The following is a 144,179-nucleotide window of genomic DNA, read 5'->3' as shown; positions in this document are numbered from 1 at the left end:
TGCAAGGCTGGTGGGTGCCAGCAATCCCGCTCCTAGGCTATCCACACTTGAAAGCCAGCAAAAATAAAAAAAACTCCCCCTTGGGGTACACACACACATATAGTATCTCTGCGCACTACGCACCTGCTTTATATTTCATGATGCCCTCGTGGAGATAGCACTGATGGTATAACCACGCCGGGTGGAAAAGACCCGAGTTTGAATCCCGTAAATGACGCCAGGAATTTTTATGGTTCTTCTTTCATAATGTGCCTGAGTCAGTCAATCAATCTCGGGCGAGGGTAACATGGTTTTCCTTGAAACTCGGGTTTTTTATTAGCATTAGTAGTGGCATAAGATGCAAGAAAGCAAGCTTATACAGCATGAACAAAAAAAAAAAAAGCAAACCTTTCCATTTCACCTATCCATTCGCTCCAAACGTTTGTCCAGTTCTTCCTTGAATTTATTTAAGCTATCAACTTCCACAAAGACAGATGGAAGTTTGTTCCAGCAATTAACCACCCGCTGGACGGCGCCTCCGTAGCCAGGTGGGCAGGAGCAGCAGTGCATAGCACACGCTTCTTGATTAGACCGGGGTTCGAGCCCGTGACCACCAAATACGGAGGATGCGGAAAGGTCAGGGAATGACCACTGCATATCCCCGGAGCAATATCGCCTTAGTTGCTAATGCTCCTAAAAAAAACCCAAATAATAAATAACCACCCGCTGGCTAAAGGCAAATTTCCGCACATCTATTGTACAACTATCTTTCCTCAATTTGAATTTATGCCCCATTAGTTTCGTAATCTGAGCAAGAGGAAGAATCCCATCAGCATTCAACTTGCTCAAACCATTCAAAGCCTTAAACACCTCAGATCATCTGGCAGATGCCTAGTCTCCAGACGCTGCAATTTTCAGTGTCTGGACTCTTTTTTCCAGGAGACTCTTCTAGCCAGCAAACAGCAAATCGACCACAGAACACACGCAATATGGCCTTCTGATACCATTTGCTAATGCGCCTAAAACCCTATAATTAATAACTATCTGTATTGCCTGATATACGAACAAGTGATGCTGCTGCTGAAGGAGTGCTTTATTTCATGAAAGGTTAGGTGTACCAATAAAGTGGTTATTCAGTGTATAATATTTTCTCTACTGAGTGAGAGGTTTATTAATATTAGACAGAAATGCTTAAATATACAGATGAATTCCTTTTTTATTTTTGACTTTTGTTTTTAATCTTTCCAAACATCGACATACTTGGGCAGAAGTGGGACTGTGAGGAAGGTGAAAATGCTAATCACATTAAGGTCGTTTTTTACTAAAAAATGTAAACAAAAAAAAACTTGCAGTATGCTACAGAAAGGAATTAAAAAAAAGAAATTATGAATAATCAAAAACAATAATTAATACAAAAATCACATCCCAGGGCCATACCTGATCACATCGTTTTTCTAGCTAGGTATTTAAAAGTCTTGACATAGCTCTGAGAAGTGCTCAAACTGTGCCAAAATTAACGGCAATATTTTTTTGTGAACCTTATTCGAGTTAATTTATGGAAAACGGGGTGTGATTATTTAAAAAGAAACTAATAAAAGTTTAATTATTATTATTAACTTTTGTACATATAGAAATAATATGAACATAATCAAACGAAAATTATTATTTTTTATTATGTGGTGCGGCTCATCCTTTAAAATTATTTTTGTAAGCAACACAAAAAGGGTCTCAAACCTTTCTGTGCACAACTGTGATATCAACACTTTGCATGGTTTTCGATGTTTGTAAACTAATAGCTGTTTTTAACTTGGTTTTTTACGCTGATTTCAGAAATTATTTTCTATCATGTACTGTTTTTTTAAAAATCACTTAAGTTAATGTCATGAGTTGTATTATTGAATGTATTAAGTTAGGAGTAAATGCTGGGAATTTATAAACTAAACCTTCATATGTTGGCAACACTGCCTTCAGTGATTTGTTATACAGTATTGTGGAAGTTATGCAATCCTCAAGCAAAGACAAGATATTACAGAAATTGTGAAAAAATGTGTATTGTGCTTATTTGGGAGAGAAACTCGGTGAGCAAGTTAAACAAGGGCTTTATATAAAATTTGCCGGACCTGTGTTGAAGCATTGAGATTGTGGAAAAATGGTAAAAAGAAGGCTATGCCGTTTGTAATTCCCATGATTTCAGGTGGAACTTACAAACTACGGCAATGACTGTTACTTTTGCTTAGTTAATGTAGAGGAATACCACAAGAGTAAGAAGGGCATTGTGTATCCTGATATTTGATATTTCTTTGATCCTGTTCACCATAGGATGAATCAGGTGCTACTGACACCCTCAGGTGAAGGATGACCACGCACCTGTATGCCGTAAAGTGCGTCAGGTGCCGCTGACATCTTTGGGTGCGGGATGCCAAATGGTGCTCCTCTTTGCAGGGTTCTTTGCCTTGCAAACTTTTACTTTCCTTGGGCTTGAGTGGGCTTCCCGGCACAGGGGTGACCAACTCTTCGTTCCTTCCCTGTCTCCCTCATCTGGAGAACCCCTTCTTTCCTCATCTTTCCATCTTCCTCCCCGCTTTGACTTCTACTATCACCTTTTTTTTTTCCCCTTTGGACTCCATTCAGGAAGCTCAGGAAACCCTGGCGGAGATCAGCCAGTGAATGATGGGCAGCATGGCTCACCTCCCAGTGGTGGTGGTGGTGGTGGCGGGCAATATAGAGTCCTACTAGGGAGTCCCATATCTTTTCTTGAGGCCAGAGAAGCAACAGAACCCACCCAATACAATACTATACAAACAACGGTACACGACATCACACACCTCAAGATTCATATACTTTTAAATCTCTGGCCTTTAGAGTGAACTGTATCATACCACAATGTAAACTACGCGGCGATGAGGGAAACCCCTGGTGCCGTTTGACCCTAAACACACAACATGCCATACACACACACTTCTGGCATTTACAGAGTTTTGTATATTTCACAAGAGTACTGATGGTGCAGTTGTTGGAGACCAGCGGTGGCGCCTTACCCCCCAAACACTATGCATCCTGATATTCTATCTGCCATTATACCAGTTTCAGGTGGAGATAACCTACTAATTCCATGCCCTCCATTTATAGTGGAGAATGCAGCAACAGAGAGTGCTGAAAGTGAAACTTCTGAAGATAAAACCGGCCTACACGCTATAGAGACATTGAGTCCAGCACATACATCAAGATATTGAGTCCAGCCCTCAACTGTTTTCACAGAGTGAACTTAATGATGTCGTAAGAGATTTACATTTAAATTTAAATTTAGATTTAAATTTCTCATTCTCCAAAGGAATTTGGAGAACTCCTTGGTTCTAGATTTAAGTAAAAAAAAATAGTTCACGGGACGTTTTATTTATGGTACAGACACAGAACGATAATTAATCCAACACGAGAATCAAACACTTTTCTGACGACGATTTTGCAGTAATATAAATGAAAATGAACTATGAAATTCTAATTTAGGAATTAGTTACAATCCTACACAGTGGAGATTTCTTATTGACTCATCAAAGAGGAGTCTCCACAATGGAAATAAATATGGGTAATATGGAGTAGCTCTCACTCTGTGCATTTGAAAGAAATGTACGAGAACTTGAAAAGTTATTGACAAATATTACGTATGAAGAAAATGGTTGATTGGTCTGTTTTGACCTTAAACTGATACGCATGCTACTTGGTCAGCAATCTGGCTACGCAAAAAAGCCTTGCTTTTTGTGTGACTGCGACAGTCGGGCAAGAAGCAAGCACTGGGATGTCGAGGTCTGGCCAAAGAGGGGACGTTTGTTGCCTGGATCAAAGAATATACATGTAGTTCATAAACTACTAGTAGACACCAAACTGGGTTTGATGGAAGTTTGTGAAGGCCTTACCTCAGGAAGGTCCCTGCTTCAACTACCTTGTATTAAATTTCTATCGATCACCCAAGAGAAGCTAAAACAATGTATTTGTGTTGTACCTCAAATTCACAAACTAATGAGGGCCCGTTTTTTTGAGAGGACTGTGAATAAAAGAGAAAAACAGGCATGAATTAACTTCAAGTCTGTTTGAGAACTTCTTAAGGAACAGCAAGGATGCAGCTTACAAGAATATAGTTGAAAATATATCGATAAACTTCAAGAAGCTGGGCTTCAATATGAGAAGAACGGTACATTTTTTACACTCCCATATCTACTACTTCTCAGAAAATGAAGGAAGCGTTAGTGAAGTCTGGTTTCTTTGATTTTTTGCAGTACCTGCAAGAAAATCAAAGAAACAATAATTTGACCCATCGAAGATCAGTTTTTAAACACTGCCCTTTTTAATAGTGTTCTCAACATGTATTTAAATATAAAAGTCCGGTAAAATCAGCATTTTGTTATAATTTCAGTGCACGCACAAATTCTGCCAAAATTAAATCTTTGTGAAAAATCAAATTTTATTTTGTGATTTTGAACAAATCTGACTTGGTGGAAAGAAACGACGGAAGTGATGTTTAAGATCAGCATTAGAATATTATTCAGAAACACCCTTTTCTGAGAAAACATCAGTGAACTTTTTTCAAAATGCAGAATAGTATATTCTAAAGAGAAAACAGAGCAAGATACTGGTGTTCGGTGGAAAAGGGGACTGCGAAGAATATAATGAATACTGATTCCTTGCCAAAGGAAGATATTCCAAATTATTACTCCTTCTTCGAATCAGCCTTGCTGTATTTTCTTAACTCCGACTCATTTTTTGTTAAATTGTACCCAAATAGTATTCTTGTATTTCTTTAATTCCATAAATAATAAAATATTCCTCTGTATAAGTTATTTTGGAGTGAGTGATTGGACTAGAGTAGCCAACGTCTTAAATCTAAGATCTTAGAAAAAAAAAAAATATATATATATACTTATTTATTTATAATTTTTAACCGCTAATTTCCGTCTTTTATCACTGTGATGGATAAACCTTCATGTTAATGTGACGTTAATGATATTGCTGGTTTAACAATTATAAATTATACGCACATTAATAGTATTGTGCATAAATTTTATTTGATTTATGGTTTTTATTTAGGGCGGAAGGCATTTTAGTCATTAAGGCCTGACTGTCTGCCTAGGAATTGGTGTGCTAGCAGTGGTCGGTTAGCCTATTGTTACATGGTGAATTTAAATTGCTAAAAGAATTATTACAAGACAATAATAGGTTAGTGGAAATAATAATAATAAGGTAAAGTTAGGAGAAATTAAGGTAATTTAAGGAAAAATTACGAAACAAAATTACATTCTTTCACATGGTCATCTCTCTGCTACTTCCTCAGGGGCTTTGAGCGGACAGATAGCCAATATTAAATTGAATGTCTCATGCTTACTCGTTTCTGTAGTCCCAATAACTGTTTTACTAGATATTTATCATATCAAGTTTTTAGTTTTAGGTATACCGGATTATAAGTATATTTTTAATTTCTGAAATCCAAAATATTTGGTGTTAACAGTAAACTGGGATAGGGACCCAAAGTCCAACGGGTATGCATCAATATAAAATACGATACACATTTGCCTGTAACCGTTGTGGACTGTGGTCGAAAAAGCTAAAATGAAATGCCTCTCGCCCTAAATAAAAACCATAAATCAAATAAAATTTATGCACAATATATATATGAATGACTAATGCAGATATAGTACATTAGGGGACCAATAAAGCAAAATATTTTCCCCAAATTTTAATTTTCTGAATACCGTATTTCAAAGGCGAATAAAGTTTATTAATTGATGACTTTTGAAATCGCGCGAATTACAAGTTTTTAATTAACACTGAGCTGTGCAGTTAGCAAATTATTTCTGTGTGTGTGTACAAATAAAAACCGAGGTCCTCAGAAAAGATACCTTCCACGGTTTCAGAGCTTTGTACGAGTTGAAAACATTTGGAGGGGGGTGGGCATAGTCTTAAAGATCTGAGCGAAAATCGAATACCAGTCTCTGGCCGAACAAGTAAGCTATATGTGCCTCCACATGACATTTAGAATAAATGATGCCAAACTGTAGATATATACGTGGTAGAATAGCCATCATGGTAGGAGAGCCCTGTATACACATATAGGCATATACTCAAATAAATTACTCCTATAATAGCAATATGGTGCAATATTTCAATAGGTTTCTTTTTTTTTTTGCTTTTTTGGAATTGAAGTTTAGAATCCTTACAGCATACATAAGGAAACATATGTGAAGACCTTTAGTACTGGTTCTAATCTTATACATTTCATGATATTAAAAACCCTGAAAGAGTTCGGGTAGTCTCAAACTCTTTCAGCGTTTGAAACTGTATCTGCAGTTTTGTTGACCACTAAAACTATTTCACGCTTTAAAAATAAAATTACACTCAGAAATGGTCAAGACAAAAGTAACTTGCATTTTAACCATATCTCATTAAGCGATGTAGCTTAACACGAAAAAAAGCAAGCACAAAACAACGAAATGCCTTTGACAAAAATCTATTTCATGCAGAGTCAATATCTTACAAGAAAGTACATTTGAATACCAATACAAATAGGTTTGTACAGATCTACTTGACACAATATACAGCAGCATGAAAAATTAGAGCAATATACACAGCCATGCATAGCACGGACAATAGACGAACTGATTGGTTAACAAATTATCACAGATTCAAACTTTAACGTTAATAAATCATGATCAAAAGAAGGCGACAGTGCTGGAATCCTGTAATCACACACAGCATATGTAAAATTTGAAGAATCAATATCCGTTTTAGAAGTATTAAATCCCATCGTTTGTTCTAGTTTGAGAACCATCCCATGTGGTAGTGAAACAATAATTTTAGAATTTTAATAGTATTTATCATGAGATGTAGAAATTGTACCGGGACATAATTAAGCAAATAACGAATGATAGTTAATTTTCGAAGTATACAATAAATAGCCTTATATCAGAAGCGAAATATATAAATGTAGTTCACACAACATATATTTACATTGATTTGAATATCTAGTTTGAGGCAAAAACGATTTATCGATTGCAGATTCGATAGTGCGAAACGACTTATCGATAACAGATTCTGAATTACCGATGAACTGAGAATGCATTTATAGTGTATAAGTAGGCTTCATGCACACTGGGCCTAAATACTCGCAGTAATTCTAAATAATCAAACTGTACACAGTTAACACTTAGGTTATTTATTTTATGATAGAAAAAAATTATTCAGGAAGTATAAAGAACTTACTTAAACATTCAGTGACACAAAGCTTACCAAAAGCAAAAGTAGATCGCTGTCCTCCAGTTATAAATAATGCATGGAGCACACGGCTTAACATAGCGGATGTGAGGAAAGCGCCACCTTAGTTATCCGAATAAAAAATTGTTTACTGTATAAATTTGCGTCAAGAAATATTTAAATCGGCAAATCAAAATTTTCGAAATGGCTTTTAAATAAGACATGCAACTGAAAGTGTAGCTATTTAATTCATTAAAGCTGTTTGAAGTACTCGTTTTATTTTTCATCCAGTTTCACAATATTCGTTGAATTTAATTAAGCTATTTCAAAGAAAATGTTAAAATGTCGTGCGATACAAGTAAAGATTAACAAATCGGAAGTCAGAAAGATAAATAACTTCGACTTTAATCAAAAAAAAGAAAAAAAAAATGTAACTGATTCTCGTGTTTTCTGATATACAGAAGATTCTCTTCGCTTGAGATTTTTGAATGGACGAGGGAACTATTTCCAGAATGATTTTAAAGTGTATTCCTTCAGTTATGCTTCACACGATACATAATTGAAATACGGAGCGACCTAAGGATTTTTTAAACTAATACGACCAGTGTCTAAAGAATGCAGATATTCAGCATGACATTTTGAAATATTTATGGATAATATAGCAGAGTTCTCTTCGTTTCTGTCTCCATAGTGCATCTAATAAGCACGAGCCGCATTATTAAATCAGCAGTCATCCAAAGGAAACTTGAAGATGAACTCTGCTATCTGAACGCATCAAAGGTAATAAGAAAGCTACAGTCATAACCATAGAACTTATCAGTTCTCTCGTTATGACAGTAGATAGAAACAAATCAAAGTTGGCAATTATTCGAATATGATACTACGTTAATATACGTCCAGCGTGGGGACTATTATCGAGGTAGATTATTACAGCTAATTAGCTAGGACAGTTAAAATGCCTCGTTGAATTTCATGAGATTTGAGCTTTCAGATCAGATAAGAATGGTGACAGGCAAGCCTATAGCTTAGACACTATCAGTTAAAAGGATGCGATTTTTTCTGTTTGTTTGTTTGCAACCTTAATGTACATGAGAAATCTGTCTCCTACGTTTCTCTGCTTAAAACGTTCCGATATCACGCAAAGGTGGTTGTAGATAGCTATCCTGAAACCCTTTCATCACTTTGTTAACCAATCTCGTTATCCTATCCCAGCTGTCTTCATGTGTACAACGAAGATCTCTCTCTCTCTCTCTCTCTCTCGGTTGCACGCTATTAAATCTTTTAGCCTTAACGTTAGTTAAAGAAACGTATATTTTTGATAGTCTCTGAGAAGTTTGCCTGACGATTCTTATTTTCTTACTATAAATGAATACAATCAGTTGCTAAAACTGAATTAGCCGAAAGCAGATGTAAAGGAAATGTCTTCCGAAAACAATGCCGTCTTTTTATGCATATCTGTATATGATAAAGTTCGGCAAGGTGTGATAAACATCAAAAACGAACAAATAATAATTCTTGAAAACTGACTTAGAGTGGAAAGAACGGTTTATTTTACCACTGAGATTTAATTTAAAAACATTAACGTTACTTCTTAACGTTGCTCTTTCTCTAGTGGGTTAAGACGAAGAAAAAATATCAAACAGAACATTCTTCTTCGTTTGTCATTTTTTTTTATCACCACCTGTTTTGTTTAATTAAGTGAAGCATTTTCAATTATACTATAATTACATATAAATAAAATACAACTTCGGTATTACCTTATTTTAATTAGATACATATTTGAAACGTTGGTAAAACGTAAAAGAAGTTGCAGCGCTTGAACTGCGATTTATTTAATTTTCCCCAAAAAAATCATTTGGTTAATGTTATCAGATTATTGCGTTAAAGTAACTTTGTCTAAATTTGAGTAGTGCTACAAAGCTTGCGCACTCGATACTAGTTTTTCTCTTTGAATTTCTTCGTGTTTAATTCACTGTATGAATGAAAAATTGCAATTCTATTATTACGATAGATTGCTGTATTAAGAAAAGTTAAAAAAGAAAAAAAATGCGTAATAAATGCCCTATGCATCTGTGGTAGATAAAAAGTACATAAAATTCTTAGCGGTAATGACTAAAAAGGCATACAATATAATTTTTTAAACGTTCTGTATACATTATTTAATATATTTATTCTTTCCATAATATCATTTTTTTCATGATACATTCGTACAGGAATATCCAAAATATATTTTTCCATAATACCACGTAAAGTAGACATGTTTTTTAAATTTAAGTTTTGTTCGACTTTCGTTTTCAAGTTACGTTCAAGTGAATAACAGAGAAAATTAAGAAACTGCTGTTTCGATAAAATTTCTTTTATATATAAATTTAATCCATGAATATTAAGATGCTGTTGATGTTATTAACGTTTCAAATCCAGCACCTATCCAGATCTGGACCATTAGAATTTTCAAATAATCCGAACATACTTTTTTCGACACTGTTTCTTCTTCAGAGACTCAATAAAGGTTGTATATTCGCATAAGTGCTGTGGCATTACTTCTTTCATTTACCTCCTCTAACTAGAATTTCTTAGTTATTCTAGTTAGAGGAGGTTAGGTCTCAAGAATTCCTCTGTCTCATCATCACCTAATAACCAAAAGAGTTTATGTATTTCATTGTAACTGCTTTAGGGCAACCGTTATACTAGTGCTACAGTGGACAATGAGCCATGTAATTTTGGTGCCGATCTTTCAACAGACACTTTCCCCAAGAATCTTTTTTCGAATTATACACCCTGCTGTTTTTTATACTTTTCCAATTACTCTAAAGTCGCACTTGCACACTTAACATTAGGTAGCTATTCTTAAAGTGATCTTCAGTTACTTTTTTTAAATTCTGCTGAGCTAGCCTTTGAAAAGGTAAAATCTGAGTGGCTGAACTATACAAATCATAGAAAATAAGCTGCTCCTCGTCTGCAAGCTGAAAAATGACTCTGCTGACTTCCCGGAACTTTGGATGCTAATAGGTGCATTTAATGCTTCAGATGGATGCTTTAAAAGTGGATCAGTTCTATATTTTTTCTAATTAAAAAAAAATTCGAATTGGTCGGTTTTTAATTCAGGAATCTCCTTTTTCAACCCTACGACCACCTCACAAAACAGAAAAACCCACCATAGAATGCACGTAATAAACATCCGACGTCTCAGATGTTTGAGCACAAATTCTAAACCATCCACCTGATTGGAAAGTTTTCCAAACTACTCATATTGAAAAATCTAGACATCTCATTGTCAGCTGTCAGCAAATCCTGAAAGTTTACATGAATAAATGAGGCGATATTTAAAAAAGAGGGCTGCTCTTTTACAGCAATCGTCAAACGTATTTTAAGTCGAAAGTAAACATGTCGTAAAAAAAAAAAAAAAAAAAAAAAAAAAAAAAACGGTAAACTGCAGCCATTATCAACCCACTGCAGGATGGAAGCCTCCTCAGAAATTCATGGTGAGGGAAATGGGCCATAATCTGCCAACCTGGTCCAGTGCGAGTTGACAGATCAACCGTATTTAGTAATCAGGGGCTTGAACCCCGGTCTACTCAAGTAGGGTGTGCCACTGCACTCCCGCTCCTGACCACTCGGCTACGGAGGCCAGCGACATTATTCGTTAATGTATCCCTAGTCATTAACCAGAGCTTTAGTTGGGCAGTTAGAAAAGTGAAAGATAAAATATATTCCACAATTGGCTCTGCATAAACCTAATGTAGTCCCTTGATTGACGTGAAATGAGGAATTTTTTAAATAATAAGTCTTTACAGAAAGTAATTCTGCTCAAAATGGAAAATGATTAAGCGATAAATATGCTAAAAAATTGAAAAAAAATATAGATAAAACGATGTGATCCATAGGTACCCATTTAGGAAGGCGCCGAGTGGTCTAGTTCCACCAACAGGCAAAATGTGAGAAAATATGCACTTGCGAAAGATGCAAATTAAACTGAAAGACTCTCTCACTGTTATATAGGCAGGGAGGAATCATGGTCCCAATAATTTGTTATAAGTGTATTTTTCATCATTGTTTCGTTTAATTGAGATGGTACTGTTATCTAAATAAAGAAATTAATAATCCTACCAAATGTTTGTTCAGATTTGATAAATCATGAAACGACATTATTGTACTATTTTGATTGAAAAAAAAAAAAATAATAATAATAATAAATGGTGAAGCAGTGAGTACTTGCACATCCAAAGAGCAATCAGAAAATTGGCTTTCATCGTTCAATGGATTTATCACTTATCCATTTGGGAAGGCCCACATTAAAATGATTTAGATGACAAGACAATCTTCCCGAGACGTTTTTAAGTAGGCTGAATCAGGTAATGTCAGGTGAAACTGCGAAATTTTTCTCGGGATTCTTTGCTTTGGATTCGCATTCAAGCTAGTTTTCCTGCACGAGCAAGCAAACCACCATTGGTACACACACACCCAAAGGACAGACTTGATAAAACTAGCCAACAAACCAAAAAGATCAGAAAAACATTTCAAGAGATCATGCAGCAAAATGACAATTCTCATTTATAAAAAATAAAAACATTTTTATTAATTTATTTTTATTTTTTTAAAATTGTACTGTGCGCTACACATACAGTATGTTCTGTATGATGCTTAAAATTGAATAAATTATTTGAAAGGAAATGCTTATTTTATTTATATATTTATTTCTGCAACTTCTTCAAGGTGAAGTATATATATATATATATATATATAGATACATTATCTTAAAATTTAAATATACTTTGAAGATTAATCCAGAAATTTTGGCGCTTTTCCATTGATGGTTCTTTTTTATTTCTTCACAAGACTTACGGATCTTTTAAATAAGTACAAACTTATCCCACCAGTTAAACGAAATGAAAGGTAAGACCTTTCTATTGCTTTTTGGAAAGAGCATTTTTGCCAGACTCTAGAGGCATAGTGGTAGCAACGAAACTTTTCATTAATATGTTACGTTAAGCGACTACAAACGAAGGGTCGAGTTGTGAGTTATTGCTTCAGTTTCCACATGGGTTTTCTCGACATGACAACCAATAGCTAAACTTAGCTCCCTTTGCACGCTTTGACATGAAAAATTACGCCAAGATGTTAGTGGGCCAACTCATTATTACGCTTGCCATATGTAAAACATTCAAAATGAGATTCAGTTAGATGAAACTAACTGCACGAAAACTATTCAAAGTGCTATATTCATGTCTAGAACAACAACTGAATCAAAATATTTTTTGCTTATTTACACGGACTACAGAACTTTCAAATAGAGAGAGATTTTTCGTAAAATCTTTTTAAAATTCACTGATCTCAATGAACAGTTACTTTTCTTATTGCACTTATTTTTGGAAGGCCTTCGTTCCAGCACTGACGCTTGGTATATTACTATAACTTATGACTAAGCATCTTAGACATCGGGATTAAATCAACACCTTCCAGTTACCCGTATATAGGAGTCCTACTGAACGACACGAAAAGAATGTAGTAATGGTGACCAGCAGTTGGCGTTGAGGATAGTCCTTCCTCGTCTTCGTTGAGAGAGGGGAATTTCAATGATGGTATTATGTACAATCTTCTACGAGTAAACATAGCACATACATGCCGAGTCGAACACACAAAATACTGATGGCTTGAAGGGCGTCTAGTTCATAGGAAGCACCTGCTGGTCGCTACATCTAGGATGGTCACGTGGTAGGTCCTCGACAGAAAGACGAGACTCAAGTGGAAGGTGCTGGATACAGATGCCCACGGAATCTTCGTAGTCTATGCTGTAAGAAAGATAAAAGAATGCTTCTGTCAAGACAAACTCTCTACGGAGACAGGATTATTTGGGGTGGGGGAAGGGGAATTGCAATGGAAGTATTTATGAAATATATATATATATATTTTGATATTTAATAAACCGCCTGCTTGACTCAATTGAATATGATGTCACAGAAACTGAAATCATATTTGAGAATTAAACTGCATACTTGCGAGGCTTTGTTGATAAACTTAGAATCTAATTAGGAGAGAAGCCATTACAAATCAGTACAACTCCAATAATGTAGTAACAGTGAAAAATATCAGAAATCGATCAATTAATTTAAGATGCATGTTGAACTCAGAAAAATGAACACGGCAGCAATAATTAGCAATACTAATGGATGCTGATGTTTAGTGATATGACATAAATTACCCAATCTATGAATTTCTTTAAGTTTCGTTGTTGATGAAGAATGCGATGTTTATTTGTGTATTTATGAGAGTTGTTTACTTCATGAATGTTTGACCCATGACAGATTTCAGAATTGGAGAAAAAATACTCATATATGCTTAAACAAACACGTCAACACGCTACTTCGTAACAAGCTCTACTTTGTTTCATTTTCTCGTTGTTATGGTTGTGCGTATAATTTTTTATGGCATTTCAAATAGACTGTGCATCAAAATTAGACCAGCTTGCTTATATTCGATTTATAACCGAAGTTGGACAAGAACCTCGAGAGATTTGCATCAGAATTTTGGTTGTGTATGAAACCGTTGGTCAAAAACCGTTGTCGTAGAGCTGTCCAGTATTCAGGTCGAAGATACTTCAACTGCATACTGGACATCAAGGAGCGAAATAAATTGCAATCCCTTTTTCTGCAGGAAATGTTATTACAACTGTTTTCCTTGACAATGATGGTCTTTTTCTGTTAGACTTCGGGGTGAATGTGATGTCAATTCGATTGGACCAATTGCGTTTTAGCATCATTGTTTGATGCTAGGGACCAGAACAACTGAAGAAGATATATTGTTTCATGATAACCTACCCACATATTATCAATCTACTCTTGCTTCACAAATATGTAGTGTGAATGAGACGCATATCTAAATGCAAAATGTGAATTCTTTTTAAATTTTCAAAATAAAACTTTTTACAAATTTTACACGTGTTTTAATTGAACAACCGTCATATTTAAATAAACTGCAATACATATATGACAAGAAAATGAAGAATAAAATTTACAATTGGCACAATACAGTAACATAGATTCAGAAAAACTGAACAAAAAAAATAATTCCAATAAATAAAATAATTAATTTTCTTAAAATAATCAAAACAAATATAATTCCAAATAATTTATATATTGTCCTAAGCATTTAAGCTATAAAATTTCCAAATTTTGCTTTATAAAGTTCTTAACTTGAGATAGTCAAAGAATGAAAAATATTGGATCAGACAGAGTTTCATTTGGGGATTCTCTTTTCTCATATTCTACGAGTTAAAGGTATAGAAGTCAATCAGTATTTCAATATAAGTGGAGCGTGTATATATATATGTATATATATATATATATATATATATATATATAGTGTATCCTAGCCTCTATTTGATAAAATACATAACTGACAAGTATTTAAATAGTTTATATCTATATATATATATATTTTTTTTTTTTTTAATTTCAATCAAGTTAATTAACTGATACAGGTATTTAACTTCATATCAAGAGAAGACACTAAGATACATAACGTTCAATATAACTGTTGGTTTTGTTTTGAAATGCGATGTTTTAGAAAAAAAATTGAGCATAAAGGCAAGTAAGGCTTCCAGAATTGATGGCACATACCCTGTAGTTTTGAAGGAGAGCACAGGGGAGTATATTGAACCATTGAGGTTAATTATGAAGTATCTTTGGATCTCAGGGGCATTCACTTGAACTGGAGAAGTGCCAATACATAAAAGGGATCATAAGAATGAAGCTGGTAACCACATGGTTAGTCTGTAGTTACCAATTTCAAAATTGTTCCCTTAATTCAGCTCATGAGCTGAATTAAGGGAATAATTTTGACATATTTATTTGTTTATTTGCCGATTGCTAGTTACAATCGTCCCTTATACAGCATGCAAGCCAGTTTGTTTCGATTTCAGCAAAGGATTTGACTCCATCCTTCATGAGACATCACCACCAAATACGGAGGATGCGGAAAGGTCAGGGAATGACCACCGCATATTCCCGGAGCAATATGGCCTTAGTTGCTAATGCTCCTAAAAACCAAATAACAAACAAACCTTCATGAGAGATTGCTATATAAGCTTGAACAGGTAGGGATTGCTGGGTGGCTGCAAGGCAGAAGGTCGTGATTAATGGATATTCTTTGAGATTGGTGTAACATCAGGAGTGGGGGTCCCTCAAGGATCGTTTCTTGGACCACTGTTGTTTTCCATTTTCATAAATGACATAGATGAAAGGATAGAATGCGTGATGTCAAAATTTGCAGATGACGTTAATGATCAGTGCCAAGCAGCCTGAAAAGACTTCAAAAATCAGAGAAGTGGCAGCTATGTTTTAATGCTGCTAAATGCAAGTTGGGAAATAGCAACCCACAAATAAATTATACACTTGATGGGGTTGAATTAAAAACAGTGAAGGAGGAAAGGGATCTGGGAGTTTTCTGATATACAGAAATAGAGCAGATATACAGTTTTCTGAGCAGTGTGAACAGGCGGCCAGTAAAGCTCATGGTATTCTGTTGATGATTTATCGAACGCTATCCTATAGACGTAGGAGGTCATAATTCCACTGAATAAGTCAATTGTAAGACCACATTTGGATACTCTGTTCAAGTATGGAAACCTCATCTGAAAAAAAGACATCGAACTTCTTGAAAGGGTCCAAAGACGGGCAATTCGAATGGTGAATCGGCAGAAGGACGACCGTATAAGGAAAGACTTCGATTATGTGGGCTGCAGAGCTTGGCAACTAGGCACGTCAGAGGTAACCTGATTAAGGTTTATAAGGCACTGCGATGGATTAGTAAAATGAATGAAGGTGGTTGATCGTCGGAACAAGTTGTCCTCGCTGGTAGTTGAGGCTGACAGTTTGAATAAATTCATATGTCACCTGTGTGAGGAGAGAAGCATATGAAATGTTATTTTTTTGTCAGTGCAGCAAAAGCCTGCGGCTTCCTTGTGCTATGACGAATATTATTACTGTTAACGAAATAAAAATTGTTTATTTAGATTTAAAAAAAGTGCGCAAGCAATTATTAATAAAAAGTTTTTTAAATTAATTTTTAAAATTTTTTGAAATTTATCTCACAAGTTTATACCTGTTTCAACCCTAGGTATAATTGTGCTATTAATATAATTGCGGGTTTTTTTTGTAAAGAAAGGTTTTATCAGATATTCTTTTTAAAATTTCGATAGCATTAATGGACACAGACAAATATAGAAAATATCAATGGATTACTGCTGTTTCCAGCAGTAATCCATTAAGTAATCATATCAATGATTACTTAATTGCAAAATTGTGAAGATATTCATGCCAAAATTTTAAATTGATGAATGATTTTAAATATTTGGCCTATTGAAATATGTGAAATATTCCAGACATCTGGATGGGATTGTATTATACACATTTTCGTCAGGAGATACACAGAATGCCATGACGACATATTTTAAATGCAATTGTATTTTTTATTATATTTTTTATCGTATGATGTGAGCAATACCCGAAGGAACCAGTTTTTCCTTGCTTCCTTCGTGTATCGTGGCCGTGAGATCCAACTGGATTGTAGGGCACCATCGTGATATCCAAGCCCGAGACGGGATTCGAACCCGCGACCTTTGGGTTGCCAGGCAGGCATTTTACCCACCTGGCTAGCCCAGTCGGCTGCAATTGTATTAAATTGTCTTTATGCAACTAATTAACTCCATTACATAAAAGTATTTTAATTGATTTACGTAAATTAACATTTCAGGCATTATGTTTTGTACCACTGGTATCAACGTGCGGTGAATTAAACTGTTCTCTCTCTCTTTCTGAAGCATAACTTCGGTATTACGGCGTTGTTCAATAATTCGTATTTTTCGGTAAGTGTAAAGCAAGTTGATGTAAATCTAAAGTACCAATTATGTAACCATTAGTGATGTGCATTTTAGTATTATATTTTTGAGCATCGTTGATAAACATCGTCAATACTTATCCATTAAAAAGATTTTAATTTTTAAGCAGCTAATGGAAGCAACTTTCGAGTGATGCCAACCAAACACACTGGGAGATGAATATTTAATATTTTAAAATTTGTAGCATTCCGTTGGTGTGCAGCTTTGAAAGATAAGTAGATTTTGTTTCTTCCTCGGATATTAGTAGTTTCTACGAGTCTCAATCATCACCTAAAGCGAAAATATCTTCAAACAATAATTAAACAACCCATTTTGGAGGGGTGGTTCCGTGGTGTCTATATTTATCAATCTTTGCTTCTGACCGAATATGCTTTCAGTGATATGGTTTACTCACAAATAAACGCGCTCTTAATAATCATTAGCAGCTGTAATTAGGTGTTTGTACAACGAAAACAAACCTTCTAGTTTCTGTAATTAAATTAGAATAATCACGTGGCAGATTTTAAAACTTAATGCGTGAAACTTTTAAAGAAAAAAACGGTGTCGTATGCGCTACAGATAAAGTCTCCTTGCGTGACGAATTGCTATGTGAACCACAGAGTTGAGATCAAACAAAATAACTTAATCGACATATTCGGATGGCATTGGCTAATGGCCGCAGTGATCCGAAAATACCCTCTGGACTGAGCTGCAAATAGCTTAATATTGAGCATTAAATATTTATATATTTCGATTTGGAAGAAGACGAGGGCCCTGCCTTCTGGTACGTTCAACAGAACGCCGGATCATCAACAAGAATTATTAGCATTAATGCGAGTCTGAGGGCGATAAACAGGTAAGCGATTAACTTTAACCAAAGCGTAATGTAGAATATTATTCGAGGCGCTGTTCTGTTTGACTTTTCTGTAAGGAAAGACTCCGGTTCAACAAAAACTAATCGTGTTATTAAATAAACCGTGCTACAACCAACGAAACTTAACGGCTTTATTAAAATACAAACAAAGCAAATATAACACACGGTTAAAACCCACTAGATTAAAAGCATAAAAGCGATGAGAAGATAAAGACTGAATTAAAGGAGTTAAATTTTGAAGGAATTAAAACAGTACACCTACTCAAATATAGCATCACCATATTATTATTAGAAGGGCGCTGGTTTACATTAATTACTTTCTACATTAATTGGTAGAGATTAGCAACATTAATTAAAATATTATATAAATTGATATATTGACACTAAGCTGGAACCGTCATTACACTTGGCTTGATTTTACAAGATGGAAAAGTCATTCTATTAGGATGCTCCTAGAGTGATCCAAGCGGCTGCAGCTGAATAATGAGGAAGCTTTGAAAAAAAAAAAAAGAAACTGAGAATGATGAGCCTTGCCCCCACAAAATATCGCGGATTTTCAATTCCTAATGCATTGGGACTAAAAATTATTGTTGGAACCTCATCACTCATGCTTGTCATTTAAGCGAGAGCTAAGAAGTCTTACCCAGTGTAAAATATTCTTGGCCACGGCAGAGAAAAAAAATAATAATATTATGGTTATCCGAGAACAACCTCATCACTCATATGTATTATGTCCATAAATTGCATGTGTTCTCTGGACGGTTTGGCTATTTTGCTGGACGGACGAATATCTCGAGTTGCAGGAAGAAAAACCTTGCTAACATCAGCCACAGAGTGAAAAAGCCCATAAAAGTTTCTCGCGTCATTCACGGAATTCGAACTTGGGCCTTTTCACCCCGTTATAGAGAGGACGATGATTACAAGCACTGTGCGCTGAGGTTTTGGCCACGATCAGTTGATTCCAGGTGTGATCAATGAGATCAAAATAGAGGATGATGAACCTGGAAATGGCAAAAGGATTCTATTAAGCATCTCAGGTGAGCTGTAATCTTTGGCAATGTCTCATAACTCGGATGGGTTTCGGTAGGAACTCGGATGCGTTTCGACAGCAAAGTGACCGTTTTAAATCTTTATTGTAGAACTGTAGATTTAAGTAAATATAGACAAGAACGGCTTAAGAGCTGCGGCAAAGAAGACAGTCGACGGCACATCCCCCCCCTCCCCATTCCCCATTTGGGGCCTTGTGGCCTAGTTTGCCAATGCGCCAAAAAAACATGAATTCATTATCATCATCGTCAGTCCCTGTGGCATACTAGAGTTGATAGCAAAATGCTTCCCTGACACTCTCTGGTGAATCACCAGGAGCCCGTAATAGAAGCTGGAACAGAAACTGTCAAAAGCTGATTTAATATCGATAAATATTACGCAAAGCTGAGATTTTATGTCAAACGTTTGTTGGATTTTAAATAGATGGGAAGTTAGTAATTGTTGCTCTATTTCTGATATTATCGTTAAACGCATAACCTATAAATAAGAAAGCCTTGGTAGTCAGCTAAATGTATCTCTAGAAACCGGCATCGATCAAAAAGATAGCTATTTTAAAAACGCGTTAGAGATCCGTATCGATGAGTATCAATCGATACCACGTAGATCAATTAGTAGCAGTACAATAGACTGGCAATTAGTGGGACTCGATTCAAATTTCAGAAACTTGCACTGATTCTATTATTTTCTTCTGTACTGAGTTTGTACGCGCAAAAAGGCACTAGAATTTCATCTTTATTACCGCCTGTTAATATTGGAAACCCCATTTGCGAGCATTTAATTAGCTAATATCTCAAACGGATGCATAAGTAAAAAGGCGATACCCCTGGAAATCACCACAACTGCTCCAATTGGCGTTTTGTGATTAGCTGTCTCCGGATGCTATTTTCATTACGAACTGCTCTCCACAGCGGCCGTTAATATCTCTGCCCGCGTTCAAATTAGGCTGGAATTAACGAAAAACACGATGCCAAGAACTTATTTGGCGGATGAGTAAATAGAACATGGCTGAGGTGCTCCAGTTTTTTCCATCAATTTATATTTATTCCGGCGTTAATGGCGATGGAAAAACAAGAAGGTGGTGATTAATGGAGCCCTCGTTATCAGGGTTTTCAGGCAGCAAGAGCTAACAAGCGATATTAAAAATGCAGAGTTTACAGTTAGTCAGGTAATGAGCTTATTTTTATCCGCTTATCGATTATAATCATTAATAATAATGGATTATAGCCAATCATAATCACCGCTCGCATTTACAAAAAGCGTTTTAACCAAAAGCTTTTTATCCGTTGCTTTCTGGTGGGTTTGTTAGTTGCAAGGAATGCTCACTGGATCGCGTCCTTTCTTGTCACGCGATTAGTTGAAAACGGCCCCATTTTGTAACATAAATCTGAAATAAGTGCGCGGAATAACGTTGATAAGATCGTGGTTGAATGAAATGTGACAGAAATAAAAATAAAATATTTTGTTTACATTTTATCACTGAGAATATGTCTGAATTAGAGTCTCATTGTGTACTCCAAATACCAGTTCTGAAGAAGGAAACTTGTACCTCATTAAAACTATATACACTTTGACCTGGTTGGAACTTGCCTTACACATAAATAAACCAAAGAAACTGTTTAATAAAACAGGTCTGATTTTAATAACAGAATCTAAAATTACTCATCGTTCTTATATGCCAGATGGAAAACCTGATTCGACACGGTATTGTTTTAAAATTCCTTCGTGTCTTGTTTAGAAGGTAAAAGATTTCGTATTCCAATAATTGGCGTTGTTACAAGGCAAAGGGTTGCTGGGAAATGTCCAATTAAGGGAGGTTACTCGTACAAGCCACTGGTTTCATTATTAAAATTCAATAATTTCTTTTATGTGACAATATTTGCTTGGTGTTTATCGGAATAGCAAGCAAATATGTTCTGTAAAAACAAGACTTGAGTGTGGTTGTCTTAACATTATGGCGAAAATATAACAATTACCTTTTTTAAGGAATAAACGAAGAAATGCTATTGGAAGATAAATGGCAATATCCGTGGAAACATAATGGCCTTCTATTTTTTGTGCATTTACATAGATAAATTCATTGCGGAGGTATTCATTTTGTACTGATCAGAACAAGTAAACAGACCATCAAAATAAATTAGTTTCATTATTACAAACCATTGGGAACGAGAAGGGGAGGGGCAATAACTGAACAGATTGATAGATTATAGAAACAGATAAGAAATTACCATAAAATTGTTCAAAAGAGTCATCAGTGCTCCGAGATTTGTGAAGAACTGCTTTTGAAGAATACTCCTGCAAGCTTTGAGAACTAATCCTATATTGTTGCATATCAACTAAATCTTCATCTCACTGAGAGGTTTCGTTCAATAAAATGTCAAAAACATGCAAGATTTGCACTCAGATCTCGGAAGATTCATAACAGTTCACGAGATAAGTGCTTAAGAGCATACAACTAAGTTATCCCACTTATAACCTCGCCAAAAGCTGCAACGTCAACAAAATCCCGATATACGTCTCCTCTTCTTTTCGCTAGTTCTGAAATGACTGTACTCACTTAAGAAGCTTCAAAACCGATGGACGGCCTGGTTCTAACGGATGATCGTGCGACCATAAAGAGAGATCCGTGATCAAGGTTTGTGGTGAACGGAGCCTTGACCTAAACTCCGAAGATTATTGTTTTGAGTGCTAGGGGTGTGATTTTAAATTTATGATTGGTGTCGACATCATGTGGTAACGCGCCCTCGTGAGCAGCACAGTTGGTAGCATTGCCGTCCTCTCTACAGCGAGTGGAAAAGATCAGAGTTCAAGTCCCGTCGATGACGTGAGGAATTTTTATGGGCCTTTTTCACTGAGTTAGTCGGTCTCAGGCAAGGGTAACATGGTTTTTCTCTCGGAAACACGAGTTTTTCATCCAGCAAGCAGAAAATCGACCTCAGAACACACGAAACTTACAAACAATATAATAAATAAATTTTCTGTTTATACTCCGGGACGGCCAAACGGTCAGAGGAGTTCACAAGATAGACAGATTACAAGAAACAGCACCGTATTCAGCAGGCACGGGCACGTGTACTTATACACCCGCGCGCCTGACTACTAGGCTATGGCGGTATCCATACGAAAGCAGTGGATCCATTTGCATAATATGATATTTACGCACACAAAAATACAAGTATTTCCAGTGAGGCATTACGCACAAGGGCGGCGACATACATTGCTCACCGCCACGCATTGTAACTGGTATATTGTGCGAAGTGCTATCAGCCCCTCCAATCTCCTTCCATTTAGGGAAATCAGTGACCTCAACACACATTATTCTACGACTTCCTGCATATCTTTATCAGCGAAAGCCGCAAGCTAACGAGTGGCCCTGGATTGTCTTTGGTAAATGTGCCGTAAACGATGGAAAAATATGAAGATGGCAGTTTTTTCCGTGTCGTTGCTAATTCCAGTAGCTCGAAAGTGCACAAAGCTTCTACGGTCGTGAACAAAGACTACACGTGCCAGGAAATTATCATAACAGGTTTCTAATATACACAATGAACCTTCAGAATTTCCAGCAACATTTCAGACAGATGGACTGTAAATCAAGTGTGCTTTAAGTGAGCGAAGGGTTAAAAATAGTGTCAGTGTACACATACACGTGTATTATTATGCGTCGCTTGTGTTTTCAAATATATGGCTCGTGGACTATTAAATTCGCCAATGTAATAGTATCTGCTTCGCTGTCGTTTACTTATCGTGTTGTTTTGGACTAAAAATAAGTTAAATATTTTCAGAAGGAGAGAACACTATTGCAGCACGGCAGTACTTTAAATCTTATGGTATGTCGGGTTAGGTCAGCTTGTGATGATTTAATCCGGTAATAAACGTTTTTGAAAAGTCGACTGTATTCAAAGAAATTTGAGAATAAATTCGTATTATAAATATTGATGAGAGATTATAGATTTAGTATCCTTCTACAACGCATATGCAAATTAGTTATTTTACTGTACTTAGAAAGATACTGGGTTCTGTGATCGACTTGTCTAACATATTTGTGGACCAAGTGGATCGTTCTGATAAAAATCAGAGATTCAAAGTTCGCAAAGTTGTGCTCGAAATTTCAAATTAGATTGTTATTAAGAATCAAACATAGAAACAAAATCATACAATACAAACAATATTGAAATGAAGCTTATTGCCATCTGGTTTCTGAACAAAGGATATTAACAATTTGTAGCTTTTTAAAACCAGATAATGCAACTGTTGGTGACTCTTTTGTACGAATCCTTTTCCTTAACGAAAGCAGAATCTGACACACTGATAAGAAAATTACTTTTGACGTGCACGAACACATATACAGCCATTCATGCGCCATTACCTTTCTTCAGTTAATGCACTAAAATTCGTAATTTCGCTTTTACATTTGAATCCTTCCTCTTTTCCCTCTGTACAATCTTTATAATTTATGTCCCAATTAGTCGCGGTCATTTAGATGTATGTCAAATAGCCCCTAAAACTGCGTTCATCGTTTAGAAAAACCAGCACTTCCTTATAGAAAAGCCTGTTGCCTCCTATTATTAACGATCTTATTTCTTGTTTCAAATTCTGTAGACATAAAAATACGCTGAATGCACATCTCATGCTGTCATTATCCCACAGAATACGTATCAATGCGCACACCACTGTAATTATTTTTCAGTCTTTTAATCCTTTTTTATCTACAAAATCGCTCTTGTTTTACAGAATAATTGCACACCTGTGAACGAAACAGTCCTCTGTCTCATCGGAATTTAGCCTGGAATTTCTTTAAAAACCTTTCCGATGCCTGCGTTTAGTTCACCTCTGTTGCTCATTCAAAACATCTTTTACAAATTATACGTGAGCACCAAAAGGCTCTGTCCCCACAGAAAATCAGGTTCCATCATTTACTTGCACTTCTACTTTCTTTGCATCCGATTTCTATGATTAAGAAAGAATTGAATGAAGGTCCCTTGACCCACTTTTTAATTTACTCTACTTTCATCTTAGTTTATTCTTTGCATTGCTTACCGTCTATTTTGAAAACGCTGGGTTTGTCCTTCAAACTTTTGTGGAAGTTCGGATTAGGCGATCACACTTGAATATCCTATTAATTTAGAAAACACTATACATGACTTATTTTGATTTTTAACTTGAGCTCAGTGTGGTAATACCATCATTTTCTACCTTCTGTTCAAGTGGCTATCTTTAAGTATTATGTGAATCAGATATTTGAAGTATTACATTAACGTGGATTTATATTCATTTCAGTTACTGATTGTGTTGTTCATATTGGGCTTGGGGTTGGGTGTTTTACAGTTTTAGGCGCATCAACAACTCAGGCAATATTGCACCGTATATAATATGTCTATAAATTGTGCGTGTGTTCTGTGATAAGCGAATGACGTACTTGTGGATGAAATCATGACGGGAAATTGTATTTTAGAGCATAAGGTCAGGTTTGGTTTAGGAATTACTAGCGCATCGACTACTTTTTAATGTGTTGGCTCTCATGGCCTTTTATCGTATTATATATAAGCATGTGTCCACCGGCCGATTTGCACGTTGTGTAGGTTGAAAAAGTCCGTAATAACTCACGGGAAATCCCCACTCCTTCCACCTGATATTGATTGTGTAATTGCAATACTATTAGTTTTACAGAGCTGAAGGTAGGCGCCTTCCTTTGCACTGAATTATAAATTGCTTTCTCGTCTGAATGAATTCAAGATGTCCTGTATTTCTCCCTGGGCAGTAGCAATTCTTTTAATAATTCTATACAGACATAATAAACCTTTGTTTTTTATAAATTAGTAACATATGCATGATCTGTAATCCCTTAGCTATCCAGGAGTGTGACCATTGTCCAAAGATTTTATTTTTTAATTGAAATTTGCAAATTTCGCTTCTGGTACAGCATAGTACTAAATAGGTAAGAGGTGGTAAATTCAGTACTGAGAGGGTAATAATGAATATATATTTTTAGGTGGATGCAAATACCGAACAAAATTTTTTTTTTGGTCTGTTTAAGTTTTGGTATGAGGAAAAGTTGTGTTCTGAGGCGGTCGCAGCTTTACCTTTATCTTTGTCAACCTGATGCCGCGTAATCATCCATGTTAGGCCAAATGACATTGACAAAGGAACTAAGATTATACAGACCTCCTTGTAAAAGAAGTTATTGACTGAGTTATAGGCTTACAATTAGTAATGCCATCTTTTACTCTTCTCTCACAACGAGTTATGGTTAGTCTTTACCCATAGGCAATAAGCACTAAGTGGGAATGCTTTTTTGTAGTATAAAAAGGAGATTATGCACTGCCCTATAAAAACTTATGGGAATACGAAGAAACTGGAGAAAGCTGATCGTACTGTGCTCTATTCATATGAACTGCTTCATTCTTTCTTTCTGTTTTTCACCTAGTCCCTATTCGTTTGAACAGACAGATTTAGTTAATCATAAAAGTGGTTGCACAGAAAAGTTTTTTACTCACTTTTAAAAATCAATAATTCGAAAACTATAGATCGTATATCGAAAAACGGTTGTTTTGCTTTGTAATTAGTATAAGTCAGATTTTAAAAATAATAAATATTAGTCCGAAATTTTACTACTAGGAGGTACGCAAAATGATCAACTTATACGCAAAGGTAATTTTTTTACCATTCATTATTGATGATCAAATCTCCACCTTTCTACTATTATTTTCTAATAATTAATCAAGATAAGTCATTGTATTTTCCACAACTGTCTTCAAAATTTCGGACGAAATATTCACTACCTCCCTGTGGATTGCGTACTCTAAATCTGGACGAGGCAAATGTAAAATCTCGGAGAACAGTGTTTCAATTATCTCCACAATCGAAATTCTGCAGTTGGGAGGTTGTGCAGGCCAGAGATGTGTAAAATAATAACTGATAATTCAATCTTCTTGAAGGTTTCTCGTAGGACCTGTTTTACATTATTGTCAATATGGGACAGCACCGTCCTCGAAGCAGCATCCTGCATAAAAATAAAAAATGGCAGCAGTAGGCTAAAATATCGTGTGCTGTTAACTGTGCAAGCAAGTCTCAAAATTGCAAGGCTGGGCAGAATCCAGAATGCTTATTCACCATCCTGTGGACTGAAGAAACGCACTTTCATCTTGATGGCTCTGTGATTCACCCATTGTTTGTTTGTTATTTGGAGCATTAGCAACTAAGGCCATATTGCTCCAGGATATGCGGTGGTCATTCGCTGACCTTTCCGCATCCTCCGTATTTGGTGGTGACGGGTTCGAACCCCGGTCTAATCAAGAAGCGTGTGCTATGCACTGCTGCTCCTTCCCACCTGGCTACGGAGGCGCCTGGCTCTGTGATAGGTAAAAATTCGCTTTGGATTTGCTAGTCTTGTGGTTCAGTTGATTCAGCTGCTTGATAGGAAAAGAAGTGTAGATTCCTACCTTTTTTTTTTTTTTTTAAAGGCTTTACATGCTATGCTCCAGGGAATACCATTCCCATTCACACAAGATGTGCGAAGATAACTTAGATAATCTCAACGAATTTTATCGGGCTTTGCTGTTGCAACTCCAATTCTTTGAGTGACTTTTCGCGACGTTCACCGACAATCACTCCTGGGTTTAGGAATTAAATAGTTGTAAGGGGGTTTTAGCACCAGCGACTAAGGTCATATTGCTCCGTACAGTACATACTTTCTGTGAATTGGGTGTGTTCTGTGGTCGATTTTCTGTTGTTGGACGAAAAACCCGAGTTTCCGGGAGGAAAAACCATGCTACTCTGGCCTGAGAAAGTTAGGTAACCTTCTTTGAAAATCTTACAATATTTAATACTGTTAAGACGTTTCGGAGAAGGCTACTCAATTCTTAAGCCTAGAAGAAACATATTTCCTGTCAGGAGCTGCATCAACAACACTATCGCTATTTTTGCAATAAAGTTTAATTACAAGTGCTCTTTCTCTTTAGGAAGCATTTTAGAACGAACTTTACTGGACTTGGTCACTTAAGTCAGCTACAGCTTCAAGAACAGGAAAGAATAAGACTATGATGAAATGAATAAAAAATATATATAGGATCACCCGAAAAGTTATTTCATCTACCCATGAGTATTGTGTCTGTAAAGTGCGTGGTTCTCTGATCGATTTTCCTGCTTTGCTGGAAGAAAAACCCCGGGTTCCAGGTAAAAACCCTTGCTATCTACGCCTGACACGGAGTACAAAAAAAAGCCGATAAAAGTTCTTCGCGTCATCGATGGGATTCGAACGTGGGCCTTTTCCACTCGGTGTGGGGAGGACGGCGACGATACCACTGTGCTACCGTGTAAACGACGAAAAAGAATACTCTCCAATTCCCTGGTCCCAGAGTTATGCCTTTTTATAAAGAACGAAAAAGCTAATTTGTTTATTGGGGAGAGTAAATCGCCTAGTCTCGTGCTGGTCAAATTGTGGGAAAGCACTTTAACCACCCTATCGTATTAGATGCTGGCTTATAAGCATCTTAGCATATTCGCAGTCGAATTTTAAAGAAACAAGGTGATTCTAACTTTACTACTGCGGGAAGACTTATGTTCTTCGCGAAGTAAAGTCAGAGCCGTGCTTGCTTCTTTACTATTACAAACCTGCATTTTGCTAAATTATATGGTGTTATTAAATCTCGGTATTTGGAGTTTTATTTGTTTGTTTCAGATGATGATGTTATCTTAGTAACTTGAGCAACAACAGAAGTTATTTACGAAAATTCTCGTTTTCCCTCATTCAGCAGCTATTGTTTGAGTTGATTAGATGCCAAAATTGGACACTTTTAGTCTGGTACAAAAACAACATGCGAAAAGTTCAATAGAAACATTCAGAGTGCTACGTCAGTCGTATGATTTACTTCAGAGCGGTAATTAACTTTCCGTTATATAGGTTTTGGATGCAGGGCGATGTCAGCTGGAAGAGATCTTCTGAAGCATGCATCAGGAAATCTCTTCCTGCAAATACCACTTTGTTTAGTCAGTGTATGGGAAGGCAGTGTAGCAAGGTATCTCTGATTGGCTTCATCAGCAACCAAATGAGTTCTATGAAGTTATTGTTGAACTAACGGGATATTGTGTCTTAACGCTAAGGGTGTCTTTGTGCGAATCAGTCCAACTGATCATGCAGTTGTCTTTGATTGGTATCTGTTGAATCTAATATTCAGCTAAAGTTCTTAATGTTAATGCTTATGTGCTGATGATTAACGAGTGATCATAGCAACATAACTTTAATACTGTATCTTCTTATTTTCTCCTGAGATTTGTCTTATTGATATGTCTCAAAAATAGAGCCAAATTCATGCAGAATATCAGAAAATTATGTTCGTATGCATGGCTTTATTTGGTTATCTGCTAGATTATGATATTAAATTAAACATCCCTTATGAAATCTTTCATATTTCGAGGACACAGCTAAATTGGGTACATAGACTTGCTACTAGATAGTAAACTAAATCGGATCTGGACATTTAGAAGGCTTCAAGGAAAGTTGGAAATAATATTTCTGCAGTTCTTTTGCTAAATAATGCCACGATTTTTTAATCTTGTTTTTGTTAATTCTTAGTTCAAACGATAATTGTGATACGTGAAAATATTCAGCGACAGGGGGAAGAAAACAGGCAAATGATGCGGTTAGGTTTTTAAAGTCATACAAGGTCTGAAAATGATGTCCATTCCATCTAGAATAAAAAACAAAATTAGAATCAACCTCTAAAATTCTAATGTCATGATTCGCTTAGCTCAGATATCAGTATTAAGTGTTTGGAAAGGCAGAAAATAAGAAACTCGACCTGATCTTTACCTTGCTAAAGATCGGGTCTTGAGGACAGTGCAATGGGTGATTTCGCTGTTCTATTTCACACCGTACGGTAAAGACTTAAATTCGATTCCCGTTTTCAGTGGGAGTTGAGGAATATTTCCCTTCGGGGTGGTAGTCACTTGCTTGTTTGTTACCTTATTTCGCATTGTTGTCGAATTTGTTTCTGATGAGGATTGCAAGCCCATTTTCTCTCAGGAAACAAGTTTTTCATCTCTCAGCACAGGCAAACTAACCAGAGAATACATGATCAATAGTCATTATATATATACACTGCCTACCATTAATATCTGGACACCTACCTTTAGACAAAAAAAGAGCTTTTATTGTCATTTACTATTTTGTGCTGAAGCCTTTTGCTTTTATGACTGCCTTCAATCTTCGCGGCATACTCTCCTCCAGCTTTTTATAAATGTCAGGTGATATGTTCCTCCACTCAGTATTTAACACAGCCACCAGTTCGGCCTTGTTTTTTGGGCGATCTTGACGTGCACGTAACCGACGATCCAATACATCCCAAAGATGCTCGATAGGATTCAGATCAGCACTGTGGGCTAGCCAATCCAACTTTTCCACATCCATGTCCTCAAACCACTTTGTTACAACCAAAGCAGTATGGTACTGCGCGTTGTCTTGCTGATATAGGTATTTGCCTTCCCCGAAATATTGCCATAATATTGGAAGTGCATAATGGTTCAGGATGGTCTGGTATTGCACAGCATTCATGGTTTTGTCGATAAAGAACAACTCTTTATTGCATAAAAAAGGCACACGCCATACACAATACCCTTCACGGCTACAAGCCAGGGGTTAAGACTAATGGGCCTAAGCCAAACCACGAAAGGAGCCCCATACTATGACACTGCCCCACCAAACTTCATTGTTGGGAGGATACAATCGGGAACGAACTGTTCCCCTGGCATTCGCCACACCGAGGAACGGCCATCGGACTGGTGGAGTGCGAACCTCGATTCGTCTGTCCATAGGACTGTTTTCCCCTGCTCTACAGTCCAGGATTCGCGCTCCTTACACCATGTTAATGGCGTCTGGCATTTGTTGAGGTGATCAATTCTGTTGAACTGTTTCTGTTGAACATGCCATCTTGCATGCTCACTTTTGCAATTATCTGTTCGAAGCCCAGTGTGCATATTTAGAGCAGGTTCTGTGATGTGTTGCATGCATGGGACCTGTTTACATCCATGGAGGATTGTCCGGATATTAATGGTAAGGCAGCGTATATACACACACACAGGAGATACTCCCAAAGAACATTAAAGGTAGATTGTAATTTTTGAGTTTCTTATTTACACCAATTTTACATTCAGATGCTAGTTCTGTGGCGAGTTATGTAACTTAAGGCTGACATACTTAGCATCTGAAGTTCTCCGATTCCTCTTGTTGAGTTTTAGGCGCATCATCAGCTTAATCCATATTGCACCGTATATAATGTCAGTAAAAATTACGGCCGAATTATTGTTTGCTGGACGAAAAACCCATGGTACCCGCTATCCTCGGCTGAGACCGACTAACCGTACGAATCCCGTCAATGATGGGATTCGAAATCAGGTATTTTCCACCCTGTATGGGGAGGACGGTGATTATAACAACTGTGTTGACCACGAGGGGCCCGATTCCTGTAGTCCGAATTCTTCTCGATAGATCATTTTATTTTTCGACAGCAGAATCAGCATAACTCCTCTACCATTACGTGGTCATCCCGAACTATAATCAGAAAATTTATTTGTTTATTTATTTTCAAGAAATCCTAACCATTTTTGATTAGTCTTGCAAATCTTTTGATTTAATTTTTAATAGGATTTCTCTAATTGCTTTCAGAAGCCCAGTATTTAACAATTAACTCCTATTGCGTTGTGTTTTTATGTTATATTGTACTACCATTCTTTCTTTAAGCACTTCCTGAAGCCATTTACCATCTATTCCTAAAAAAGGGAAATGAAATCTGTCCATCCAGTTAACTTCGTATTGCTGAATCTTTTCTAAAACCATCAAGAAATCCAACCGTTACATTTAACTTCCGTGAAACGTTCCACATAAATTAATAATAACCACCAGGAATTCATCCCTACAGTACAGTATTTTTATCCTCTCATCTTGACACAGATGAACTTGGATAAAGAAAATGTTGAAATAGTAACTTTTGGTATAATATTTGAACATATCTGAAACTCGTAATTGAAATCGGAAGAGGAATTTGTATACTTAGCTCAAATCGTAAGTGGGAAAATAATTCAGAAGTAAAGAAAGAACTTGTAACCGCAAGTCAAAATGATATTTTACTTTCGAAACATGAGCAGCATCAGTGTTCCGAATTTCATCTTTTTTTTTTTTCGGTCGTGCTTGTTCCATTAAGCACAATGGTAAATACGCAATGGAGTCCTTCAATATCACAAAGTTATCTGAAAATTCGTTCGTTTAATGGATAGGTCCTGTTTTTTGGCATTCGTATACTCAACAATTTAGCACTTAGCAGAAATTCGCACTTTATTGAGCTCGATTGTTGTAGCTGGCCGAACATGAGAAATACTTTCCGTCAGAGCGGAAGGAAGTTATTCTGGAGTACCTTGGCTGAGGTAGTCCAGGCAGGGTTGTATGATCTTTCCCTCCCCTTCTGGAAACACAGGAAATTCATCCAGTAAAAGAGGCTGCTGCGTCATGAACTTAGCTGCCTTTGCACATATTATAAACAATCTAATCCAGCGCTGGGACTTTAAGGTTCCTTCAGCAATCATAAGAAATGTTTAGCTGTTGTAGGTAATGTCTTTCCTTGATGTCGTCAGCAAGGTTTGTTCCTTCCTTATGCATCATGAACGACTCTCTCTCTCTCTCTCTCTTCTCAATGTGTTTCTAAAAGTGAAAATGCATTCATAGCAGAAGTGAAAATGATTCCTTTCCTGAGACCGGCTAATTAGATCTCTGAATGAAGAAACCTTTAATAATTATTCCAGTCTCCAACGGGATTCAAACCCAGACTTTTCCAAACGGATGAAGACAATAGCATCGATCTAGAAGCATGTAGCAGTGGATGTGAATACACTCTAACTTCGCTCAGTCTGTGAATGGTGCCCATTGATATGCGTGACTTTAGTCTAGCGTCGCAATACTCTAATTATAGCACGTAATCGTGATCTCTGCCCTCTAACCAATCGCGGGATTTGTAGATTGCAGCACTAGTACAAATACAGTATATCAGAAATTTGTCTTGGTCATCTAGAAGCTTGGGGGGGGGGACGGTTTCTTTTTTTCACTTCCGACATTTATTGCTACTAAAAGTACTATGGATGGCACTACTATTTCATTCACCATAAAAACATATCAGACCTATTAATTTTGCTAATTTGAACAATTGTCTATACAAGAACAGCTGAATTTCTAGTTGTATCTCGAATTTCTAGAAGTATCTAAGGATACCTCAAGTGGCTGAATACCACCGATCTACAAGGACCATATAAAATCATTATTTTTCTATCTGAGTTTCTGAAGAATTCTATACAAAGAAAACATGCGGCTCTCGCTGCCATGTTGATTTGCTCTCAGTATTGAATAAAGTGAGAAAATCTTTCAATCGATATCACGGAAGAGCCTTCCAATAGCCAAAATCAGATAATTTGGTTCAGAGATAATGCGTGAATGTTATGTTTCCAGTTGCATTATTTGAAATGCTCTAATACCATCAAATTGTGAAACAAAATATTCGAAATATTCAAGATGTATTTGGATTCGTTAGATTTTTTGTTTTTTTTGTTGAGATGCCTGAAGCTACGATAGGGAAACCCAACCCCTCCCTCCTTTTAACCTTGAGAAGATTTTGTGAACTTTAATGCTTGGTTTGGCTTTCAGTAAACAGAAATTACGAAGCCAGAAAAATTCCTACATAATTATCCAGTCATTTGGTAGCATCGTTATCTAGTACAGCTGCCTTAGTTAATTTATGACTGCGTCATTTTTACAAAATGGGCTGTATTATCTTAATCCTACCATTCCATTACATGCCATCTCCCTTTAAAACGCTTAGTGTTTTTAAACTATAAAAAAGTCGTGTTTAAGAAATCTAATGATTGGGCACGATGTTAATCATGGAATTAGTTTATTCATCGGTTTAGGTGATAATTTTGAGTTATTATTGACGTATTTTTTTTATCTGCTCCCTCTAAGTGTTCAATACTATTTTTATAAGTGCGTTTTAATCTATTTGTGGGTTTACACAATGAAATAACTGTGGTAGATTCCTTCCTCCTCAATGTTAGAAATTTATAATGTTGTCGTATATCAGTTATTATTTATTTTCGATCATAAATATCCATGGCTGAAAAAAAATGAATTACTAATTGTAATTAAATTGTATTAATATTTAGGACAATATTGTTCTTATTCATTTCCTTGTCCTTGTTTATTTTTTGTGTACTCCATTTATTATTTAACGACAATTTTATTTTGCATATATTAAAATCGCCTTAAACCATGAATAATGTTCTGCTGCTGCGCCATCTGGACGCCACTGGCAAAACGAGAATGCGTAGAACTATTGCGCAGTGGTTCGATTTAGTCTGATGATAGGATTTGTGTCGATGTTATGACTGAATTTTACGTTGACTATTTATGCTGATTTATACAAGAATTTAACGCAGTTGGAAGGCTAAAATGATATACAATTTGGAAAGGTAATTATGCTTAAAGTGGTGTGACTAGAGATACTTAACATTTATCTTTTGAGGTAGGGGAGTGAAGTAAGCGATCAAGTAAAGAAATGTGATTGCTGTGTTTTGTTAGTATTCAATTAATTTTTGTTTTAATTTTTATCTGCTGTGAAAAATAAATATTTTGATCGATGAGTAAATTATAAAATATTTATTTTACCAAGTTTATTGGAGCAATAAGATTTAGAATCACCATAATGGTATTTTAAAATATAGTAGACTACCTATTATCCGGGGGCGGTTTAACCGGGTTGCGGATTAACTGGGGACGAAAAATATTTGATTTAAATGTCTTAAAAAATCAATTACAGTAACTACTTACAATAATTTATTTTTAAATTTAAAATTTTTAAAAATACCGCTTAGGGCTTCATAAACTATTCGAGATTTAATAGAGAACAAATCCGATAAATTAATTGGATTTGTGGAGTTTCAGATAGTGCTGGGGTATACAGTTTTTTTTTTTTTATATTAAATGCATATTGTCCCTAATCCCGAATTTTTGTTTACTTTGCGGATTATCCGGGAAATTAATTTCCGAACTCCCAGGTTAATCGGGATTCTACTGTATGACAGTTTCGCATTTTCTGTATTCAGATATCGCCCCAGTGATCTTTTAGTGTTTTAAATTATGCGCATGAAATTATAACTGAAGTTATTTAAATATATACTCACAAATATTGCCATTGATTTTCATTATAATCGGATAAATATAAATCCAGCAATTATATATGTATACTCGTGTATATATATACACACACACACACACACACACACACACACACACACACACACACACACTCCCACCTAAAAAGACTAGAATCACGTCGTTTAATTTTTCTTAAATTTTCAGTTTTATTAAAATTGGACGAACTTTTCATCAATTTTTATTAAAATACTTTCTATTATATTTATACATAATAGAAAGTATTTCAATAATCAAAAAATAAATAATATTTAATAGAAATTTCGAGAATATTCTAAAAACGTATAGAAGACTCTTGAAGGTGTTAGAACATTGTAGATGATTCTAGAATGTTTTGCAATAATATAAATTGAGGAGTAACAGCTGTAACTTATAAAGTCGAGCACCCGTCATTCAGAAACAGTTTTGTGTAAGTTGTGTGTTTCGTGATAAACATGGCAAGAAATAAGGAACTGAACGTTGAAAAAAGAAGTGCTATTAGAACTCTGTATAACGAAACGAAAGTTATTCCTTGAGAAGTATTGGCAAAACACTGTGTTTCATTGAAAGCAGTACCATTCTATTCAAGGAGATTGGCAGTTTCACAACGGAAGTACAAGAGAAGACCATAACACTGATTTCTAAATGCAGTCGACAACTTACTGCACCTGGAATCCGAGCTGAGTTTACTGGGTGTCTGCATCCACTGTAAAACTTCATCTTAAACCAAGCAGACTTCATGGTTGTGTAGCTGTTTGAAAACCCTTATTAAAACCGAAAAATTGAAAGAAACGTTTGGCTTGGGCTAAAAGCCACCAACATTGGACAAATGAAGAGCGGGAAGACGTTCTATGGACGGATGAATGCAAAGTTGAGATTTTTGGATCCAAGCGTAGAGTTGATGTGAAACGATCAAATAAAAAAAAATATGGCGCCACATTGTTTAGTACCCATAGCAGTCAAACACGGTGGTGGTTCCTTCATGATCTGGGGTTGTTTCTGTTTCTCTGGACTGGATGACGTCAGAATTGAAGAAACTTTAAGAAAGTTATAAAAACATTCTTGAACATAATGCAATATCCTCTGACTTTGGAAAACATTTTATATTATAACAAGACAGTGACCCGAAGCATGGCTCTGACCTGTGCAGGATCTTTTTGGCAACTAAAAAAAAAACAGGAGGAGATAATGGCCTGACTTAATCAAATCGCCTAACTTAAATCCAGTACAGATTTTTACGGGATCATCTAGCCCGTCAAGTCTGCCATCTTCACAAAATTTATGGGGAATAATGTTAATTAAGACACTATTATAAACTTAATTGCTAGAATGCCATGTTTGGTGTCAGGCAGTGAGTGATAAAATCTTGCGGAGGATATTTTGATGAAAAATCAGTATAGTTGTTAATATTAATCATTTCAATATTTTTGTTGTAAAATTTTTAGTGCTTAATAAAAACAAAATCTATCTTAAAATACCTTGTAGTGTGTTGTTTTTTATATTAATTCTTACATTGACGTAGCTAATTAATAAAATAATAATAAATAAATAAAAATAACGAAAACTGTTGTGCACTGTAAGATTTGCTTCAGTTGTTTTTTTTATTTTTGTGGGGGGAAGGGAAGGGTAGGATGCCTGTCATTCTTTTATTTGATATATATATATATTGAAATTTAATTTCTAAAAGTAGGAGATATATTTCTTCTTTGTATAATTGTAACCCAATGAAATCATTAGTTCTGTTCACGGGTGAGGGGACAAAATCATTAATTAATTTTAGGGAATCGCGATATTACAAATTTCCATACCCATCATATGCTGTCCATATACTGTATATTGTAGCTGTAGTACTGGATATTGTGTTTGTTGCTGCACATCGATTGGAGGAATGAATGGACAATATGGCGGATGCAGAAATGAAATATTCTCGGTTCGCGCATAAGAAAGTGGTAACTTTTTGAGGAATTATTTTTGTTATTAGTATACTAAATATATAAAACACGAGTTATTACTGTGTACTTGTTATATTACTCACAGAAAAAATGTGTTAATATTTGAATTATGATTAAAATATAGGAGGAAATAAATATATTCACTAAAGAAAAAAAATTATTTAATTTTAAGGAATAAAAGTCAAACGCCCCTGAAGTACAACTCACTGTGTACGTTACTTAACTTATTTCGATATGTATTGAGAGGGTGCCTTTTTTGATTTGTAGGAAATCATAAAAAAAAAGAAAAGAAGTAGCTTACTTTGATGAATATCGAGCCTGATAATCATAACAGTTTGATCTTAATATATCAAGCGGATTATGAAAGCCGAATTTCAAAATATTTCAGTACACGTCATAAGACCGAGGTAGTTATTAACATTCCTGTTTCAATGCGAGTATATTGCTTATTGATTTACCTGCATATAGCAGTTTTATTGAATTTTTCTGTTTGGTCTATGATTGATGACGGTGACCTACTTAAGAGGCTGTTACCCAGGTGGGGAGAGGGATTTTGTTTCTCTGGTGCTCAAATCACAGCAACTGTTTAGCTTATGTGGACATTACAAATCAGCATGCAGTTACGAGCCAATTAAAGTATCATTAGTAGGTGTTTGGCAGCAAGAACAGTGGTAATGCAGCAATTAAGCCGACACAAAACTTGTCACAACAGCGCCATCGAGTGGACAATTAAGCAAGCTAAGTAAAACCTGATTTGAAAGTAATGACACGCTTAGCTAGAAGGGTTTCCCCTTTAGCAGTGATAATGATAATAATTTACTAATGTAAAAGTTAATGCAGTGCCCGATCTACACACAGCGCTGATTCGGTCCCGCCATTGAACTGCGTTCAGAATTTACCAAATGCTTTTGTGCCTCCTTAATTGGATGTGATTGTGAAGTAGTTGGAATTCCTTTTTGTTATTGTCCACAAGACATCAATATGTATGTTACCACGGTGAGTAGTGCGCTTTTGTATGTCTGAAGGTTGAGCTCAACGGAATGTACGAAGTTGGAATAACTTTGACGTGCCCATCCTTCCATTAAATAAATACGAAACAGTAATATCCATGACTTAGAGATTTCATATAAAGGAATGAACCGCTGCCCGTCATTCGGACCTGTTACAGTCTTCTGGTTTTAGAGACTCAACCTGATGCACATTACCTTTTGATGTGGTAAGTCTGCACTTTCAAAGAAGTGGTGTAGTTGGTAAGGGTAACTTTTGGTAGTAGCCTATTTCTTAATGGAAGAGTCTTCCTTTTGAGGACAATTAAATAAGGTATTTCGTTCTTCACGAACTTCAAACAGCAAATCATTCGCAACAGAAGTTAATAATATTGAGAGCAAGCAGATATAGAATCCATATTCATTGTAGTGATAGATTTCAAGGGAACTCCACTTAAAGTTAGTTAGTGTTGATAAAAGAAAGGACGAAAAGAAGGGGAAAAAATCACTTACCACGTGTGGCAGCCTTCTCTAGTTGGCTCCATGGAAACATCCGACTAGGTGTGGAGGGAGAACACAAAAGGGGCGAACTGAAGCCGGAGCACACACAGTACGTGACGGGAAGCTTTACTTATCACTGAGAGTCGACAGGGTGACGGCAGCCAACTGTTCTTGCTGCCGCTCAAGCCCGTTCACCATGTTTTCAATGTTCTTCAGGTCACTGGAAGAGGATGCTGAAGAGGGCCCAGCAGATCCCTCAGAACTACTTCCGTCAGACGTCGGAGACCCAGCAGTGCATTTCAGCGCTGTGTGGGTGGGACTGACGGAGTTCAGGGTGTCGTAGGGGGAACCCGAGACGGGGGACCTGTTTTCAGGATGTCCGATTAGCGGCACGGAAGAGGTTACCACTTGGCTGGTGGTAACGGGCAGCGGATACGGCCAGAATCGTTGCTGCTTCAGCCTGTTCGTCAACGTTGTTGGCTCTCCACCGATCACCCCTGACTCGGAGGCCAGTCTGTGGTTCAGAGCGGAATACCCCTGCGCCAAAAGGGGATGCGTTGCGGCGAACGCTAGGTGAGCGTTCAAGAAAAAATTGTGTCCTGGCGAAAGGCTGGGGGTCGTAGTCGCCTGCGAAAGTGCGGGGTTGGAGGAGCACTGGGTGAAGGCACTCGGGATGGCGGCGGAGTTGAAGAACGACATCGGGTAAGGGGACGTGGTCGCCGTCGAAGTCCCCGCCATGAACATGCCAGGCAGGGTCTGCTGCATCCCGCCGGGGTAGAACGCAGAAGGATACATGTACGGCAGCAGGTGGGGGTTTGGAACGGAAGAAGACACCGTCACGTTGGCTCCTGGCTGCTCAGGTGTGTGATCTTCCCTCGCAGTGTCCGAATCGTCTTTGGCGTTTTTACTCCTTTCTGCATGCTGCGTCGCTTCGCCAGGGGACAGCGTCCTTTCTCCCAGAGAAGGATCCTGAGGAGAGGGGAGTTCGAGCCCTGGCCTGTCTTCGTCGAGAGATTCTTTCCTTCGCGTTCCATGCTCTGGAACTGCGGAGACAACAGAAAAATATCTCATTGAAATAAACATAGGAATAATTCATCTTAAAAATTTTACATGGAAAAGAAATCAAGGCATATAAAGATGAAATGATGTAGAAACAAGAAATGTGACCATCTTTGTAAACTCACAAGTATTATTCATTTCTGCAGTGATTGTGCATTTTGTTCATATGGAAGGATGTTTGCTCTCTCAAAACCTAAATATCAATCCTGAAAAGCTCTGCAATTGCAAATCCTACAGAAAGGAAGTTCTCAGAAACTCTTACTTGCAAATACAGATGTAATTAAGGATACAGTTCCAGCACCTTGTTCGGCCAGACACAAGCCACTGGGATTTAGGAAACCCGACCTCATCAAGAAATAGATGTCAGGATTGTCATACCTACACAACTCTAATCCCACAGAAGAAGACGACTGCTGGAAATTTGAACTTTCAATTTTTTTTTTTTTTTTTTTTTTTTTTTTTACTGTATCGCAGTCATTCCTGTGGTTACAAATGCTGTACGTTGTTTGGCTGTAAATATTTGTGTTTGTGTAAATACGGTGAAACTATCACTTGTGTCTGTTCAAGCAAAAGGTATGCTTCAATTGTCATGGTATTAAGTTCTTACCAGTTTACGGTAGTAAGTAATTAATAACTGAAATATTCTATATTCCAGATAATTATAAATCAGATATTATGTATTTCATGTATTTCATAACTGTAACATATTTGTATGTTTTGTAACATAGTTGTATATGTATGTTCACCCTCTAGCCTGTGGCTGTAACCGGGTGTTCTCATAAGAGAAATAAATTGATGATAATAATAATAATAATAATAATAAAAAACGGCTGCAACTAATTATAATTTTCTTTCTTTTATTTTTAATGAAAGTAATCTTCAAGGAGTTAATTTCTTAGAATTATCTGATTCCCTCGCTGGTAGCAAGTCTGTTTTTTTTTTTTTTTTTAATTATTTTAATTCAGAAGTATACAAAATGCTGTTCGCGGATAGGTGTCTTCCTCGGTCTGAGAATAAAAATACAAAGTAGGCAAATGTCGGCAAAAAAAACGAAAATTCTGTTAACGAAGAGCTTAAAATAATTGGACATTCAGTTGCTATTCGATACAATGCCCTCCTGACTGGGTTTGATAACTACAGTGAGGCAGAAAGGCTACTCTAGAGTTAAATGAAGTTAAAGAAGACTAATTCTCAATTTAAGTGTTAAATTGAGAGCAAAAAATATTAAGCAAAAATATTAAGGAATAACATCACACGAATTTTATTGGGTTAAAACTATTACACTAAATTAAACTACCACACGATAGAACTACTTAAAAATTGGAGACGTTTCTAGATCCAACATTGAATGCTGTCATCAGGCTTAACCAGGAAAGATTTTAACCTGATGAGGCCTGAATAGTTCAACTGTATGATAGTTTAACTTGGCGTAATACTTTTTACATGTTCCCTTGATATAAACCATTCACCTGTTTTAATTAATGTTATTCACTTCTAATTAATCCAGTGTGAACAACCACGTAATACGTTTTGTCAACAAAAAATATTTTAATTCTCAAATGCTTACTATTTTATTTTCATGCGAACCTCCTAATATTCATATATAAACTGTACTAACATTGGGGGATAGAAAATTAAATGCACTGTGAATATATTTGTTGATTTATTAACAAATATCCACGATAAATAAACAGACAAATAAAGGAATACTAGAACTACCATGTTCAAGTTATGATTTATTTATGATGGGATTGGCATTTCTCAAATTACCATCGGAGGAAAAACCAAACGAACAATAAATTTTTGGTGAAATAACGCGGGCATCCAGTTTTTTTTATTTACCTCACCACTCCACCGATATTTGGCGTATGTTTGTAGGAGGGGCAATTATTCTAATTTCAGTCAATACGGCTTCAGTGGTGCTGATGTTATGAGGTTAGGAAAAGTTAATTAACATTATAATACAAATTAGAGTGTAGTTTCAGTGTCGCAAGAAGAATCAAAGATGGTGGCACTCCGTAAGTGGGAAATATGAATGCCACCATCTCTAGGAGGGCGGTTCAAAGAGCAAAATATGTTTAAGTCTCCTTCTCATAGACGAGTTTCCCAATTTTTTTACGTGTTTCGTCGGCTAACAAAATAATTACTTTGTTGAGTCGAGAGGGTCCAGTAATTCTTCATTTTGGGTTATGATTGCTGTAAATCAAATGAATCAGCAACATTCCCAGGCAGTTACGCGAATTTGTTGGCACGCTAATTTATGATGGAACGATAAAATGCATTTCTGACATGCGTACTCGTTTCAATCGATGCCCATCGCGAGGTCTGAATACTAGATCGTTGCCTCCCTACAGTCCGGCATGCAGCAAAATGGTCATGAGGCGACGTTTGGCTGGCATTTGTTTGGAAAGCCATCGTAATTAAATTTCTATTCAGTCGAAAAGTTTAGAAATTGAGCAGTTGTGCAATGTAAGATAGCCCGGCGAATAAAAGAAGATAAAAACGAAGCAGTATCTTTTCACTTTCACAGATCGAGTAGCCGTGAGGTTGGTTGGAGGTCTGTGAATATCCACGCTGAGTGTATCAGGATGTTTAAGTATTTAAGATGCTCTTTAGACGTTTTAAGCGCGATCATTTTTAACGAGGTTGTTTGAGAGAGGAATCGTAGAAAAGCGAACCCATCTCCAGCACATTTCGCTTTAACACATTCCGCAATACTGAAATGGCAAACGTTAAATGTTAAATGAAGGCGTTGCTTCGTCGGAACTTTGGCTCATTTGAAGTGTGTCCTTGGGGCTTCACACCCGAATAATTAGTGATGTTCTGTGCGGGTCTAACTCTGTCGGTACGACTCTACACTAGTTTAGCCAATTAATTGTAGTAAGCGGCTTACCTTCTTGATCACCAGATGTCGTTGTTAAGTTGCACGCAGGTCGCAGGTCGGCTACCCCTCCGACATCCACCTTTTCTTCATCTTCCTCGCTGCTTTCGTCTCCGTCGTCGGCAGCAACCTTACTGGAACATTCGGCGGAGTCATGTGGTAAGTTCGAAGGTAACCTGTCTTGCTGCTGGGAGAGGAGGAATGCTTGTCGCCTGGAGAAGGAGCAGTGAATATCACTACAGGAAACACCACAACAGAATCTACCATTGTTAGACATTCAATCTTCAGTGTTCTGATATTGAACACAACTGTACACTCGCAGACACAAGCAAGCACATCATACGCACATACACACAAACAAAATATATATTTTTTTGTAATGGTAATTTATTTCCCGATTTGTTTGTTTGTTTGTGTTTATAAATAGAAGTAACAAATGACTGTGCCAGTTCTCTTCCCTCCCATCCACTTGGGTTCCAACCCCCACGATTAATATGAGAACGCTACTCATATTGAACCGCCCAACGTCACTTCGCTCATACAGTGCACGTGACCACTAATGAGGGATCTGGCGAGGTACTCCGTCTCCCGCCCTTATTTCCCCCCTCCCCATCACCATTACCACACAGCAATCACGATAGATGGGGAACATGGTTGCTCAGGCTTGCTACAGATACTAAATACAGCCAATCATCGAGTGTTTCTTTTGTGGGAGAGCTCCCTTCCTTTATAGTCCTTCAACACAGAATTCTACCGCAAATATATGTAGCTGTATTCTACCCCCCCCCCCGCACTTCACATTGCTCCTACAAACCTGAGTGATTAAACACACCAACATCATCCCTGCGCAGAGATGAATCAGAGCACTGTTGGCAGGATGTTTTGACACTCCTCCGATGGCGTGCGATTGTTAACGACCTGTGGTTTACAGCGCACGAATTTGTCCACTGTGTTGAGTCACGTTTTACAGATTTTCTGTAAACTGGTATTTAAGATTTAGAGGAGACGAACCTCCTGGATTCGACTACTCTATTTTTGCCGATGTTTTCATCAAAATGACGAATGAAAATATTCAAAACTTGGGGGGAAGGACTGTTAGCCATCTAGAGAAGAAAGGGTGGGATATTGTTTTTGAAATGGATCTTCAGCTTATGACAGAAGACGGAGACCCACTGAGTGTGGGTGGGAGCTCTCCGATATCAGAAATTTGGAATTTCTTGGTTTGTGGGAAAGATTTCCCGTGTGATGGCAAGGGCATCACGTGACTGCATCTGGATCCTACTTGAAGACATCTAGCGGATGTATAATCGAACAAAAGAACTTAATTACTAGCTAATGACCAATTTCTATGTTTGCAATGTTGCTCAACAAGCAATTACCCCATTCCCAGGTACTGCATGGATAGCAAAGTCCGCCTTCCGAAATTACATCCCTTCTTCGCGCACTAACTACTTCCTCTGGCTAAACATTAGGCCCACCTTCAATCATAGAAACCCTGACATCCTCTCTCTTTCTCTGTTGGCCGTCTCCGCCTCTGTTACGTCACGCTACGCTATACTGGAACACGGACGCTGCATTTCTCTGTGTGTGTGTTTGTGTGGACACATTAGAGACTTTATTCTTTGTCTAGCACGTGTTGCCGCCCTCTAGTGGGCGAAGTAGGTTACACCCGACGGTTAGAAAGTAATACAAGGTTACTAGCATGAACAAGAACAGCACCGATCGTCCCAGAGGTACCCACGGCGCCCAGTTGTGCTTCTAATCGGCCTCGGACTTGAAGGATGCCTGGTGACAAGTTCACCGGCCAGATGTTCAAAACGTGGTTAAAGGCGCTGGCACGATAATCTGGTAATTCCATCTTTGGCATGTGTGGTCTCTCAATAAAGAGAGGTGTTGTTGGTAGTCTTTTACGTGTCTGTACGAGAGATAAAAAATTCCTCTCTTATGCACCTCCCTAATTGTTACCAGAATACAGGCCACTAAACACAACAGCTGAAATGCATGGATTCGATTGCAGTACAGGAATTTCCATTTTGATGCAGAAGTACTATTTGTGATAGCTATACAGAAAGGCAAGAAGTGAGGGCTATCTCCAGTAGAGATGTGATCTTGTTGAAGATGAGTGTGGAGCAGCTTATTCTTTTATTGCAAGAAATGTCAGAGTCGAGAATTCTTCATTCCCCGACCTTGTGACACGTTCATTATTGTCTCATGGCCTACGTATCCTCTGGACTAATTGATGAAAAGTAACATCAGATAACGTAATTTCCTTGGGCACCACTAATAATAAACATGAAACTATTAGTGCAAAATTTAATTAAGGTTTTATTTTATGGATCCAACAATAGGAAGATAAATTTATTACTTATAATTTTTTCTAGAACGAAATATTGAATATTCTGGGTAATGCGTTATGTAATGTATATGTATTGCAGAGTAGGGATTTTTACAGGGGAATTAAAAAAAAACGCAATTTTATCATTAGCTGCATCTTACCCACAGCTTGATGAAGGCGCACTTCATTTCACAGCTGAAAACGTTAATAAAGGAAACGGATGCTGAAGTAAGAAATATCGCTTGACTGTCTAATAGGAAGTAAGTAAAAGAAAAAAAGTTCAGACATTTGTGAAGTTTCTCTGGCTAGTGGTAACGTTCTAAGTTCCAAAAACAGAACAAAATAGCGCAAAAAGACGAATGAAGTTTCTCATCCGGCAGTCTATTGGTTTAACGACACAAGTAGCCATTAGCTGGCACCTTAGTTCACATAATCCAACGCTTCAGTGACCATGAGGCCAGACCATAACGCTAATCTCTTTGTGGTTAATCTCTTGTGCTTTCTCCGCGTTTTTATCAGCGTTTCCCGTAACGTTAACCCATTACGAAGCCTCAGAGGTCAATTACACGAAAAGTGGTGCCATCAAAGGCTGCTCGTTATGGTGGGGCAGGAAGTTCAAGTTCCCATGGTCAGTAGCTGCTCTAAATGGTGATTGCTCGGTTGTTTCGCCACTCGGCTTCAAATAACTGCCCGAACAGTTGGCAAAAAATAAAAGTCGATTAAAAACTTTATAAAGTTTTGGAGTTGGACGCGATGGAGATCCGCTCCATTACCGCTAAAACCATTTGTGAGGGACTTTCTGCACAAGCTGCATTGTCCGAGTTTTTGTTGGTCAAAAACACCGCAAAATGATCCGTGTAAGATGGACCAGTCCTGCTGTTAACCCCGTGTTTGCGATTATTGTATTGTTATTGTCCCAAAATAGCTCCAATTACGTCTATTGTGCTTCAGGAAACATAGTACTTGTAGACCGCCATTACGTTTTTGTGAGGACATCCGCACAAATCACGCATGCGTGCAGTGGGCGGCGAGTTAAAAGAAGCTCATCAAATATGTAACATTGAAACAAAGGATAGGCGACGTACACGATGTTCTCTCTCTCTCTCTCTCTCTCTCTCTCTTATGGGAGCAGTGTACTGAACTGTACTGTGTGACAGAGGAATACGTAAAAGAACCCATAATTTGAATTTAGTTTCAACTTCTGAATTAAATGAAACTTTCTGTAGGCTCAACGAGTCTATAAAATTTATGTTTTGGTATTGAAAGGTTGCTTGTCACGGAAGTATTATCATTTATTTCAATGTGGGACCAATAATGGGACCGATTATCTAGCCCTGCTCCTCTTCTTTCCCCAACATATCCCTCGATTTCCTCGTAACTTTAATAAAATTTCTATTCCAGAAGCGATAGAAATTTCCAGGATTCCACGAATGGAACTTTTAAAAATCCCATAATATTTTGGGTGTTGGCGTATTCAGTTATAGGGCTGTTTGAAAAGTATGGTAACAAATAGTTTTGTGAAAACACATTTAATCAGAGATAGACGAAATATGAAAGCAAGCATAATAGTGCACTACTTTTTTGACTCGATGTGCTGGCAATCAGATATAAATCCTGTTGTACCCATCGCCAAATAATATTGTGAACATGCCGTAATAGGCGTATTTCAAGTACGACTTTCAATAAAGATAGATAGACATCTTGATGTCTAGACAACTTGATGCCTAGCGTAACAGTAGACAACTGTTGAAATATGGCTTTTCTGAAGTTCCCATGCTGAGATTCTGAACGAACAAATCCAATCAATATGATTTAAACTTTTACAAGAGTTCATAGAAAGGAAGTTGCTAAACTTCTCTTATTACTACCTCTTTTTTTCGTCTATTAACGAAAGTTGCCAAACTTTCGTTGCGTAGATGAGTAAAGTTCTCAAGTCCCTTCGACTTGAGAACTCTACTCATCTTGTCGCAGATCTTTACTTTTACAAGTTTATACACTGCTCGGAAAAATTAACAGAAAGTGGTGGGGGAAAAATTTGAAAATGAAGGTATCCAACGACTGCCGTGGCCAGCACGATCGCAGACTTAAATCCCATCGAACATGAGCGGAACGCCTTTGGACGTCGCATTGCATACCGACAGCCAACTCCCTTGGTCACTTGGTGAGCTGAGGTCTGCGCTGGTGGAAGAATGGGATTTGTTGCCCCAGAATCTTATAGACACCCTTAGGTCGAGCATGGTTCACCGCTGTCAGCCCTGTTTAATCGTTGGAGGGGATCATATGCCGTATTGGTGTCATGTGACCATATTTTCAAGCACCTTGTATCGACTACTGTAATGTGACCTTTTTATTAATTCATATACAACCCCTATAAATGTCCTTTATACCTGTTCGAAGTTTCTCGCTGTCTCCTCATTTCATAGTTATTCTGTGGTACATCACCATACCAAATTTTGTCCTGCTTCGTTGCAAGCAGGACAAAATTCAGGAAATGCCCAAAGTCAGGAAAGCCTTTTTTAAATGCAATATATAGTTATAAGAGTGCAATATGAGCGAAAAAAATATTTTATTGTTTAATTATTTATTGAAATACAATTGTATAAATAAATAATAATTAATCTAATAAATAAATAATCAAATCAAAATTTCTAATCTGATAGATCATTAGTTGTATACAAAATTGCAAACCAGAATTTTAGACCAAAGGTTTTACATTAAAAAAGAAAAAAAAAAAGGCGCTTCCACTTTATTTTATTCTGTGGATTATAAAAGCTTTAGTTTTATATAATTATGTTATGAGGCTCGAATGTTAGCGGATTTGTGGCAGTTGCTGCCAGTCCTTTGCCATCCTGAGGTGCGTCAGTTGTATGCAAAAGGATCACGGTTTACCTCCTCTTCAAGGGTGAGGAGGTAAATCGTCTCCAACGCATAGTAGATCACTGCCATTCCAGCGATGTGGGAGGGAACTGTTCATAAGTGTCTTCTCTGGTACAAATCTGTTAGGCAGTCTCAAGTTTCTATAAAATTGGATAAAAGGAGGGGAGGCCCTGAAATGGAACGAAGGAATTCTCCAGTAACACTCCTTCCTAGTTTTTAATGTTTATTGCTATGAGCAGGTGAGCAAAAAGAAAACTCAACTCATTGGATTATTCTGAAGGGAGTGGAGATGTGCAAATGTATCCCCCAATTCACAAAGGGGAACAAAGAATGACACGAGTATTACAGACATGTTAGTTTAACTTCTGTTCCGGGTAAAATAACGGAGTCACTGGTAAAAGAAGTATTGCAGGATCATCTAGAGAAGACGGCAGTAATAATTCAGACACAGCATGAGTTTGTTCAGGGGGAACTCTTGTCTGATCAATTTTATTTGATACTATGAGACAGTGACAAAGGAACTTGGTGCTGTTGTTGTTGTTGTTGTTGTTGTGTTTAACGACACAAAGGCTACTTGGGCCATATTGTGTCTTTCTAATGGTGAATATTCAATAATAACTATATTTTATGATATAATCCTATCCGGTTTAGGAAAGTAAATAGTTCTTTTTTATTAGGATCATCTCCCAGAATCTGCATTAAATTTATTGATCTCTGCATATTAGTAATTGATTTAAAAGTGTCTAAGCGGATGTTTTGAAATCGGGGACAGTCCACTAACAAATGGCGAATGGTCAGTTGTACTTGACATGATGTACATTGGGGAGCGCTGTCATTAGTTAATAAATAGAGGTGAGTGAGATGAGTATGCCCAATCCTGAGCCTTACTAAAATTGTTTCTTCTCGTCTGCTTTTCTGGAAGCTGGAGGGCCACAGCTTTGGTTCTGGTTTTATTTGGTACAATTTATTTCCTGGATGGCCTTTCCAGATTAATGACCAGCTATTATAACATGCTTTACGGATAATATGTTTATAATCAGTATATGGAATTTGAAAAGTTTGAAGAAGAGTATTATCTGGTTGTTTGGCTGCAAGATCTGCTCTTTCATTTCCTGCAATCCCAGAATGACCTGGAATCCAGCAGAAAGTGACAGTTTGGTTTGACTCTTTACACACAAGTAATTTAGAATGGATTTGTTTTATTACAGGGTGAGAGGAGTTGGTATTACTATTTATGGCAGAGACAGCACTGAGTGAGTCAGTGTATATTAAGGCAGACGAAATTAGAAGTTGAGTAATGTGACCTAGAGCCAAGTTAATGGCATAAAGCTCAGCAGTGAAGATACTGCATCCTATGGGTAATGAGACAGAAGCGGTGAATGATGGAAAGATAGCCGCAGCGCCTACTTGGGTCTCGGTTTTTGATCCGTCTGTATAGATCTTACAGGCCTGTGAATTGGAAGCGGAGTGAGTTTCATGTAATTGTGCAATATTCAAGGGACACAAGGTGTTCTTTCCCCACTGTTGGAAATAATCATCAAAAATTGCACGGATATTTGTCCACGGTGGATCAGGCGGTGTTATGTCCTGATATATATTGCCGATTTCAATATTCCACGTTTGAGTTAGTTCTTTAAGTCTAAGTGCAGCAGGTCTGTTTTCATTTGGTTTACTGTTGTAAAATGACTCCCATTCGGTATTGTACAGACATCTCCAATTCGGATGAGAGGGAAGACTGCGGATTTTTGCGGCATATATCAAAAGCAATGTTTTCCTCCGAAGATGTAAGGGAGGTTCATGGGCTTCGATGTAAAGACTCTGGACTGGAGAGGTTCTGAAAGCCCCTAGAGAAACTCGAAGGGCACTGTGCTGGATGGTATTTAATCGCTCTAAGGTACTCTTCCTTGCAGAGTCATACACTGGAGAACCATAGTCCAAGCGGGACCTGATGAGAGCTCTATAAATATGGATAAGAGTATGCCGATCAGCGCCCCATGACATAGATGACGCACACCGAAGGATATTCAATTTCTTCAAGCAGATGGTACGAAGATAGGCCACATGTGCTTGAAAGTTCAGTTTTCTATCTAGTATCAAGCCAAGAAAGCGGACAGTGTTAACCAGAGGAACCGACACATTTTTTATCTTTAACTCAGGATCAGGATGAAATGACCGGAGTTTGCAGAAATGAGTGGTAGTGGATTTCTGTTCAGCAAGATGGTATCCATTGCGTAAAGTCCACGATTCTATTCTGTTTAGAGTAATTTGTAACTGTCTTTCGATAGAATTCATATTTTGTGATTGGCACGATATCGTGACGTCATCTGCATACATATATACATCAATAGTTTTTGGAAGATCTTCCAATATATTGTTGACCCTAATTGCAAATAGCGTTGGACTCAGTATGGAACCCTGTGGGACACCCTCTTCTTGAATATGAGATATTGATAGGAAGTTTTGATATCTGACTTGAAAGGTACGTAACTTTAAAAAGTTCTGAATAATTTGAGGTAGATAGCCTCTCAACCCTAACTGATGCATATCCTTGATAACACCATGACGCCATGTGGTGTCGAATGCTTTCTGAATATCCAGGTTGACCATAACTAAATGTTGTCTCCTGATGAAGGCGTTACGTATATTAGATTCAATTTTGACAAGTAAATCTAGGGTGGACCTGTTTTTGCGGAAGCCATATTGGTGGTCAGAAAGCAGATTTTGGGAGTCTAGAATCCAGATAGTAGTAGTAGTAGTAGTAGTAGTAGTGGCACTTGATGAGTCTCTTATGCACCATTCTTTCGAAGATCTTGCCCAAACAGCTTGTCAATGATATTGGTCTGTAATTTTGAACTTGAGAAGTATCTTTGCCTGGTTTTGGTATTGCACAAATATATGAATGACGCCATGAGAGAGGATATGTGTTTTCTGAGAAGATCCTGTTATAAAATAGCAACAGTGTGTACAGATCAGCTTCACACAGATGTTTAAGCATTCTGTAGTGAATGCCGTCTGGTCCTGCTGCACTATTTGGAGATTTACTCAAGGATTCTTTGAGTTCAGCTATAATAAAAGGCTGGTTATATGAAAGTGGGAGATTAGTGGAAAAATTTAATTTTTTTTCGTTCTTCATTGGTTTTAATTCTCTGAAAAGTAGTCACATAAGTGGTAGAGGCGGAAGTATTATAGAAGGATTCTGCTAAAGCATTTGCGATGTCAGTAGGAGAGGATAGGTCCTGCCCATTCCACTGTATTATTGGAGACTGTAACGGTATAAATTTTCCATTCAGAGCTTGTATTTTTTTCCAGATAATCCGAGTGTCAGTATGTTTGTTAATAGTTGAGGCGAATTTAATCCAGGAGTCACGTTTTGCTTTTTTCCTAATTTGTCTTGCTTTGGCTCTCAATTTTTTGAAAACTATAAGGTTGGCGGTAGTGGGGAATTTGCGAAATTGGTTCCAAGCACGGTTTTTTTCTACTTTAGCTATGGTGCAATCTTGATTCCACCAATGGTTTTGGTGTACCCGCTTGCTCTGTTTGGATCTTGGAATAGAAATTTCGGCTGCTGATAATATATGGCTGGTAATGTGTTCGGTTACGTCATCAATATGTTGTTGCTGTACATACTGTTTGTTTAGTAGGACACAAGTAGAGTAGTTTTTCCAGTCTGCTTTGTGGAAATTCCAAGATAAATGGGCTTTCGGGCATGATACGACCTGTGTTTGAATTGAGCTGATGATGGGAAAATGGTCACTGTGGAATGGATCATTCAACACAAACCATTCCATACTTGGAAAAAAGAGATGCTGAACAGATAGATAAGTCTATGGCAGATGTTGTACCTGTAGGTAATTGAATATGAGTTGGAGAGCCAGTGTTTAATACAGTCAGATTATGATTATCTAGGAATGTTTCAATTAATTGGCCTCTCTTATCCATAGTGGAGGATCCCCACAATGGATGGTGACCATTGAAATCACCGAGTAAACAGACAGGAGGTGGTAGTTGTGTTAAAAGGCTGTCACGTTCACTCTGGGAACAAGGATAATTAGGTGGTATATAAACAGATGCAAGAGTTAATGATATTCCCATTGCTATTCGAACTGCTACAACTTCTAGGGAGGTTACTAGTTGGAGATGTCTTGATGGCATGGTAGTTTTCACAAGAATACCTACCCCTCCACGAGAAGAGTCAGAATCCCTGTCTCGCCTAAACATAGTATAGTTTTTGAATTTGAGTGAAACTTTTGGTGATAAAAATGTTTCCTGTAAGCATACTCCTAATGGGTTAGTTCGCATGAGTAAATCATTCAGGTCATCTATATTACTGCGTAGTCCTCTGCAGTTCCATTGAAGGAATTTGTTCATTGATTGGGTTTATTTGAGGAAGATTGATCTGACTGTTTTTTCTGAGGTTTCTGTCTATTTTGTTTTGATTTTTCATTTCTGGGAAAGGTTGGGCGTCCTGTGTCCATGGTATCATTGGCATGTAGTTCTAATACTGTGTCTTCGTCCTCTGACTGAACCTCCATTTCCATGTTGCTATGGCGTGGTTTCGTTGTCTTTTTATTTTCAACACTAACAGATTTTGTTCGTTCGGGCAAGGTTGAGATGGCATCAGTTGGGATACTGATTGGTGTGTTGCTAGTTTCATTAACTGTAGATTTTTTATTGTACGTTAGCAAAGTTTTGGCCCAGGTGGCAAATGAAATGTTTGGTTCTATGGAGACATCTGTTTGAGTTGAAATTGACCGGCTATTTTTAGTGACGGATGCGTATGATCGGCTAGGCATGGTTAACAGAATTTGCTTCCTTGCTTCTGGGTATGTGACTTTATGCTCTACCTTATATTTCTGGATTTGTTTGCCTGTTTTCCAAAGGTCACATGCTTTAGAAAAGGCAGGATGGCTTCCTTTACAGTTAGGGCAAGTAGGAGTGGTAGCTGTACAGTCACCTTGGGAATGCTCCTTAGAGCCACAAATAGGACACACAGCATCGCCTCGGCATGCCGTCTGAGAATGGCCATACTTTTGGCACTTAAAGCAGCGAATGGGATTTGGGATGTAGGGCCGAATCTTGCAGTTTAAATAACCTGCTTTAACAGAAGATGGAAGAGTCGGAGTACTAAATGTCAAAATGATGGACCTGTTTGGTAGTAGGTTGCCATCTTTTTTGGTCATTATTCTCCGCGCATGTGTCACTTTTTGTTCCCTGAGTTCTTGCATTATCTCTTCTTCTGACACAGATAGCAAGTCCCATTCGCTGATAACGCCTCTAGAGGTGTTAAGGGTGTTATGGGGCGTAACCGTCACTGGAATACTGTTAAATGATGTTAACTTTAACAGCTTCTCTGAGTGAGTTGTCTTAGAAGTTTCAATTAGAAGGTCTCCAGATTGGAGACGCTTAACCATTTTAGGAGATCCACAAACCGATTCCAAACATTTCTGTATAAGAAAAGGCAATAATTTGCCAACAGGTTGCGTGGATAACGAGTGCATTATAAGAAATGCCGGCACGTCTTTATTTTGATTTTCCGTCCTTAGTCGCTTTGGACGATTGGAGTCATGGTCAATGTCAGGAATTTCTGACCTTGAGCTCGAGGGCTCTAATAGTGGATAGTTACTTATATCCATGTCGGCTCCTTTTGGCCCTGGGGGTTTGTCTTTACCACCCAGGTTACCGGCCCCGCCACGGGGAGGCAGGAGCAGTGCCACGAGGTGACCAAGCGGCTATTAGTTGTGTTAGTAATAGAGGAAAAAGAAACAGAAAGGTGTCTTTCCTTTCTGGGCCTTTGCCTACTACTTGTAGAACGAAAGAGCTACTGAAATATAAAATGAAATGAAGAAAACGGTATTCAGAAATAAACAGAATATGTACTGCAAAAGCTCTTTGGATAATTCGCTTGGAAAAACGCACTGAGATCGCTTGGCCACGGAACGCTTGGCACCCGGGGCCGAACTTGGTGCAAAAAAAAAAATAATTTTGATATCATAACTTGGATTTCAGGAAAGCTTTTGATAATGTTGCACATGGAAGGCTGTTGTACAAATTGGAGCAGTGTGGCATTAAGGGTAAGTTGCTACAATGGATAAAGGGATGGTTGAGCGGGAGACAACAGAAAGTGGTAATCAATGGACACTGCTCTTTGTGGACTATTGTTATTAGTGGATTCCCCCAGGGTTCGGTGTTGGGCCCATTGTTTTTTTTGTATATTTATCAATGATATTGATGAATGTATATCAGGCTTAATGTCGAAGTTTGCAAATGATACAAAGGCTGGCAGGTTTCTTAATGACAGCATGCTACTGCACCAGGATCTAGAAAAGTTGGGCAGAGTGACAAACTTCCAAACAAGTGGCAACTGAAGTTTAACATTGACAAATGTAAAGTACTGCATATGGGTAGCAGCAACCCCCAGAGAATTGTACCAACTGTATGGTACTACATTCAGGGCAGTGGAGAATGAAAAAGACCTAGGGGTAATTATGTAGTCAGATATGAAGTTTTCTGAGCAATGCAAATAGGTTGCCAGAGTAGGTCATGGGGTCTTGTCAATGATGTACAGGAATTATGCTAGCAACGATAAGTAGATGGTTGTCCCTTTGTATAAGGCAATGGTCAGGCCACACCTTGGGTTCTGCGTACGGGTCTGGAAGCCTCATTTTAGGAAGGATGTAGAGTTGCTATAACGAATACAAAGAAATGTAACAAGATTGGTTAGGGGAACAAGGTAGTGCTCTTACCAAGAAAAGCTTAAGTTCTGCAAATTGCAGCGTTTGGAGACTAGGCACTTGTGAAGTGATCTGATTGAGGTGTATAAGGTCTTGAATGGTTTGAGCAGGCTCAATGCTGATGGGATTATTCCTCTTGGTCATATCACGCAGCTTATGGATGAGGCATACATTCAAATTGAGGAAAGACAGCTATGGAATAGATGTGCTGAAATTTGCCTTCAGCCAGAGGGTAGTGATTGCTGGAACAAACTTCCATCTGTCATTGTGGAAGTTGATAGCTTAAATAAATTCAAGGAAGAAGTGGAAAAACTGTTGGAGTGAATGAATGAGTAAAATGGGAAAATGTTTTTTTTTTTTTTTTTGGCTTATGCTGCATAAGCTTGATCCTCTTGCTAAGGGAATGAAAACAACGCTGTTGGGCAGATATAATACATGGGAATTCCACTGTATGTCGTCAATGAAACTACAAACTTAAGTCACCTTTGTAACATTATTAACAATTCTGCCTTACCTACCTTAGAATTGGCAGACAGTACAGTTCTTTGGAGAAGGATCCGTATTTGCACGGTCAGTACAAGAGTGGTTGGAGGAAAATAATGTTTGAACTTGTCATTTCCAGCTTCAGAACCGGAATCTCAATTTAAATTAACAATTTTTGGACCAACAGCTGAGAGCCAAAACAAGATGTTCAAGCAGAGCAAAAGCCAGGGCACTACGGGAGTAGTGGGGCAAGATTACAGTCTTCACACATACCAATAATTGCTGGAAAAGAGTTATTTATATTATTAAAACCTAGGTAATTTGATATTAGTAAGCAGGTTTTTGTTCGTTTAGTTTAGATAAGCGATACGTCGCCTTATTTTTAGATAAGGCGATGTATCGCTTATCTAAAAATATTATGTGGTTAGTTCATAACTCTCTTCTGTGGTATAATGTGGGCTACATAAATGAACTTCTTAGTCGAGAAATATTTTTAAAGTACACCATCTTATGGGACATTTTTCGAAATGTGGCACTCAAATTCTTAGGGAAGAAAACAACGGTCCACACGGCCAGTTCCATGGTACGTGTTCCCTAGTAATTATTACTGATTGTCTGTTATGCGTCTTAACAGATATTCGTATTATGGTCTGTAATCATTTAAAATCCTCAGCGTCTCGCTGTTCTTGTACGAGTACTGTATAAGCTAGTATAATAACAGCGTGTTTTTTCTGGAGAGGCGCTGTGTATGCATTCACAGTTAGTTCGTTGTTCAGTATCCCATTCTGTGACACGCGTTGAGGCTCACACTCCTTCATGAAGTTACTTGGTTAAAAATTAGCTTCGAAAATACAATCAGGCGCTTGTGGAGCTTCCCTTTGTTAAGGCCGCTAGTTTTTATTTCCTTCGCTTTGTTCGAGTCCGTAGACGCTCTCTGGCCCTTTCATTGATAAATGTTAAGTTATTCGTGCCCAGTCGACCCGAAAGGAAATCTGCCTATCTCACTTTCTTCTTTCGCTATGGCTTCTGTTTATGGTTGGCGTGAAAATTTCTCGTCACCTTCCCGGCGATGTTTTTTTGCAACACGTCTTTGCACAGTTTTGTGGCTTCGTTTTTATTCACGAATTCCTCCCAAGTCACATTTTATTGAAATGTGAGCGTTGGCGTTATGCTTTCTGTCACCTACCCATTGCTTTCTCTCTCTTATTTGTCCGCTTATCTTTCCAAGTCTCACTGAGACGAGCAAAAAAGAACAGAAATGTAATTAAAAAGCCCATAGTGAAAAGGTAAATAGTGTGCAATATTTTACTGCTTTACGAACGCCCCAGCTAAAGACCAACCAACCAAAATAGTGAACCCAAAGAATTCTGTTTTTTGTTGTGCCGGACCAGATCCTAATAATTAAAGGTCACTGCCACCCGACGACATCCAATAATATTATTTTTAAAGGCTTCCCTTCACTCCTCTCGATTCGACATATAAATTACTTAAAAAAAAAAAAAAAACTACTACTACTATGTATTGCTAAATGTCATACGACGAACTATAATTTATGGAGACGAAGCGCCCACCATCTCTTAATTTCCATGAGTTCATATTGTGCAATTTATATGTGGCTAATAATTGTTCAGATTTCCGGATTCCGGAAATTAAAGATAAACACAGGGGGGAACATTTTTTTATAGGGAAATTGTAGGACTTGTTTTTGGAACACTGGGGAGTCTATTAAATTGAAGAATAGATTGACTTTTTGCTTTGAGCCTCATCTGTACAAAGTGTGTATTCGTGAGCAACTCAGCATACTGCGTGGGATCCTTGGTCCTTCAGCCTTTGCAGCTATTCTCTTAGGTGTAACAAGCTGCCTATGAATTTAAAACGCTGTTGGAAAACTGATATGCAAGTGGCACTTGTCAATCAAGTGGATGACCGAATTTTGGTACAGTACCAAATATTCTGCATGCACCTTCACGATGATGAGAGTGTTAGCAACTTTTGGTATACTCGTCATGTGCTAAAAGTCCTGAAAGATTGCACCTGATATACTGGAGGCAGGTGTGAACCTGTGTTACTTTGCTTATTAGAGGCTTGAAGAGTGAAACCCATGTTTAGTCTCCAGAGCAAAGCTCCGGTAATCCCCCTATATTCCATCATGCAACATGATTGTATGTATGTATGTATTTTATGTTTGGGCAGCATCTAATACAAGGGTTCAACTCCGCCTCGTCTCATTGTGAAGATACAGATCACTGTAGAACTGACTAGTAATGTACTTAGTGTCAGATTTGTGTTGTGTTGTGCTGTTGGTCTGGCCGTTTGGCTACCCAGAGGCGGCAATCACAACGACGACCGTTTCCATGTACTGGGCCCTCACCATGGGAAGGTAGGACAATCCTACTATCAAGCGCTCTGCCTCCTTGGAAACAGGTTCCCACGGGGCACAAAAAAAAAAAAAAAAAAAAAGAAGCGTTGGTAACTTTTGCAATTGCATAGGAGCACTTTTTTTTTTTTTTTTTTTTTGTACGAATACTTGGACAGCATAGGTCTGCAGAATTGGGAGATTAATTTGGCGTTTGAAGCAGCAGCAGTTCTATTTGTTGTTCCGTGATATTGGGTTCAGCTGATGTTAATTGTCTTCTTATATCCTCATACAGTGTATTTTCGAAGAGGAGATGATGCCAGTTCTCTTTAGTATCACAGTAGCAGATGTCTGTTGGAAGCAAGCCAAGCTGCTGCAGCTTCTCGTTTGGAGAGCAGTGGCTTCCAAACGAGAAGTTTCAAGGGTTAATGAGAGCCAACATCTGACTGATTTAGAAGTTGGGAAGGAGACATCAGGGAGGCATTTTCTGGTGACAGAACCAAATGGGGAAGTGTCCCATCTGGTCTGCCGTAAGTTTACAAGTTCGTTGTAGCATCGGACCCTTTCAGTTTTGGGGTCAGAATTGAGGTCTAGTTCAGTATCCAAGACCTTGGATGGAATTTTCTTTTTAATTCTACTCGGCAATCATCTGAATGGCAGCTGTGGACACTGTTCTGCATGCATATTCTGTATGTGGACAGGAGCATGCTATGTTGAATGGAATTTAGTTTGTCTCTCATTTTAACCTTTCCTGCATGGTGAAACCATGCCCCGACAGCGTAAGTGAAAATAGGCAGGAACGGGGAGAGCGTCTTACTGGACTGCCCCAGTCATTCCTAGAAACATGGATAATAGCAGCAAAAAACCTTTTCACCTTAGACCCAAGAAACAGAAGATGTGGATAGAAATAGTTTATGGTCAGTGACCATTCCTAACACTTTAGCCTGCGTCACAATTGAGAGCTGTACACCAGAGACTTTAACCTGAGGCGGACGCCTGAGATCCAATAATTTTTATTTTGATGAGATTTATGCGGTTTGTTGAGTAATGACCAAGACCAATGATCAGCTAGGAACAGTTTGCTTTATTAAGTCAGAACGGGAATTACCAGAAACCATGATCGTAGGGTCATCTGCGAAAGTCACAATTTTACAGTTTGCAAAGAACCTAGAAAGCCAATTTTGTAGTACCATATTCCAGACGAGGGTTCCAGAACAGATCTCTTGAGGGTACCCTCGAGTGACAGGTGTAGTCATCTATTGGAATTTAGATTTGACCCCAACTGAACAATCTGAAACATAATTTTGGAAGAGCTTATAAGAGTTGGAAGCGGCGGTGGGCCGAACGAAGGCACACTCAACGTCCACAAAGATGGCAAGTTCAAAATTTGACTTTGAGTTTTCTATATGCAGGACTAGGTCAGACAAAGCCTCCTCACGGGAGCGCCCCGTTATAAACTCATACTGAGATAGTGAGAAGAGTTCGTGAAATAATTGTGTGACTTAGTGTCATAAGGTGTTCTAGAATTTTTCCAAGATTTTCCAGAAGTGCAGTGGGCCGTAAGGAGCGAGGATCAGCAGGAGGTTTATTAGGCTTTTTAATGAGATGGAGGAGAGCAACTTTCCACACCTTAGGAAAAACACCTTCAAGTAAACACTTGTTATAAAGAAGTAGGTGGTATAAAGTCAGAACTTAATCTTACAAAGGATTGGAGTTCCCAGAGTCTCTAACAAAATTTGCCCAAGTTGCTCTCTTTCAGGCAGCAATGGCTTTGGTGAACTTACTTCTTTTTTTGGTTATGTAATCATTGCGAAGCTTGAATAAACGGAGAATGAGGGCGCATTCAATTAAGTCCATACCAGGATATTTTTTGACCTTTTTAACTACCTCTGTCAGTTCATCTAAGGTGAGAGGATTTTAAGTGTCCCCAGAGATATTATTGGCGGTTCTTATATCAGAGTGTTCAGGTAGATCCTTCAGAAGGATAGTTAGCTGGAAACAGCTTACCCAATATGATTAAGTTGGAGATCTCATGGATGTCAGATGTTACTGAGCCAAAGATGTGCGATGTGGAAGTTTTTCACGCGCAATCTGGTAAAGGAGACCCCCAAGGATCGCAGTTCCCACAGTCTTTGACAAAATTTGCCCAAATTGCTCTCTTTCAGGCAGCAATGGGCTTTGGTGAACTTATTCTTTTTTTTTTTGTTATGTAATCATTGTGAAGACGTGCCACATCGGGAGAGGCCAGTCGCAGTGACGCTGGTAAAAGCTACGAGCTTGGTGTACTGTTTTGCTTTGTGCAGAGAGTTCACGGGTCCAGGAGTGCACAGAAAGGTGGATGGATTTTTTTCCTGGCTGATTTGTTGGAAGCTTTTAATAGTGATTGTTGCACAATGTCAACAATCTCATTAGCTGTGGAGGAATTACAATGGTCAGAATTTCTCGATGATTGATATCTTTTAAGGTTGTGATGGACATTATTGTGAGATTCAATCTTCCTTACAATTCGAGAACTGTACCCTCGAAATGTAAGGAAGGCCCGCCGCTGGATGGCCCACCGAACCAAATCCGTTGGTAATTCTCTAGGAGGCATCCGGATCAGCTAGTGTATAATCTCACTGCCACTAATCTGCCAGATAGTGACTGGAGGGAGTCCGATTAGTGTTTATGCTGGACGTATTATTGAGACCACGTAATATCAAGGAGCTGGGATTATTCTTGTTGTGTGTGTGCACCATATCCAAAAATCTAATTACTTAATACAATATGTGCCCCCTACCCACTATTTTTAATTTAGTATTGGCTGGTTTTTGTTGGAGGATTTTAGGCTCTTTAGCAACTTAGGTCATATTGTGCCTTATATAATATGTCTGTAAATTGCGTACGTTCTGTGGTCGAATTGCTGTCTGTTGGGCGAAAACCGGAGTTTCTCAGAGGAGAAAACTGTTCTACCCTCGCCTGAAACCGATGAACTCAGCCACATTGTGAAAAAGATCCATAAGAATGCCTCATATCATCATTGACAAGATTCCAACTCAGGTCTTTTCCACCCTGTGTGGGCAGGATGGTGATTACACCAACTGTGCTACCCACGACGGCACAGTATTATGGGCATATTACACAGGGCAGGAAGATAGTTCTTGGGTGCCCCTAATATGGCAATGTGTTTTTTTTTTTTTTTTTTTTTTCCTTTTTGTCTATACTGCAGAGTCCGCGCGGTAGCAGGGCGGTTATAATCACCGTCCTCCCAACACCACCTGGTGAAAAAATCCTGGATTCAGGTATTTTCCATTCAAGTAGGACTGGATAGTTATCTTGTGGAAAGAATATACTTCCTTGTATCACTTGTCTTTACTAATGATGGTTTAGAGTAGTGAGTTCTGTACTGTATTTACAGCAACGTTGATAATAACACTCGAGACAAAACCAAGAGATGAAGGTAAACAGAATATTTTTGAAAATTTACTTCATTATTATTAGTAATAGATTTAAAATTGTAAGTTTAAAGTTGCAATGCGTTAATCTGTCGCTTTAATCTGTTACTTGCAGCGATTGCAAGTAATAGATTAAAGTTTGCAATGCGTTGATTAATAAATAAAGAAATAAAAAGCACTCACTTCTTTTCTCTTTTTCCTGCTCCCGTGTCCCGAAATCCTTTAGCAAAAGGGTTGTGATCGATCTTCAACTGGGTAATCTGCGAAATATAAATATTCTCACAATGAATTTTGAAAAGAGACTTCATTAAAATTTAAAAACTATACAAACACAAAGAGATCATGAAAATACCTAGAGAAATTGGATATACAGCTATGGCGTAAATAGCTTTGGAAACAACCAACTAATGAAGGCAGAACTTTGGGTATCTTCATGCGCACATGCAGGTACATCAACTGACATGCATAGTAAAGTGCCATATTTTACAAAATCCCCGTGCCATTATTTTGATTTCTTTATGAAAAAAATGGTATTGATCACAATCCAGAAGAGTGACATCCGCTTCACATTGGGAATATACCGCACTCAGCTATTTTGTGACAGTTTCTAATAGTAGATGCGTGTTTTGAGTGAATTTGGGTAGAAACGTATGACAAAGCTTTCTTGATGCACTCAAACCGAGAATGTTGGTTGTTTTTCAAATAGCAACGTCAGGGTGCAAATTGAATTGACTCCAACGAATAGGGCAACACGTCTTCTCAAGATTACTCAAGAGTAGTCAATGAACTGTAGATGTCTTTTCATGCTCACATTAAGATGCGCACAGTTTCGTTGGGTAATTGTTTAAAATGTCCCAAACTTCTACAGAAAGCAGATACAAGGATGAGAAGCTTTAATAACCAGAATGATAGTTTAGGGCAGCGAGTAAAACAACGCAAGAACAGCCTGAAGTGTATTTACAGCAATGTTGATAATACACTGAACGATTTGAACTGCTAGTCAGGACAGCTAAGACCGACGTAATTACCAGAATGCAATAGAGAGGATGAATATGGAGCTTTCTAGCTTAACAGAGTAAACAAGGAATGCATGCTCTGACAACCCTGAAATAGAGTCTGTAAGTTCATCGGAATGTAACATGAAAAGGCTAATCATGAAATAGGCTGAGCATGAGAATCACTAGACAAGGTAGCAGAAAGAGGAACAAAGACATTTACATGTATTCTTTGAATTTACATGTATGTACATTCAAAAACGAGAAGAGTAAATCAGATTAGCTCCTTACATAATAATGCGGAAAAGTCATGGATAACCCATCTGATGAGTTCAATTTCTGTACTCCGCACAGAAAAAAAGCCCCTTTATGGATTGTTTGCTAGAGAAACCTGAAGACGTATGGAGCTTGGCGCAAATGGTATGTACCCAGAAATGTACAGGCGGTGGCATAAGATTGCTATTAAGTCATTTAAGTTAATTATGAGGCTGTCCGTTAGAGTCATGGTATTTGACTCAGTCCATAGCAATCAAGATCATGAAGCGTCAGTATATTGTGTATGTAAATTTCTTGTATTCCATGATCGATTTACCTGTTTTGATGGATGAAATATCCTTCTTTCATCAGGCGTACCTGTGAAATGAAACTCACGCAGAAGACAACTAAATCTGCCAAAGTTATGAAAAAGTGCGTGATAATTATCATCGTCTTGGTTTCTTCGAAATCTGTGCTATCCGCTTGGAGAGAACCGCGGGATGGCTGGTGGGCATGAGCCAATTGTTGCAATTACTGGTTGCGCTCCAGAATTCACTAGGTTTAGAAGTCTGATGTACTTCACAGATCAGTGCTGGAATTTCTGCTGCTGTTGTTTGATTTTCTTAAATTAGAAGAAGAGATACAGGGTGTAATGTCAAAATTGGAAGGGTTATTGCAAATAATACTTCGACAAGCAGTTTTCCTTTAGTACTAGTATTAGTAGTGGTAAATGATGCAGAAAGCAAGCTTATAAAGCATCAGCCAAAAAAAACCTTCTCACATTCACCTCGATCCCCTTCTAATAACTTGTCTAGTTCTTTACTCACCACCACAACAACAGATAGAAGTTTGATACAACAATTGACCACTTGCTGATTGAAAGCAAACTTCCATACATTTGTTCTGCAATGAACCTACTTCCGTTTGAATTTATATGCATAGTTGGAGCAATAGTTTGAGCAAGTTCAATGTCATCAGCATTCAGCTTGCTCAATCGATTTAAAATCTTAAACAGATAAGTCAGATAACCTTTCAGGTGCCTGGTCTCCAGCGCTACAATTTACAGAACAAGATTTTCTGGTGAAACCACCCTTTCTTTCCCTTCATCTACATCCTTCCTAAAATTAGGCCTCCAGAGCTATATGCATTACTCAATGAGCAGCCTAACCATTACTTGTACAGTGGGTCTTTTACGGTTGGTGCGTTAATCGGGATTACTGCTACCCATGTGCAGTACTCTTGGGATCTATATAAGGATAGAGGAATTGTAAGATGGAGAGAATACAAAAATAACACCGCATTTAGCGGTCATGTGGGCTTGAACAATGGTCAAGTGAAACGCGCATGCTACTATACATGGGATTATATATGGGATTGTCAGATAAGGTAGCATTAAGAATTTAATGCTACAAAATGCAAGGTTTTACACTTTATTCCAATTTACAATTTAATGCACTTTACATGTCGAATTTCTAATAAACTTATTCTAGTGATAATGAAGGAAATTTTGTGCTTGGTGAGTTTTCCTGTGTATAATATTCAACACCGCTCAACTGAAGAATCCAGTTGGAAGACACGCGTAAAATACTTAGTTTTAAAAAGTACAAGGCTAACAGTTGGAATACGCCTGTTAACCGCAAAAAATTCATTTTTTCTTCTTCCTGTAAGCATTGGAAAGCCATCTTGGAAAAATGAGATTTTTTATATTACGCACTCCCGATTGTTGACTTTAACCATTCGCATTATTTAGTGCGCTTAAATTTATGTATTTATATCACACAGTATTATCATACATCATCATCTGAATGTACAACGACATTGGATAAAACAGTTAAAGGATCACTGCCCCCATCCAGTCTAGTGTATCTGCGTTCATTTAGCTGAAATGACAGTACACCTTCCGAGACTGACGTACAAATGTAAATTACTAAGTTCTCCAACAAATACAGGCCAAGAATATGAAAATACAGCCGTCCAACGTTTCAGTAAATACTCGACCATGTCACCTACTCTCCTTATTCATGAAATACAGCTGCAAAACATACACCTGCTGAATATCGCAAAGAACATCTGAAAACTGCCAGATAGGCTCTACCGCTTGCAGAGTCATTGAGAGAATGGAGAGGGAGCAATCACGATGCCAGTTTGCGACTGAACTTGTTTTGTTACAAAGTGTCGTCGGTGGATTATGGAGTCAGTTCCAAGAAACACACTGTTCGTAGACAACCAGGTCAGTATCGTCGACTGTCTTCAACTCGGAGACAAGCTCTCTCTCGCTTCTGCTCCCCCCCCCCCCCCACCGTCCGTTACAATCGACGCTACAACGTTGCCTGGCTATTCGGACGCACAAAGATGAACACGGATGGCAACCTAAACCACACGAAATTTGTCTGCACAGACATTGACTTTATGCGAAAGACCTGTGGTGAGTGTGTGGGTCTATTGAGTGTATGTCGGGCCAAAAGAATACGGGCACTCGAACATTGTAATTAAACTAATAAGAAATGGCGCCGTGTGTTCTTCCCACATGAGTCCAGGTACGGCCCGCAGCCATTTTCTCGTCGGATTCTAGTGTGGCGTGAAAGAGGAACTACAACCAATCCCATGTATATACGTCGGATTCTAGTGTGGCGTGAAAGAGGAACTACAACCAATCCCATGTATATACAGAAACATAAGACAGTTCAGTGGAGGAAGATGCTATTACGGGTTGGCATTGGTCTCCGTGATCGTGGAGATCTCCACATTATGAGGAACGAGATTATGACTGCCTGCAGGTGAGATCAGATCCTGAGAGCCATAGAGCCTCTTTCTTGTGTTGTTACTGTAGGCTAAGAGGTTTGTGCTGATGGATAACAACGCTGAACCACTATAGCTAGGAAGGGCGATACATGCAAGATGCGAGTTTCGTTCTTACTCCCCATACCTGAACCCCATCGAGACTGCGGTCTCCCAAGGAAGAAGTAGTGCAGCTCGTCCGGACTGCTTCGGGCGGATCCTTTTTGCACCTGTGGTCAAATGGAGGACTGGATCCATGTTTTACTATTTTGTCCGCAATATACAGACCATCGAGTATTGCTATTTAATCAGGTTCCAGGTCTAGCTGAGGACAATGTAAAAATACTAGTTGAGAACAAAACAAACTTTGAGACTTTCCAGACCTTTGCAGAATCGGTCTTTAAGAAAAGACTTGAACTAAGAACTCAAATCCAAAATCGAATATAAATCTGACAGCTGAGAAGTTAATATATATGTTTGTATCCCATTAAATATAAATAGAATGATTTGTTGTAAGATATGTAAATTTAATTGTATTGCTAGGATTTAGAGTTAAAATTCTATTATCTTGTACAAATGTAAATATTTACTTCGCTAAGTTTATTGGAGTTTTCCAAATTGACTTGTATCTGCTGCTACTGAGGCTTGGATATTCTTCCTTTTTTTTTTTTTTTTTGCTGGTTTCCAGGTTTGAGCAACCTGGGGACGGGATTGCTGGCTTGTTGTTGTTGTTGTTGTTTGGATTTTAGGAGCATTAGCAACTAAGGCCATATTGCTCCGGGATATGCGGTGGTCATTCCCTGACCTTCCCGCATCCCCCGTATTTGGTGGTGACGGGGTCGAACCCCGGTCTAATCAAGAAGCGTGTGCTGCGCACTGCTGCTCCTTCCCACCTGGCTACGGAGGCGCCGGGATTGCTGGCACCCACCGGTATTGCACTATCTCCGGTGGGTGCGGGATTTGTGCACAAGGTACTAAAGGTGATAGTAGACCCAGGCTTGGCTGCTTGTGCCTGGGGGCGGGCAGCGGCTGCCTAGGTGTTGGCTGCTCCCTGGTGGCAAGATGAAGATGGACATACACAAGCGATACACCAATACAAAAAGCTTTGCAGAGTTTCTGCACCAACACAGACGTGCAAGGTGGAGACGGGCCAAGGCCTAGGAGCCACCCTTGATACAGGTAAACACACACACACACACACACACACACACACACACACACACACACACACACACACACACACACACACACACACACACACACACACACGTGTTCATATATAATATAGTATTTTATATATGTGTAATGAGAATGCTAATGAATATAAAACTGTATATATATCTTCTTTGTAAGTTTTTGTATATAATTTGTAAATAACTGTGTACAAATAAATGGAAATGGAGCTCGTCCAGACTCTCCAGTGACAATCAGCTGGAAATAGCACTTACACAAGAGAGGTGACTGATTCCGCAACAACTCACTGATACTTGGATTTTACCGATGCATCGCAGATGCAAAGATATCTAGCGTTTTCAGAGGCCCATATAACACTAAAGTCATTGTCGCATGGGTCCACAACGGTGACAAACGCTATTCCATTCCTGCACACGCTTACTGTACTTTTTTCTGATGTGCCATGTTCCAGTGAAGCCACAATCACTGGTCACTTTGGAATTGTGTTGAACTTTTTCGACATACATAAATTGGCAGTTTGCAACTACATCATGAAGTATGTATGTCATCATATGTGCAGAAATATCTTTGCGCATTCTGTGAGTTCCCTAATTGTCTTGACCAGCGTAGAAGTCTCTTACTATAGTATTTATTATCATTTTTTAATTTTTTTTAAAAATTAATGTAAGAATACAAATTTCTGAACCACATTTCCTTTGGTTGGATAACCACTGCTTTTCGGTTTTAGACTTAAGTTATATTCACTCGTGTTTAATAAATTTGATAATTGAGAGCTATTAAATGCTCAATAATTCCTATATTCTATTATATTATAAATCAACAGGGATTACCTTTATTTTAGATATAGGAAGCTTCTTTTCCAACTCTTCTAGTGAACTAGGAGAGTTGGAAAAGAAGCTTCCTATATCTAAAATAAAGGTAATCCCTGTTGATTTATAATTCACTCATGTGTACACTCAGTATTCGGAGCAAAGTGGATAGATGATAGTATTGAATTTTAATTATTATAATAGGTTTGTGTATATTTCTGAGTATCCCTCTTCCCACACAGCATATACCATAATGCACAAGTTCAATTACTTGACTTCCCAAGGTACCGGTTATATTCCTTAGCATTTTAAACTTAAGTGTTTCGTTCCTTATCAGTGAATGAACTAAAAACAGTGAGCAACTTTCTAGTTTTCATTTCGTGCGCATTGTACGTACTGTACATTTACGTTGCTCACTTCTCGGCCTTTTTTTTTTAATTCTTATTAAATTTTACACTTAAAAAAACGGAAAGCAATAGCAAACTTCAACACTGATAAGGAAGACAGTGAAGTCAGGTCAAACAAGAACAGTTCCAAGCATAATGCAATTATAAGAAGCATATATGTACATCCTTTTCATTCTAGAATTCCTTCCCGATTACCTCCTGCAATCAGTGTATACCCTATATTCAAACATGGGTCACTTCAACCTTGGGAAGTAATAATGTTGGGAAGTATTATGCACATTTAATTGCAGGTAGATGAAACAAGATGAGACGAGAAAATGATCTAGATCCCTTCACAATGAGAGTGGGTTGTGTGGCATAACGGGAATGTCTATTCGCCATTTAGCAGAAACAGTGGAACACCTAAAATCAGATGCTGGAAACATCGTACGTCGACAGACGATAACCCAACCCTGAGACCATATTGACAGTTGAAACAGACAGTGAAAGAAAATTGCGAAAGCACCATTAAAGAGCTTACTCGCGAAATATAACGGACGCGTAAGACAAACTCATAAAAAGACACTTCATAGAATCGATTACCATGGTCGTGCAGCTTCCCGTAAGCCTAAGCTAGCTTCCATCAATATGTCTTCCTCTTATCCTAATGCAGAGAAGAGAAGCATTGGACATTACAGCAGTTGCATAACGTGAAGAGGATGGACCCACTTGAGTGTGTCGTATACCCAAAGAACGGTTTCACCCAGATAGCCTTGCACCAACAAAGAAATTTGTGGTGCTTTGGATTTAATTCAATAAATGCCATCGATGAAACTTAACATAAGTTGCGGCATGCTGAGTAGTTCTTTGGACTGGCCGTATTTGTGTCGGCATGGCAATGTTTCAAAGCACGGTAGTACAACAGTGGTCGGAGGGGAATAATGTGACGAACCTGCTACTTTCAACCCAGAGGCCAGATCTGAATGCAACCGAACCCCTTTTAACTAGACATAGCCTTACGAAGGAGTGGAGAGAGGTTTCAATGTATACAAACCAAAAACTTGTAGAGTTCACTCCCCCCCAGATGGTTACTGATGTTATTCAGGGAACATACTCCATATTAAAATTAGGTAGATGGGCTGAGAAGTGGTAACTTGAGCTCAGACAATGATAAATGCAAGGAACTACATATGGGAAACTGAAAGCCAGAAAAACATACTAATTAGGCGGTACTGTCCTCAGGGCGGTGGAGAACAAAAGAGATTTGGGAGTCCTTGTACAGTCCAACACGAAGTTCTCTGGGCAGTGCAGACAGGTGCTATAACAGCCCAGGGGGTTCTGTCAATGATATACAGAAATTTTGCATGCAAGAATAAGGAGATGAGTACACCATTGTATAAGGTAGTGGTTAGGCAGCATATTGAATACAGCATACAGGTCTGAAAACCTTATTTTAAGTAGGATGTATATCTATTGGAAGGAATTCAAAGAAGAGCAATTAATCATGGATACAAAAGGTTTCTCTTATCAAAAAATACTTATTTTGCAAATTGCAGCGCCTGGAAATTAGGCAGCGCAGAAAAGGACCTGATTGAAGTAAGGCTTTAAATGGATTGAGTAAACTAAATGCTGATGGCAATCTTACCCTTTCTTGAAAACACACGTTACACGATGTGAGGAAATTTGCTTTCAACCAGAGAGTAATGGATCATTGGAACAGTTTACATCTGGTGTTGTGAAGTGGGTAGTTTGAAAAAAAAAATATGGAAGACACAGAAAAAATTATTAGGAGTGGGCAGATGAGGTTTTTTTTTTTTTTTTTTTTTTTTTTTTGATCGTTGATACTTCATATCATTTCGGGCGGGCATAATATGACACTTTCCTTATATCATTTGTCACTACTAATACTAATAGTGTTAGTAATGTATTAACCACATGGTGCAAAGAAGCCTAAGGCTTTTGTAGAACCAGCCAAAAAAAATTAATAATAAATAAATAAAAAAAAAGAATAAATAAATTAAACTATCTATTTGACTCCCTTCTGTCACGCAGGTACCTATCCGGATGACCTTTGAATAGTTACCAAACTCCGTAGCCCACATATTTGAAGTCTTTCATCATATGGATATCCATTTTTCTGATCTCACCAGGAGCCTTCTCTGTCTTTGGAACTTTTCAAGAAACCGGATATATATATATTTTTTTTTTTTTTTTTAAGGTGTGGTCTCCATAGTTGAACATAGATAGAGTTCCAAGTGCTCTCTTAGGATTGCTTTTATTAGATCACACTTTGGCACAGTGGGATTATGACCTCTACAAGCAAATGTTCGATAAACCACCGATAGAACACCATGGGCACTCATTGCCTCCTGCCGACACTGCTTGGAGGACTTCATTTCCGACCGTATCGCAACTCGCCAAAAGTACCGATCCTTGGGGAACCCCACTTCTTATGTTTGCCAATCTAAAGAGTAACCATTAGTCACAATCCTCTGCATCCTACCTTGAGCTCCATCTAAGGAGGTTTCCTGTGATTCCGACGTGTTCCAGTTTGTGCAGTAACCTCTCATGCGAGACTGAATAGAATGCTTTGCTGAAATCCAAGTTTTTTTTTTTTTTTTTTTTTTGGTAGTTGTTGGCGCATCGGCTTCTGTGGCCATAATGCACCTCCCAAGGTTTTTGCAGTACTTTGATCCGAGCCCGAGGCGGGATTCGAACCCGCGACCTTTGGGTTGCCAGGCAGGCACTTTACCCACCTGGCTAGCCCGGTCGGCTGAAATCCAAGTAAACAATGTCGAAATTATTTCTTACGTCCATATCATTATGTAACTCTGTCAAAATAGCTGACCAGGTTGGTTGAACATGATTTTCCATTTACAAACCCCCCCTGTTGTACTTCTCTTGATCATTACTTCCATTGTTCCCCCACCATAAAGTCAGACTGACCGGCCTGTTGTTATTCACTTCACCCTTAGAACCACCTTTTGTATTGGCGATACATTGGCACTTCTTCAGTCCAAGGGAATTGAAGTTCTCCTGAGTCATCATAATCAACCTTAATGGTTCAATGTATTCTTTTGCTGCTTCCCTCTAAATTACTCAAAATTATATGCCATCAACTCCAGGAGCCTTATTCACCGAAAAGCCTTGAAAGATTTTCTTTACACATCTTCTGACATTTCAATTATCGCTAATGTCATGTTTCTCAGTTTCACATGCAGTTTCTTCTCACTGTGAAGGGTTTTTTCTTCTGCAAATATTGATGCAAATTAACTGGTGAATTCATCCTCAAGCTCAATCTAAGATTTCTTATTACCCAGGGGATTGATTCCCGCTCCGAATTGCTTCGCTCTTTTTTTTTTTATAATCATATACATGAAAATTCCTTGTCCCCTTTCTTTGCCCGCAACGTTGGGTCTCAGTAGGGGTCCAGCGGCTAAACGGCCAGATGAACAACAGAACACAACACTACACATGTACAATAGCTTGAAGTGGTGAAACCCATGTTTAGTCTCTAGAGCAAAGTTCCCGGATTCCCCCCCCCCCATACTTCTCCTTCAACCCATGCACGGTACTAAGTACTATAGGTTTTGATACCTTTCGTGTTCGGGGTTTTCATAAAAAAAAAAAAAAAAATCCATACTCTTTTAAATCTCTGGCCTTCCCAGCGAACTGGTACACCCACAATGAAAGCAACGCGGAGATGGGGGAAACTCCTAGTGTCGTTAGACACTAAATACACTTTACACTTTTTTCTCTCTCTTAGCCAGTGATTTCTCATAATCAGCTTTTGCCAGAGTAACCTTTTGTGTAATACTATTACAGACCAAACTGTAGCGGTTACAGGCCTCAGTACTTATCGTTCTGTATCTTTTTTATGCCCTTTTTCTTCTATATTAAATTAAATAACCCATAATTCATCCTTCTCGATATATAATAGAAGTATAATAGATGTCTTTCTATTATACTTTCTTATTGGTATACATGCGTTCATGGCCTTCTGTGACTATAGCTTTAAAAGTATTCATAATTCTAACGTATTCGCGCTCTGTGTGCTATCTCCCCCGTTGATAGGGCCATGTAGCATGCTGTCATAATCTCCTTTCCTGAAATTAAAACCCATCCTTTTGTCTTTAACAACCGCTACTTCTCTCCCCATCATCTAAACTTAGAACTCTGTGAATACTCCTGACTAATCGTTCCTGTACTGTCAGCCCTATGATGTCATCGGTCATCTCTAGTATCTTCTATAACGTGCTAGTACAAATAACTATCATCTGTTTTAAAAATTTGTCCATCTTGATGAGTTTCCCCTCCCACTTACTCCAATCAAACAGGCGCAAATTCAAATTACCGTAATACGACATTCACCTGCTTTTTCACTTCACACAGATTCTATGCTGGGGTTCATAAGTTCTGAACCTGGGAAAGATTTAGCCATACTTCGTGTTTTATTTCGTAGCTTTCCAAGCTAATGTTCTGGGTATACTGTCTCATTTTGAATTTCTGCTTTTCGATAAACCAACCAGCAACATTTCTATTTATTTTTCTCATGTGGGATCTGTCAGATGTAAAGCGACTTTACTCTTTTGACCTACTAAATTCCCATCCATATATATAAGCTTCTGTGTGCATTTGTATATGTAATTTGCTAAAGATTCGTGTTCTGGAATTAGTTACATAAAATGCCGGCACAATCTGAGGACATTGTGCAATTGTGTTTTTATAATTTGGATAAATAACACCACCGCCCTTCCCCGATAAATGATGCTTGTTTTGCAAGTGTTGCAATACAATTTAACCTACAAATCCATTCAGTCGATACCAATTGATCCCTAAATCCACAATAAAATAGAAACAGCCTGTCCGTGCGTGTATGTGTGTAAGAGAGAGAGACAGAGACGAAACTGCGTGTACTGTGAGGACATCAGCAGCCCAACCACTACCACAACCCTCCTGAATAACTGAGAGCCAATTTATCAGGATATAACTCTCCATCTCATCGATATGACGTGTGTTCGTGCACAGGTGCCGTATCAGGTAGCCGAGGGCCAAGTACCTATTGATTTGTGGGCCATACACGCCTGCTCTTACTGGATAATAAATCCCACACTTGCACACATACAATCTCTTTTTCTTTGAGCTGAAAAAAAAAAAAAACATTCATCTTTGCTTAGTCTGGGTTCACCCACTCTGATGTGCTGGGCGTGTAAGAAGATAACAAATTAAACTTCGAAGTGCGTGGAAATATATTAATGTATCGAGAATTTGATGGTGCATCTTGAATTTGGCATTAATTTTCATCAAACTAAGGAAAATGTCAATCTTTCATTTGGCTGTAAGTGGTAAACACCTTTATGTCACGCGATTAAGACGAAAAAGAGAAAAAGATGCTTCGTAACCTTCAATAAAATCCTTTAATAGCGATCAAAATACAAAGAAGTTTTCGTCTGATCCCAGATTATCCCACCATCCCGATATGTTAAGGTATACCGTATAAACATGTGACTGTAAAGAAGCACTACTTGGAGTTCAGTATCAAATTTCCTTCCAAGGGGCCTGCCTTCACAACAGTAAAAACCAGCCACGTGATACCCTGATGCTGCAGAGCCTGTGAAATATTGTAGAAGATAATTCGCTGATGAGTTTTATGAAGGACTTGCTCGAAGGGTTTTCTGCCATTGTTGACAATTTGCCACGGGAAAAATTCTTTTAAGCTATTTCTGTAGGTGTTATTAGTTGAAGGAAACTAATTAGCCAGTGAAGTGCTGAAAATGCTGCTGGCAGATGTACAAATGCGCAGCTCGTCCTGGCGAGCGGCTGGATGAGGTGTTGCAATAGAAGATTATGTGGAGATTGCTTTTTCAATAAATAGCAGCAGACAAATCACTCGCTGCCTCACAGCTGACTTCGAACCCGTAATTTGGAAGATATCGAAAAAGCAATTTGAACACATCTCGCCTTGTTGAGCTGGTAATTACTGGCACATCATCACATCGGACTAATGACCTCCCTCCTTTCTAACACCCCCAATAAAACGTCTTTCTTCGCTTTTCTTAAGTTGTTGCAACTTGAGAAAGATTTTCGGCAAAAGCACAATATTTGACCAAAGTAAGCATACTGCCACAATGGAAAGGGCTAGAGCTAGTTCTAGTTGTAATGAGGCTAGTGTTGAGTTGATAAAGCAAGTTTTATTGTCTTCAGTAGCTTTATAGAATGGCCCTACACTGTATGTATAGGGTAAGCATATAATTATAATTCACAGTGTTGAATTTTTAGTGTTGTCCCCCTGTTGTGGGTTGCTCTATGGACGTTTATAATTTTATTAAAACCTAGATATATATATATATATATATATATATATATATAGAGAGAGAGAGAGAGAGAGAGAGAGAGAGAGAAAGAGAGATGGAGAGCGCTTTCACATTCCAGGAGTGTGTAACCTGATAACTCACACATAACCAAAGGAAAAGGGGGAGGACGGGGGGGGGTTTCGCAACAGCATGCCGAAGGTCACCTTAGATTATTAATGGCTCTGCGAAGGGAGAATGATGAGTTAATGATGGTGGATGGCCAATTAGGAGCCTGTCAAGGTGAGCCCCGAACTGCTAAGAAACCTGCGCTCCCGTTCATCAGCTCTGCACTGTTGGGATGTTCCCGGATTACTTACCTTCGCAATGACCTTGCGTTTTGCTGTTCTGATTAGAACGCCGGGATTCTGAGGTGGATAAACGTCCGTGAAGAGAATGAGAAGATAAGAAAAAGAAAATGATCAAATGAGGGACCTACCTTTTCGTTCTGGTAGGCAGTCACGGCTATGAACTCCGTCTGTTTGAAAACGTACGTACGGAAGGTGCTGTAGGGGAGTTTCAAGATGTCGTTGGCTCGCACCAAGTGGAACCTTGGTTGGTACTTGTGCATCGAATTCAGAATGGTCTGTAAGATAAATACGCTGCTTTAAACATCATAAGCAATATACTTTACAAAAGCAAATATAGTTAGGTCAAGCGTGTAACTGTTCGTTAATATTAAAAGCTAGTTAATGTTAAAACCACATTTGCAAAAAGTCATTATAAAAATTATTGATGATAAGTACTTGTGAAAAAGCGCTGCCAAGGAAGATGGAATCCAGATATGATATGGTAGTCGACTATTATTAATCTCTGATTAGAGAATCTCCAGATGTCTGTTGTAAAAGGAAATATTTTGCTTTAATAGAATTTGTATGCATATAAATATTTCCTTTCCTTTTGAGAACAGTGGGTGGTACAAAATTATTTTTAAGTTTAGATTTAAATCCAGCGCATGAAAATTTACTGGAAAGGCCTATTTCTCTTGGGATTAGGATTATTTTTGTTTTGTTGTTCAGCTTAATTATTAAATCGTAATTAGTACTTTACTAATCGTAATCTGTCAGGCATGATCTATGCATCAAACCAGATTGGATAAACAGAACAGAAATAATGCAATTATGATTTTCATTTTATAGACTCCTGTAAGTGTTCATGTTTACTACTGTAAATTTATAGTACTTATTTTGGGACTAGGGTGTTGTAACTCTTGTTTAAAGTAAACTAATGTGCCGCGTCATGCTCTGAAAAACAATGAGAGAACTTTGTGAAAATAGAAAATCAAAAAAAGAGAGTTCAAAGAGATATACATAAACTTAAGTCGCAACCTTACCAACAAAATTCAAATTGAAATTAAAAATCGGTTTGGATAAAAAATATAATTGCAGTTGAGCAGAATCAGCAACCATCTAGTTCTGGTTTTAACCTGACTCTCTTGAAAAAGGTGCTTGGAACTTTAGGTTCAATATATTTTCATGTATATTGATTTAGTGACGCTGATAATTTTACAGGGGTCAACTAATTTTTGTCAAAAATCAGTTGACCCCTGTAAAAATCTCCCAGAAAGCATTGACTGTTTATATAATACGACATTTACTTTTTTTTATGTAAGAAGCAAATCTATGAAAGAAAGGACTTATGAGTAAATGCCACGATATGCAGGCGCCTCCGTAGCCAGGTGGGAAGGAGCAGCAGTGCGTAGCACACGCTTCTTGATTAGACCGGGGTTCGAGCCCGTCACCACCAAATACGGAGGATGCGGAAAGGTCAGGGAATGACCACCGCATATCGCGGAGCAATATGGCCTTAGTTGCTAATGCTCCTAAAAACCAAACAACAACAGCCACGATATGCCTCACTGCTACTCTACAAATAAGCAGCACTTCTCGTAAAATAAAACCTGCTGTATAATGTTGCTTTATTTGAAATATGGTGCTCTCCCTCGAAATAGAAGTTTCAGTTCATCTCAGCACGCCATTGCAATACAAATAGCCAATTCTAAGTAGCCAATCAAAACACAAAAACAACCTTATAAAAGATCGTATGTCTTATTCTGTTGTGATATTAATTAATGAGCAGGAACTGAAGTCCTTTTCAGTTTTAATTTATTGTTATATTTTATAGAATAGATGACTTTCATCAACCGGTGAAATACCACCACTTTGCTTATTGGAGGCTTGAAGTGGTGAAACCCATGTTTAGTCTCTAGAGCAAAGTTTCCGGCATCCCCCCCCCCATACTGCTCCTTCAACCCATTCACGGTACTAATTACTATAGGTTTTGATACCTTTCGTGTTTGGGGTTTTCATAAAAAAAAAAAAAAAAAAAAAACACAAGGGATGGCAAACATACTGCCCCCGGGCCTCAATCGCAGCCTACAAAAGATTAATGAAAAGAAATAAAATTAAAATACTATAGAACTATAAAGCAACAATCATTAGAACTAATATTGATAGACTGGTTGCAGAAAAATGGTAAGTTTTCAGGAAAATGGCCAATCAGTAATGTATAATATTTTATATTTGTATTTCGGCCACATTGTTTATGTTTATTATTATTATTATTAGTTTATTTATCTAACACCCCTGTACAGAGATATAATTGTACATGTGTAAATTGTATTGAAGTATATATGTATGAGTTCCCGGTCTATGGTGGCATCCAGAAATAATCTATGTCAGGCCTCTTTGCCACCAGGGAGCAGCCATCACATGGACAAATGCTGCCCGGTGCCCGATCACCGGCACAAGGAGCAGCGCCTGTGTCCAGTCTCAAAAGCATCCACTGGAGGCAGTGCTAAACCAGATCTGTGCAAAAAAAAAAAAAAAAAAACCTCATGTAATTGCAAACTGACCATGCCTTCCAATGGCCTGCTATCATTCCGCAAGAGGTAGTGCAATACTTGCCGGAGAAAAAAAATAATAAAAATAGATAACTAAATACACAAAAATGAAAATAATAAATAGACAGAGAGAGTCCAGTTCATTTCCACAAAAACTTCTACCACAATTTCCAATTAGAAAAATCTGTTGTCTGTTTTATTACCCATCATATTAATATTGCTGTCTAAGTAAGTTCACAATTGTTCTCCTTTCTGAGAAAACACTGGCAGCAAAATTCTGCAAGCAGTTGAAATTTTCCCGAGAATCCAAAAGGACATCTGCGTTATTCTCATTCAAATTTGGTGCATCATTATACAGCAACGCACGGGCCTCTTCATAGATGGGACAGTATAAAAGAACATGCAACCAGTCCTCCGGTTCTTCACAAATACAAAAAGAGTGTTTCTAAATTTATTTGACAAAGTTTCTCTTTGAATGAGCCATGTAAGAATAAATGCATTAAAAGTATATCTAAATTTCTTAGCAATTGTTGAAATAAAATAATAAAATAATTAATTGTGGAATTTTTGTTTTCCTTTTATGTTTATCTTATTCGGCCCGCCATAGTCGCAATAGTAAGAATTTGGCTCGGATGCCGAATTGTGTTTGTTCGAAACCGCTGGAATAGGCCGTTAAAAAACTGAGATTTTCCATGGAAAAGACATCTCTTTGTATTAATATTCCGCCATTTTTGAGACTATTATAAGACGATGTCTCAGCATTGCAATGAAAATAAATAACACTTCTGCTAAGAGAAATAATGCTATTTATTTGTAATGCGATGTCAGCCGTCCAGACTGCTGTTTCAGTGGTTATTGCTACCTCATTGATGGAAGGCCGTTATATCAGTATGAAATTTAATTGCACGTATGTATAGTTAATCCTGCTTATTGTAATTATTTTTTTTTTGAAAGTTGACACAATTTATGGGTGCCGAAAAATTTTCGTGATAATTAATCAGTCGACTGAAAAATGAATTCGTTAAAAAATGATCTAAATGAATTCCTCGATCCTCACTTTCGTAAGGATTATTGGTAACGCACTTGCGAGAAATATTTTCTGCAATGGACTAACGATGATATCCACAACAGGTCTCATTTGCCGTTTAATGGGCGCAAGCCCAGACTTTATTATATAGCAGAGTGGAAGATCTACTCTTGCAGCACTCCGTAGTAAAACACAAAGGATAGGTTTCCTTAGAAGAGGGTGTGAAAGGGGACGAAGAGAGTAGTACGTGACAGGTAGTGGACAGGTTTCATTAGCTGAAGACAGTCAATGTTTCCAGTCAAGAGCGCGTGGCCATTACAGCAGTAGCGATAATACGAAGACTGTTTATTGACACCGCCACAATTGTACTAGGCACTTATTAACAGTGTCTTCGACTGTGTGGTAAGTGCGAGCGAGGCTCTGTGACACGAAGACCGATAACGGATATCGTAGACGCGAGTACCAGGCCGAGAGAAGTTTCCCAGCTTAGAGATTCCGCTGACCCATCTCGAGGTTTATTGCCAGGGAGTGGGAACACATTACGTTGTTTAGTGCGCTCATTGGAGCTGCGCAGGCAAAATTAATACGCCATTTGCCGGGGACACCCTGTGACGCAATGAGAGCCACTGCTCGGGGCCTAAGTGGACGCACATCCCCGCATTCCCAGCGGCAACTGCCAAGCCTCCTTCGTCAATAAAGAGACACGAACTAGAAACAGTCGAATTTGCAGCCTCATCATCATTACTGTTATTATTTATCGCGAGGGGCCCCTTCCTTTGCGTGTTTTGCGATTTGCTCCTTTTATTGCCCTTAAAATGAGCGAACACAGTCGGAGCTCCTCCACTGCCATAAAACTTGCGACCGTTATTCGCATTGCGACCAGGTAAGTGTCGAGCTGAACAAAGGGAAGAATTTTAATTGGTCACGTTCATAATAGATCCTGCTCGTGCGGCAGACAGGTGCCTCGCTCCCTGACAGGGAAATTGAGTTCGCATATTAGAGAATATTACGATCACAAGAAGAGGAGATGGTGGATGCGGGTTCCCAAAGAAATCCTTGGGTTTTTAACAGGGACTCGATCTCCCCGGAGAACAAAGATTCATTAAGGTATCGACAATGCAATATAGTGCATTCGGCAAGACACTTGTGGCACTCTGTTCGTTGGAAAAAAAATTAAGTACTGTACTTGGAGAAAGGTGCCCACAGACGAATAAACAATCTATCTTATTTAGATAGATTATTTATTCGTCTCCACAGGTTCTTCGTCAGTATTTAAATTTCACACATCTTTCTGCTTATGGTTCAGGTCTCATTCAAGAATATCAGACGGCGGATGCCAAAATTAACAAGCTCCAGGACTGAGTCCATTGCATGCACGTAGGACTGTGACACTGCGCCTTGGCATCTACCCTATTTGCTTCCCTCTACCATAGTGGTTCTGGTGAGGCGAGAATATCTCCCAAAATGCACCAAAAATTAATTACTTCACCTGTTCATTTTCAAGTTTTTACAATGCACATAATGTGTCCTTATAGAACACATTATTTTCAAAATTAAATTTGGTGACCATAATTTTGAAACGAGAATAAGGAAGCTTGAAGAGGAAAACACAAAATTAGAAAAAAAGTTAATAATCCTTGTCTAAACGGTCAGTATGTTCGCACGCAGTCGTGTTACAAATGTTGGGTTGTTCAAGGCGTGGCAATTTTGTTCAGTGATTAAATAAAGAGCGAGCATTAAATTTTGTTTCAAATTGTGGAAGAGTGATCAAAACCTACAAATTAGTAAAACAGTTGATGGTAACAATGCGCTATCTCGCTCTCACGTTTTGCAATGGATTCCAAAATTTTGATGTGGTCTTGAGAATCTGCAAGACGGCGATCATTGACGTCCAAAACCTAGAAACAGTCAAAAGGTTCTCACCTCATCGATAGCTTGCGCATACTTAGATTCGTTTTGCTCAGGTTCAAAGTATGCGCAAACTGTCGTTGATGATTCTGCTTTGCTGGATTCAGTCGCAGTGGATTTTGGCGAGTTGTATTTCGAATACGATCCACAAACAAAGGGACATAGCGTGGAATGACAAGTGAAGTGCTCTCTGAGACAACAAATTTCGTGTCCAAATATGAAACACCAACGTAACGTTGATCATTTTCTTCGAGATAAAATTTAATCCATGAGGTAAGATAATCATTGGGGAATATTCTGCACACGTTTGGGATCGCTTTGTTATAAGAATTCGCCTAGTAAGGCCTCAGTTTTCGAGATAAAGAGAGCTGATTCCTGTTAAATCACTGTAGTCGGTATTATGCGCTGATTATCAAGGAGTGTTTGATAAGGATAAGCTTGGGCTGAGGATAAGGTGGAGCTAAATCACCCCCTCCCTTATTCCCCTAATTTGTTTTGCCCAGACTGCTTCCTGTTTCCCAAAATCAAATCCACGCTGAAAGAATTCATTTCACGGTGTGGAGGAGAGTAAAAAAAAATCGGCAAATGCTTCAACAGCTGCAAGAGCGATCCCAAAGTGTGCAGATGGTTCTCTTTAACTTGACTCAGTTCTGGAGGTTAATTGACAAACTTTGCACAAAGCGCATAACCTCCATAGCCATTTCCTGTGTAACGGGATGGCTTTGGAATATGAGCTCTATTCACATACTCCATAGAATCCTCTAAAATAGCAATCTTCTTATTTAGTTCCTTTTAATTTTGGTTATGCCTTAATTAATGCGCCATCGTCCCTTTGGGGGAAAAAAAACCGATTTGCTTATTTTATGGGTGACAGGAAATACTTACAAGTGATTATCATCATCATCCCATTACTATAAATGTTCCATTAAGCCATTCATGAGCTCCAAAAACCGGATTCTGCTATACATCCTTTATATTTCTGCCTTCTGTACGTAAACTCCCCTGAACTATTTCTGTCTTGGAGAATTGGACAACTTTGTCGGGGGAAGGGGATATTTAAGAAACTGAACGTGCAATGATGGAGTATTATGGATGAATGTATTAATCCCATTGGGCGTATAGTTCTTTAGAAGTTTATTAAAAAGGGAAAAAGTATTAAAAGGCCGCACAATGATCTGCACAATTTTCTTATGGGGGGAGAGGTCGTAAGAAACACTTCAGGACTGCTAAATAAAAGCACTTCGGAAAGGATTATTTCTTCTCCACTGCAGTAAAGATAGAATGAGCCTCCATCTGTCTCTCAAATGACCTTTGCCACTTCAAGGAACTGATCGTCACATAATTAGTCGCGACTGGTGATGGATGTTTGCGCGAGCTCTGACAATGATACGATGCAGTTCTCTGTGACACCCGCACTCGCAAAGAGGCTACCGGTTGTACGAAGATGAACTCGCAGCACATCCCCTTGTAGCGATGCCTGTACACAACTGTCGTGACTGCTTTTCGCCAGACAGGTTTTCGTGCGCTTATCACCGGCGGCATAATTTCCTCACAGTCCTTTCAGAGAAGCACGCATATTGTAGTGGAAGAAAGAAAATTGTCGTCACGATGGTGTTTCCTATCAGATGAAGTACCCGCTCTGTAACCCACAGCCCCAACTCCTTCTGCACTTCTGTAATTAATGAGGCACGCACGGGGATGACTCAGAGCCTCAATACGCGAGTGAATCGGATTTCAGAGAGATCGGATTATCGGGATTCCAAACCTCACCATCATAGTTGGAATTTTCCCATCTAATACATACGAGGAATGCGACTCTGTGTATCGCTCTCCCAGGACCTACTCCTACTGCTGTTTTGAGCTCCTGTCTCACCTGGAGCATGCATAGATCACGTCTACTGTTTCCTGATGGGCCCAGAGCTTTAGCTATTCTCAGCCAAATGTATGTCGTCCATTTATCCGTAAATACCAGGTTACGAGACAGTTTCCGCTATTCGTTTGTATCTTTCCGATAGGTCGCTATCCGAGTGGAACTCTACCAATTCGTAATAATAGGAAACTTCGCCGATCTTCTAATTTTCGTAGTAAATTACAGAAGAAGAAGATTGTGAGCAAGTCATGGCTTACTAAAGGTGGCGACAAAGCATCTGGGCTTTAAGATCCACAGCGAACCGAACCTGATCGTTTTTGCCGGTTCCACTCTGTCGGGTGCAATGATTCTGGGATCCTCCCGGAGCACTAAGGGCGTTGGAAGTATCCCAGAACGCCGAGTTACTTTCTGGCAAGTTATGAAAGCGTACTCGGCATCACCTTCTGGATATTGGGACGCAAAAAAAAAAAAGAAAAAACCCTTTTTTATCTCCTAACATCTTCCTATTTTCCGACTGCACGTCAAACTTATCGACAGAGACTTTGTCTTCCAAATGGTTTTGCGTGAGTTTGTCGGACATTTATTCCTCTAAAGAGAAAACTTCACGGTGGAAGGAGATTACGGCCACAAGGAAGTCTTCTTTCTAACATGGCCATTATTACTAAGTCGACAGTTATCCTACTATTAAAGTTCTTAAGCACCCTCCAACATCCCACTGGACTAATAGCGGCGTGTGTCACTTCGCCTAAACTTTATCCTCTTCCTGTCTTTCGGCTAACTAATGATCCACGTGCCCATCCCTACCATTCGTCATTCTGCCGAATTTCCTGGTCGAAATCAATTCATTTCGTCCCATTTCTGTGCACCACGAAGGTCACATGACTTTTTCTTGCGCTTTCTTAAACTTGCAAAGAAGCTGCATCCCAGGATTTAAGTGTTTCTTTCGAGTGAAGCGTTCGCATTTTTACTGGAATCATTCCTTCTTCGAAAGCTCTACATCAAGTGCGCTAACTCCTCCTTTGGGAACGTAACATGAAAGGAGGGTGGTCACACTTGATTTCTTCGAGTTTGCTGTAAGGGGGAAATCGTGCATTTTCTGTTTCCTTCACTCACTTCCGGTTTTTTCAGCGAGATTGGAATTGCCCACAACTGCAGCCCGATCCCCTCTGATGGAGACCATTAAAATCACTTGTACAGACAGACAGCACCACCTAATGAATTGTAATCCTGCTCGGCGGCAAGTTAAATTACAGACGGCTGGTCGCTCTGTTGTGAATCGCTGTGTGTAATGCCTTATTTGGGAAAGCCAGCACGTATTCTTCATTAAGCGTTAAAAGGAGCTGTGCAGGGGGCTCAAATTCGTCATCTGTCCTCGCCAATGGTAGAACAATGTGACGAATGTGTGTGCGCGCAAGATGAGGTGACACAACACGAGACAAAACAAAGAGAAAACATCGAGTACTTACAAAGCCATGCTTGTCCGAGATGTTGTTGGTGATCTTGAGTTTGTGGAAGGAAACGACTTTCTGCATCCATTGCTCTCCTGTACTGGGGGAGTCAGGGTGGATGTACATCCTCTTGGGCATCTCCGGATCAGCTTTGCCTGCGACGACCCATCTGCTATTATGAAATTTGTACCTGCAGTCATCCGCTGCCACGATGTCCATAAGTAGAATGTATTTGGCTTTCTTGTCTAAACCGGACATGCGCACTTTGAAAGGGGGAAACATCCTCCTACGATAAAGAGAGAAAAAAGATATTTTTGATGGTGTTGGAGATTGGAATTAGAGAGACAGAAAGAGAGAGAAGTTTATTTGTCCCTTCCCTGGTTTTTCTCCAGCTGTTACGTGTTCGTGAATATAGTTCATCCCTACCTGTGAGCGGTGCAATTGTTTTCCATGAACTGTTTCCAAAAAAAATTGCAGACATCGTTCCTCTCTACTGACAGAGAGACAAACAAGTAAAAACTTAAGCTTAAACCAAGGTTTGCGTTAAGAATTCATTAGAAATAAACGCTAAATTTATTGTACTTGCAATTTGCAGTATTGAACAGGGAAGTGGGTCTCCATGTCAACAGATCAATAATAATTTAGTTGAATTTTCCAAAAAGGAAAATCCTTTCTTTTGAGATGATTAAGTAATGTCCATTGACAAATCTAGCGTACAGCTCCAACTGATCAGTAGGCATTTCTGAACCGAAGATCTATGAACTGTTATATGTTTATTTTTATTTTTGTATATCTTATGAATTTATTACGGAAAGTCCTATTATTCCAACCATGTTTCTTTTTTCCAACGCTACTCTTATGTATCTCCATGCATTTATTTGTTTAAAATACGACAATAGAGGCCACTATTTTCCCATCTTTTTCCATTTCTTCACAGCTCTTTATTAAGTCCATTATACTGCTATAAATTGCTTATCAAGTATTTGTTATTATTATTATCAGTTTATTAACTGAAGGTACACCCCGTGGGCTAGGATTGTGTACAGATATTTTAAAATATACATTATACACTTTTATGCAAATTTTCAGACCTTTACAATGTAATTATTGTATAGTAATAATTATTAAATAGATAAATACATTTACTTAATTGTACTCACTTTTAAATAACACAGATCTTAATAATTGAAGAGTTAAATACACAGGCTGACTTCTATATCTTTTCTTCAGCAACTAACATAACAGATTTATTTTATTTTGCATTCTATTATTGCATTTAATTATTCATATCATAGAAATTTCTGATGAAAACTGCTCAATTTTCACAGCAGTCGTGGTGATTTAGTCCAGAATTTGTCTATAATTTGGGTTCTGTATGTTTTATTGACTTCAAACTTTACCGGATCAATGGAGAAGGTGCTGAAGTGTTCAATGGTGTTACAAGGGAACATTCCTTTTAGGGAGTTCAAGTTAGATAGTTTCATCCTAAGTGGGGGATGGCTTCTATTTCTTGTTAGTGCGATGATATCTTCTATTGATGGGGCATCAATCTGGCTAGTTAGCAGCTCGGTGAGTGTTAACTGATTTTTTTTTTTTTTTTTGAGGATAGTGAGCCTCCATGAGGTTATGCCTAGGTTGACTAGAACAATGGATTTCGAGATGGTGAGCGGGTTTCCTCCCAAACGGTTCAGCCACCGCAGAATCCAATATTCCATTGACAGAAATTTGTTACATCGAGAGGTAGATGCAGAGGATCTGATTTCTGAGGCATATAGTGGTATAAGTGTGAGACATCTAATAATCTACTTTCCGATCAGTCTGGTGTTGTGACAACCTGCGAGCTCCTGGCGGATAGCCCAGAAAGAAGAACAGGTCTTCTTCTTTGCCTTTTTGAAGTGTTCCTTGAAATTTAAATCTTCATCCCACGTTAGTATGAGATGAAGCTTTGGGGATTGTCTCGCCATTAACTGTAGCTATATGACTAATGAGGTTATGGTTGACATGCATTTATCTACTCTACTATGGTAAATATGTGCGCTGTATTTCCCCACCTTTTTCTTTCAGCTACGTATTATTTTCCCACCAGCTTACTTCTGCTACGCATTACTTGAAAACTCCAGGTATCGTTCACTTTCTTATTTTACTTTCGGTTCGTTTCTCGGCATGTATCAACTTACGTACTTTTTGTGCCTGCTTTTTCCCTGCAGTACAAGAATTTGGTATTTATATCCTTTTTATACGAACACTTTGAAAGCTACAGCCCTTACTAAAAGGTTGGGCTTCACAACCCCAGCTAGCTTAGTGTAATTTAATAACTTTTTCGTTGCTTTTTATCTGCCTACTATATATTTCTACCTTTCTTCCCGTTCGTAAAATTATTAGTGTATACGTTCCTACTATCCTCCTTCTATCGCTATTTTTCGTCTTTATTTATTTAAATACTCCTTTTCCCTTCCCTATGCTCAATTTAATACCTCACCCTATACCATGTGCATGTTCCAAATTATTTAATTCTAATTTACACAAAATTACAACATTTAAATCCTACACAGAACTACATATTTTTATTAAAAACACATTTTCCCATTCGAAAAAGACTTAACTATATTTTATTCTAACTTGATCCTTATATTCACCTTAATAATTGACACTGCGTTGGGACTACCTTGTCCATACTGTATAAGAATGTGCTAATTTCATTATTTTTCTCTTGGCCTTTCACCTTTCTTCTACTACCATGGACAAGTATAAAAAATTAATTCCTGATACATGGTCAGGTGTAGTCTCCTGATCATGTATCAATATTTACTTCAGCTGACATCAGATTCTGCATATTTGCCTTACCTGTATTCGACTTTTATCTAAATATGTTCCCCCATATATGATGACAGCTTTACTACTTTTTATTTTATCTTATTTTATTTTATTTGTATTGTATTTTACCTTATCATTAATAATTTTACTTTACAGTTCACCCACTTCCTATTGGCTTTGTGACTCAGCCCATAATTTTCTTAATTCATCATAACTTTTAGGATATTAACATTCTTTCACCTTTTACATATCTACTGTACTTTTTCTACAATCCTTACCCTTCTAGTCACTGGCACTTTGTGTAATTTTCACCCCATATATGCATACTTTATCTAATATATCTGTTCATACATATATATAATTTGCATCCTTTAATGCTGCTTTGCGCTTTTAGGTGCATCTGTCTTGCATTACTTTTTCATCAACTGAAACCTTTCTTCATCCACTAAAAGTTTTATTTTTAAATTACATTTAATATATATATTTATTTATTATTTTTTTTAATCTAGACATGTGTGAATCTTGAAACGTAATTTGTTAAGTCCCACCAACAATGTACAGCTGGTGGGGTCTAGAAAATTTAACGAAGAACCTTCTAAGTTAATTCTTCGCCTAGCCTAGTTTTAACGGAGAATATTTATTCAAAACGGAGAATATAAATTCAAAAACTGGGTGTGGTATAAAAATACGATTTTAATCATATAAAATGCTATGTAATAAATTAGATAAAACGGATCCGATTGTCTTCCTTTTCTTCCTCACATCTCAAAGATGTGAGTTTGAACTATCCTACGAAAATTATTCCACCACCTCTCAAGGTACGAACGAGATCTCTGCAAAATATTACGAGCTTAAAAGCAGTAGCAGTCACAGGAATGGCTCACTGATTGTAAAGAGGCCTGATCGACGGATGCCATATCAGCAAGTTCAAATTGCAGGCGACTGTCACACTTCTGAACTTCGCAAGGTTAGCTGTAGCCGATCTAGTGAATATAAATTGCTGTTAAACCAGGATTTATTTTAGGTTGAACAGCTTTCTACGCTGTCAAAAAAAGTGGAAGAATGAGGACGATGTAGGGGAACTCAAACAGTCAGGTAGGCCAAAAATGCTAACCAATTGAAATCGCCGATTCCTGTACTACAGAAATCGGCGATTTCAATCTGTTAGCATTTTTGAGAGCAAAACTGATTTACACCCTTGAAAAATACGAAATTGGGGCGCCAGATGTTCACGAGTCTACAGTCCTTAGGAAACTGCAGAGCAGCGTTTTCATTTTCATGGGAGATCTGCTACTCACAAATCCTACATCACACTATATCCCACTCTTCTTGGACCATGAAGCAGTGGAGAAGAGTCGCGTTACACTGTCGAAGTGGTGCGTAAAATATTTAGCGAACGTAATCTACCAATGTGTTATGCCCAGAATTACGCTCAGAGTAGGCGGGATCAGGGTATGGGGTTCCTTCTGTTGATTGTGGCGCCAGAAACCATCAGTGGCGAAACTTACTTTGGTAGGTTGGATAACGTCACGGTGCCAGTGAAATGCGGAGTGAAGTGCCAGTTCTATGGAAATGGCTCTCCCCTCCATGTTCTATCAGGATAATACTCCATCCTTTATTAGGTTTGAGGAAAACAAAGTTCAACAACCCTCTTGGCCATCCTAGAGTCCATTCCTTAGTCTGATGGAATGTCTAACGGAATAAATAGGAACTCCGCATCAGGACACAACTAAAACGTGCCTCTTCTATAGCCAAACTGGTGATCACACTAAAGGAAGAATGGACACAAATTCTTGCTGCCTACTAAGAGGAACTGTTGGCGCTATGACACATTGGGGCCAAATGAAATCATCAACAAAGCTGACAATCTAATTTGCCCATCAGAGCTTGCGCTTTTCCAAACATTATCCGATTACTTTTATAGGGTAATGGATTAGAAATGGCTAATCGCACAGTGAAGATTTAAGAAAAATCTGTTTAGCATTTCTTTAGCATGTTTCTGCTAAATGCTCATACCTATTGTCCAACTGAATAGACATTTAGATATGCACAGGAAGTCTTCTTGCTCAGACAGTGCGCGACCTCACATTGCTCAATTGGCAGCAGATTGGAGAACATTTCACAACATTCTCCATGTAGTCAAGACTTCCACCTGTTTCTTCTTCACCTTAAACAACATATTAATATCGTGAAAATTTTCTACAAGAGGGTTTCGAAAAAATCGGATCAACCGTTTGGATTATATGTTGGAGTGTTCGTGGCGAATATGTGTAGAAAGTGACTACGTGTCTGCATCTACGAGTAATTCTTTTCTGTCTTCAGATAAGAAAAGAATCTTTTCTATATATTAATAAAGTTTGAAAATTAAACTTTGGAACCTTACCCCAATTGTATTTAGAAAATATCATGATGATAAGACTGATGATGAAACAGGAATATAAACGGGAGGCTACTTAGTGTAAGCAAGAAACGTTTCACTGAATTTAATAATAATAATCCTCCGTAGCTCTTTGCACATATTTTTGGCCCACAGAAAGACCACTAACTAGGCACACAACGTATTATTGTGGGGTGAAACAACAAATGGTGAAAAATACCGGCACATGATCCAGATTTGCCTTCCTACTACAACTGTAAGAAATTAATCAACCCGAGTATGGTTTCAGCAAGATGGAAGCCATCTGTAATTCAGCAAGTGTCACGATACACATGTTGCGCGAGGTGTTTCGAAACAAATTAATTTTTTTTTGATGGAGACAGACTAGCCGCCATGATCTCAAAACTTAATTTCTTTTTGTTACTGAAATGGGAGGAATGCACATGTCTAAGTCATGTGCATTAAACTATTTCAAAAATAGCATTGGAAAATATCTAAAAGAGCAAGCCGATGTGTATCAAGGCACGGTTCAATTTTAAGAGTAATTTTTTTTTCTTATATGATCAAGTTAAGATTTCAGTATTTATAGCAAAGCAGTGTTTTTATTAATATTTTTGAAAATATAGAAAAATCAAATCTTCTTTGTCTTACCTGTAAAACAGAAAGGATCTGGAATCGCTCTTAACTCGAATCGTGATTTATATTTTTCAGAAAAGAGGATATATTTTTTATGTGCTGATATCTGATACATAGCTGATTTCTAGAAAGCTGATTTTAGGTGATTTGAGATTTGGGTATCAGTCTGAATCAGCTGCTATATTAAATATTATTTCCAGTATTTTTTAAAATGTAATAAACACCGAGTTTGTAATGTATGCATTCCTATAGAACACGTTCGAATCGGCATTTCTAATACTCGCGCACGTAGCACGTTTACAATCTCGATCCTTCCACACCGTACGAAAAGGACCTCTGATCGAATTCAGTCATGATTGGGATTTCTTCACACCATGGCCCAATACATATAATTTACAGACAGTACACTGACGGTCAGATAGACACTTTCAGGTCTTAGGCAGGAAATAACGAACAAAAAACAAATTTCTTATTCCATATGGTTCTTCTAAATCTGTTAGGACACGGAAACGAGACACCAGCCACTTACGATGTTGTTGCTGCAAACTCACCTCTTTTTATCTCGCCCATAAATCACTTCTGCTTACTAAAAACAAGCACAGTTGTCTTGACATATTTTTCGCATAAACTGTTAAATGGTCACCTCGTACATTTAACATGTTTCTGCTAAAGATCCTTAAGATAATTTATTTTACTTAGCGATGCCACTGATTCCAATAAATTGTCTTGTATTATTAGATTAATACGTATAATTTTCTCGAAATTGATTCATTCCTCAGAGATCCCAAATGGTCGAGGCAAAAGCTACAGGTTCACATCGCTTGAACAGATTTGATGTGGGTCATGCGAGACAGCCGAAGACTTAAAGGAACATTTTTTTGTTTGGTGTTGGTGAGATGGTTTGACCCTTTCTGAAATTCTTTCAGCTGCCACTGATGATCCTAATGTGAATAAAAGAGTATTCAGCTCTTAAATAAATAGGATTAAAGTACTCCAGATAAATATTGGAACTTGCTGGTATTGGAACATGCAATGTAGACGTGAACAGTGTTTTCCACAAAGTACTTGAATTAGAGAGTGGTGCATCACATTTAATAACTGCAGTATACAGCTACTTCAATGATTGACCTCCAGATCGGGAGGATTTGTAGGAAATTCAAATAGAAAATAGGATCACTAGAACACCACTTTATAAAGAATGTCAATAGTCGCTTTATAAAGAATGTCAATGTTCAACCCATCCAGTTCTACAACAACAGATAAAAGCCTGTTCCAGCAATCAACTACTCGCTGGCTGATGGCGAACTTTCGCACATCTGTTCTGAAACCATCCTTCCTCAACTTAAATTTATACCTCCTCACTTGCGTAGTCTCAGCAAGAGGAAGAATCCCATCAGCATTGAACTTACTCAATCCATTCAAGGCCTTAAACACCTCAATCAGCTCACCCCGCAGGTGCCCAGTCTCCAGACGCTGCAATTTGCATCACTGAAGCCTGTCTAGGTAAGAGCACCCTTTGGTTCCCTTCACCAATCTGGTTGCCCTTCTCTGCACCCGTTACAGCAGATCTACATCCTTCCTAAAGTGAGGAAGTTTACAAAATAAGGTCCTAATGAGGAAAATTAACAAGTATACTGTATAAAAAATGAATGCTCACCCTGCGCATTGTAATATTCAGCTCCATTTTGGGCCTTCTGAGGATCCAGAATCCTATGGAACTGGTTTACCCAGAGGACAAAAACTTGCAGATCCCCGAAATGATAGAGCCATTCGACTCTCATTATAACCATGTACTGTTTCCAAGGTAGAAAAAAGCTCGAAATATTTGTGCATATATATGAAGGATTTGTTGAGTGAAAGATTTACACTTGAAGCGTGCATATTTAAGGCATCGGAGAGGATTTTACTAAAAAAATACGGTCTATAATTTGTAGCAAGCGTTCCAAATTACTTTTCTTAGCCTCGGCGGTTAGCACACTAGTTGCAACTACCGTGGGGAAGACCTGGGTTCGAACCGGCTTGCCCTTGTGGGTAGCACAGTTGGTAGGATCGCCGTCCTCCCCACACCGGGTGGAAAAGACCCGAATTCGATTCCCGTCGATGACGGGAGGAATTTTCGTGCCCCTTTTCACAACGTGGCTGAGTTAGTTATAAAATCAGAAGATTTCACAAGATAGATAAACAAGAACACCAATGTATTTAGCAGTCACGCGAGTTTGAACCACGGTAACCCAAACGTGTACTTCTGTATGCTCGCACTTGACTGCTCGACTACGGAGGCCGTCAATTGAGTACGCACATCCCTTTCTGAATTTGACTGAGTAGTGAGAGTCGAACAGTAGGCAGCGTGCGAACAGTTTGCGATTAGTCGAGCGACTGTGTACGTTCGTGTGTGATGCCCAGCTGCCTGTCCGCCCTAATGCCCTGTTTTAAAGGTCGTCATGAGGGCCAACTGTCCGTTAACTTGTCGCCACTGGGTTTTCGTGGCAGGTGTCTTTCGCCGCTTTCACCTGCTGCCGATTGATAACACGATGATATTTGCTGCCATTTTTATTTCTTTATTTTTTTTATCGTTCTTTGATGCGCGTGAGTTGCCCATTTTTCACCTCCGGTCGCTGATTTTGCAACAACTCCTTCCGGAAAAAAAATGCGATTTGTGAGGCGCGCGTTACGAAGGAAAAATGCTGTTTCGCGAATTACAGTCAAAGGAGCGTGGTTATGAGTAGAAAAACGTAATTATTGTGGGGGGGACTCGCCTGTGAATAAATTTCTCTTTTTTTTTTTTTTTCTCTCGCTCTATTTTTTCAGTATCGCTTTAATTCACAAACAACACTTCCGGGTTATTACTTCGGGGGAGGGGGGGATTTAACATTAGCCCTTCCCATACACATAAGTTATTCACATGTACAGTGCCTGGACAAAAGTTCAGGTATGTTACCGTAAAATTAAATATTCTGTCATTAAAATCTAGTCAATCGAACATAATGCACAACCTGTAAGGCCCTGACTGCAGGAATTTCTAGTGCATTGAATCATCACTTTAAATCACTAAATTCAAAATGAAATGTAGTAGTAGTAGGGCTTCTGGGGCATCAGCAATTAAGACCTCATTGATCCGTGTGAGGTCGATTTTCTGTTTGCTAGACGAAAAACCCGAGTTTCCGGAACGAAAAACCATGCTACCATCGCCTGAGACCGACTAACTTAGCCACGTTGTGAAAAAAGGCCCATAAAAATTCCTCACGCCATCGACGGGACTTGAACTCTGGTCTTTTACACGAGGTGTGGGGAGGACGGCTATTCTACTAACTGTGCTACCCACGAGGGTCAAAATGAAAGCAAACTAAGTTTCAAAATGGCAGCATTACTATAACATCGTTTGCAAAATCGTTCATAACCACTTGCTTATTTTTGCATTTCGAATAAGTAACGCTTCCCAAAATAGAAAATAATATTGTTACGTATTCTCAGTTGAGTGCCAAGCCAGAGTTTTTTGGGAGAGCGGCAGACCTGACCAACCGGCTTAATAATTTATCCCAGTTCATACCAATATCCAGGAAATTGAGATCTGTTTAGGGTTCCCGTTGTGGTTTCCAATCATTTAAACTGACAAGGTCCTTCTGTAACACGATACACTCACTGTTGGAATCTGTTTGTGGAATTTTATTATTATTACTATAATTATATCATTTTACTCGTGTACAGCCTTCGATTAGAGAGTGCGTGTAATATTTTTCATATTTTGAGGGTGGTGTATTATTATTATTCATAATAATATTACATAATTATTGTGTAGACTAGTGTATTAACTATAATAATACACTATTCACCAAATAGTGTCCATATACATCTGTTTTTATAGAGATTTTTCCGGATAAAAAAGTGATTCAGACCGGTATATAAGAAACACATAGTAGTCACACGTTCTCCGTATAAAGTCGAATTGACTGGTTTCGAGAGGAAAGTTATTGTCCGATGTCGCATTGCAGCTTTGTCGATTAGTGCATGTTCTAACAGCCTACACATTTGGTTGTTTGTTTTGTTGTTGTTTGGTTTTTAGGAGCATTAGCAACTAAGGCCATATTGCTCGGGGATATGCGGTGGTCATTCCCTGACCTTTCCGCATCCTCCATATTTGGTGGTGACGGGCTCGAACCCCGGTCTAATCAAGAAGCGTGTACTATGCACTGCTGCTCCTTCCCACCTGGCTACGGAGGCGCCTACACATTTAGTGATGTCATCATCAAATGTAAGCGTGGCGGTATCACCGCTGTCTAGCCTTGCACGGAAAGACCACTGAAGCTCACTCTGCGTGATTGAGGAGTGCTCGGAGGAGGTAGCACGACAATCTCGTCAGACATCCCTGAAAAACATGAGCCAAGAGTTTAAGGCTTCAACGGGTGTTTAACTCTGTATGAATGCACTATGAAGCTCCAAAGCCTCTGGGTTCATAGAAGAGCGGTGGGACATAAGCCAAACATAACCAACTGCAATCAGCGGTTCCGCCTTGCATGGTGCAACGAACGCCATAATTGGTCCATGGAGCAGTGTTTGTTGTTTTTGTTTGGTTTTAGTTTGCACTGTGTATACTGTCTATAAATTGCGTGTGTTCTGAATTTGATTTACTGTTTAGTGGACGAAAAAAAATCATGCTGTCCTCTCACGAAACCGGCTAACTCAGCCACATTGTGAAAAAGGTCCGTAAAAATTCTTCACTTCATTGACGAGACTCGAACTCAGGTGGGCGATTCTACCAACTGTGCTTCCCACAAGAGTATAGAGAAAATGGAAATTGGTTCTATGGAGTGACGAATGTCACTACACCTATTCCGATCAGATGTGTGTGTGTGTGTGTGTGTGTGTGTGTGTGTGTGTGTGTGTGTGTGTGTGTGTGTGTGTGTGTGTGTGTGTGTGTGTGTGTGTGTGTGTGTTTAAGGTTCCTGTAGGTCGTCTGTTGCCGGAGTGCATTGTGCCAACAATGAAGGTCGACAGAGATGATGGAGTTGTTTCTTGTTCGATAGAGGTGGGGAGTTGTTTCTCGCATACAGGCTAATGTGTTTAGAACCATGAACGCCGACGCCTAACTTAACATTTTGAACAATTCTATTCTCCTTACGATGTGGTAATTTTTCTTTTTGTACAGATACATATTTGTTTCAACAGGATAATGCCCAATGCCATACCAGCATCGCGGTATGGCATTGGAGAATTGTTCAGAGTTCACAGTCTACAAATGTTGGAACGGCCACCGCAGATTCCAGTTTGAATCCTGTGGAATAGCTGTAAGATTAACTTAAACGTCGAGCGGGGCAGACCAAACGAATTATCGATAACTCAGGTCACATCGATAGTCACTATTGTGCAGGATGAATTGAGTTCTATTCGGCTGCAGTCTATCGTTCTTTGGTGGAAGCCTAATAACCACTGTAACACATTCCACTTGAGTCCTAGTCGAGTGGAGTGTGCTATAGCGGCTAGAGGAAAACTAATACGCTATTGGTGAGCAGGTGTGACGTCAGTGTTAAACCGACGTTAGGGTGGTGTATATTCACTAATATTATTTTATTGCTATTTGTGTTTACCATGAGCAGCTTAAACACTTGATAAAATTACACTACCAGATAGCAAGTATTCGGGCAGTGTCACGCTTGGAAAAATACGACTTTTAATGAATAATTTAATAATAGACCCACTTTGCCCCCACTGACAGTAGAGAACCGTCGTGGGACTTTCAACCTGCTTGTAGCAGCCATCAGAAATTTTTACCCATTCCTCCTTCAGTGCAGTCGCCAGTTGTGCTGTATAATAGCATCGATTAGACGAGCCGCGATCACGTGTTCCATTTCATCCCACCCAAAGTTTCCGGTGGAATTCGGATGTGATTCCGGGTAACCCAGGAGAGTTTCTGGACTTCGTTTTTCTCATGCTAAGTTTTTACACTACTCGCTGCACGGGATGATGGCGCCCGGAGGATCCATTTCGATAGAACTGCTAATGTGTGGTCACTACAGAATCGTCCAAGATGCAGGTTTACATCTTGGACTGGGCATTGATGGTTTTTGGCACTCCAAGCAATGGAACGAATTTCTTATCTAAATCGCGAGAAGTAGCCCTTCTTCTTCCGAACGCTCGATTGTGAAATATGCAGACCGTGCCAAGCAATGGAGTAGAGGATTGTCGGCCATATATTTAATTTATATACTCTTCTAATTCCATCTCCAAGGGACCAGTTTCCACTGTTCCATGATTGGGGGAACGATCGGCTAGACACCACTGCAAACGACGTCCGACATTCGTTGGTGCGATTGGTGAGCAGTTGCCTGCGATGAAAACTCATGCCGTTGGATATCTGGGACTAGAAAATAACGTTCTGCAAGGAGGTCACTTAGTTCACTTTAATTATTTTCTTTAGTATCGGCGTTCCAAATCGACAGTTTTTTGCCCCGCTGATCGTGTGCGTGCAGTTGTATGTACCGCCTTCCCTCGATTCCGGGTAACTTTGCAAGGTTCAAATATGTGGTTGTAGCAAGTACGTATGGTATCCAATAATTAATCCGCTTTCAAACACTAAAGGCCTTTTGCGTTTCAGTGTGCTTATTTGTGATATACGAGTGTGTTATTGCGTTCACACTCATAAACCATGCAATGAATGGTTTCTCGTTTGGACAGTTTGAACAATTCAATTAAATGTCATAAATACATAATATTAATAATGCTAAAATAACATAGGCGGGAAATTTTCTTCGAGATTCCAAGAGCGGAAATTATTTCTGGGTAAACTCACGTGCCGTTCGCCTTGTATATCATCTTATTGTGCCTGTGCACAATAAGATGATATACAAGGTATAAGGTATGATATATCTTATATCTTAACAAGGTATATACAAGATATAAGATATATCATCTTATTGTGCCTGTGCGTCCATTTGTTTTTGTATATTTTCTTTGAAAAAAACGACCGAGGTCTCAGTCACAGGTTAAGTTGTGTTAATAATAGTATTAATAGTGGCAAATGATACAAGAAAGCAAGCTTATAACGCATCACTAAAAAGAAAAAAAAAAAAAAACCTTCCGCATCACCTCTACATTCTCTCCAATAATTTGTCAAGTTCTTCCTTGAATTTATTCAAAATACTACTCTTCCATAACAACAGATGAAAATTTGTTTCAACAATCGACTACTCGTTAGCTAAAGGAAAACTTCAGCACATCTATCCTGCAAACATCCTCCCTCAATTTCTATTTGTGCCTCCTCGTGTGCGTAATTTGAGCAAGAGGAAGAATCCTATCAGCATTAAACTTGTTCAATCCATTCATAGCCTTAATTACCTCAATCAGATTACCTCGCAGGCGCCTAGTCTCCAGACGCTGCAATTTGCAGAACTGAAGCCTTTCTTGGTAAGAGCACCCCTTTGTTCCCCTCATCAATCTTGTTGCCTTTCTCTGTACCCGTCCCAGTAGCACTACATCCTTTTTAAAATTAGGCCTGTAGACCTGTATGCAGTACTCAAGATGTGGCCTGACCATTGCCTTATACAAAGAGATAATCACCTCCTTATCCTTCCTAGCAAAATTGTTGTATATCATTGAGAAAACCCCATGAGCTGTCCTGGCAGCCTGTCTACACTGCTCAGAGAACTTCATGTCTTAATGCACAATTACCCCAGATATTTTTCATTTTCCATTGCTCTGAGTTTAGTACCACACAGTTGGGATTATGGGATCTGGGATTATTGTTCCCCATTGAAGTAAGTTGCGTTTGTTAATGTTAAACTTCAACTTCCATTTTTCAGCCCATTTGTCTTATTTTCGAGATCGTTTTGTTGTAGCAAAACAAAATCTAGAATTTAGAATTCTAGATATAAGATTTTGGAAATGGAGATCTAAAAAAAAATCTAGAAAAATTTTGATCTAGTTGCAGTAGCTTAACCCTGATTACTCATTAGCCACCCTTCCAACCTTCTTATCGTTTGCAAACTTAGACATTAAGGTTGATATAACTTCATCACTATCATTAGTAATTACAGACTTTTAGTATAAATATTGCAAGGACGTTACCGTCTATACAATTTGAATAAATAAACAAACGTGGTCAGTGATGCCAAAAATGCACAGTTTTTATTTTTTTCCTTTTTTTATTCCTGCTCTGGATAATCTGTTATATTAAATTACAGAGGTTTAATGACTGGTTAATGGTTACTTTTTTAAGCTTGTTTGCTCTTAGAACAGAGCATAGAAGCTTTTTATTTGCTATTCCGCATCTATAAAAATATTAAAAAAATATTTTCAAAGACAATGTCCTGTGTTCAGAGGTTATGGACTAAAAGTGACAGCAGTGGCAACGGGTTGGTGAGATGAGCATCGCCGGTATGGTAGAAATTTGTACAGGTCACCGAGAAGTATTTTGTATTACTTTTCCATCGAAATCTGTTGGTGATCGATGGGAAGCCGGTTCGCAGTTGCTGTGGTTTTGGATGGAAACATTTAATTGCATTTGATGGCGCGCGTTGGAGCTGCTGGCTGTTTCTTGTTTATTTTGGTGTTTTGAAAGTGCTGTTGAAAGGTAAGGTCCTCGTCTCACGTCACTCCCAGTTCAGTACTCAAGATGTGTAGATTTTCATCCCTCTAGGGCTAAAAGAGCTTGAGCTGATGCGGTGGGGTGTGAGGGAAGGAGCTGGATTCCTTAATCAGTGACCAATTAATAATTAAATCTATTTGATTCTTTATCTTACTAAGTATTGTGTAGTATCAGCTGTGCTGATTTGTCAGAATTTAACTGTAAACCTGTTTCAGATAAATATGACTGTAGATCACCAAGTTGGGCGTTGGCGTGTTCATTAACGCCAGAACGTGAGGAATCGTTCATTAAGGACAACAAAATATTTTATAATAATCGGAATAAGAAATAAAATTATGATGCATTGCCAGAAAAGGTTCAAGGGCCGTTGCAAACAGCATAGATGGTACGTTTGTGCGTCATAAAAGCTGCAAATCAGGAGAAATTTAGGTGCGCCCAGTTTGGACAGGATTTATACTTTTTGGAAGTGATAACAAACAGCCATGGAGGGATGTTGAGAGTGACGTGAAAAGAGGCTCTTGAGATGACAAGTGGCCGACTTTTCACTCTTTTCAGCCACTTCAAGATCCAGTACTCTGTAAGAAGCTTCGTATCCGGAAATAAGAAGACAGACTTGCTGAGACCAGATAGGAGAGGCATAGAAAACAAAGGGATAGGAACTTTTGGGTGCATAGAGAATAATTAGATTAATCTCTATGAATCCTGTAAGCTCCTGTTTGGGGCTAACGAGCACGATTAATTTTAACTTTGGTAGCCTTAAAGTGCTTTGTCAAGTTAGTGCATCATCGCAAATATTTCAAGGTCACAGTGAAAGGAGTTTTTTTTTTTGTTGAATATCTTTGCCATGAATATAAATCTTGATGCTGTTTAGATTAAGTGTGTTAGGTGCGTCAAAGCAAGTAAGGCTATGAGACATAAGTATAACTGTCCATGCTTCGGTCGGTTTGCTGAACTAGAAACCTGATTTTCCGGGCGATAAAACCAAGCAAACCGCGCTTGACAACAACTCGGTCACTTTTTGAAAAAGTCCATAAAAATTTCTCGCGTCGTTGACGGGATTCGAACTCAAGCCAAAACTGGGAGGACTGTGATTATAAGCAATTCCGCACCCATGAGAGCAGTTTCCGAGATTTGTCCCGGTGTCACAATTTTTTTTTTCGGGACGCATAAATGTCTCTGATTTCTGAAATTTTAAATGCTTGGGTTTGGATTTTATTGGCGCATTAGCAACTAAGGCTATAATTTTAAATGCACTGGTTGACTAGTGCATATATATATATCAAACTGTGTCCCTTAGGTCCTCGTGGATAGCACATTGATATAAATACCATTCTTTTCACACTGGGTGGAAAAGACGTGGGTTCAAATTCCGTCAATGAGTGGAGGAAATTTTATAACGTGGCTGAGTTAGTCGGTCTACAAATTTTATAGGGATCTATGGATTCCTATAGGAAAGATATAATCGGATCGGAAAGTGGCACCTTTGGATGTATTCTATCATTAGTGTAGGTTCCTAACACCCACTAGTTCTTGCCTAAGCGCCATAAAATTATGACAAATTTTATGTTGTCTACATAGGAGGGAAGTCCTTAAGAATTTTGTTCCCGAATAGTCCCCAGGGATCCTAGAATTACGACTTACTCCAACTAACGCGAAAAAAACCATACTTTACTTATAGAGTAAATAGGAATTGTGATACATTGTCAGAAAAGATAAATTTTCAATAATGAGATCGATGAGATTTTCTCATCATTCATTTGAAGTAATTTTTAAACATTGGAAATTCGAGGTGGGCCATCATTTATACTCATTTTCCCTCATCTTCCCACAATTTTTGGTTGAACATTCTGTGCACACCATTAACCAGCTCCTTCCCTCACACCCCACCGCATCAGCTCAAGATCTTTTAGCCCTAGAGGTATGAAAACACCGTGGCAGGGACTTGTACCTTTATTGCCTATTGTTCTTTTAATTGCACTCCTTATTTGCTCAGCTACTGCCTTATCGCTCACCAAAGCTAACTTTCGTCATGTGCTTGCTTATTTCACGTCCGTAATTTTCCTCCCGAGATTCAAAGCTCCCCCTGTTCGCTTACAGCATTAACTCTGTTGTTTTTCTTATTTCCCCCCTCCCCTTCCTCCGGAACTTGACCTGCCCACATCGAAGCTGCTTTTTTAATATGATTTTTGTTTTTGTCGAGTGGTGTGGTCTCGTAAATAATCTGCTAATAATAATGCATACTAAAATTCAGCTTTATTAATAAGCCAGCAAGGTTAAAGTAGTATCGTTTAAGGTCTCAAACTCCTTTTTTCTGAATACATTACGGAGACAAATCGTCTTCTTTCATTTATTTTTTCATTCACTTTTAACCCCTGTACAACTTTTTGTCGCTGTTCTTTATGTGGATCACAACGGAGCCACAGACCTTCAAGTGCTTTTATGGTGTACCAATTTTTATATATAAATAATCTGGTGGATCTGTTCATTTAATTTATTTTTTTAAACGTGAATCTTCACCATTAAGCCCATGTGCTCGTGTAATCTCCTGATTTTATATGGCCAGCTGAAATCACTGACGAATGAACAATGAACCTTTCTAGTTCTCAAATCCATGAATATTATAGTGCATTGATTACTGATCGAGCTACTTTTAACGCTGGTCATGAAGTGCAGTAGTGCATCACTTTCCAATCGGTGCACTGCCACAATAAATACCGGCCATTTGCCCTCGCGGATAGCGCAGTGCATATAAGCACCATCCTCTCCACACTGGGTGGAAAAGGCCCTTGTTCGAATCCAGTCAATGATGCCAGGAATTTTTGTGAGCCTATTTCAGATTAATCCGTCTCAGGCGGAGGTTACATGGTTTTTTCTCCTATAAACTCGCAATTTTCTTCCAGAAAACAGGCAACTCGACCACAGGACGGACATTGTATATACGACGCAGTATGGTCTAAGTTGCTGATGCGCCGAAAACCTCACAACAGCAACCCGGCCATTTGTTGTGTTATCTGTTTAGTGATTAAACACCCCAGTATAGAAATTTATCTAGGAAGATCATACGCTTGTATCCAACAATACTTATTTAAAAATATATAAGAAATGGCCATAGATAAATGATCAAAAAGTTCCAAGGTGTTAGCAGAGAACTGTCGCTATAATTTCTGTGTTATGGAGAGTAGTACGTAAGCTATGGGGAGAGTTGTGCATTCCTTCAAGGTTCTCAATTTGAGAGGCATGTAAACTACCTGTCAGAAGTTGAGCAACGTTGCAGACAGTACGTATGGTGACAGCTGAATCCAAGGGGCTACATTCAAGTTCGCATATAATATAGCTCTTGATATTTTAAAGGGCTTTCCGGAAATCCTCTTCATCCACCGAAGCACTCAGTTGTTTAGGCCCAAAAACTTCCTTGAAATAGTTACTTGGGGCAAGGTACCAAATTGTCGAAGCGTATAAGGTAACGGGAACGAGACATTTTTGGATGTAGAATTGGATCACCAGCCGTTGGTTACGAATCCCTGTTATCTCCTGCTTTGCATCCAAAATTATAGTTTTTATTTTGGTGTTCTCGTCTCACGTCACTCCCAGTTCAATATAAAAGCAGAATTCTTTAATCTGTGATCAATTAATAAGTAAATCTATTTGATTCTTTATCTTACTACGTATTGTGTAGTATCATCTGTGCTGACTTGTCAGAATTTAACAGTAAACCTGTTTCAGATAAATATGACTTTAGATCACAAAGTTGGGCGTTGGCGTGTGTATCAACGTCAAAAAGTGAGGAATCTTTTATTAGGGACAACAAAATATTTTATAATCATCGGCATAAGAAATAAAATTATGATGCATTGCTAGAAAATATTCAAGGGCCGATGCAAACAGCATAGATGACAAAACAACTTCGCGTGATAAGCCCCAAGTGAGGGTGTATTTAGCTCGAAATTCATAATGTTGTTCTGTTAAATTCTCAACATCAAAACTGCCTTATCTGTAGCAGTTTGCCATCAATGTGGAAATACGTTTCGATATGTTTTAAAATGCGAGAATCGATACATTATCAAAAGTTTCCTTTGTATGAAATAATATGAAGAATATTGAGGTGAAGAGGCTTGTGTTCAAAGCGCTGTTGCTTCGATTCAGGGAGAATGGTTTTTCAAATAATTTTAGTAGCGCTCAACTGGTCCATATAGGCTATAAATCATAGAGGGTTGTCTTAGTGGTTCGTTTTAAAAATCAAATTGACATCTCGGAGAAAATAAAATATATATATATCTGCTTTTTATGCTCGAGGGTTGGACTACAGTGCAGAATTAGATCCTGCGCTGATTAGTGCAAATACTTGGGGCTCTCGACCTTCAAACTGAGAATGATTATGTATGATTCAAAATTTCTTAATAAATTGGTGTCAGGAGATTTCACTCTCTGTCATCCATCCTTGCTGATTAGAGCCAGTCCAGAACAAATTACAACTATTACTCCTTTCATAATCGTATCTCTGCTATATTTCGTGACTGGAATGTGAACTTCTCCCTGCTTCTTCCCCCTTCCCATGTTTTTCAAAATAAAATTCTTCCAATTATTTACTACCGTTGATATCGGGGTCTGTATTTAGACTATGTGTTTAGAGAAATTCGCGATTTTTATATTTTTGTCTTTATATTTTAATACTAAAATTTGATGTGTCTACTTTTACTTTTTTGCTTTAATATTTTTCTTTATTCGAGTAGTACGGTACCGTAATTTTATTGCACTTGCTGCCTATTTTACTGTTTAGCAATCAGTACAATAAAAATGTTCTCCAGTATCACGTAAATCGAATCTGTCAAATCAGAGGCATGGGTATTAAATACGGAGTTTTCGGTTATAGATATCGAAACAAAATAAATAAATAAATATATAAAAAGAATAAAACTGCCAGTTCCTCATATTCCCAGTTCTACGTTATAAGGCACTCCACTCAGAGTTGGAATTCATCTCCCAAATCAACCAACTGTCGAGATCAAAAACTCTTGATGCCATATGGGCTGTAAGACAGGAAATAACTGGGATTCGAAACAAGCAACTAGTGATCCAATATATCCAAAGATGTATCGTTCCTGTATCCTTATATGCTTCGACAATTTGGTCCTCTGCTCTCCAAATACTTATATTAGGAAATTTCTCAGCCTGGAATACTGGTTGCTCCGGTGGTTAAATAGGAAGGTGGTTAAATACGAAATTGCCGGGAAGCCCTTCACAATTTCGAAATCCATGCTGTACGCAAACTTGAACACAGCTCCGTGTATTCAGATGATCACAATACGTAACATCTGAACTCTGGCACAATTCCTGACTGGGAGTTTAGATGCCCCTCAAATTTAAAATCTTGTAGTAAGACCCCACTCTAGAGCCCGCTTCCACAACCCTCATAGTCTCCGAAGCGCTCTCAATAACATGGACGGATTAAGGCGGATGTTTCCTGCCAACACTCTGGAGATGTTTAGAGACCTCAAAATAGACCCGGACAGGTACTGCCATGAGAAAACTTAGAGGAAGCTCATTGCAGCGGATCTGTATATCTGTAGGATCTGTATGATGAAGAATGTAATTCAAGAAAGACTTCAAGTGCCCTGCCCTCGAACTCATAAAAATCATAAATGAACGATATATTGTGTTTCCAAAAGACTGTTATAGGACTGAGGGTATTCGTTTTGTTCAGAGAATGAAAATGAGGACCAATTCATAGTGTAAATAACGATGTCATTTTTATATGTATGTATAATGTTTTGTAATTTTTCTATGAATGTATGATTTCTGTATGTATGTAATTTTTCTTCTATATTTATATATCTATTGTATTTGCTGATATTTTATCCTATGTTACACTCTAATAAGTTTAGTTGGATGTATGTATGCGCCACCCTCCTAGATAACTTCTGTACAGGGGTGTTTGTTGAATAAACTGATGATAATAATAATAACTGGAAAAGCCACAAAAATATTCTAAGACATCTAAAAAACTCCATGTGTTCTATTATAAAAACACTACTGTGTCGTTCGGGATATAGTGAACGGCATCCTCGTATGTGGTTTAGCCATCTTAAAATCCAATATTCAATGCCAAATATGATTTCTTAGTGGCATGTCTGCGAGGTAGCACAGTAGCATCGTCACCATCCTTCCCACACCGGATGGAATCCTGTCAATGACGAGAGGAACTTTTATAGGCTTTTTTCACTCCGTCGCTGAGTTAGTTGGTTTCAGGCGTAGGTAGCAAGGTTCCCCCCCCCCCTTGAACTCGGGTTTGTTCCCAGCAAAACGGGCAAATCGACAAGAGACCACATACAATTCACGAATATAATACACTTCGGTAGTTGAACTAACGTTCTAGGTGACCCTACTGTAACATTTATTTTTCTTTGTGGCATGCCGGTATAGAGGACCAGATCTCTGAAGCATAGAGAGGGATAGCTGTGAGATATTTTGTAATATATTGGCATATTAGGGACAGCTTGTGGCAACCTGTTAACTCTTATCGGATTGTCCAAAATTCCGCATATGTTTTGTCTCTAATTTGACGGAAAAGATCCTGAAAAGTAAGGTCTCATTCCTGGTAAGGACAAGATCTGTTCTTATACAGCCTCTTTGTGAAACTCGTCTGCGCGGTTTTATCATTGTTCTTTTGCAGCCCAGCCATTGCAAGATATTGGACAAAGATACCTGTTACCAGAGAGAGAGAGAGAGAGAGATTTTGGCTGATTTTCGATGCACTATGTGGACTATCAGGAGTGACAAATAGCTTTAGGTCTTCTGAATAGGAACTGAAGTGGGAATGTGAGGTTAGAAATGGTGCTAAAAGTGCAGCAAAAAGGGTAACTGACAGAATTCCTCCTGAGGGATCCCCTCCTGATACCGATGGTCGTGGAGTTTGGGCCGCATGAGATGATTAACTTCCTCGATTTCAGCAAAGAAGTAAGGATCTGGAGTAGAGGACCAGAGATTTTAGTCATGTTGAAGAAAATAAAGTAGGGTGGGGACGGGCACATTATCGAAGGCAGCTCTGATACCAAAAAGAATTACATCAGTCTGCGATTTGTTGCTTATAGTTTTCTCTACTTCGACTTGATACCCCTTGGAAGCTCCTCGTCCTAGGAAAAAAAATATCGTCACTCTATCGAGAAACCAGATATCCAAAGGCTATCCTGGAATGGATACCTCCAGGAAAAAGAAGAGGAAGACCTAGGAGGACATGGATCGATGGAGCACGGGAGTGCATGACTGACCAAAACAGATTGAACTGCACTTTGTGGCGGGAAAATATTCCTACCAAAAAATAACTTGTAGTCTGAGGAAACCCAAATGGAAACATTCCTCTTGAAGGAGAAGATCGAAATTACTGACCAGAAGAGCTGACGTTCCTAATGTATACAGGGTGTTTCAGTTAAACGTTTCAGAACTTCTAAGAGGGGTAGGGTACATCCTGACAACTCGAAATCATATAGCAATGTGGGGTCGGAAATGCTTTCCTGAAGCGGTGTTGTACACAGAAGCACCATAAAGAAAAGAGACCGTAAGTGAGAAATCGTTTTAATAATACATGAAAAGAAGCAAAAGGTACATGGATTAAAGTAAGTGTTCGAAGTTTCTTCCACGGGCTACAATGCACGCCTCACATCTCCGACGCATGGACATCCGAACATTCTGGAATACTCCAGGCGAATTTCGAATTTCTTGAACAAGAACGCCAAGTTAGTAGGATGGATGATTACACAAACGCAGAGTTAGCCGATATGCATTTGGTGTACGGGGCTGCAAATTGTAGTGGGCCAGCCGCACAGCGTTTGTACGCGGAACGATATCCGACGAGGCGTATTCCCAGTCATAATTTCTTTGCAAGACTGCACCAGAGGTTAGCTGAGAGAGGTTCATTTGAAAGAGCTGACAGGGACAGGGTAAGAACAGCACGGACTCCAGCCGTCGAACAGAATGTGCTGCAGCATGTACAGGGGAATCCAAGAACGAGTACACGAAGTCTAGCAAACGCAGTCGGGGTTTCCCATTGCAGCGGCTGGAGGATTCTCCGAGAACAAGACCTGCATCCGTTTCACGTGCAGCGTGTCCAGACACAGCAACCGGAGGATTATGCACCTCGTATTGCTTTCGCACAGTGGTACCTTGGAAAATGTGCTACAAATCCCCTTTTTCCTGCTGAAGTGTTGTTTTCCGATGAGGCATCCTTCACAAGGGAAGGAATTTTCAACACGCATAACGACCATATCTGGGCGGTCGAGAACCCGCATGCAATACGACGTAGTGCAGCACAGATTCGATTTTCGGTCAATGTATGGGCCGGTATTATGGGAGATCACCTCATCGGACCTCACCTGTTACCGTGTCGTCTAACCGGACCTATCTACTTGATCTTTCTGCAGCAAGTATTGCCACAACTTTTGAGAGATGAACAGATTTCTGCATCGACGCAACAGACAATGTGGTTCCAACACGATGGAGCCCCTGCCCATTATAGCGGAGCTGTTCGTAACTACCTGGATGTCACATTTGGTCAACAGTGGATCGGACGTGGTGGTCCCGTGCGTTGGCCTGCTCGGTCACCCGACCTATCATGTCTTGATTTTTATTTCTGGGGTCATATGAAATCGCTAGTTTATGACACCCCTGTTGACAATGCTGAGGAGCTGGTTGCAAGAATCGCAGTAGCTGCCGAAGAAATTCGAAATTCGCCTGGAGTATTCCAGAATGTTCGGATGTCCATGCGTCGGAGATGTGAGGCGTGCATTGTAGCCCGTGGAAGAAACTTCGAACACTTACTTTAATCCATGTACCTTTTGCTTCTTTTCATGTATTATTAAAACGATTTCTCACTTACGGTCTCTTTTCTTTCTTTGGTGCTTCTGTGTACAACACCGCTTCAGGAAAGCATTTCCGACCCCACATTGCTATATGATTTCGAGTTGTCAGGATGTGTACCCTACCCCTCTTAGAAGTTCTGAAACGTTTAACTGAAACACCCTGTATATGAAATTGTTACAGGTCTCAGATCCCGTCACAGAATTCTGTTTCCCTTAAGGGTAAAAGTCTGCAACCTTTCCTGCCTGAACAATATGTTTCCAGCAAACACCTTAAAATATTTTAATGAGCTGTAAATTTACCGTGCAAAGTAACAGAAAATAAAACATAAAAAAAAAGGCAATCCAGAAGAACTTTCATTGCAGCCTTGAATGAGCTACGCCTAAACCCTTATAGTTATGGCTAGCAAGGAAGAGCCAAACTGAGTTATCTCACTTAATCAGAATTCTAGAACTCTCTGCTATCTAATGTCCAAAATTTCCAATTCCTTATATTTATGTAAATACCAAATAACAATTGTAAATCAATACTGTCATTGTATGTATTACTGTAACCAAATTTTGTAAGTATCCTTTTTGCACCCTTCTAGCTTGCACGCTAAGGGAGTGATTGTAAAAATGCAATAAGCTGAATAAATAATAATATAACATATTGATTTAAATTTATATTGTATTATTAATTCTAATTGTATTTTAAGCCGTACTAATAAACTTTTTCTTGATCTAAAATTTCGAGAAGTAACCTTTTCTGTTTGTCGAAGATTCAAATTGCACGACGCACCTGCAAGTTTTTGTTTGTAGGGAACTTTAATATTAATCATGGAGTCATAACGAGGGAAATAACATTGCCCCGAGACATTTTGATTCCACTTTTCGCGTTGTCAGAGATTTGAATTTCTTTCCGTTCTTTGAAATATCCTCGCGTCACTAAACTGTTAAATTGTGTGCTCTCATAACTGCCGTGTTGTGAATAATTCACGAACTTTATTTAAAAATTCATGTTATGAGCAAGGAGGGGGTTGGGGAAGATCATTCCAACAGTGCCACCGCCTCGAGATAGAGCGACCGCTTCCATTTTAACAGCTAGTGCTGAAAGCATCTTCGAAATCACGGGCCATATTTTATTTCCCTCCACTGCCATTCTGATAGAGATTAAATTTTCTTTGGCGTGTAGCGACTCTCCTTCTTCGGCTGGTTTATCCCTGTAGAGGAACAGAAGACAGAGGACAGAACACGACATTGCAATCAGCGAACGCGATGTCCCTTCTACGGATTGGCTATGTAGAAAAACAGGCCTGCAAGAAGTGCTACAAGGATATGGAACAGAAAAAGAAATTATTCAGTGGGACTTTGGGAAATATGATGTGCAGATGTCGCTCGTGCGAGGCACCAAACACGCACACACACCTCTTTCAAATGCTGTGGATTTGATCCAGGCTTTCGTTTTTTTGTTTGTGTTAATGCTAAGCGAATGTAACCCATATAACATCCATTCGGTGTATTTACGAGGCTATCCGCGTGCCATTCATACATTTTGGAGATTTTTAAAGATTTACATCGATACTTGTTTGTCTAAAGCGGATTGTTTTTACTTTAGCCTAAATATATAGAGAATCCGTGGAAAACTAATGAACTGTGAGTTAACCAAGTTGGTTTGTGTGGAGAAAAAAAATAAACAACAGTCGGTACCTGGAAGCCTCCCCCAAGACTATGTGAAACAAAATAGTAAATACGAATGAAAGGTGGAACTTGAAAACTGCAATTCGAAAGTACTTCTTGAGAAAATTCGCTCGTTCTTATGCCAAACCTATTTACAGTTTATCAAAGCTGAATTCGGGAGAGGAGAAGCTTCATTTTTGTATGGCAAATAGAAGTGGGGTGAATTTTTCAGGGAGGTAATATCGATGTTAATGTTCGGCTAGAATATTACAGTCAGATGTCTTCGCAGGTGTCGTCATGACAACGATTATTAGAAATTTTTCATGATGGCGGAAAAATGCAGAGTTCCACATTTTTTCAACGTTTGTCATTTCAGCCCAGTTGAAACAGAAGTAATACCAAGAAATATGGTCTGGCGTGCGATAAAGCTACAGAACTCTCTTGCAGTACAGGATACGATACGTACAGTTGGTTGTCATGAATGCGGCCTTCGTATAACACGAAAAAGAAATAGTGGGCGGGTCCTATCAGAGGTGAAGGAGGGGGAGAAGTAAGTATCTTCATGCATTGGGACCATAAGCTGAATATTTGTAGTTATATAATGTGAAACTTCTTTAACAATATTATAATACAGACTTTTTTCTGTGTTTCTGCTCTCTTACATTAAGAAACCAAAACAAGCATTGGATGGCAAAGCCATTTCTCTCGCTTTCTCTTTTAAAAAGCTCGCTGTATCCCATCTAGCCCTGAGGAAGCGTTTTAGAGTTCCGTAAAACCTATGCTTTTAATTATTCGGAATTTACAATTTTTGTCCAAATTCAAGGCCAATTTATAAGTGTTGATTATTAAGTGTCACTGCATCTTATAAGTTCTTTTTCATAACACACAGGAGAAGAAAAATTAGAAGAAATTTTACCGACAGTTAATAAAATAAACCTCTCTGACGTATGTAAAGAAATCAACAAAAAAAGTATGGTGAATAAATCTTTAGATGAATTCAAAAAATATCCAGACTCTTAGTTCATCTAATAGATTAGTTCTTGGGTTCAGAACGGCTGACCAAATAATGAATTTTAATCGATGAATTCAAACTTCGTCAAGTAACATCAGTTTATGCTCATCTGTACAGGTTTTTGCTGTTTGGTTATTTTTGCCATCTTGGGGTTGATTGGCGAAACCAGCTAAACACTGAAAACTTCTTTAAATGAGCATGATTGATGTATTCTGAGATTCCGAAATGGTTTGAGAACTTTGCCATTCAAATTATACCATACAAACATTTTAAATTCCTTATACTTATACAAATAAAAAACAAATTTATTATTATTTGTATTCAGTTTATAAAAAAAAATCATGTATTCGAATTCATTTAGAATAAATAGAATTTGTCATCAGATTTTTTTTCTAAATGAAATAAAAAACTATATTGACCATCAAGCTATAAATTCCCTAATAAGTTTGCCATTTCCTTTATAATCTGAATGATTTTTTACTGCCATTGCTGTCAAGTACGTGTTCCAGTCTTCATATATGTATAATGAAGGGTTCTAGTGAGTTTTATTTTCAGAATGTACGATATTTATTTTAAGAAACTCTTTAGTTGATGTGGTGAGATTCAAAGAAGTCTGGGGTGCAGAGGGCAAGGAAAATGTACTGCTGTATAAGAGATGAATATGTACTGCTGTATGAGAGATAAACACAAAAATACGCAGTAGTTACAGAAAAAATGTGTGGATATTTTATAGTGCGAAACAAGGCTGTAAGCCAAACAGAGTAGCTATGTTTTCTGGTAAGGTGTTGTTTCTCCAGGAATGACGATGAACTCTGGAAGATATAAAAACAAAATACTGTATTCCTGATAGGAAATGCCAGAAAATATTGGGGGTATGTCTGTTTGTTTTGGCCAGAAAAATAACAGATTAAGAATTATGACATTTAACACTTTGAATCCATAGAAATAGCTGAATAAGATAATCTGTTCTTGGTCATCCTCAAGGACTGCCTATGAGTTTGATTTTGATTTCATCTCTGAAGTGTTGGACTACGCTGAACCGAAGCGATCGGATGTTTCAATGCGAAAAGAAAAAAAAAAAATGGTCCACGCAATCAGATTCTGTGGACCATTTTTTTTCTTATGCATAACACATATTATTCTACACTCTGTACTATGTCAGATGCTGTTTGTATAATGAAAACAGATTCCTCACACAGAGTTTTATCTGGGAAGCAACTGGCAAAGAGGGAAAAAAACACGATTTTTTTTCGCTTCGTTGAATTTCAACATAAATTCGATTTGATATAATCTGCTTTAAGTTGGTTTTGGAAGGAGGGCTGATTTAAGGCAGTGGTAAACCTGGTTAAAGTATGATCTGGGGATCCTGACCTGTGTTTTTCTTAAAGAACAGGCATCATAATTTGAATACCAGACTACATAATTAGGATAGGAAAAGATAAAAAAATAGGGATCTAACTGAGGTTTTTAAGCCTTAAAAGGATTGAGAAGACTTAATGGTAGGGCACATCTTCTTTTTTTAGAATGGTGCAAATAACCAAATATAGATTAAAAATTAGGGAAAGATGGTTGTAGATAGACTGGATTGAAGAAAATTTGCCTTTACTCAAAGGTTTATCAAGTACTGGAATAAGTTGCCACTTAGCCTTTTAAATCCAGGGAACTTATCTAAATTTGAAGAGGGATTAGGTAATATTTGAAAGTGGAAACAAAACAAACTTGGAAGACTCTTTAAGGTTTTCTACTGAGATATTATTATTAAATCAGTTTATTAGCTGTAAGGCTTACCCCGAATACAGCCTTCTGGAGAGGATAAAAATATACATAGTAACAAATAAGTAGTAATAACATAGTTACTACAGATGAGCCAACAATTATACATAGTAATATCTACAAATATGCATAGTTATATTTACAAATATACGCAGTTGTATAAAGTGTTGCATAAACTGTTTCGCACGGGTATGAAAAGCACAATGATCCTCCTATAACAGAAAATAATCCGGTCTTTCAGTTTATTATCTGCGCAGCATACAAACTTTCTTTAACGAGAAACAACACAACACGCACGCTGCACAAACATAACACCCCAGTCATTTCTGGCCATTTTACAAAGTTTCGTATATCATCACAGAGTAATAAGACAGGGTTGAATTAACGTTTAGGGGCTGCCCTACATAAGACACAATCCATGTCCACATTTTCACAAACTAACAACTCATAGCCTGCATGCCCTTGCTCTGAAATGAAGATTCTCACATGACTCTTAAATAATCTCGGGCAGTTCAAAAGGACTTTGGTGAGCTCCAGGAAATTCCACTGTGAATACTGATGTTCACAGTGGAGCTCGCTAATCCAAATGATGCAGCCAGGGGTAACTCTGAGCAAGGTTTAAATTACAAGATTTAAATTTATGTGTTACTTTGCGTATTAATCTTCGATTCAGAGTTAACTTTGATCAACTCTGAAAATAGGACTACTACGGGATCCATCTTGACTCTCAACAAGTAGAATCAATATTCAAATCTGTTGTTGAAATACGCCAAATTGAACATTTTGATCAAGTCATCGATTACTGTGCCTTTTGCCTGAAACCCGAAAGGGCCAATGATTTTGTGGGAAGTGGATGGAGAAAGAGGTGTCGGGGATTTATATGCGTGTGTCGATGTAATCGGGAACATTCATTTTTGTTCGCATCTTCGGGCGTCTGCTCGAAAGAAGAAAAAAAAATGCACTTTGCAGGGTTTTTTTTTTTTTTTTTTTTTTTTGCCGTATGTTGTGCTGTTTCGTTTGACCTCTCCTGCAAGAAACTAGTTTTCAAAAATCTCGCTCCGAGATTTGATGCGAAATTTATTCCATCGCCGCAAAAAGCGCCGCCATAAATTGCCGGAATTGTCTCATTTACAAGTGGCAGGTAAAGCAAATGCCGCATTCCCATCGTCTGGTACAGCTAAGGGATGGTTGCGGAAACTGTGTTACAGGTAGAGAACACCCTGATCAAGTGCTGCGTATTGTTTATCGATAACAGCTCCGCTACTTACTCAAATATCACTCGTCCGCCGACCCAATACTCCATTATCGGCAGCCATCGGAGTCCCTTTACCGCCTCGCAACTGCGGGGGAACAAAAGCCTCGCTCAGTGCTTGCTCCGCTTCGATCGAACGGCCGACTAAAGCGAGTACTCTGCGCGTGCGGCCGTAACGACTGCCAGACAACCCGATTGTTATATATTTACCTTCAGTGTGTGTCGGCTGTGGCTTCTATCGTAAAACATTTATGTTTTGCTCTCAGCTCTTAGCGGATGGGAGTCATAGAAAGAGAATGTACAGCGCAAGTTGTATTGCCCTATTGGGTTTCGCTGTGCGCCCCCTCTGTGGCACAACGATCAAGAAAGCCTTCCCCCCCCCTAAACAACGATCATAACACCGGAAATATAAATTGAACGAGGTACGTACAATACTCGGCACACACACACAACATAACGTGTTTTATCGCCCATTTTTTTAGCATTTAAAAGTTATTGGGGTGTGGTTTTACCTGAGTAGCGTGAGTACTGGATAAAGGGAAAAGCACAGAATAAACAACTGTGTTCAAACCAATATTCTTATTACTTTCTGCTTATTTCATCAATGGCTTACTTTCAGTCCTTTTACACACCCCCTTTACAATATTTACTTCTAAAAGTAGTGGGTTTAACTTTGATTAAGATTTGATATATTAATTAACTCAAAACACGCTAGCATTTTCGAGACACCGATCGCATTGATGCCCCAAACGTCCACAATCTTGTTAGGGCCATAGGCTGTCCCTGAGAAGCTCACTACAGAATTTAACCATGTTTCGAAGATCTTTTTCCGGCTATCATCCTCCAAACGGGCAACACCCTGAAGATTGAGCTCCCACAAGTTCTGTGATGATAAAACGTACAGATCTAAAAAGATACAGGACATGTACCATCACATACATCTGTAGCAGTTTCCTGATTATTCCCTTCAAGATGGAATCTCTGTTCAATTAACCCCACTTTGTTCATGTGCTGAGGACAATTAATTTGTTTTATTAATTTGTATTTTTATGTATATTGTATGTTAGTTGTATACATTGCACCCTCCTAGCTGAAAGCTGTTCAGGGGGGGGAAGCATAAGATATAAATTGAGTAAATAATAATAATGAAATACTAGAAGCTGATGAGGCATTTGTGGAGTGCCCACAGGATGATTCTCCGATTGCAAAAAGGAATGGCTAAGGTGAAATGGATAGATTCCTATCACCTTTAATGCGGGCCTAAGCGTCTCCTACCGGTGCAGCCTTTTTTTCAAATTTTCCATGAAGGATATCTTGCCCGGAATTTGTTTTAGTAATTTTCCTCTCTGTAATTTCGTAGCCACGCATTTCTTTTGATTAAAATAAAGTTTTAAAGATTGGAGGGGGAAGGGGGAGGGGGAGGAAACGATTAAATGGTTGACATGTACGTGTAGTGAGACATGATTTTTACCTACTTATCGAGAAATCGTTGGTCTGAAAAGCACCATTTCCTGAAAATGGAAATAAAAGTTTCCATACACTTTTGGAAGTCCAACTGAAAACCTTTTGCCGGTTTAACATTGAAATATAATTCCTATCGCGTAATAGGCATTACCCTATGTATTATACGTGTATACTCCTACGGTCACTTAGAGTTAAAGGGGTTTACAAGTTACAGAGAATACACGAACGGCACCGTATATAGAAATCATACGAGCTAGAATCACGGTCAACTCAACGCGTGCACTACTGTACCCTCGCGTTTGATTACTCGGCGTTCCTGAAAAGCTATATTCAAAAAGTACGTATAAATTTCGGCTGTGCGTATGCGCGCGTGCGCCTGAACAGCCTCGAGGCTGTCTATCAAAATATGATATATGTTGTAAGACTTTCGTCGGATTACGTTGTTAAGAGATGATCTCCGTTATTACGATGTCTCCGTATATAAACGGCTATGCCTTTGGGCCTTCCCACTCTTGAAGATTTCATTAACTTTCGTTGCCGGGCTTTAATGGCGTCCCGTTTCTCCGATTTGCTTCGAGTTATTTAAAATTTCTCTCGCAAGTTCAATTAAACTTTGGACAGATTATCTGCAAGACCTGTTGCGGCGGCATCTTCCATGCCCCGTGGCTTCGTCGATAGCTTAGAAAATGTGGGTTAGTTTTGCTGCACTGTTTTGGTGTCTGGAAGAGCGAACATCTGTTGTGCCAGCCCACGGCGAACATGTCCACCTCGTTAAAGGCGCTCTGAGTGGTAGCCATAGCAACGGCCCTCTTCCTTTGCCAGACATCGTGCAAAGGCAACGAATATAAGATCTAAAAAGAAGAAGAATCTTGAGACTGAGACGACCCCCCCCTCCCGCCTCTGTCTTTCTCTCTCTCCGTCTCTCTTCGACAGCGTGTGGGTCAGATAAAGGATGGCACGAATTCGGTCTGACGCAAAAATTCGCTCGCTTCATTTATTCTCCCAGGAGGACGATAATTAACGTCAGCAATATTTTTAGCAGCCGAAGAATCCCAAACGGTGGTACGATTTATGGTCATTTCAATGTCATATGGTTGTAGTTGTCAATGGACAGTCCAGGTCGGATTCTTAACAATCTCTCTGGGTTTACTCGTGCTTGGCTGTTTCTTTCACACGCGATAAATTAAATGAATAGAAGTAAGCATCTACTGTACAGAAAGAAAATAATTATTCAATATGATTTTTCTTTGAAACGTCCCTTTTGGATGAAAGAAACAAGTAAGGATTGGGTTGCCCGTTTTCCTGGATAAATCATCGCGTTGCTGTTTGCGTGCATTTTTACGCTCTTCAGTATAAGATATATAAATTGTATTCGGGCAGGATATCGGTTTTGAAATAGTGACCGCCATTTTCTTTCACCTATTTCAGGTGGGCGTGTCGGGGGCGCGTCGCAACGATGACGTACTAATAGCGTTTGGCATCGGCTGAAATATGGAAGGAGGTGCTCCCCGCTTGGCAAAGAAATATCCTGGTTTTTGTTCATTTTTAATTTCGACTGTTTCATGATGCCTTTGAAAGGGTCGTGAACTGGGAATTTATTCCCCTCTGTCACGGCGGGTGATTGATATGTAAAATCCGGGGTAGCTACTCACCTAACCAGTCGCACTTGGATGCGTCACTTCATAGTAGGTCAAGTTACGCAAGAGGCGATGTGCTGAATTTGATTACTACCTTAACACGAGGGAAATTCTAAAAACAGAATGAAAAATAGAGGAGGGGGGAGCGGATTGAAAGGGGTTATTTTCTTACCCGCATAAAAAAAAAAAAACACTCTTTCTTGGAGCAAATTTGATGTGGCTTGCCGAAATATATTCTGAGATCCTGTTTTTCATCCATATTTATTTCCAGCTACTTTGGCATTTTAACGCATCTTGCAGCGTTTTCTTGGTGCTGGGGAAAGACGCTCTGCTCGTACCCCCGCAAGCATGATGTATTCGGGAATAACTGCGGCACATTTAAAGGATCCATCGCTTGAATGGTAAAGCGGCACATGTAAGTGTAAGATTCTCTAGTAGAATGGGTTTATTGGCAGCATTTCTCTGATCTGCAATCCAATTCGGGTTGAAATCCCAAATCTTTATTCAGCTTCTAAAAATTTCAGAACTCTTTCCATATAAATTGCTGTCGTGAAATTTATCATTTTGCGTGGTGTTTGTGTCAAGGATGCTGCTACTGCTTTTGAGAGCAGAATTCGTCCAACTTTTACTCATTGTGGTCTTCTGACTAAATAATAAGAAAACGAGATGTTTGAAGATTGAAGCCCCATAGCCAAGTGGTTATGAAAGTACAAGTAAAAACATAATGGCAAGAGAAGATCGAGATAAATATACAACATGATTAACAATACAGTATTAGGTTCCAAACCAGTTAGCAGTGAGCATTTGATGATCGGCCCATAACTTGGCCCTGTTTCTGAGAATAACAACATAACCGCTGAATAACATAACCACATTTCAGAATAACCACAATTCAGAATAACAACATAACCGCTCGCTATGCCCGGTTATATTCCATTTGATAGTAGTATTTATTGGCCACGGGATGACGAGACGATACCATTACAACTGCTGAGAAAAGCTGACTACAGTCTACCGTTTAGCGGGCGGATTTTACTCTCAAAAACAGGTGCGATTATCGCTTTTATATTTGTAAACAATGTTGAGGCGGCGTTAGAAGTGTATTTTACCCGTGGTACCAGTAGTAACGGAGATCAGATATCTAGTGAAGTAGCACAAGTAGGCTTTGACAGTTATTCAGGCCGCAAGATTAAAATACTATGCTGGCATCATCATGGTTGGCATTCCTTGGAAAGCTGACTCCCAGAGAGTGCTTGGCTTTGGCACTCGCACAGTGGCGCCTGCCCCTGTGACTTTTGATCCCTCTCCCCATCCCCTATTTCTCCCTACTCGGGTGGACTGCCTTCTCTATCTATCCACTTTAGCTTTTCCTCGCATTCAGACCCCCCCCCCTTCCTCTTGTTCCCCAGGCCTTCTCTTCTCTTCCTTTTTTTTTTTTTTTTTTTTTAACTTGGTCTTTGTCCAGTACGCTCAGGCGACCCTGGCGGAGACCAGCCAGAGAATAAAAGGGCAGCCTGGCTACCTCCTAGCGGTGTGTGCGGGCAACATGTTTGCAACAAGCTGTTTGCAATTGGAGGATCCCACCAAAACCCTTAAGAGCCCTCCCCTCTCTGCAGGCTGTGGCGTGGAGGCTCAGAATAGGGGATAGATTCCTGCCCATGGAGATGCTCCACAATGTCCAGGAGATGGATGTGGACTACAAAAAGTTCATAGAGGACAAACCGTACCAGAAGACGCATCATCAGGGACCAGCTTTCGTCTTCAACCGAGTGACTGTCATCGTCCTTTCATGTGTCTTCATTTCACATGTTAATATTAATTTTATATGTAAAATATGTAATTATACGTTTTATGTCCTAATACATGTTTTAAGTAATTTTTCCTGTATAAGTTATTTAATGTTAAACCCCTAGCATTGTCGCTGTTGTGGGTATTATTGCATCAGGCAATCATGTAACCAATCACTGCCTGCAATAAAGATATATATATAAACATGAGGTTCCACCAGGGGCCCTGCGGCCTAATGCCAGGACACCCAACAGAACCTAATACAACAGACAACACTTTTCTGGCATTTACAGTAGTTCTGTATTTCTTCACAGCGTACATATGGCGCAGATGTGAGAAATCACAGGTGGCGCCTGACCCTAACGCTATGCACACTATATTCAGGCTGCACCCCTTTTCTTTCATATGAGACCAAAGGATAAACAAAATCTGCTGGGGTTAAATGAGAAGACTGCACAATGGATCTGCGACCATTTGTTGGAGAATTTTTTTTGTTGAGAAACTGTCATGCGGTGAGAGAATAATGTGTTGGGACATCGTCTTTCATAAAATTTAGAACCTTTCCCGGTAGCTGAGATAGGCATATTCGCGCAGCATTGCAGGATAACATCCTCAGAAATGACTGGTCCAACCAGTCCTTCCGAATAGATTATCTCCCGAAACAAGCACCACAGGAGTATTAAGTAACTTTCAGTTTGATCATGTGGTCTATCATGTGCCCAACGAAATAAAACTGCCACATCACTAAAATGATTTTTGGGGGGGAAGTCTCATTCTCGTCAATCTTTCGGAGCCTCGGTTAATTCCATCCTTCATATAATTTGCAATATAAACTTTACATCCAGATTTTTTAAAATTTTTATAAAAGAGTTTTTTCTTTTTCATGAATGAAAAAAAAAAAAAAAACCCTACGAATGAAAGAGTTACAGAAATTCAATTTTTTAAGTGCCAAGTAATTTATGACTCGCCCTGTATAAGATAAACAATAAATGGTATTAGTAGTGTTAAATGATGCAAGAAAGCAAGGTCATACAGCACCAGTCAAAAAAAAAAAAAAAAGAGAGAGAGAAAACTTCCCATTTCACCTATCCATCCCTCCTTGAATTTATTCAAGCTGTTCACTTCCACAACAACAGATAGAATTTGTTCCAGCAATCAGCCACCCGCTGGCTAAAGGCAAACTTTCGCACATCTATTCTGCAACCATCCTTCCTCAATTTGAATTTGTGTCCCTTCGTAAGCTGAACAAGAGGAAGAATCCCATCAGCATTGAGTTTTGCTCAAACCATTAAACACCTCAATCAGATCACCTCGAAGGTGGCTAGTCTCCAGACGCTGTAGTTTGCAGGACTGAAGCCATATACAATAAATAAATAATAATGAATAAAATTATTTTAACGGCATTGGAGTTTGTCACTCATATCTGTATGCGTATTTTCTCTGTAAAAGTGTGTGTTCATTGGCCGATTTACATGTTTACGTGATAAAACACCCCGGTATAATTGGCCCTTCGCCCGAGATCGGATCATGCCAGAATGCTAAAGTTCGAAATATCCTCTGGTAAAAATATTCTACAAGGAAAGTCTTAAATTGTATCATCATCAGATACAGGAATCATGTACCGTTAAGCGTGTTCATGTCGGGTAATTTAAGCAGGAAAAAACTGGTTGATTCATCTGGATGTACAACCACGTTTGGTAGAAATTAATTTTTTAAATAATGTGACAAATATTTCCACGTTTCTCTAATAAAACCATGGTTTCAGCAGCGATTATCTTTGAGTAGATAAGCTGTTCTTTATATAGGCCTGTATATGTTGAAAGCACATCGAAATAGGCCCTAATATCGATTTGGGTCTGTTGACTCAATGAATGGCTTGCGCGCACACGTTGTGGCACGAATGGTACAAGATGCTATAATGTATATACATTTTTTTCCACAATTTCCTACTGTTAGAAATCGTTTCAAAACCCATATTTTCAAGTACATTATAGCATATTCGATTTCAGGCTGCAGCGACCCTACCGATGCTCTTTGAACACAAGGTGGACACACGCTCTTGACCGGTCTAAACCAGTAGTCGATACTCACACTTCGGTGTGGTGATTTTACGATGGATCAATGTGTTTTAATTTCTTTCTCATGAAATAAGAGTATTTTAATACTAATATAATTAATATTTAAATTATTAGAGCGAATGAACCGGTTATGTAAGTTTTTTTACACCTTTTATACCTTTTTAGTGTTTTATTCGTTTTAGTTAGTATTTTGTGCCCTCGCTAGAGAGGGAAACTTAAATTTTCCGTATAGTATTCTGTAGTAAGTGAAGAGGGAAATCCCCATCCACACCCTGAGGACAGCTCATTCATCGAATGTACTTTACGTGCGGTTTGGAAAGCATTAAGTGAGAAAGAGTTGCAGTAGGCTTCTCGGTGGTCGGCTCTCAAGGATTTCTACAGGTAACCGGGGCTGTTTGCAAAATCAGTCTTTACCCGCTGCACCCCCCTCCCCCACGTCCTAATCCAGTAAACAATAGTAAGAAATTAGACGTAGAGTAGTTTACGCATAATGCGATTACTAGGGTTTTGCCAGCGATTAAGGAACTCTTAATTCAGGAAGTACGTTGCTCGATGATAACCATTTAAAACTGAAAGAGTCCTTTTGAATTACAGTTTTTCAATATTTTACGTCTCTTCTAAAAGTATTCAGCCTCTTTTGAATGAATGGAGACAGTGAAAGTTGCTAAATCGCCGTCAGATGGCGCATTTCATGTGTGATTTCAAATTAAGTTTTCGATTCTCTCTCTCTCTCTCTCTCATCTTGACTCAGCTTGTGGATAACTTCATTTCGGTTTCCGCACATCCGTTCAAATAACGCGTTAGCATTCCCCCAACAAGAGCAATTATCGTTTTAATCATAGAAGGTGTTTGTCTTCTGTTAATGTATGCTTTGAACGTTTCTAACAAGATTTTCTAGGGGAAGCACACACAGACTCATCCCCCGATGAGTCAGGGATATTTGGGGAGCTTCGAGAAGACGTTGCTAAGCAGCATTCTTTCCGTGCCACTTATAACCGTTCAATGCAAACTTCCCCCACCGCGTGCACTCCTGGAGTATGCGGCCAATTTTCTGCCGTACATTGAGCACGGTGGACGCTGATCAAGCGGAACGAATTCATTCCTTGTTCAGAAGGCGACAAACAGCTCCTATTAATGAATTGATGAATGTTATTGGCTTCCTCGGCCTTTTAAAATGAGCTAAAGAAATCACCTGCGGTTCCAATACTGAACTACGTCTTTGTTTCACGATCAGTTCCCCTTTATGAACAGGCTGGCCAGTCTCTGAACTGGTCCAGTTTTCTTAGACGAAGGAAGTGTTCCTGGAAATCAATAAATTTGAACACTCTGTTAAGACTGCCTTTCTAACTTTCAACCCGCTTTCTACACTTGCGTTGTGTGAATCACTTCTCTTTTCCATACGGTGTGGAAGAGTAGCGATGGCAACCACTGTCCAACGTGCGAGGGGGGGGGGGGTCACCATGCATTTTCATCGTACATCCTCCTCTGAAAATCATCCGCTGTATATTTTATTCTACAACAGCTGAACACTGTTCACATATGCAGATCCAGCTCTACGTGTAGTAAGTACTGTGCGCTCAACACTGGAATATAAATTGCAAATTTTCGCCGTGTGCAATTTACAGTCGTATTTAAATCATTTCAAATGCAGTGCGTTGCTTCTGATACTTCCGCGAGTTGTTTGCAATTGGTACTACGATTATTTATTCCTCCTTATAATATTTTTGAAAAGGAGCAGACAGGTTGAACTTTTAAAAGTATTAAGGAGATAGAACTTAATTTTTTTTTTCGTTTTTGGTAGGGCCAAGCAACATGAGCTTTTCACCAAGGATAACTTCTCAAAAAGATCATCTTAAAATGAACTTTACTGCATAACGAGCTATAGTCCCTTTGCATATAATTGAGACCTGAAAACAATGACCTAGGCGATAGAACTTCTTGAAGTCAGCTGTCACAACATTCTCAACTTTATTTGTATAGTTTGCTATTTTGATGCCGGCAATAGTGGAAAAAGCATTAAACATTGGTGACTGTTTGCATGGAAACCTAGACTTCGACATGTTTTGATAACCATGGTAGGTGGACACAGAGGCATTCCACCATCCCTCCCCCAACAACCGAGATCCCACGAGTTTATATTATTGAGTTGCCCAACGTGCCAAAGTTTATACCAATACTTGTCTGCAGGGGTGTATATAAGGTGCTCAGTTATAGTAATAACAATAATATTGGCCATATAGTGAGTGCAGAGAGGCCACAGACTTTCGTTAGCCAAAAAAACCAAGTAGATAAGAACATACAAATTATATGCTTCCCTCCTCACACAAGTTACTATCCAGTTGACCTTTTAATTTATTCAAACTGTCAGTCTCACTACCTGTGAAGGCAGCTTGTTCCTACAATCAACAATTCGTTGGCTGAAAGAAAACTTCCTATAATCTGATCTAAATCTCTTCTCCTGTAATTTTAATTTATGGTCCCTAGTTCTGGAATTCTTTATAACAGTGAAAATTCCGGCTTCATTCATCTTATTAATCCCTCTCAGAGCCTTATAAACCTCAATCGGGTCACCTCTAAGGTGTCTGTGGCCAAGCTCTGTAATTAGCAGTTTTTCTTCATGCGGTGGTCCTTCTGCCGATCTCACCATTCGAGTTGAGCGTTTTTACACCCTTTCAAGAAGTTCAATGTTTTTTTTTTTTTCAGATGAGGTCTCCATACTTGAACACAATATGCCAAATGTGGTCTTACAATTACCTTATACAGTGGGATTATGACCTCTCTATTTCTACAGGATGATGTTCGTTTAATCATCGATAGGATGAACACCATAGTTATCGTTGTGACGGAGATTTTCATGGTTTCGCAGACACCGTTGTGCACCGATCATACGGTTTTCTTCCATTTCAATGAAGATCGATCCGTTCTAAAAAGATCTCCCTCCCAAAAGTGCAGCCACTAATCGGTCTCATATTTCATTGCCCTAATCGGGCAAATCGCCCCGATCGGTAATGGATCCCATTTGGCCTACACTTTACACCTCCCGTCTTTGGCTGCTTGAGTCGCACATGTTCCGCTAGTGTTGATATGTGTTGGATGAAGTCCCGATATTACTAGTGTGCATGTAACACCGCGGCTCCATGTCAATTTGCCCGTCACATTCGCCAGCTATTAATCATCGCTGCAAACTCCTGACCTATAACACACATACAGGAACTCGGTTATAAGCGGATTTTGTTCCTTGTGATGCAAATAGTTCCAACGATTACTATGTTATGACTTCCGCTAGCGCCACCTGCGCACGTTGCTAGGATACCACACGGACACACTTGGACACGAGCAAGGCACAAGTGCGAATGGACGGCATATTTGTTTCATTCAGTCGCCAAAGAAGAGAATGAAGAAATTCGTTTAAAACCCCCCAGCGCTACGAGAATGAAGTTAAGAGAATATAAAACTACACTTCTCATCACTATTTTGGTTCTCTGAAATCACAAGCTGATGCTAGAGAGAGAGAGAGAGAGAGAGAGAGAGATGTATTTGTTTCTCCACCTCCTTTTCATCCCCGCCCTGGCTATTTGCTCTTTGTTTACCAAAGTGACTTCCATTGTGTATTGAAAATCTACAGTTAAATCAATTACTACAATGCCATCTGGTGACAGACTTTTCTTATAATAGAAATATTCTAACTATTAACCGCAATATTTCTTTGATAGAAAACGAGTTAAATGGTGACATATTCCCCCCCCCCCCCAATTAGCCATATTTTCTGTGGGTGTCCTCTCGCACATTCGGTAGCACCAATCAGAAACGCCGTATCATATTCGCCTCTAATTTTCCCTCATTTCTTAGTGCATCCTCGTGCATAGTTACCTGTCAGTATGTAACTTATTTGTGGATTTTGTAGAGCAACTCTGCCTTCCCGTTGAAATCCCGGCATCTCATCTCACGCATGACAGACTGCATCTCAGCAATGACTGGACAGTTATTGATCTCACTGGGGACATCACCATTCTGCGAACCAGAGGGAAGCTACATGCGCACTGGACGTCCTCTTTTGTACCACAGCATTCAGTCTCGATGTTTGCTTCTGTTATCAAGGGTGGGCAAAGTACTTCCTTATTTAACGGATTCAAAAAAAAATGTTTAGAACTTGGATCTAGAACCTAAACGAACAATGGGTTTGATTGGTGGTTCCGTCACGAAGGGATACGTCTCTTTAAAAGCCTTTGCAAACGAGATCAGTTGATGGCTTCTAAGAACATTTGAACAGTTCTGCCAGGTATTGACGAAGCTACAATTGTAACTTAAATTTTAGTCTAAATATTTAGTCAATGTCCCTAAACGTAAAGTACATAACGTTTCATCCATTATGCTTGACTATACTTCAAGGATGTACAATAACGTATAGTTTTTTTCGATGCCCAAAAGGTATAATGACAGTGGAAAACCTAGAAATGGAAAAAAAAAAAAGGAAGTTCTGGTACGTGAGGTCAGCGATTGTATTCTTAAGAATGGGCTAACTGCGAGGTAATCTTTTCTTTCAAACAGCCTTTCGAAGAAAAGAATCTTCCGTTGAAAATAAATATCCGACTTTTATCCAAAAAAGAAAAAAGAAAAAAAAGTAAAGAACCTCAATTTTCCTGAACAGACATCCCACCAATACCAAACACTAATATGATGAGTGTAAAATAGCCAGATGGGTTCATATTTTTTTCCCATTCCTAGCCCTTAAGCTATCGAAACTCCTCGTCAAAGAAGAACACAGATTTAAGTTATACGAGCTGAATACGGACTTGTGTCATTTCCACAGAAAGTTCTATTTTTTCTAATAAAGCATCCACTTAAAGTTCTCGATATCTGCGCATGAAATGGTTTTAAAATTTCAGCGTGGCATTACCGTCGCCGCTATTAGTGTGCGAATGCGTTCATTCTTCCGACACCTCACCTCACCTTAAAAATCAAAGAAAGAATCTCTGCAGACCACTATATTTTTTTTTTCTAACTGTTCGCTCTTTCGACTTTTTTTCGGTCGCTTGTCAAAGGCGTGTTTTCAGCGCTTCCCTCTTGATAAATAAAGTGCATTTTAAGCATTCATTTTGCTAATTCAGTTCTTTGTTTACGCTTCGCAGTCGCTTGAGTTAATAATTCACATCTTGCATTTCTCTGTGGCCCCCTCTTTTTATCTTTTCCCCTTTCTTTCGTGCTTTTGCAATCTGTTGATTCGGTAATGTGCGCGTTCTCTCCGTGAATACAGGGGTGTTTTACATACCACTGAGTACACTTCGATTTTGTAGTCTTTTCTACCAGTTCTCCTTGAGGGATAGCAAGAAAATCCAAGTTGTGATGGAATAATCGAATTGCTAACAGTAATGTATGTGAGGCACCATAAAAGGAATCTTCTTCAAGGAGAAAACCTTGGCGTTTTTGCAGGTGTTTGGGTAGGACTTGAAGGCGAAGCTGTGCTCGGTAGAGATAACAAAATGCATTAAATTATTACCCAAATAATTACCCCAAAAAATCAATATGTTAGAATAAAGAAAAACTCTACCAATGTTAGAATTTCTCAAAGTTGAAAGCCTAAAATATTTATCGCGGTGGATAAACACGCAGCAAATGGCTGTGCCGAATAAACACGGGCAATCCTTTCTCTAGAATTTTGCGAAGCCATCATGAAATCACGATGTCACCATGAAAACACAATTCTGCAATGAACACTGTGTCTATTTAATGTATTTAATCTTTAAATAAATTTTAAATAAAACGATCTTGATATGAACTTGCATAATGCCAATGCTTCCCGATCTTATATCTCTGCTAATCTCAAGATTACTATAAGATGTGTATACAGTACTTATTTTTTGGAATCTGAAATTCATTCTAGTGTCCTTCAGCTGGGTTTCTTTTATAATTTTCTGGGTTTTACCAGTCACAGTTTAGAATGGGGGTTATGAAGAGGCATCAGCAATATACATGGAGGAGAGATGGTGTATTCAAAGTACAGTTGAAGATAAATCTTTTTTAAAGGCATTTTAGATCATAACGACATTGATAGAAGGCAAATAGTGGGCGCAAGTCTGATTTTAGGGTGGCATTAACCCGTCTTGTATTCTCCCTGTTGATATGTATGCTCGTGTCTTTTCCTGATCAAAGTGCCGGTAAAGCTCTCCACCAGGATTGAAGGATAATACATATTATATAAACCACTGCGTCTTTTTTCACACTACAAATAACAGTTATTTGTTATTATTAACAAAATAAAACTTATCCGCCTTATATTTTCTTATACCTTTGTTACCACTTTAAGGGCGCCTCCGTAGCCCGGTGGGAAGGAGCAGCAGTGCGTAGCACACGCTTCTTGATTAGACCGGGGTTCGAGCCCGTCACCACCAAATATGGAGGATGCGGAAAGGTCAGGGAATGACCACCGCATATCCCGGAGCAATATGGCCTTAGTTGCTAATGCTCCTAAAAACCAAATAACAACAAATTACCACTTTAATCGTAGAGCACCACAGCGTTCAGTGGGCTGGCAGCCAACTGACAACAACATTCATTTTGGCTTCTTGTTTGTTTTCAACACGTGATTAGCAGATCACAAGCCACTTGTGTGTGCGTGTTTTCATCGTCAGTAAGATTTAAGAATTCAAATGATCCAACGTTTATAGAAAACTGGATTTTACTGGTAGATAAGACTAACTGAAGTACACCAACAAAATGGGCTTCACTGTAAGTTGACTGTCAGGCTGACCGTTCTCTGGACGTTGCTGTTCTCAGAGTTCAGCAAACTACAAGGCGCACGAGTTCTGAATTCTGAACCTTTCTCTAGATTATCTCCCCCACTTGATAATAGTTGCATCTACAAGTCTTCAGATTAGCAAAGCAGAGAGATTGCGAGAATGAATGTTTTGATCAAATTAGTCAAATCAAATTAGTTTTTAGATTCATTGACATCAAATTTAAAAGCCTGAGATATTACGAGCAAAGAACTAAACCACAAAAGTTCAAAAAATAAAATCAAAGTAAATAAAAAGCGTATAACCCGTTAGTTGATTTTTTTTTAAAAGCACCACTATCCCCACAAACTCTCACTCCTTCGTACATATCATAATTGAGTTTGTTTAATAAATATTCATGTACTTTATGTTAATAATGGCTGTTGATAATATACATGTGGTATCAACGGCCATTATTTTTAGCAGAGATAACGAGTAAAGATAATTTGAAGGCTTTTTCTAAGTTTAACCATAACTGAGGGTTACCGATTTGGTACCTATTTTGTTAACCAGTGGTTATATTAGTATAAATGCATAGTATAAAATGTGACATTAAATACAATAGCATTACAGTTAACCATTTAGAAATAATAATAAATATTCAGCCATGCTAATGTGTATTGTCCTTATGCTTTGTTTCTGGCCGTGATAGGATTTGTTTCCATTGTGAGTTTATATTTCAAAAATTAAAAGGGCTTTTTCTTTTGAGCAGTGCTGTTGCGGAGAAGTACGGGTTTTCATCCCGTAACTATGGCAACATTATACTACCCCTACAGTATAAAGGCCGAAAGCATGACTTACTTGTAAATGCTACTCATGGGTTCTCTTCTGCCATCAGTATCATTTCTTATAAAGCTTACTACCGAAAATTCCAGATCCTCCCGGATAGAAGTGGTTATATCATCATCCTACCACATCGAGTAATAAAGAACTGGGTTCAAATTCCGTTAATGACGCGAGGAATTTTTAGGGCTTTCACAACATGTTTGAGCTAGTCGGTCTGAGGCAAGGTTGCTTGGTTCGCCCTTGGAAACTTAGGTTTCTCGTCCGGCAAACAGCAAACAGACCGAAGAATAGAGGAATTCGATATATGGTGATCCCTCATAGCCTTAACACACACACACACGCACAGGCATAATTAATTCCAGCTGCCAATCAGATATAACTGTCTTAACTAGGAACAACGAACCATCCAACATTTAATAATAATAGGCTCGCGCAAGTCCGATTGAATCCGCGACAGCACATGCCTGCTGATAGCCCTTCCATCATATATGTTTTACCAAAGATTTGCTCAATTTTCAGGCTACTTCCTCCACTTAACAGTTAATGCAGTTTCATCAAACATTGAGAATTTGAAGCTTTTATTAAAATCACTGATATCAGATATAATTACACCGTGTACCGAGAGACAATATGTTTGCCCACTAGGATTAATACGATCCACTGATTGAAAAGATTATAACGCTAAGCTATTTTTAAAATATAACTCATCATCTCAGTGCTATCATGAAGGGCAAGTCTATTTTCTACTTCCAATCTTCAGTATTATTGCATACGTTGCGGGTTTGATCAATGAGAAGCACGCACATAAATCTTAAAAATTTGATTTTTAAGATCTGTTTAAGTTTAAGATTTGAAAATCTAATTTTTTAAATATATATATTTTTTAGAATCTTAAAATTTCGAGAAAAAAGAAAAAAAAGTTTAATTTACACGTCTCTGGTTTACAGTGTCCTCTCACTCAAAAGAGAAGGCAATTGAGATAAGAGGAAAAGAATTTTAACAACAAAAAAATAAATTCATTCGAATTTTGCATTTTGGCCACCCTGAAGCAGTAATTCCACCCCGAAGAATAGTAATTGGAAATAGTTTATGTAGCAATTGAGAGAGAATGGGAAACCAGCTCTCAGTTGAATCATTGAGTTCTGCATTTCCTAGCAATAATGGCTGGAGGTTTTTAGTGCTTTTGCTTATGCAATTTTCTTCAGTTGTCTTGTTGAGGGACTGTTTTCGAAGGGGCGTTGTTTTTATTAGTTAAACCTCTAATTAGCTGTTTCCGCAGTTAATGATTTGCGCCTTCCTTAATGGCTATCTACCCAAGTGGGAGGTAAAGGTATTGCACAATAGTTTAGACTTGGACCTTGGACCCCGTGTGTGGGCTATTTTGTAAACTCCTTTGAAAGAGTACACCGCATCAATCACATGAAGTGTTGTGTCAGCCCATGCTACTTTTTGATGTTCCGAAACTTTGGTGATACAAACTGTCTTGTGCGCCGCTGCGGCGAGGTAAAGAGGCTAATGGACCTTCCACCCACTGGAACCATACATTATTATACAATACACTAGAAATAATAATTGAAAAGGACCTTGTTCAGTGATCGACATTCTTTTACCATTCTGAAGATTGGAATCAATAGGTAGTCGATTACCAGATTCAGATTATGCAATTATCAATTTATAACTTCATCCTTTTGATGCTTCAGACCTTTGACGATTAGTTTATAAAAACACATGTCACAAGGCTGAAAATTTCATTTGAAAGCAGTTTTATTCAAATTATAACCAATTTTAAGTACATATTTAACTTTTTTTTTACATATATCCTATAACGTACCATTTCATCTCTGTACCATTTTATCTCCATGCTATTTCTCGCATTGAATTGGAATAATCTAGTTTTCAACGGAAATAAATATGAAAAATATGTTTAAACTGCATCCATTGAGAAGAATATATTAAACGTAGAGATATTAGAAATCGAAAAGTATGACAACTGAACTTCACGTTTTCAGTTTGGAGTTATGCATTGTGCAGAATTTTACCTTAAGAATTGTTTCCATCTTTGTGCTTAAACATTTTTGAAAGGATTTGCAAGGATTGCAAGTCCAGTTTGGAATATGAGATCAGTTCACGCGGTAAAACCATGAGCTGCTATGATAGCGACTTAGTCCATACAGACATCTACTCAAGTGTTTAACGTATTCCGTTAGGTTAATGCTATTTAGGTTTATTGTGCCCGATAAATCCCAACCCACTCAATATGACCATAGTATAGTTGGCGGGTAACCTTGGGCGGCCGCAGCAGCAGCGGCTGCGGCGGCAGCAGGATTGAAAGTTAGCGCCGCGGACAAGTAGTGCGGTTGAGTGAGGATGGAGTTCATGCTAAAGTCCATAGTATATAAAACTCAACCCCGCGTGACTTCAATTCCTAGGAGTTGAAGTCACGCGATGTTGAACCACGGTCAACTCAGACGCTTCCAATTTGCAAAAAAATTAGAAGCTGGTCAACTAAACTTCAATTAAAGCTAATCGTAAGGTGTCGACTCTTTTTTTTTTTTTTTTCAAGGGCTCGTCCTCCCTTCCAAGATGTTCTCATTTTTTTTTCTTCTTTTTTTATAAAACATTGCACAAAGCAATGTTTTATAACATTGAACAAAGTTGAGTCCGTACATATGGTAGATTTAAGGATATGGAATATTTCTTTGGCCTCCTAAAAGCCATTTGCCTTTTGTTCAGTTCTTCACTCAGAATAAGTCCAGTATTACGATTCATTGGACAAATCGCATTCTTTGTTTCATGTGTGTGTGTGTGTGTAGTTACCACAGCAGGTCCATTAGCTTGAGTTTCTCTGACAGTTGTCCACTAAACCAAAAAAAAAAAAAAAAAAAAGTAGCCAGGGTTAAACAGGGTCACGTGATTGTTTTTTCCTTTATCCTTTATCTGCGTCTTTACAGTGTAATTTCCCTTGATATTCTGGTTTCTTTCCTTAACAAACTGACCTTAGCACACCCACAAACCTGGGATTTCAAATAAAGTGGAGAATTACCAACAATCACAGCTTCAGTAACGACCATTTTAGTTGCTGGAAACCAGATGCCAGTACATTCCTTCCAGTGATCTGGTGTCTTATTGCGCTATTATTTTGCTAGCCTCGTGTAGATATAACAAAGTATAAGAGGTATAAGGAGAAGAAGATTTAAAGGCTTTAATTTTGAGTTCACTGATAGATTGAAAGGTCCGGTTTTTTTTGAATTTCGAACTCGGCGTATTCTTCGTACTCATATGAGATCCGGCCAGCTTTCGAAATCGTTTGATCCACAATATGGAGTCCCCCACCTCAATGTGTTTCCTTTTATTTCTTTATTAATGGCCACGAAACTAAATTTTAGGATTTTTCCCCCCAGTGAGATCGTTCTCTATGATCCAACCATATTAGCACAAAGTAAAAACTCTTTGTTGACCAAAGATCGGTACTCTACTTAAAAAAAAAAATTGTACACCTCCCACTCAGCGGGTGTTAGATGTCGCGCACCCTACTTGAAAACGCTGAACTTCAGCTTAAAAGCCGGTGTCCATCGTTAGGCCTAAAGTGGTGCATTCAGAGCGGGTGACCAAGACGTGTTGCTGTGGTTGCGTGGTAGCGGCCACCGTGGCTGCCAAACACAGAATTCGCGTGTTAGTGAGAAGTGTTTGTGTCATGGGGTCCCCTCCTTGTTGGAGAGGAGGGTGTTTAATCGAGGATTTTTATCTGAGTTCCAGGGAACAATGAAAAACTCCCTACCTGCCGGATTTGGTGATGACCATCTCCGTCCCTAGAGAGTGGAACTTATCCCAGAGTTCCTTGGACTCGAGCGTCACCTTGGGGTCGTCTTGCACGCCGTCATCTTCTGGCTCCAACGTCCTCAGCGGCCTCAGGTGGGCCTGGTGAGCCAACACATCTTCGGCAGTGATGTGCGGAGGACCTGGCAGTGTTGGCGGTAGCTTCGGGAAGAACGCCGCAGTTGGCGGGTAACCTTGGGCGGCCGCAGCAGCAGCGGCTGCGGCGGCAGCAGGATTGAAAGTTAGCGCCGCGGACAAGTAGTGCGGTTGAGTGAGGATGGAGTTCATGCTAAAGTCCGTCTGGCGCGCCGGGGGAATCAGGAACGGGTGGTAGGCCATCCCCTGTCCGAGCTCTGAGGGGTCGAATCGCATGGATGACGTCCGGACAGCGCAGGGAGGCGAACAGGCAACGAGGCCCGAGCCACAACACTGGGGCCGGGATATTGCACGCGCTATCACTAACAGAGTCGCGGCTGACACTCTCGCCGTGTGACTCTGGCGGTGCTCGGCGGCGGTAGGGGAGTGCCAAAGCTTTGATTTGCTTTTGTGATTGGTCGACCGCTAACAGCTAGCCTGTCACAGAGCTGGGAACGCTCGCCTCGCGTCGTGGTGTGCATCTTCACACCACTTGTGGCCGAGAGAAGCCACGGAAGCGCCATCTCGTGTGCGTTTTGGTCGTGCGGATGTTTTGACAACACCTCCACGTGTTATGTGTATTCAGTGGGCGCGCAGTCCTACGGCGGGGCGTGGTGACATCGCTCTGGTCCAATAACAGCCTCGTCGGCCTCCTCTTGACGGCTTCATCTTTTCTGGACTGATGTGAGTGAACTTTTCATATTAATTTCGCTTCGACTTTTATAGATCGTGTATATGAGAGAGAGAGAGAGAGAGAGAGAGAGAGGAAAGGCACAAAGCAATGGGGGAGAGTGACTTGAAGATTCTGTCATGCCACAAGTCGAGCAAACTGGTTATTTATTCTTTCTGTAAATAACTTCTGAAATTCACAGTCGAATTCTGTTACGCAGTGTTAAATTTAAACGGACTGATTTCTGCTTTTGCATTCTTCATTCTTCTTATGAGATTGATTGGCAATGTCCACTCGAGTACTTCACACCATCGTCCACAGTCCATTATGCATTTGTGATGAACTGATCCAAATGTCCAGTTCATTTATCAGTTCGAATCTTTTACTCATTTCTGAAGTGTTTGTAATCGAATCCACTGATGGTACAAATTTTAACAGCGGAACCTTCTTGTCCACCCACAGGCTGTATATTTCTGTAGAAATAAAAGTGTTTTCATTATCCTCAACTTCTGATCCTTCCTACATGCGCACATCACAAACACTGCTCCCTCAACGTCAAGGAAAGTAGACCTCTTTCGCTGTCGATTTATTTTCCATCCTTTATCACTGAATGAGTTCTCGCATATGGGGGGGAAGAGAAAGAGGGGAACCTCTTAAACTCCCAGACTTTACAGAAGAGGGTAGTTTGATTAGGTATCCAGATCGATTTCAGTAAGTTTCTTCGGATCTCTCTCAGTCCTCATCCCATACATGAGTCTTGAGTTCTATAGAATCCAAAATCTTTTGAGTTGTGTTATCAAAGGAAAAATGCCACTGAACTAAGCATGGATAGTTTCTTTAAAATGTGTATCGAAGACTTATCCGATAGAAATACGCGGACCAAGAAGGACATAAAAGATAAAGCAGTGGCACATCATTCAGCAATGCTGTTAACTGCAACTCTAATAACCACCCTGAACTTACTGAGTGATCAATGAGAGAATGCAGTAACGTATGCATTTACGTTGATCGAGCAACGTGACTGCTAAATTATTATTATAATTTCCGCAAAGAAACCACCATAGGGGATTCTTTTGTGGCATTTAAACATTCGGGATGCACCTGTTGTTACAGTAGGGTTTTAGGGAGCATAAGCGACTAAGGCCATATTTCTCTGTGTATACTGTCTGTAAATTGCAGTGGTCTGTGGTCGATTTTCGGTTTGCTCAGAGTGTCCATAGGGGAACCACGCTACTCTTTCCTGAGATAGACTAACTCAGCCATTGAAAAACAGCCCAGCCCATAACAATTCTTCGTATCACTGATGGGAGGAATTGTCCACCCGGTGCGGGAAGGAGAGTGATTATAACCACTTTGTAACCTGCAACGGCGGGAATAGAGTGGCTTCTCACATTTGTTCTTAACATTCCATAAGCATTTGTGAATGGGAGGATGTAAGATTCGTATTCTTATAAGCTTATAAGAATTCTGAAAGATGTCTTTTTGGTTTGCTGCATCCAGGCTCTAAAACCAAGTTTTCAATAGGGAAATTAAGTTATATTTCCCTACTGTTTTCGTTAATGATTTCAATACTTTCATTTAAGTATTGTAGAAATGTGGTCATGGATTGTAGAAATATGGTTAAGAATTGTATTCTTGTAGAAATGTGGTTAATTATTTTATACTTGCCGAAATGGTTAGTTGTAAACTCCTGTGATCTGCATAATGCTGGATTAAAAGCCGAACATTACTGATTTCACTTCTCTTCTCTTTCTCTCGCTAACCCTTGCGACTAGCACAGTGTAGAAAAAGTCTGAATTCGATTCGTATCGGGGCTTGAAGAGCTTCTGTAGGCCTTTCATCCTGTAACTGAGATAGGAATTCTTGGCGAAAGTTCCAAAGAGTTGCAAAACTCGGGTTTTTCATCCCGAAAAGCTTGAGCCTACCAGAGTGACTCTTCAGAACCTTACTATCTCCCCCTCTCTTTTTATTAGATTTCATGATCTCTTAAACATTCTTTTTTTCAATTTGCCTAGCATCATCTTCATTGAATTAATTATTTTCGGGCTTCTATTATAATTAGTGATATACTACCCATCGAAAACTGAGCAATATTTAATCGGGTTTACTTCTACGACCACAATTTAGTTGTTTAATGGATGAGTTACATTTAGAGATTGCAAACGATGTTCGGATTGATTCGTGAATTCAAAGAAGGCGCGAGTCCAGTTCGGGTCAACTTGGGCTGAACCACAGATAGTAGATGTATTGCAGTGACACGTTCGGCAGTCTTGCTCAAGTGAAGGTTCTTTACACTAATTTTAGCTCACCGCAAAGAAAATAAAAGCGTACTCTGATTTTAGTCCTAATTAGGATTCCAAGGCTGGCTGCGATGGTGCAGATAACCGAAGTTGTTCTCAGGCTGCACTGTTTCCTTGCCACTAATCTCTACCATCTGGACCGCGAGGCAGAAAGCGGTCCAATCAATGCGATTATCCGGGATGGCCGGGCTGCTCAACTGTTATTGTTTCTGTAATTCCGATTCAAAATCTTGTCCAACTGCTGCACATAGTCAAGTTGATCGTAATTATTTCTTTAATGGGGTAGCAAGTTTTACGACGAACGCCCATTGCATTTGAGCTCTGCTAATGCCTGTTCCCCCTCTTTTCTTTTATTCTATTTCTTTTCTTTTTTTTAATTCTGACAACGCTCGCATTGTGGTGGCTCCAAGACTGATGGGCAAGACTTTCCTTTGGAGATAATGGCGGCCGTGTCCTGCCCCGTAGCGGAAATCAGCTTAAGGTGAAGTGGGAAAGTTTGGCGCCATTACAAGCAGAGACATTCCGTTGTCCCAAGGTTTGCTGTGCGTCTCCTGCAAGTACCAAACAAAGATGCCGCTCACGACTGGTGGATATCAGTTTTCTGTCAGATATCTTTCGCGCAGGTACGCCAGTTGGCAGCTAATTGCCGAGATATAGATCTTCGCCTTAAACGGAGCTGCTGACAGACAATGCTTGCGGTGACATGAAAGAACAGCAGCTAACGACCCATACTCGACACCAGCCAAAGAATGGGGACTCTTTGGGAAACCCACGGGGTTCCAAACTATCCGAGATGCTTATGTACCTTCCTTGTGAACACACACACGCACGCATGGACAGACGGCATTCCTTTGTGGATTTTTTTTTCTATCATTTTTGTACTCCCCCCTAAACAAATCTCTGGTTGTCGCTGGGTTTGCCTCCCCGTGGGGCTACTGTAAAAGATAACAGGGACCACGACCGCGCTAAGCCTTTTAATTTTGAATCGCTTCCACGGTTTCGAATTTGTGGATGAATTGCAGGTGACTGCACCTTACTGGCGACGTTTTTCCATTTGAACTTTTTTTTTTTTGAGAGAGAAAGACCGACTGGAATCGCTAGCAGAGACAAATAATTCTCATCGGGATAATTATTGTTCAGAATCGCCTTTCTGATAACCATCAAGTGTTGTCCTCGTCCGAATGTGGTTCATCCTTAACTTCATTAACGAGCCGTATTTTATTTTCGGTGTCATCAAAACTCCATTCATTTAGGAAATTCAGCCGAGAGTGGCTCGATTGCGGAATGCAAGAAGAAAATCCAAATGGCCATTTCGGCAGAATTGCTAAACTCGGAATCCCATCAGAAAGATTACACAGTCCCCGAAGCCCTCGGGATAATTAATTGCACCACTCTGAAGGCAGTAACGACACAATGACGCTCGAATTAATAAATACCAGACGACATTACGGAAGATTTACGGTAATAAAGGAATGCTCGAGGTTCTAAATAGCTAATCGAAACAGTTACCATGGAAACGGGATGGCCTCTTCCGCGGTTTTTGTTTTTCGTTTATAGCAGGTGAAGAGTGGAAGGCTAACGGATAGCGGAGAATGAAAAAAAAAAAAAGAAAAGAAAAGAAAGAAATAAAATAAAAAATCCTGTAAACAGAACCACTTCTAACTCTTCGATTGGCAGGTCACTGTCCTCGGGGGTCAGAAGTTTCCACGTTTGAAAAATCGAAGTCAATCAAGTTCGCAGTTCCTTTCTTAATAGGATCGAAGGTGGGCAGAAGTGTTTTGCTCTCAGCGATCTTTTGGTAGTGAACCTACAGTACATTACCAAAAGTATGAGCGAACTTAGAGAAACTGAAATACAGTGAGTTTTTACCTTTGTGGTGAAAAGCACTCGCAGTTCTTAAAACCTGTTTATAATCTATGGCTCATTTTATTTTTGTTTTTAGCAGCAACCTTCCCCCTCCTCCCTCACTCTTTAGCAACACTTTGGGCAAAATTTTATAGATATCAATAATCTGCACTTTTATTCTTTGAGAAAGACTGGCGATTGCGCTTGCGCTTGACAAACACTTTAAAATGAGCTAAAATATGGACTGTAGGCAGACCATGATACATTTGCAACATCTTCAACTGAAAATTATCTTTAGCGGTACAGTAAGGTGCTTTATCATGCTGAACGGCTTATGATCCCCCATCGTCGCATTAGAGGAAGTTTCGTATTGATTACATTCGATACCCTGATGTATTCTGAAAAAGACGAGATAGTTCCACGATCCTCATTTAGCTTCAAATCTTAATTTATTTTCATCGAATGAAAATAAATTAAGGATGCATTTGGTTGAGAGCAGATTCGTGAACACTTATCGCATTACCCTCCAGATCTTAGGTGTATTGCCTGAATTGCAGGATGTTCCTTAACTCTTGAGTAACTGGTTTTATTACGTGACCAGCGGTGATCCTTGCTTTCCCTGCTTTGGTTTCGACCTCTCTATAGACTTGGCCTAGCTTTCTGCCTTATGTGAGCCCGAACTCTTCTATTCCTCAAACAAAATTTATCCAGGATAACTTGGAGAAAGGAAAATGCGTCAGGAATTTCACCAACTTTGCACTTCTGATGTGGTGGTATTTTGATTCCATTTGACTCTCTTTGCTTTCTTTTAAGATGTGTGGCCAGAAATTTTTAAAGGTAAGAGCGAAGGCCCTTGTAATGATGGGAGCTCTACGTTATGAAAGTGTATCAAAAATGTAGATGAGAAATAAGTGCAAAAAGCAACGTTGTCCAAAAAGCATCCAATGAAATGTGGTGCAGAAGTTTCTCATTTCCGTACTAAAGGTGCTTTATCTATAGTAATTGGAATTGTTAATTAAGAACGTTTAACAAAGGGATATAGTATTCCAGCTGTAGCAATGCATCCTGGTTTATGCATTGCTGCGCTGTGATACGACACGTATTGGATATTGGTGGGCGCGTCTCGATTGGTTTTTCTGAGGGGGCAAAAATGTCTCCACTTCCCAAGTGTCGTGTAGAATGTCTGGAAGGTGCTCGCAGGATCTGACGTTATCAAATAGATTTATGGAGTTGTTCAGAAGCTCGAGCTCCGAGTACTCGTTTCTCTGTTCCTGGAACGCAGCTACTGAGAAGCACGTGCCGAGCATTTTAAAGAATAATCCGTCTTCAAATAGGATCATTTCGGCTAACGACCCGAGTAGATGCGATTTAGCAACGTTAAATATTTCAGACTACCCCACTAATAACGCCCGTCATTTACGTAGCCACTGACCCCCCAACGCCTCCCCCGATATTTGTGTTAATTACGCCTTCAGCGAATGCAAGGCCCATCTCATCACGTTCATCATGCTTCGGCAATTATCCTCGCGTAAGTCACGATGGTCCTCCCCATTGTGTCTCACCCTCTTCATCCTCCCCTGGCCCCACCCTTTTCTCCGCATCCCTACCGAACAGACTTTTGGCGCCGTTCGCCATAATCTTCGCTCGTTTTCGAAATGAATAATTTAGCGGAACATTTTTTATGCCGGAAGAGCGTTGTCAAGGGTCAGACGGACATGTTAATAGGCCGTGTAATTACTACAATTATGACCTCCCCGACATTTTACCTGAAGAGGATAGCGTGGAAACGATGCTCTGTTGGCCGAACGTGGAAAATGATAAACACAAGGGTTGAGCAGAAATGAATTTTCGCCGTTTGCCTGCCGTACGAAATAATTCGTGTTGGGCACGCACAGAGGGGGCGGATTTCGGATATTCTGCCACACAACGAGATGTCGGGGGTTCATTATAGAAGGAGGAGTCGAAAATGGAACGAGGATAGGCAGACAGTAGGATGGGCATTTGCATAACTGTAGGAGGAACGCACACATCGCGTTTCGAGGTGCTACTCCGCGTTATATAGAAGCAAAGCTGCGCATAGGGCTGCTTCCCATCTTTTCTGACCCCGGAACGCACCCCTAAGTAAAATACATCGGGAATTATGAATTGCTTAATGAGTTGCTCCATTCTTCGTCCGTTCTCATCACAGCACTACGTCAAATGAGTATTGTTTAGTAGTGGGAATCAAATGCTAATGTAATAGCATTAAAATGGCATAATGGTGCTCGGAGGCGAGCTCTTATTCTGCATACTCCCCCCCCCCACCCAAAAAAAGCTGTAAGGAAAATTAAGGCAAATAGAATTAATTTACAGAAAAGGACTTGTAATTTATTTAATGAACAGAAAGCACGTAGTCTCTTTTTTTCCCTCTAATTTAGAGGGAAAAAAAGAGAAATTATCATAATTTACTGTTTTCAAAGAATTATTATTGTCATCTCTGGATCATAAAAGAAAAAAAAAAATAGCAGTTTACCTTTAAGATCGCATAATACTTTGTGACGTATTACGAATAGTAAATTCCGCTTTTTAAATATTTTTAAACAGTAAGAGCCAAGAGAATTCAGTCTGCGTTGCAATCACTACTTGGTCTTCTCTCTCTCTTTTTTTTTTTTTTTTTTGATACACTTAATTTCTGCTGGTTTTCGGATTCAGCCAGGAGAAACATCCACTTATTTATGCATTTAAGATATCTTAAGTTATCCGTTACATTGTAACGAAATACTTATAATGTAATGGAAGCAATACTCGGCAGCTCTTTGATCTCCATGACACGCCCCATTATCTAGGGTAGGTTCCATAAACGAACAGTGGTCCTATATCCGTCCTGCAAGACAGTGGCCAGTTGAACTGCGTTCCATTTCATATATAAACGAAGGTATAAAAGTTTGTTCATACCTGAGGGGTGTACATTCGTGTCAGTGAATTGTTCTTCAAAGCCCTGAACAGGACAGAATAATGTCCCATGTCATGGGGCATTATCCCGTTGAAATAAATCTGTATCCGCATCGTAGAGAGCATGGAATTGTTCAAAATTTAAAGTCGGTGTTCGTGTTTCCCCGCGCAATCACCGTAAATCCTCCTTACCATAAGAAACCCCATATCACTGTTCACGTTATGCATCCCGGTAATAATCGGAATAGGGTGTGGTGAGATTAATTTATTCATTAAATATGTTTATTACTTGCAAAGTGCGCCCTGGTACAGACATCTGGTTAGGATGAGGAAATACAAGTAAACATGATAATATTCTTAAGTCATTTAAATATCATTAGATAGCGCACTATTACATAACTACAAAGGAACATTATTGTCGATATTATTGCATATAAAACAACTCTGTTTAGCAGGGTTATGTTGCGCATCACAGCTACTGTAGAACACGAATTATTAATAGAGGGGTTCGACAAGGGGGAGTCCTGTCCTCAATCCTGTTCACTGCAGCTGTAGTCCTTCCTGACATCCCAAACTGACTTCCAGTCATACACTGATGACCTGAAACTTTGCGTCACCTCATCTGACCAAAATTCGGCTCTTAGCACTACTCTGCAGGCAAATAAAAAAATTGAGCAACTTGAATAACATCTGACCTTAGTCGCACTAGAGATGAACCAAGCAACGAAAGCTCAAGTGTCTTTCTTCTGGAAGTATTTACGTAATAACGTCAATATAAACTTGAAAGGATCGCCCATTCAAAAAACACAAAGGTCTGGGGTTAACTTTACTAGCTCATCTCCTGAACATTAAAACAAAAATATTCTCTGCAATGTGAAAAATCCGCCAGGAACTAACTGGGATACAAGATTCTGAATTGGTTAAGGAATACAAGAAATTTAAAATTTTTATTTTAAATAAATAAATTGGATGGTTATTTTTTGTACCAGAATCGTAGAGAAAGGACCAGGGGTTGAGAATATTATTGGCCTCATCATTACTAAAGAATCAAATGATATCACAGGATTTAAAGTACAGCAACCATTGTCAGGAAGTAATCATGCAATCGTCAGTTGGAAGATGGTTCAGCTGTTAAAGGTAAAGGCACGGGTTTTAACTTCAGAAGAGGGGACTTTGACAGTTTAAGGCGCTATATGGCATCTGTGAATTGGGCAGATTGCCAAGGGATGGCGAATATATTTGAATGATGGAATATTTTTAAAGCAAAAATCACAGAAGCCATGAACGCATACATACATACATTTTAAGAAAATATTGCAGGAGGAGGAGGAGGTGGATGCCAAAATGGATGAATGCCGAACTGGCCGGTCAAGTAGAGCAGAAAGACATGGCATGGCACAGTTACAGAGAGATGAAAAGTATTAAAGTCTACAGCAGGTAAAGTTGATCTGTAATAATACCAAAAATAATGCCAGAAAAGCGAAGGCTGCGTTTGAGAACGCATTGGCTAAGAGAGCAAATAATGGGAACAAGGAATTTTTCATGTATGTGAATACAGTACATCGAAGAAGAAGCAGAAAGAAAATCAGATCGGACTCTTGTGCATTGGGTGTGGGAAATCTTAGATAACCCAACTTACCTTGCAGTTAAACTAAATAGGTACTTTACATGTCTTTACTGACGAAAGACCATTCATGCTGAGAAGAGGATGTGCAAGCGAAGCTGAGTCATTCGAAATTAGAGACGAATATTTATTAGAAAAACGTTTGAGCATAAAGGCAAGTAAGGCTCCCGGAGTTGATGGCATATACCTAGTAATTTTGAAGAGGAGGCCATCAGGGTGTGATTGAACCATTAAGGTTAATTGTCAGGGCATCTTCGGATTGGAGGGAAATTCCTTTGGATTGGAGAAATTCCAACGTATCGCCAATACATAAAAGCGATTCTAAGAGTGAAGTTGGTAACTAGACCGGTGGTCTGACTTCAGTGGTAGGAAAAATCTTAGAGGCAATGATTAAGAACCAGCATGCAGGAACATTTAGATAGATATGGCATTCTGAAGGACACACAACATGGCTTTGTTACGGGAAAATCATTCAACTAACTTGGCAGGCTATTTTGACACAATTACTCATGACGTGAGCTGGATGTAGGGAACAATTTCGACACACTTTATTTGGATTTTAGCAAGTCATTTGACTCGGTCCCTCATGAAAGGTTGCTGTATAAGTTTGAACAAGTTGAGATTACTGGTAAGATTATAAGATGGACTGCTGGGCTGTTTGCAGGTCAGAAGGCAGAGGGTTGTAATTAATGAATATTCTTCAGATTGGTACGACGTCAGGAGTGCGGTCCTTCAAGGATCTGTTCTTGGACCACTATTGTTTCTCATATTCATAAATGACATCGACGAAGGGATAGAAGGCGTAATGTCAACATTTGCAGATGTGCCAAGCAACACTCCTTCAGAATGACTTTAACAGGCTTCAAAGATGGTCAGAGGAGTGGATGTTTTAATGCTGCTAAATGCATGGTCTTACATTTGAGGAATAGCATTCCTCAAATAAATGATACACTCGGTGGGGTTGAATTAAAAACAGCGAAGGAGGAAAGGGATCTAGGATTGCAATACGGGCGGATATGAAGTTTTCTGAACAGTATAAATAGGCAGCCAGGAAAGCCCATGATGTCTTATCGATGATTTATCGAAAGTTTTCCTGTAAAGATAGGGATGTCATAATTCCACTGTATAAGTCAATTGTGAGACCACATTCGGAATATTGTGTTCAAGTATGGAGAGCTAATCTTAAAAAAAAAACATTGAACATTGAGCTTCTTGAAAGGGTCCAAAGACGGACAACTCGAATGGTGAGATCGGCAGAAGTACGACCGTATGAAGAAAGACTGCGATTATGTGGGCTCCAGAGCTTGGCAACCAGGCACCTCAGGTGACCTGATAGAGGTTTATAAAGCTCTAAGAGGATTAGTAAATGAACAAAGACGAATTTTCACTGTTATAGAGAATTCCAGTACTCTTGGGAATAAATTCAAATTAGAGAGGTTGAGGTTAAGACTAGATTGTAGGAATTTTCCTTTTAGCCAGCGAGTCTTTGATAGCTGGAACAAGTTGGCCTACAGGTAGTTGAGGCTGACAATTGAGATCAACTGTATAGTTATTTGTGTGAGGAGGGAAGCATATAAATTGTATTTTCTTACGTACTTTACTTGGTGGTTTTTTTTTTTTTTTTTGCTTTTTTTGCCAGTGCAGCAAAAGCCTTTGGTGAATACTTTTGGCAAATGGTGAATACTATACTAGTGTGCAGAATTTAAGGACCAGTCTGGTTTTCATCTGTAGCTTCTCATAGGCGTGGCCTGGATATGGGAAAAGCATACCAAAGGAATCTCGTGAGGTACAGAAATGATGAAGGAAACAACAACGGAAACAAAACGGTACAGAGGGACTTTATTGAAAAATGGCAACATAGTACTGGCTGCCATGATACAGATGCATTCACTGCCAAAGATGGAACAAAGGGAAGAGGTGGTCCTCATTAGGAGATATGGCCACCCTTAATGTCGATGCAGGCTTTGCACCGCCTGTCCATATTTAGAACACTGTTGTTGATAAGTTCTTGAGATAGCATCGTCCATTCCTCTGTCAGCTCCATCTTCAGCTGGTGAACATTTTCTGGTGGGTGTGGACGTGCCGCTAGGCGTCTCCCCAGAGCGTCCCACATGTGTTCGATGGGATTTAGATCGATGGAACGGGCAGGCCAATCCATACGAACAATGTCCTCACTTTCCAAAAGCATATCACAGCTGCAGTGGTGTTATCATCCATAAACACGAACTCGGGGCCAATGGCATCTCGGAACAGGCACACATGGGGAAGGAAGTAGTGTGCAACGGTTACAGTACCGCCTTCCAGTATCTGGAGTTGTGTACGTCCATCCAAGATAACGCCTCCCTAGACGAGAACACCTCGACCGCCATATCGATCCCTTTCAGTGATGTTTGTGGGGTGATACTGTGTACCAACCTCTCGTCAGATTAGCTGACGTCCAGAATCGCTGCTGAGATTGAATCTACTCTCATCAGTAAAGAGTACCTTAAGTAAAGATTTTGTGGTTGTAACCTTTAGAAATAGTGTTGGTCCTTAAGTTTTGCATACCAGTGTATTACTATTATTTATCCGATGTTTCTATCCCATACCTTTATATAGCAACTCTATGGTCCTCTGCACCTACAACACATTTCAATACATTAAGAAATACCTTTCTTAGCGTTGAATGCTGGCTCCTGAAGCATACCGGCGGTCTGGAAACAAGACATTATTTCTAGGGTCCAAGTCTACACCACTCTTGAAGTAACCCCATGGAAACAACAGACTGTAGTAGCTAAAATTTTTTGCACTGCCAGACTAATCACAGGACGCCTCGATGTCCCTGATTAAAACTCCCCGCATTGCTGGTAGAAGTCAAGTAGACTCTAGGCTCCCGCTTGGAAACAGTTTTAACAACTGAATAGTTTGAGACGCATGTTTTCGGGAAACATGGTAGAGTTGATTAACAATCGGGCCATTAATCTCTATCAATTCTGCCAGCAGAAGCACACAGACACCCTGAGACAGAGACACAGACCCATGAGAGGATAAATATAAGATAAAATAAAGTCATTACTAATCTTACCCTCGGTATCTGTGACATCTGGCATAGCAAAGCTGAGATAGACAGAAAAGAACCTCAACCGCGGTCAACAGCCTGTGATGAACTGTTGAGAGTCACTAAAGAAACTCTTTACTTTAATAAATCATTCTTAAAACGTGTAACTCGCACACATTGTTATAAATGTTCATTTAAATTATTATTATTTTCAATTTCTTACCCCAGAAAACTGTGGGCCACCCAGGACGGCAATGTGCCAGGAGGGTGTGAAATTTACATACTAAGGTGCGAGGATCCATACAAGGGTACGGAGTCTCGACCTGACATATTTACAGAGATGAACTTACAAGAGCTCGAAATAAAAGAAAAGTTTGTAATAAAGAGCAAGTTAAATGGAGCAGGCAAAAAGGCCAGGTGTAGGTGATCGTCACAGGTTAACTAGTTGGTAACAGTTATTGAGGCATTCCGTTCTGTAGAGCTTGTCCTCACGGAACTCATCAGGGTGGATGCCTAATTTATTGTAGACCTGAAGGCAATTGGCCGGGAACATGTCCCTAAGGGAATCAATGTTTGTAAGGTTAAGCCGCAGAGGGAGGCAGGAATCGTGGTGTTTTACTCTTGCCTTTTTTGGCCCAGAGATTAATGGAGATATAAACGGAGCATCAATTCGACCTGTGATAAGCCGAGCAAGCGTGAGTGTATTTCTATTCGTGATGAGAAGTCTCCAGGGAGTGGTGCCTAGATTAGCTTGGAGGATGGGTCTGGAGATAGCAAAAGGGTGGCCCACCACTCTGTTCATCCCTCTGAGCAACAATATTCTAGACTAAGATACTTTTTTTTAGGTGGGAGGCAGGAGCAGATGACCAATTTTCAGATGCGTGAAGAGGGACAGGGGTAATGCAACTCAGGATGTGCCGAACAAGCAGCGCTAGCTGATGCACACCAACGAGCTCCTGACACACTGCCCAAAGTGCCGCGTACGTCTTCTGTCTCATCCTGGCAAAGTGAGGCTGGAAGGTGAGTCAAACATCCCAGGTGAGGCCTAGGTCTGTATGGGAAGTTACCCTTTGCACCCTTTCACTTCTAACGAAGATTTGAACATAATTTTTGACTCTTTTTTTGGTTATCGGTAGTTGAGCAGATTTGGAAGGGTTCAGCTGCAGTCCAATTTTGGATAGAGATAGATAGTTTTCCAGTTTCGTTAGCTGTGTAGATGCATGTTGGTTAATATCAAAAATCTGATGAGGATGATTTGAACTCACGTAGAACTTCAGATGGTCGGCATAAGAAACAAAGTTAGAGTTACATGCTAGGAAATCGTTCATTGCATGTTCAGTCTATAAAATGCTACAATGCATATTACTGCACACTACATTTTTTTAAAAAAATAATATCTAACTGAATATCGGTTACAGTGACATCCCTCAAACTGGAGTAACAAGTATGTAAATAAAAACTTTCTAAATACTCGTACTTTACCTTTCAAGTGAAGCATGCATGTAGCTCCAAGTAACCCACGACATATGCCCGTGACTTAACCTTAGAATGTCAGTATCACCCCCCCCCCCCTGCTTACTGCTGTCCTGGTGGTGGCTCATGAGAAGAGCAATAAACAATACTGCTACTACTACTAACGATGATAATATTATTTTCCCGAATAATCAGCTGTTTCAGTGGTAGTCAGAGGAGTATAATAACCATGACCCTTGCTACTGTGAAGATAAGGATTTCTCTCTATACACGAAGCACTGTGAAGAATTCTGCCTCACATCCCACTCTGTATGCCTTGCTGTTGACTAATTATTTGGATCTTTGTGGACGTAATTAAAAAGATCGGTTGTGCTGTAAGGGAACGTGTTGTTTAGAATGAATAATTTAGAGAGCGTGGGACACAGAGGCAAGTAGAAGTTGTCCTGTTCCTACCTACTCTCGGAGTAGTGATGATTCCAGTTACAGCGTAGTGATGATTCCAGCGGTGTACCTCCATACGTACTGTGTTCGTATTGACCTGAACACCTTTGATATTTTTTAAGATGTCTAACGACATTTGTTGTACTTACACTTCCAAGTATCCTCTGGTGACACGGATAGAGATTCCGTAAACTTCTTTGAATTGCTGGAGATGGAGGTGACGGTAGTGGTACCTTTGCGCTTCTAATTTTTATTATTTTTTGCAAAATCGACTTTGGATGGTATAGGTTAACATCATAAGAAGATAACAATACTTCATGGAGTTGTTGGATCTTATTAGTTGTTCTAATTAGAGCCCACTGTTGGTCTCCAAAGTTAAGGAAGGCGAAGGCTGAGATTTCTGCAGCTTAAAGAATTTCAGGATATGCAGAGGTTTGCAATTTTCTGTTCGTTGTTTCCTTATCTTCAGTATAACGTTGTTGCTGATTTGCTGTCCATCGTAGTAATTAAACCTGCTGAGGAGGTATTCAATGTGGTCACGGAATCGAAGTTTCTGATCTTAGACTCCGAGGTAATCACAAGTAACGGTGGTACCCCCCCCCCTCCTTAACGATTGTTTATTTAGTGAATCTGGATATTATTGCTAATTCTGGAAGCTATATTAAATGAGTTGGTTGTTGAGGAAAGTTTTGTTATTGGGATGTGTACAGTGCGGGTTGCTATTCAAAAACCGCTTTCTTA

General features: G+C 39.0%; 1 protein-coding gene across 1 annotated transcript; it reads right to left on the bottom strand.

The window, feature by feature from the left end:
• Positions 1-37,798: 37,798 nt before the first annotated feature.
• Positions 37,799-129,354, bottom strand: LOC150085140 (uncharacterized). Its single transcript, XM_090373844.1, has 6 exons — positions 128,945-129,354; positions 81,709-81,976; positions 73,035-73,181; positions 60,012-60,088; positions 41,625-41,824; positions 37,799-38,715 (listed from the first exon to the last, which is right to left on the bottom strand). The coding sequence occupies exons 1-6, from the start codon at positions 129,352-129,354 to the stop codon at positions 37,799-37,801; spliced, it is 2,019 nt and encodes a 672-aa protein (XP_090229970.1).
• Between the last annotated feature and the right edge of the window lie 14,825 nt (positions 129,355-144,179).

This window comes from Mastigoproctus giganteus, chromosome 5, assembly GCF_048544385.1.
Source record: "Mastigoproctus giganteus isolate SK-2022 chromosome 5, ASM4854438v1, whole genome shotgun sequence".
NCBI classification, from domain to species: Eukaryota; Metazoa; Arthropoda; class Arachnida; order Uropygi; family Thelyphonidae; genus Mastigoproctus; species Mastigoproctus giganteus.
This window is presented reverse-complemented; position numbering and strand designations above follow the sequence as displayed.

Coding starts and splice junctions, on each gene's coding strand:
- LOC150085140 (XM_090373844.1), bottom strand. CDS start 129,354: ATGCGATTCGACCCCTCAGAGCTCGGACAGGGGATGGCCTACCACCCG. Junction 81,977..128,944: donor GTCATCACCAAATCCGGCAG/GTAGGGAGTTTT, acceptor TCTTTATCGTAG/GAGGATGTTTCCCCCTTTCA. Junction 60,089..73,034: donor CTGCCTACCAGAACGAAAAG/GTAGGTCCCTCA, acceptor TATATTTCGCAG/ATTACCCAGTTGAAGATCGA.